The 113,615-nt window shown below is 51.3% G+C and overlaps 2 protein-coding genes across 4 annotated transcripts; both read right to left on the minus strand.

Annotated features, from left to right (window-relative positions):
• Positions 1 to 18,547: 18,547 nt before the first annotated feature.
• Positions 18,548 to 42,081, minus strand: LOC144607622 (tensin-4-like). Of its 2 annotated transcripts, none has more exons than XM_078424565.1 (15): positions 41,963 to 42,081; positions 35,164 to 35,848; positions 33,710 to 33,837; positions 33,413 to 33,530; positions 30,299 to 30,650; positions 28,332 to 28,789; positions 27,063 to 27,149; positions 25,652 to 25,777; positions 25,471 to 25,563; positions 23,178 to 23,255; positions 22,572 to 22,652; positions 21,576 to 21,744; positions 20,378 to 20,446; positions 20,080 to 20,106; positions 18,548 to 19,461 (listed from the first exon to the last, which is right to left on the minus strand). In XM_078424565.1, exons 3-15 carry the CDS (start codon positions 33,734 to 33,736, stop codon positions 19,317 to 19,319), a joined length of 1,830 nt encoding a protein of 609 aa, XP_078280691.1. In that variant the 5' UTR covers positions 33,737 to 33,837; positions 35,164 to 35,848; positions 41,963 to 42,081; the 3' UTR covers positions 18,548 to 19,316. The 2 variants fall into 2 exon arrangements, with proteins under 2 accessions (XP_078280691.1, XP_078280692.1); XM_078424566.1 differs by lacking the exon at positions 41,963 to 42,081 and adding an exon at positions 37,999 to 38,221.
• A 28,042-nt stretch (positions 42,082 to 70,123) lies between these two features.
• Positions 70,124 to 83,467, minus strand: ccr7 (chemokine (C-C motif) receptor 7). 2 transcript variants are annotated; one of them, XM_078424365.1, is made up of 3 exons: positions 83,322 to 83,467; positions 72,966 to 73,009; positions 70,124 to 71,356 (listed from the first exon to the last, which is right to left on the minus strand). In XM_078424365.1, the coding sequence occupies exons 1-3, from the start codon at positions 83,335 to 83,337 to the stop codon at positions 70,259 to 70,261; spliced, it is 1,158 nt and encodes a 385-aa protein (XP_078280491.1). In that variant the 5' UTR covers positions 83,338 to 83,467; the 3' UTR covers positions 70,124 to 70,258. The 2 variants fall into 2 exon arrangements, with proteins under 2 accessions (XP_078280491.1, XP_078280492.1); XM_078424366.1 differs by lacking the exon at positions 83,322 to 83,467 and having other exon boundaries at positions 70,124 to 71,352; positions 72,966 to 72,995.
• Between the last annotated feature and the right edge of the window lie 30,148 nt (positions 83,468 to 113,615).

Here is a 113,615-nt window from a genome sequence, read left to right on the forward strand (position 1 = left end):
TGTAGTGTGTGTGTGTGTGGTGTGAGTGTGTGTGTGTGTGTGTGTGTGTGTGTGTGGGTGTGTGTGGTGTGGGTGTGTGAGTGAGTGTGTGTGTGTGGAGTGTGTGTGTGTGTGTGAGTGTGTGTGAGTGTGTGTGTGTATGTGGGTGTGTGTGTGTATGTGGGTGTGTGTGAGTGTGTGTGTGAGTGTGTGTGTGTGTGAGTGTGTGTGGATGTGTGTGAGTGTGAGTGTGTAAGGACGGTACTCACCGCCTGTCTCTGCCTCTCTCTCTGTCCTGCAGTGCCACCCATCGTTGGACGGGCAGCGCGGGAAGTGCTGGTGCGTGGACACCAAGACCGGGGTGAAGCTGCTCGGGTCCCCCGAGGTGAAGGGCGACGTGGACTGTCACCAGTTCCTCAAGGAGCAGTCGCAGGAGTGAGGGTCGTGAGCGGGACTCCCGCCGCCCCGGCCAGCGCCAGTCCCGCGGCCACACGCGGTGCAGTCCCCGGTGCTGTGTCCGCGGAGAAAGGGGAGATAGTCACTCGGTGCCAGAGACCCCCGTGCGGGGGGGGGGGGGGGGGGGTGGGGGTGACAGCATAACCCCACCCCGCCTCCCCCCACCCCCGGGACTCGCTTGTCGCCCGGCCTTCGAGCTTCCTCCCCTCCAGCTGTTTATATCCGCCTCCCTCATTCCCAACCGTGCCCCGATTAAAGCAACCCTCACTCCCCACCCATCAATCCCCACCCCGTCACTCCCCCACATCCTCACTCCCCTTCCCCTCTCACCCCCCCACCCCCTCAGTCCCCTCCCCCACTCACTCCCCCCACCCACTCACTCCCCCCACCCCCTCACTCCCCCACCCCCTCAGTCGCCTCCCCACACCCTCACTCCCCCACCTCCTCACTCCCTTCCCCCTCTCACTCCCCCCCTCCCTCTCAGTCCCCTCCCCCACACTCCCCTCCCCCACTCACTCCCCCACCCACTCACTCCCCCCCACCCCCTCAGTCCCCTCCCCCACCCCCTCAGTCGCCTCCCCACACCCTCACTCCCCCACCTCCTCACTCCCTTCCCCCTCTCACTCCCCCCTCCCTCTCAGTCCCCTCCCCCCACACTCCCCTCCCCCACTCACTCCCCCACCCACTCACTCCCCCCACCCCCTCAGTCGCCTCCCCACACCCTCACTCCCCCACCTCCTCACTCCCTTCCCCCTCTCACTCCCCCCCACCCTCTCAGTCCCCTCCCCCACACTCCCCTCCCCCACTCACTGCCCCCACCCACTCACTCCCCCCCACCCCCTCAGTCCCCTCCCCCACCCCCTCACTCCCCCCACCCCCTCAGTCGCCTCCCCACCCCCTCACCTCCCCCACCTCTCACTCCCCCCACCCCCTCAGTCCCCTCCCCCACACCATCACTCCCCCACCTCCTCACCCCCCACCACACTACCCTCCCCCCACCTCTCACTCCCCTCCCCCACTCACTCCCCCACCCCTCACTCCCCTCCCCCCACCCCTTCACTCCCCTCCCCACACCCTCACTCCCCTCCCCCACACTACCCTCCCCCACACCCCTCGCCCCCCACCTCTCACTCCAGTCCCCCACTCACTCCCCCCACCCCCTCACTACCCTCCCCCACCCCCCCTTCACTCCCCTCCTCCCGCTCCCCCTCCCCCCACTCCCGCTCCCCCTCCCCCCACTCCCGCTCCCCCTCCCCCCCTCCACCACTGCCCCACCCCCCCGCGGACAGTCAGAGCCACAAGGACGGGCCGGGACACCCGACACTATAGAGCGACACTATAGAGCGATAGGGCTTTACTTGACGCCAACAGGCCCTTCGGCCCACCTAGTCTATGCCGACCGAATAGCGTAGTGGGCTAGCCCCATTTGCCCACATTTGTGTAGTTTCCCTCTCAACCCTTCATGTCCAACTCGTTAGTGAATGGGGTAATCACAGCTCCCTCTGCCAGCTCCTTCCAGATATGGACGACCTTCTGAGTGAAAACATTGCCTCTGAGATTCCTCTTAAACCTCTCGCCTCTCACCTTGGCGTTGACGGATCCTCGACCCTGGGTAAAAAGACCAAGCCCACGTGTCCGAGAGCGGACAGACGCTGGCCACGGGGGGGGGGGGGGGGAGGGGGTGGTTAGTGCAGCGTTTCGTTCGTGCACCGACCACGATTCACGGTGAAGGGGGGTATCTGGAGCCCCGCCCTCTCTCTCCCACCCCCTCCCCTCCCCCTCCCCCGGCAGCTTAGCGCTGGCCACAGCCTCCGACTCTCCATGACCCCGGTCAAACCGGGTTTGCAGGACCGTACCGGGAGGCATCAATCTCCCGGCCGCACCACCGGCCCGCGGCTAAAGTTCCTCACGACACCAGATCCGCGTTAAACTGTTATCGCAGTGTCGGCATTTTAACAGCGAGGCGTACGACCGACCGGGGTTTTCACGGCGACAGGACGGGCGCTGGGATAGCGAAGGTTTAGAGGGACATGGGCCTGGCGCGGGCAAATGGGACCAGCTTAGCTGGACATCTCGGTCGGCATGGACGTGTTGGGCCGAAGGGCCTGTTTCCGTGCTGAATGACTCCATTGATGCACGAGGAAGCAGTGACGGGTATTCAGGCAGCGGGACCACGGACAAACCTACCCCATCCGGGCCGAATGGCCTACCTGTTCCGGCAGTTTCATGGACTCGTCACCGCTCATTGGAGTTGCCCCGGCCCGGCCCCCAGAACCCGGACTCGGGAAACATCACCTCCCGGGCCCCGGGTAACTGTTACCCCAGACTGCACCGCGGGCCCGCCGGGTATCCCAGGGCCTGGGGTCGAATGCCCCGCGCCGCCTCGGGCAGAAAGTGACCCAGCTCTGTCCTACCCCACCCCCCCCCCCCTCACACTCTACCCCGCCCCCCCTCACACTCTACCCCGCCCCCCTCACACTCTACTCCGCCCCCCTCACACTCTACCCCGCCCCCCCCTCACACTCTACCCCGCCCCCCTCACACTCTACTCCGCCCCCCTCGCACTCTACCCCGCCCCCCCACACACACTCTACCCCGCCCCCCACACACTCTACCCCGCCCCCCACACACTCTACCCCGCCCCCCCACACACACTCTACCCCGCCCCCCCACACACTCTACCCCGCCCCCCCCCACACACTCTACCCCGCCCCCCACACACTCTACCCCGCCCCCCCTCACACTCTACCCCCCACACACTATACCCGCCCCCCCACACACACTCTACCCCGCCCCCCCACACACTCTACCCCGCCCCCCTCACACACTCTACCCCGCCCCCCCACACACTCTACCCCGCCCCCAAACACACTTTACCCCGCCCCCCCACACACACTCTACCCCGCCCCCCCTCACACTCTACCCCGCCCCCTCACACTCTACCCCGCCCCCCCACACACTACCCAGCCCCCCTCACACTCTACCCCGCCCCCCCACAAACTCTACCCCGCCCCCTCACACTCTACCCCGCCCCCACACACTCTACCCCGCCCCCCTCACACTCTACCCCGCCCCCACATGCTCTACCCCGCCCCCCCCCACACACACACACACACAATCTACCCCGCCCCCTCCACACACACTCTACCCCCCTCACACTCTACCCCCTCACACTCTACCCCGCCCCCCACACACACACACAATCTACCCCGCCCCCCACACACACACACACACACACTCTACCCCCCTCACACTCTACCACGCCCCCCTCACACACTCTACCCCGCCCCCACACACACTCTACCCCCCTCACACTCTACCCCGCCCCCTCACACACTCTACCCCCTCACACAATCTACCCCGCCCCCCCACACACTCTACCCCGCCCCCCCACACACTCTACCCCGCCCCTTCACACACTCTACCCCGCCCCCCCCACACACTACCCCGCCCCCCCCACACACTCTACCCCGCCCCCTCACACACTCTACCCCGCCCCCCTCACACACTCTACCCCGCCCCCCTCACACACTCTAACCCGCCCCCTCACACAATCTACCCCGCCCCCTCACACACTCTACCACGCCCCCCCCCACACACTCTACGCCCACCCCCTTCCCCAGCTCACTCTGCACCTTCCCGAAGTGCAGAGTCCTTGTATTGTCCACCTGTTGCTACCTCCACCCCGGGAGCTGGCACTCGACGTGTCCCCCCTCCCTCCCTTTCCCCCTCGCTCTCTTGCCCCATCTCTGCCTCCCATCCCACCCCCACCGGCGCTACACCGGGGCACCATCTGTACTCGGGTCGTTGGCCGGGACTCGGTGGCTGCACCCGGTGACGGTGCGGGGGCCGCCGCCGGTGTCAGGCGCGGGGCACAGTGGGGGCACAGTGGGGGAAGGTGGGGGCACAGTGGGGTGTGGGGGCACAGTGGGGGTACAGTGGGAGCACAGTGGGAGCGCGGGGGCACAGTGGGGGCACAGTGGGAGCGCGGGGGCACAGTGGGGGCACAGTGGGGGTGTGGGGGCACAGTGGGGGCAAAGAGAGGAAGGAACTGACGGAGACGTGGCCTTGAGTCGCCGCGATACTGGGGCCAAGTGACGCTCCTCGGTATTTTTTCACTCTGTGCCAATCTTCAATACCTGTGATATTCTCAGACCTTTTCCAAATATAGTGCTAGAGTGCATTTTTGTAAAGTATTGGAATGGCAATAAAAGCTGGATTCTGTGTGTGGCTCCCTGCACATTGGCCCAGTTACTGATGCTTCCCGTCCTCATTGTCGCGGCGACCTTTGTGGGATCGTGCTGTGCACATTTGCTGCGTCCCCATCTTGGCGCATCTGACACATCACAGGTGCCAATGAATAGAGACACGGAGTGGAATGAAGAAGGGTCTCGACCCGAAACGTCACCTATCCATGTTCTCCACAGATGCTGCCTGACCCGCTGAGTTACTCCATCTTTGTGTGTCTACAGTTTAACCCAGCATCTACAAGTCCCAACAATTTTCCCTCTCCCACCCCTTCCCCTCTTCTCTATGTCCAGTCAGAGTCGCACACCTTTCTCTCCTCCCCCCTTCCACCTCCACTGTCTTTACCTCTCGCTTCACAATGTTTGCAAACCCAGCATCTGCAGTTACTTGCACTCGCATGTCTTCTAGCCTTATCTCACACCTTTAGCCTTTGTTCAAACACCTGCCGGTCAACTTTGCGGCCCAGTGGTGCAATAAAGTTGTTGCCTCTCAGCGCCAGGGACCCAGGTTCGATCCTGACCTCAGGTGCCGACTGTGTGGAGTTTGTACGTTCTCCCTGAGGTCGCGAAGGTTTCCTCCGGGTGTTCTGGTTTCCTCCCACATTCAAAGACGTGTAGGTTAATTGGCCCTCTGTAAATTGCCCCTAGTGTGTAGGTGAAAGTGGGATAACATAGAACTAGTGTGAACGGGTGATCGATGGTCGGCGTGGTCTCGGTGGGCCGAATGTCCTGTTTGCAGGCTGTGTCTCTAAACTAAATTAAAAATCCCCTCACCTGTATCCACCTATCACTCGCCAGGCTTTGTCCTGCCCATTCAATCCTCCTGCGTTCTCCACCCCTCTCTCCTCAATCAGACTGAAGAAAGGCTCTGATTGGAAACGTCACCTATCCATGTTCTCCACAGATGCTGCCTGACCCGCTGAGTTACTCCAGCACTCTGTGAAACGTCACCTATCCATGTTCTCCACAGACGCTGCTTGAACCGTTGAGTTACTCCAGCACTCTGTGTGATTTTATCACAAGTACTGTTCTCATTTGGCTGTGAAACGCGGCATTCTCTCGGTGTGGATGTGGCAGCAACAACACAACACCTTCCTCCCTGGTCATTGGCAGTTCGGCTCAGGTTTCACACCCGCTTCCTATCCCCGGCGGGAATGATCAGCTGTGAAAGCACAGACGGTTCATGTCAGGACAAGGGCACTTCCAGCGGGCGCTCTGTCTGTCCGATTGCTGGCTGGTCTGAAGAAGGGTCCCGACTCGAAGCATCGGTCATCCATGTTCTCCGGAGATGCTGCCGCTGAGTTACTCGGGCACATGGTGTCACTTTTCTGCTCGATATTAGTTCAGGCACAAGGAAACATAGAAAAAATAGGTGCAGGAGGAGGCCATTCGGCCCTTCGAGCCAGCACCGCCATTCAATATGATCATCTAAAGCCAGTACCCCGTTCCTGCTTTTTCCCCAAACCCCTTGATTCCATTAGCCCTAAGAGCTAAATCTAACTAGATCTTGAAATCATCCAGTGAATTGGCCTCCACTGCCTTCTGTGGCAGAGAATTCCACAGATTCGCAACTATCTGGGTGAAGAATTCTTTCCTCATTTCCTCCTTAAATGACCTACCCCTTATTCTTAAACTGTGACCCCTGGTTCTGGATTCCCCAACAACGGGAACAATTTTCCTGCATCTAGCTTGCCCAATCCTTTAAGAAATGTTATATGTTTCTATGAGCAACTGCAGATGCTGGAATCTTGAGTAAAAAACAACGGAGCACTTGGCTAGCCTTTCTTCAGACTGACCCACTGAGTTCCTCCAGTACTTTTATGTTTTGCTCAAAATTCCAGCATCTGCAGTTCCTTGTGTTAACCTTTCAGGCCGATTTGTGTTCCTCCTTCGAGCTACTCAGTGAAATGTAGCAGATTCTGAACAGGGTGCGGCGTGTTGGTGCACGAGAATTACTGGGTCTGACGCGGGAGGGACTTTGGAGTTTGAAGAGGCGCTGCCTTCTTGAGTGCACGCCTCCGTGGATTGTCACCGTGTCGTGGTGGGGAAGCTTGTATGGTCGTGAGATCCTGAGAGCGATGCCGTCTGGAGCTACGCTCCTGGTAGGGTCATCCATGGTGGTAAGGTCGAGAGGGGGAGGTCCTGACAAAGAGCAATCCAACCAAGACCTCAACGGTGGAACAGGCGGAGGGAGGATGACGGCTGACTTTAGTGGAGCGTCACAACGGCTGGGGAGGCGGCTGGATGAAGGCTGCAGCAGAAAAGGGTCCCCGGACGTCTTGGACTCCACGCCACTGGATCCTGACCCAGATCTTTCGAGGACCGTGTGGTGGCTGTCTGTGCACCAGTCTCCCCACGTTAAACAAAGTCACGCACAGGTGTCCTCTAGGGAGAGGACAGTCACAGTCGCTTCCAGTGACCGCTGATGATCCACTCACGGAGTTTAACATGAACATTCACAGGTTCACATTTCACCTGCAGTCGTGTCTCGGGTCTATATTTTCCATGTTCGATATTCTATATTATAATTCGTGATATTATTATCATCGAACGAGGGAATACTTGTCTATTCCATGCAAATAAACTGTTCCTTTAGAGGATACATTGAGAAAAGTTCGATTATTTCAGTGTAGTTTACTGTCCCGTGTACCGAGCGATAGTGAAAAGTTTCGTTCTGCAAGCTATCCCGCCAGATTGGATATACAATACATAGACACAGTTAAGTTAACGTAAGTGAAATATAGCAAAGAGGAAGATGTAGAGCTCTCAGCAGAATATAGCTCTCAGCATTGCAGCACATTATTCTCCACGTGGTTTTATACACCTCCTTAAGATCATCCCTCATCCTCCGGCGCTCCAAGGAATAAAGTCCTCGCCTGCTAAACGTCTTCCTGTAGATCAGGCCGAAAAATCCTCGCAACGATCACATTAACCTTCCATGTACACTTTCCAGCTTAATAACATCTTTCTTAAAACAAGGTGACCAAAACTGAACACAACACGACTCTAGCCTTGGGGTTTATGGTTATTATGGTCACGTGTACCGAGGTACAGTGAAAGGCTTTGCTATCCAAACAGATTAGACATACCAAACATAAATACAATCAGTTCAAACTCAAGTACAATAGGTAGAGCAAAGGGGAAGCTACATAGTGCAGAATATAGTTCTCAGCATTGTAGCGCATCAGTTCCATGGACAAAGTCCAATGTCCGCAATGGTGTCGAGGTGAATCGGGCAGTACCCCAGCTTATGGAAAGACCGTTCAGAATCGGTTCCTAGGCAGAGTTGTTCCGAAAGCAAGCGGTGAAGCAAACCGGCAATATTGAGGAAACACTTATTCTTGCGTTAAAAATGGGTTGGGTAAAGATTCAAGATTCAAGATAGCTTTATTTGTCATCCAAATTGGACGAAATTCAGTCACCCACAGTCCAACAACAAAAGCACTAAATAGGCATTAAAATTACACAACCCCAAAAACACACAAAAAAAGAAACATCCATCAAAGAAACATCCATCACAGTGAGTCTCCTCCAGTCCTCTCCTCACTGTGATGGAAGGCCACAATGTCTTTCCCTTCTCCTGCCGTCTTCTCCCGCAGTCAGGCTGTTGTGGTTGCAGGCCGCGCCGGACGGTCCGCAGCGGCCCGAGCCTAAGGCGAGTCGCAGCCGCTCCCGCAGCCTCCGAAACGGCCGGCTCCGCCGATGATAAGTCCGATCCAGGGCGGGCGAACACGCTGCTGCTGTTGCTGCACGTCGGGGCGGTCGTGGCTCCCGACATTGAAGCCCCCGCCCAGCAGAGAAAAATCCCGCGGCATATTTTAGGCCGCGCCGGACGGTGAAATGTCCGCGACCCAAGCCCCGCGATCCGGGGCGGGCGAATACGCTGCCGCTGCCGGAGCACCCGATGTCGGCATCCACGCGGCCCGAGCCTATGGCGAGTCGCAGCCGCTCCCGCAGCCTCCGAGGACGGCCGGCTCCGCTGATGGTTAGTCCGGTCTGCGGACTCTGCGAACCGGAGCCCTGGAGGCCGCCAGCTCCAGGAGTTGGGCCGATGGTAGGCCGCAGCGGGAACGGAGACCCGACCCAGAAAACAAAGGTCGGGTCTCCGTTCGGAAGGGACACATATTTACAATTTTACAGTTCCCCCCCTCCCCCCCACATACACACATAGTACACAAACACAAAAACACGACATCACAACTACAATTAAGACAAAAAAAACAACAAAAACACAAAGACAAATGGACCGCAGGTAAGCCGCAGCTGCTATGGCAACGCCACCATTTTGGTAGATGGTAAAATGGAATACTTTGTAACTTGGTCGCTGCCCTTTATGTGGCGACTCTTTGCACACCTCGGGTATGCAAACTAAAGAATATTATTGTGACTTGTCATGTGACAATAAAGTATCATTCATTTATTCGTTCATTCAGAATGCGGCGGGAACCAGGTGACCCCCCCCCCCCACACACCCCCCACACACCGCCCCACACACCCCCACACCCCCCACACACACACACCCCTCCCACACACCCCCAACCCCCCCACCCCACACCCCCCACACCCCCCCCCACACACACACCCACACACACACCCCTCCCACCCCCCCACACCCCCCCACATACACCCCCCCCACACACCCCCCACACACACCCCCCACACACACCCCCCACAACCCCCCCACACACCCCCCCCCACACACCCCCCACACACACAGCACACACCCCACACACACACCCCACACCCCCCACACACACCCCCCACACACATACCCCACACATACACCCCACACACACCCCCCACACACACCCCCCACACACACCCCCCACACACACACCCCCACACAACCCCCCCTCCCCACATACACACCCCCGAGCAAAGGCCAGTGAGACTGGGAGTCTGTCGGAAACTTCCAGAAAATAGACACAAAAAGCTGGAGTAACTCAGCGGGACAGGCAGCATCTCTGGAAAAAAGAGGAATGAGTGACGTTTCGGGTCGAGACCCTTCTTCTGAGCTGAAACTTCCAGCTCAGCCTGACAGAGTTTTATTGCCTTTGGAAGTTGCGGAGCCAGGCAGTGTGTGTCGTTTAAAGGGAAATCAGCCGGGCGTGTTCAAGTGTGGATGGCCTCTCGCCGTCGGTCAACGATTCCCACAGCTATGCTACCCGTCAGCGACGGGAGGGCGACGAGTACGGTTGCCAACTGTCCCGTATTAGCCGGGACATCCCGTGTTTTGAACGAAACTATTTTGTCCCGTACGGGACCGCCCTTGTCCCGTATTAGTAGGGTTGCCAACTTTCTCACTCCTAAATACGGGACAAAGGGCGACGTCACCGCCCGGCGCCCCACGTGACCTCACCCAGCCAGCGGCCACGTGTTCCCGCTCCACCGGGCCGCGATTGCCGATCCCTTTTCTGTATCGTTGCTGCCTGTATCGCTGAGCGACTCCAGCTTTCTGTGTCTACCTTCAGGTTTGTAGGTTAGTCGGCTTCGGGAAAAAGAATTGTAAGTTGTCCCTCGTGTGTAGGATAGCTCTGGTGGCCGGGATGACCGCTGGTCGGCGCGGCCTCGGTGGGCCGAAGGGCATATTTCTGCGCTGTATCTCGAAACTAAAGAAAAACTAAACTAAAGACGCACAGGTTTGCAGGTTAATTGGCAATTGTTAAATGTCCCCAGTGTGTAGGATAGCGCGAGTGTCGGCGCGGGCTCGGTGGGACAAGGAGCCTGTATCTCCAAAGCGTAAAGTTTAAACTCAGCAGGTCCGGCAGCATCTCTGGAGATCATCGACACGTGCCGTTTCGGGACGAGACCCTTCTTCGATACACGTCGGTTGGAAAGGCGAGCGCGGTGTCTTTTTCCCAGATACAGGCCGAGCCATGACCATCTCCAGCGCCTCGAGCCTTCCGCGGCATTGGAGGTGGAGGGAGAGGAGAGGAGATGCGGGGCGCGTCCCGGGTGGTCATAAGATCAAACGTGATAGGAGCAGAATTAGGCCATTCGGCCAATCGTCTACTCCACCATTCAATCATGCCTGGTCTATCTCTCCTAACCCCATTCCCATGCCTTCTCCCTATAACCTCTGACACCCTTACTAATCAAGAATATATCTATCTCTGCCTTAAATATATATACAATGACTTTGCCTCCACAGCCTTCTGTGGCAAAGAATTCCACAGATTCACCACCCTCTGACTAAAGAAAGTCCTCCTCATCTCCTCTGGGCCTAGACTCTCCCGCTAGTGAAAGCACCCTCTGCACATCCACTGTCCAAGCCGTGGTGGAGGCACGGCTGCCCCGGAGGAGTGAGTGTGAGGTGCTTGGTGGAGTGCATCTCTCTCGGGAGGGGAAGAGGTTCAGAGGAGGGCGCCGCGATGGGGAGAGGCGAGAGTCGGGAATGGCTTGAAATCAGCGAGAGTTTAACAATCCAGCCTCACTCAGCAGATGGGAGATTTCAGGGTCTGTGGCAATGAACATCTTTCAGTTAAACGTTTCCACATGATTCAACAGTCACCCCACTCTTGCCAATTGGAACCGGTCAACCGCACAGTACCCAGCGCTGCGATTAATTAATGACTGAGTTAGGAATATTCCTTGATTCCCCAAACTGGAATATGTTGGAGGACAAAGGCCGGTTGTGCTGGTGTCTGTTCCGATCCCAACTCGGGGAGTCCTGCTCTGTGGCAGGTCAACAGCGGGTCAACAAAGTATTCAGCGCATCCCCAGCGTTTGGCGCGGAGACTTGGCAGCGCGAACGGCGATCGGAACAAGAACCGCAACTTCATGGAAAATCGCTGCCGCGTGGAAGGGCTGCTTTTGCGGACAATTACCAGCACCGTGCCCAGAGGCAAGGAGGAATTACAGGGGCCGCGCAGCTCTTCAACGTTCAGGCAGGGATAGGTTGGGGGGGGGGGGGGGGGGGGGGGGGGAGATAGACACAAAATGCTGGAGTAACTCAGCGGCACAGGCGGCATCTCTGGAGGAAAGGAATAGATGACGTTTTGGGTCGAGACTCTTCTTCGGATTGCGAGTCAAGGGAAAGAGAAACAAGAGATATGGACGATGTAGTGAGATATAGAACAAGCTACACCAAGTGAACCCGTTGGGCCCAAACCTCTCCTGCATTGGTGCAGCACACTCTCCTCCCCCTCCCCTCCCCCCTCCCCCCTCCCCCTCCCCCCTCCCCCTCCCCCCTCCCCCTCCCCTCCCCCGCCCCTCCCCCACACTACATCCCCTTTATCCTCCCCCTCCCTCCCTCCCCCTCTCCCCTCCCCCTCCCCTCTCCCCGCTCCCCCTCGCCTCCCCCTCCCCCCTCTCCTCGCCCCCCTCCCCCCTCGCCTCCCTCCCCCCTCCCCCCTCCCTCCCCCTCCCCCTCCCCTCCCCAAACTACATCCCCTTCATCCTCCCTCCTCCCCCTCCCTCCCTCCCCCTCTCTCCACCCCTCCCCCTCCTCTGGGTAAAGGACTCCATCTATATATCTCAATCTATTTATCCCACCCACATGACCTTATATACCTCCATAAGATCACCCCCTTCCTCCTGTGCTCCAAGGAATGAGGCCAGACGCTGCCCAACCTCTCCCTATGGCTCAGGCCTTCAAAGTCTGGCAAAATCCTCGTAAACTTTGCTGTACTCTATCCAGCTTAACAGCATCTTTCCTATTGCAGGGTGACCAGAACTAAACACATACTGCTCTAGCCGTTGGGGTTAGGTTCGTTATGATCACGTGGACCGAGGTACAGTGGAAAGCTTTGTTTTGTAAGCTGTCCCATCAGATCGGATAACACTGTATATAAATACAATCACATCAAATTCAAGTAGAATGGAGGGGCTGAAAGGGAAGGTGCAGAGTGTAGAATATAGTTTTCAGCATTGTCCCGCATCAGTTCCAGAGACAAAGTCCAATGTCCGCAATGGGGTAGAGGTGAATCGGACAGTACCCTAAGTTATGGAAGGACCGATCAGAAACCTGATAACAGAGGGGGAGACGCTGTTCCTGAGCCTGGTGTTGCGCGCTTTCAAGCTTCTGTATCTTCTGCATGAAGCAGGAAGAAGAAGGAATGACCGGGGTGGAACAAGTCTTTTTTTTTGGGGAGTAGGGGGGTGGATGGGGAGCCAATGAATCTTTGGTAGATGTTGAGGTTCGTGAGGGTGGGTGGGTGGAGCTGCGCTCGGCTGGCGGTGGGAATGTCCCACCACACCCCTGATCTTTAGGCTGCTGGTGTTGGAAAGAATCTGCGATGTCAGCAGATATATCACCACAACATTTCATGGTCGCCCTGCTGAGGTCTGATCAGTATTGACCCCAGAGTGTTCGTGGTGATGAACTAAGCATTGGGAGTGGCCTTGAATGTGAAATATAGACAGATATTATGGCTCATTGACTACAAGACATTGCTGAGGCTAAACACTGAGCATTAGGTTCAGTTTTGTTACCTACTGTAGGAAAACTACCATTAAACTGGAAAGCGCACAGAGAATATTTTTTTGAGGATGTTGCCAGGACTTGAGCGTCTGAGCTCTAGGAAGAGGTTGGGCAGGCTAGGACTTTATGCCTTGGATGATAGGATGCAGAGGGGTGATCTTATAAAGGTGTATAAGATCATGAGCAGTATTCATAGGGTAAATTCATAGTGTTTGTCCCAGGTAGACACTTCCCAGGAAGCAAGAACGAAGGGACATAAGGTGGGAGAGGAAAGATTTAATAAGAACCGGAGGAGCAACTATAGCACTCAGATGGTGGTGGGTATATTGAACGAGCTGCCAGGAGAGGTAGTTGAGGCAACATGTACACGGCACTTTGACATGCACATGGATAGAAAAGGTTTAAAGGTACACGTGGCATAAACGGGCAAATAGAGTTCGTTTAGAAGGGGCAACATGGTTGGTATGGACGAGTTGGACCGAAGGGCCTGTTTTGTTCTGGATGACTCCATGACTCTCTGCTGCTTCTCACAAAGGCTGGCTCGAACGCAACAAAAGCCTTTCAGTGTACCTGGGTACACGTGACAATAAACCAAGCTAAACTAAACCAATCTAAACTAAACTGAACTGAAAGTGCCTGAATGTTGTCCGGGTCGTGGTTCAAGCCTGAATGGGCCGCATCGTTTGCCGAAGAGTCGTGAATGGAACTGCACACTGTGCAACATTAGCAAACACCCCCACCGTGACCTTCTGAAGGAAGGAAGGTCATTGATGAAGCGGCTGGAGACGGCTGGGCCGAGGCGTGGCCCTGGGGAACTCCTGGGGATGGGATGGTTGAGCTGCAGAAACAAAGGAGCGTTTGGATCAGGAGCAGTAACAGTGCACTGGGCCCGCCGATCTGGTCCACCAGCTAACTGTACCATTGATGTAGCGGCCAACACAATTATGACCTGACTCAGCCTCCTGGGGTACCAACTTACGCAGACAGGGCCGCCCGGACACTCCAGCGCTGGGATAACCATCGGGCTTTGGACTTCAGTTCCTATTTTCGCAAACATCCTGCATTCTGTTCATCTCCTGGGGATTGACTGAATCAATCATCCTAACTAGATTGTGGCAATCTTCCCAAATGTAGGACCGTTCCTTTGTCAGGGCCGCTCGTTGTTGCCAAGCTACTGGGTTAACCCCTTCAACCCCATCTCCTCATTCCCAACAATCCTGGTAACATCTCACCCCCTTACGAATCCACAACCCATTGCTGCCCTCGCGCTCAGAGGAGAGTTGCAAACACATGCGATCCTTAGAGAAAATGCTTTGCCTTTGTCTTCTTTAAGGATGTTGATTTGTTGGAAACGGTTTATAAACATAGTTTTAGATTGTGAGGCCGGAGGAAACATCCTCTCAACACCCACCCCATTGTGACCGCGTAGCATCCTACGTGTTTGATTCAAGTCTGCTAAACTCAAGCCGATGCCAGCTCCCCAACGTTATCTCTGTTCAAAGGGCAAACTGTCCCTTCCTGTTAACTCCATCGAAGGATTTTCATCCTTAAACCGGAGATGAATAATATGCCAAGTATTGAATATTCTTTGATCTCACCAATGCCCTGTATAACTGATATGCAGCCTCCCAGTTGTATACCCCCCCCCCCCCCTTCTCTCACCAGCAATGAATAATAACATTGTGTTAATGCCTTGTTATTTGTCATGGCTGCATGTTAGCCTGGTATAATCCATGACCTAATCACATCTCAGAGATCTACAACCTCTCACTATTTAGATCGTGTATTGAATTTACCTACCAGCATGCATCATTTCTTATTTTCCCATGTTATATTCAATTGGCCAGATCTATAGGTATGTATCTCCCTATGTATCTCCCTATGTATCTCCCTATGTATCTCCCTATGTATCTCCCTATGTATCTCCCTATGTATCTCCCTATGTATCTCCCTATGTATCTCCCTATGTATCTCCCGTTGCAACCTATTTACAGCGTGTCATCTTCACAACTTACTTCCTCACCTACCTTCGTGTCTTCAGATCATTTAACTACAGTACCTTCTATGTCCTGGAACAAGTCATCTGTACAAATGATCACGAGTTGAAGATCCAGCGCCGATCCCTGTGCTATACGAGGTTACATCTTACAAACGGAAAAGACCCGTTTATACTCCCTGTTTCCTATTAACTGCCAATCTTTCACTCGCAGCGAAAGTCATCTGTTACCCCGCAAGTGTCCTCTTTCCACAACACTTCTCTGAGTCATCTCCTGTAGACTGAGTGTGCTCGAGGAACGCAGTCATCCCATTCCTAGCTCTGTCATGAGAAGTGGCTGCCGAGGCAAAGAATGAAGAGTGCGCTCAAGACATTCTTAAAGAAATGCGATTCCCACTGACTGGTGGGAAGCCCTGTCCCACGACCATTCAAAGATGTACCATAGAACAGCACACCACAGGAACAGGCCCTTCGGCCCGCTACATCCTTGCCAATCATGGTGCCACGTTCAACTCTTCCCCTTTGTCTGCACGTGATGCATATCCCTCAATTCCCTGCATATCCATGTGCCAATCTAAAAGCCTCTTAAATGCCCCTTCCATATTTGCCTCCACCACCGCCCCTGACCTTTATGTTTTTAAAAAAGCTTGCTCCATGCATCCCCTTTAAATTTCCCCCCTCTTACCTTAAATCTCTGCCCTCTAGTCTTTGACACTTCCACTTTGGGGAGTAGGTTCCTCATGCTTGCGTCGAGACTCAGGGTGACTTACTTGTGGTCTGGTTCTGTGGATTATGTGCTGGCTGATGTGGGACCCACAGACACTTGGATAGATGGAACTGGGGATAGCTGATGGCACGGAGTGGGATGGTGTTTTGTGCTGATCTTTTGCATGTTCCTAACGCAAGGTTCTCGGTATCATCCCAAATGTCTGGGATGGACCTAGTGAACTATTTCATTGTGCGGTGATCTTTTTAAGTGGGACTTGATCAAATTCCTTCTGGAAATCTAGATACACTACATCCTGTGGTTCCCATTTATCCCCCTTTGTGTGACATCCTCAAGGAAATTCTGTCATAAATGCATATCGACCTTGGATTCTAAAATAAATGCACCAAGACTATTTTAATAGTCTATTCAAAGCTATTTTTAGCCAGAATTTGGGGCGAGTCTCTTGTTTTCTCTCTCACTCCTTTCTTTGATACAAGTGCTGCATTGTAATTTTTCAGTAGATAGAAACATAGAAACGTAGAAAAATAGGCGCAGCAGTAGGCCATTCGGCCCTTCGAGCCAGTACCGATATGATCACGGCTGATCAATATGATCATGGCTGATCATGTAAAATCAGTACCCCGTTTCTGCTTCTTCTCCATGTCCCTTGATTCCTTTAGCCCTCAGAGCTAAATCTAACTGGGACAAATCCAGAATCCGGGAATGTTGGTAGATTATAACGATTGCAGCCATTGGCTCTGGCCCAAGAATGGCATTCAACGTCCAGGGAATTCAGCTTTCAGACCCATGAGTTTGCCCAGTAATATTTCTTCAGAGATAGATTGTTACTTTGTTCCTTCTATAACCCTTTGATGATCTATTACTTTTGGGAGATTTGAATGTCTCCGGAGATACACTAGAAAACATGGACCACTCCCTACATCCCAGGAGCTACTGAGGGATGGACAGTGGATATGGATATTGTGCACAAGCACATCCTTTGTCAATGGAGGAACGTGTTGAGAATATCTTTGAATCGGTTCTTCTGTTCACTCGACAACCTCGTTACATGATGGAGCTCAGAACAGAGTGTCCGAAACTTGTCATAAGCCCATGTCATAAACTTGTGATAAGCCCATGTCATAAACTTGTGATAAGCACAGCAATCACCTGCCCTCGACGATGTTTCTTGGTTATCTACACCAACTCATTGGTGATAAACCACCTGTGTGTCTCCTCAATTCTGCGGAAGCATGTGCACCCATGTCAGTGCTGACCCGGGCTAACATCCACACTGGCCTCCTCGTTACACTCAGCTAGCTCACTTCAGCGAGTCATGTCAAGTAGGCCAGATACCAGGTAGTGAAACAGACTCTCTGTCCTGAGCGCTGTCGTGTGAGGAGGATTTCGTGGGCAGAATAAATGATTCAGTGATGTTCTCAACGCTTTCCTGAAGAAATGCAGCATTGCAGCCAATCACTGGCCCACATGCCGTGGCTGTGCAGAGCAGAGAAGGATCGTGTTCGTGTGATTGGACCAGAATTAGGCCATTTGGCCCATCAAATGTACACCGCCCTTCAATAATGGGTGATCTCTCTTACCCTCTCAATTCATTCTCCTGCCTTCTCCCCAGAACATCTGACACACCGTAATCAAGAATCTATCAATATCCACCTTTAAAATATCAAATTACGGCCTCTCCAGCCGTCTGCGGCAATGAATTCCACAGATTCATCACCCTCTGACTAAAGAAATTCCTTCTCATCTCCTTTCTAAAGGTACGTCCTTTTACTCTGAGGCTGTGGCCTCCGGGTCTGGACTCTCCGATTACTGGAAACATCCTCTCCGCGTCCACTCGATCATCATGACGTGGTTGATAACCTCTGGGCCGTGCATCGGGAGCACTACCTCACAAACTACTCGCCCACCCACCCTCGTCCGCCTGGGGAAGAGCGTGTGGACCCCACATTGGCATCGCCAGTCGCCGCACAGCTACGGACACGGTGTGGAAGGGAACCATTCCCAATCTCTGGTCAGGAGAGGGATTCATTCTGTTTCCTTTATCATTGTTACTTTTTTACATGCCCTTCATTCATTTGTTCCATATCCCTCTACATCATCGTCTATATCTCTCATTTCCCTTTCCCCTGACTTTCAATCTCAAGAAGGATCTCGACCCGAAAGGTCACTTGTTCCTTCTCTCCAGAGTTACTCCAGCATTTCGTGTCTCGCTTCGGTTTAAACCAGCATCTGCAGTTCCTTCCGACAAGAATCATTCTTGAGGTGAGTTCTGGTGTAGTCTGGCTCCGTCTGGTGGCCATTGCGTGCATGACATGGAAGCCGGAATGGATGAAGGGTTCCGCCCTGAAACGTCGCCTGTCCATTCTCTCCACAGATGCTGCCTGACCGGCTAGGTTCCTCCAGCAGTTCTCCTTTCCTCATTACAGATTCCAGTATCTGCTGTCTCTCGTGCCTCTAGGAAGAGGCCATTCGGCCCCTCAGGCCTGGGCGAGTGATGGACAGGGTATGGACAAGCAACGTTTCAGGTCGAGTCCTTTCTTCAGACTGGAGTAAGGGTATTGTAACTCAGGGAGGCAGTTTACTGGAGTGAATTATTGACACGCTACACGCACGCAGTCCTCAGAATGAGGTGGTGAATTAACACAAATCTGTTGTCTGTTTAACCTCAAGCTAAAAAATATTTAATTTTCAAAGTACACAATTTACCAATTTACCATTTACAATTTACCGCCGAACCAATATTAATGCACAGATAAATCTTTTAGACTTTTTGAAACAGAATATCATTATCTTAAGTATACAGAATGAGATTGAAAATGATACAGTTATTATGACAATCAGTGAATAGTTTGTAATGAATTACATTGTGTGAACTATTTATTTGAAGGGACTTTGTATTTGGTAAGCCTGATTTCATTCTGTTAAACAGTAACAGGCGCAGTGAAGCGAATGTGCTTAATGTTCGTAGCCAGTAGATGCAACAGAACAGCGCAGGCCGGGAGACTGACACTGTGAGACTGCAGACGTAGTGGGGGGGGGGGGATAGTGTGAATGGATGATCGATGGTGGGTGTGGACTCGGCGGGCCGAAGGGCCAGTTTCTCTGCTGTATCTTTCAATGGCTGTGGCTCCTGCTGTGAATTGAACCTGTTGTGAAACAGCGCGCACGTTCCACAGCGCTCGGTCCTTAGCAGCCGACCATCAACTTGCTCGCTGACATCTCCGCGCTCATCCTGACTTTGGTTAAACAGATTCGGCTGCTGGGCGTTGGGGCTGGAGATGGGGACCGAGCCCCTGGTCCCGTCCTGCGCCTCCGGCCGGGTGCCCGGGGCAGTGGGTGAGAGATGGGCCGGTGGACAGCACGGGGTGGAAGTGGGGATGGGGGGGGGGAGGGAGGTCAACCACCGTCTGTCCGCCGGCCCCTCGCCTCCAGCAGCGTGCTGGTCAACGACCCGTCACCTCCGCTGCGGTTCCAGCAGCGTGCTGGTCAACGACTCCCCACCGGTTCCAGCAGCGTGCTGGTCACCAACCCAATGATCAGGTGCGCCGAGTTTTCCCGCTCCAGCTCCGCAAACACGTGGCACACGTTCTCCGACGAACTGCCCAGTTTTTTCGCCACGAAGGCAAAGATTCTGCAGAAAGAATGTTACAGTCAACCCCCGCGACACGGTGGGTCCAAGAACAAATGTATCTACGCGACACATGGTGCAGGCGTGGGTGTCAGCTGGGACTTGTTGAGCTACAGGGGGAGGGAGGGGTGGAAAGAGGAGTTGGGCCGGGGAGGAAGGAGGTGGAGGGGGAAGGAGGGAGGAAAGGAGTGGGGGGGGGGGCGTGATAGAGGACATGGGAATGGAGGGGAGAGGAGGCGGAGGCGGTGATGGAGGCTGTGGAGATGGAGTAGGGTTTCAGAAGATGGACGGAAAAAGATGAAGATAGTGAGGAGAGGGGGGAGGAGAGTAGACGGGGAGAGGGGAGGTGGGGAGGGCGGTGCGGTTGGGGAGTGAGGGGTGGTGTTGGGGGAAATGGGGTGGGTGGGGGGGGAGTGTGAACATGTGAACTACCCTCAGCCTCGCAGACTGGTGGGTGGGAGAGTGGGGACGGGGGGTTAGGGGTGGGGTGTGAGAGGTGGAGTGTGGAGGGTTGTGGGGGGGGGGGTGATGAATGGAGGATGAGGGGTGGGGGCAGAGGCGAGAGGGGTGCATTTTCAGACAGTCAGTGGGAGTTGCTCCGAGTGCCGCTGCAGTCCTTACCTCGACGGCTCGTTGTCCTTCCGCCACCTGCAACAACAACAACAACAAACGGGTGAGTGTTCTGCCGTTACCGCCCTTGGCAGCGCCACAGGCCGCGGCCTCGGCAGGTCCCAGTGAATCCCGCGGCCGCCGGGCACAGACACAAACACAGCGAGCCCCATACTGCGTTGGTGCGCGCTGGCCGCGCTGGCTCTGGGGCAGCGCAGATGCAGCGCATGATTGCCCGGCCCCAGATCCCTCTGCTCCCGTTTCCACCACGTACCCTGCACCGCGCCGCCGGCACCGAGCCGCCACTTACCTCCGCTGTAGGGGATCCAGGCCGCAATGGGTGATGGAGCCGGCGTGGTAGTGACGCCGGAAGAACAATCTGGGTAGGAGGAAGGAGAGAGGGTTTAATCTACGCGCACCTCACATCTGGCATCTCACAGCTGCAGACAATACAACCACTCCCCCGGACCCCTGCCCAACGACACCGGGACAGAGCGACCGGGTGAGACACAAGCAGCTGACTTTAGCTTAATTGAGTTCAGTTCCGACACATTAGGGACAATTTATATTTTACCGAAGCCAATTAACCTCCAAACCTGCACGTCTGTGGAGTGTGGGTGGAAACCGGAGCACCCGGAGAAAGCCCACGCAGGTCAGGAGGAGAACGTGCAAACTCCGTACAGACAGCTCCCGTGGTCAGGATCGAGCCCGGGTCTCCGGCGCTGTCAGGCAGCAGCTCTACCCGCTGTCCCGGGAGGGGGGGGGGGGCATTCTGAGCCCTTCATCCAATCCTCAGCGGCATCAACCATCCACCACCCGCTGGCCTGCGTGACCCCAGCCTTCGTCACTGTCCGGGCAGCCAGACCCACACACCCCCCCCCTTTCCAACACCCCATCTCCCCTCCCCCCTCTCCAACCCCATCCCCCACCGCTCGCGTCCGCTGTGGCCGTTCCCGGGAACACCGACTGTCGGGGAGAGACAATGAGCACCAGCGCACTCCCCTGGTCACCCCGCGCAGTGTCAGCGTTCACACGGCTACCGGCGGCCCCTCACCCCCCCTCTCACCCCTCACCCCTCACCCCTCACCTCGCCCCTCCCCATCTCACCCCACCACCTGACACCCCTCCCCCCACCTCACCCCCCACCTCACCCATCACCCCGCCCCCCCCACCTTCCCCCTCACCCCACCACCTCACACCCCTCCCCCCACCCCCCACCTCACCCATCACCCCACCACCTCACCCCCACCCCGCCACCTCACCCCCATCTCACCCACTCACCCCCCATCTCACCCCCTCACCCCCTCACCCCACCACCTCCCCCCCTCCCCCCACCACCTCACACCCCTCCCCCCACCCCCCACCTCACCCATCACCCCACCACCTCACCCCCACCCCGCCACGTCATCTCCATCTCACCCCCTCACCCCCTCACACCCCACCCCCCACCTTACCCCCCCCCCACCTCACCCCCCACCCCGCACCCCCCCCCCCCCCCGCATCCTTACTTCCGCTTGCTGTCCGTCAGGGTGATGCCTTGTTCGGACACCTTGAAGTGCACCCGGGTGGGCTGAGCGAGGGGCTGTTGCTCCAGGGCACACGAGGCCGCTTTGAGCACGGCCTGTGGGCCCGTCAGCGACTCCATGGTCACCGAGTGCAGGTAGAGAACCGAACAGCCTGTGGCAGCAAGACACGCGTGTTACTGACATCCCCTTTACGGCCACTTCACAAAGCATGTTTAGTTGAGTTTAATTTAAAGATACAGCGTGGAAAAAGGCCCTTTCGCCCATCGAGTCCGCGCCGACTAGCAATTTCCGCACATTTAACACTATCCCGCACGTCTTTGGAAAATGAGAGGAATCCCGGTAAAAAAAAAACCCCGCGGTCACGGGGAGAACGACAAACTCTGCACAGACAGCACCGGTGGTCAGGACCGAACCCGGGGCTCTGGCGCTGTGAGGCGGCAACTCTACCCGCCGCGCCACCGTGTCGCCGTGATCTAGGACGTTCTCTGGAACATCGGAGGTGGAGGGGGGACGTGACAGGACTGTATCAAATTATGTGAGGCATCGATAGGGTAGACAGTCACAACCTTTTTCCTAAGGTGCGAATGTCCAACATTAGAGGGCACAGCGACAAGGTGAGAGGGGGAAGTTTAAAGGAGGTGTGTGGGGGGCAAGTTGTTTTTACACAGAGGGTGGTGGGTGCCTGGAACGCGCTGCCGGGGGTGGCCGTGGAGGCAGACACGATAGTGTCGTTTAAGAGGCGTTTGTGTAGGCACCTGGATAAGCTGCGAACCGAGGGGCAGTGTGTGAAAGTGCCAGTGCCCAGTAACTTCTGAAACGCAACCACTCTCTCCCCTCCCCCTCCCTCCTCCCCTCCCCCTCCCTCCTCCTCCTCCCCTCCCCCTCCCCCCCCTCCTCCTCCCCTCCCCCCTCCTCCTCCCCTCCTCCCCTCCTCCCCCCCCCTCCCCCTCAGAACCCTGCCCGCCGCTGCTGACTGACCCGCTCCGGCCTTTCTCTGGGGAGAGGCGTTGTCTCCGGCCGCGTCCGCGCTTCGGCCCTCACTCCGGTCCTTCGGACTCTCTGGAAAATACAGCGGCGCGCAGTGAGCGGGAGAGCTGCCCTCGCTCCGGGAAACGACCAACGGCCTCCCCGGGCTCATCTTTGCGCCCCCCCTCCCTTCCCTATCACACATTCCCCTCCCCAGTCTATCCCCCCGCCCACACTCCCACCCGCCTTCTCCACACCCCTAATCTCACCCTCCCCACCCCGACCTCCTGACAGCCCACTCTCTTCCCCACCCCTGCCCCACCCTTGCCCCACCCCTGCCCCACCCTTGCCCCACTCCTGCCCCACCCCTGCCCCACCCATGCCCCGCCCATGCCCTGCCCCACACCCCGAATCTCACCCTCCCTATACCAGTGCGCACCCACCCCCACCCCCGCTCCCTCGCATCACCCCTCCCCAATCCCACACATCACCCCACGCTGTCTATACCTCTCCCCCCACCCCAGGTAACCCAGTCACAAACCTGACCCTAACCCTTACGCCGACCCCGACCCCGACGCGCCCCTCCCTCCGGTAACCCCGCACGTGCGGGCGCCTCACCTGTCCGGGGCAGCCGCAGTGCGTGGGGAAGGCTGAGCGCGGTGATGCAGTGTTGGTAGACCAGTGCGGACAGGCTGCCTGTTGGCGGAGGGGGGCAGGTTAATGCTGCTTCTGCCGGCGCTCACTGCCCTCGCCTCGCCTTGGGCATGGAGTTACACCCACACAGGCATGGATCCCCGCCAGCCCACCCTCCCGTCCACGCCGCTCCCCGCCCACCGCCCCCCCCAACTGTCCTGTCCCCGCCAGCCCCCCCACCCAACTGTTCAGTCCCCGCCAGCCCCCCTCGCACCGGCACCACTCACCCCCTCCCCCCCCACTGTCCAGACCCCACCCCGCCTCCCCCCCCCCCACTGTCCAGTCCCCCCTGTAGCAGAGAATTCCACAGACTCACCACTCTCTGTGTGAAGAAATGTTTTCTCATCTCGGACCTAAATGACTTCCCCCTTATCCTTAAGCTGTGACCCCTGGTTCTGGAGTTCCCCAACATCGGGAACAATCTTCCCGCATCTAGCCTCTCCAACCCCTTAAGAATTTTATATGTTTCAATAAGATCCCCCCTCAGTCTTCTAAATTTCAGCGAGTATGTAGGTTAATTGGCTGGGTAAATGTAAAAAAAATTGTCCCTAGTGGGTGTAGGATAGTGTTAATGTACGGGGATCACAGGGCGGCACGGACTTGGAGGGCCGAAAAGGCCTGTTTCCGGCTGTATATATATGATATGATATGATATGATAAGCCTAGTCTATCCAGTCTTTCTTCATATGAAAGTCCTGCCATCCCAGGGATCAATCTGGTGAATCTTCTCTGTACTCCCTCCAAGGCTAGAATGTCTTTCCTCAGATTAGGAGACCAAAACTGTACACAATACTCCAGGTGCGGTCTCACCAAGGCCCTGTACAACTGCAGCAGAACCTCCCTGCTCCTATACTCAAATCCTCTTGCTATGAATGCTAACATACCATTCGCTTTCTTCACTGCCTGCTGCACCTGCACGCTTGCTTTCAATGACTGGTGCACCTTGACGCCCAGGTCACGTTGCATCTCCCCTTTTCCTAATTGGCCACCATTCAGGTAATACTCTGCTTTCCTGTTCTTGCCGTCAAAGTGGATAACCTCACATTTATCCACATTATATTGCATCTGCCATGCATTTGCCCACTCTCCTAATCTATCCAAGTCACTCTGCAGCCTCCTAGCATCCTCCTCGCAACTAACACTGCCACCCAGCTTCGTGTCATCCGCAAACTTAGAGATATTGCATTCAACTTAGAGATATTGCATTGATTGGAATGTAATCCAAGTCTGCCCGCACTCTCCCTGGAACCAATATCAGGCGGCATGTTCTGGCTTGGTCCCCAGTCTAAACCTCCGGGTGGGAAGTGTAACTGGGAAACAGCGCAACAAGTCAACACGTTACTTCACGAAATGCAACCACTCGCTCAAACACAGAATCCTCAGCGCAGTTTGATCTTGTGGTCACCATGGAAACGGCACGCCCGAGGCTGTTTTGGTCACAACTGACTCTGTTCAGGCGAGAATATGACGCAAATCATCTCTAATTAAATTTCAGAAAGCAAACAATCAGAAAGTCAGTAGATGGAGGGGAGATATTGTTATCCAGCCCCGGGCCATTGTGTGATCACAGAGTCTCAATCAGCGCGTCCACTCAGACAGAGCCTGTAATAAATCCTCACGGCGGATGCAGCAAGACAGCGCTTACCAGCTTATAGATCTTATAGAAACATAAAATCCTTAAGTGATTGGACAGGTTAGATGCAGGAAAAATGTTCCCCACTTTGGGGGCGCCCAGAACCAGGGGGTCACAGTTTAAGAATAAGGCATAGGCCATTTAGGACTGAGACGAGGAAAAACGTTTTCAGCCGGAGTGTTGTGAATCTGTGGAATTCTCTGCCACAGAGGGCAGTGGAGGCCAATTCACTGGATGTATTCAAGGGAGAGTTAGATAGTTGGGGCTAACGGAATCAAGGGATATGGGGAGAAAGTAGGAACAGGGTTCCTATTCTGGATGATCAGCCATGATCATATTGAATGGCGGTGCTCGCTTGAAGGGCCGAATGGCCTACCCCTGCGCCTATTTTCTATGTTTGTACCCAAGGATAAACATGAAATGCTAGAGTAACTCAGCGGGTCAGGCAGTAGCTCTGGAGGACATGGATAGGTGACTTATTGGGTCAGGATCCTTCTCCAGACTCCTGACCCACTGAGTTACTCCAGCACTTTGCATCTTTTTAACGTAAACCAGCATCTGCAGTTCCTCGTTCCCACCACTTACCGAAGTACGGTTCCTGGGTGCATCCTTTCAAACACACCCCTCTTGGGGAGAACTCGATGAGGAAATGTCGGACTGACTCGCTGGAAGAATCTCCTTAAAGAGGAAGGCACAGAGTTAGGATCCGAGACTTCAAGGGTCGCCAACGCGGTGCCGCTTAAACCTCTCCCCGTGAAGCACTTACCCGTCTTTCTCTCGGGGCTGTCGGGGTTGGATGACACCTTCATGGCGAGTCCGAATGATCCAATGTACGTGGAGCTCTCTCGTATAAGGAACGAACCTGGCTCCTTGTCTTTCAGTATCTCAATGGCTGCAAGAGATGGAATATCCAACCTCAGCATGCGCGAAATCCACTTTCAATCGAGCATTTGATATCCTCAAAATATCCCAAAGTGCTCCGCACAAATGGATCTCCTGGGGCAGCGGTAATGGTCAACTCCATCCCAACGTCATCAGCAACTTTCAGTGTTTGTAACATTTGTTCCCCACTATTTGTTTCTGTCATAGAGTCATAGAGTGATACAGCGTGGAAACAGGCCCTTCAGCCCAACTTGCCCACACCGGCCAACATGTCTCATCTACACTAGTCCCACCTGCCTGCGTTTGGTCCATATCCCTCCAAATCTGTCCTATGCATGTACCTGTCTAACTGTTTCTTAAATGTTGGGATAGTCCCAGCCGCAACTACCTCCTCTGGCAGCTTGTTCCATACACACAAGATTTTGCTCTTAAATCTTTTCCCCCTTCACCTGAAACCTGTGTCCCCTTGTCCTCGATTGACCTACTCTGAGCAAGACTGTGCGTCTACCCGATCTGTTCCTCTCATGATTTTATACATCTTTATAAGATCACCACTCATCCTCCTGCGCTCCAAGGAAAAGAGTCCCAGCCTGCTCAACCTCTCCCTATAGCTCAGATCCTCTCGTCCTGGCAACATCCTCGTAAATCTTCCCCGTACCATTTCTTTCAATTGACCGGGCCAGGAGGCGTGCCATGACAGTGAGAATTGGAGTGCTATTGGACTCTGGGAAGCCTCGCGCCTGAGACTGACCCTGGTTCAATCTGATCCCGGTCCAATCTGATCCTGGTCCAATCCGGAATCACCAGACAGGGGTCAAGAGTGAGATCTGCCAAGGAACCGGTGACGTTTCGGGTCGAGACCTTTCTTCAGACTGAGAGTCAGGGGAGGGGGAGATGCAGAGATATGGAAGTGTAATGTGTGAGAACACATTCCTTCTCTCCAAAGACGCTGTCTGTCCCACTGAGTTACTCCAGCATTTCGTGTCGATCTTTTGTTTATCCTTAGTTTAGTTTCGAGATACAGCGCGGAAACAGGCCTTTCGGCCCAGCGAGTCGGCGCCGACCAGCGATCCCCGCACACCAACACTACCCCACGTAGCACTGGGGACAATTTACAATCTTTACCGAGGCCAATTAACCTACAAACCTGCACGTCTTTGGAGTGTGGTAGGAAACCGGAGCTCCTGGAGAAAACCCACGCGGTCACAGGGCGAGAGTGGATAGTGCAGTTAAATTATTGGAGAATTAAACATAACAGTTGATGGAGATTTGTATTTGGCCGATGAGGGTCTTACCCTGGTCTCTGCTGAGACGTGGTTTGTACCAGTACTTGGTTGTGTCCTGTACAAATTTAACCGTAGGTTCTACATCACGTGGGATATCTACAAGAGTAGAGAGACAAAACAAATATTAGAGTCCAGCTGGGCAATTGAGGCCTGACCCGAAACGTCACCTGTCCGTGTTCTCCACAGATGCTGCTTGACCTGCTGAGTTACTCCAGCGCTCTCTGTCCATCTGGGTAGTTGAACAAGTGGGACCGTCACAACACAGAGATTATACATCTTCAACAACAAATCACAGACGGCTGTGGAGGCCGTCAGTGGATATATAGATGGAGCAGAAATAGACAGATTCTTGATTTGTACGGGTGTCAGAGGTTATGGGGACAAGAAGGAGAATAGGATTAGGAGGGAGAAATAGATCAGCCATGACTGAATGGCGGAGTGGACTTGATGGGTCGAAAGGCCTAACTCTACTATCACTTATGATCTTATGATTGCCATCGTCATCAAAGATGATGGACGCACATCATGCCGTGATTTTTCATTGATTAAATTGATTGAAAGATGCAGCATGGAAACAGGCCCTTCGGCCCATTGAGTCCGCGCTGTCCGTTCACCATTATTTCACACTCGCTCTCTGCTATCCCACTTCCCTGCTCACCGGGCATAATTTACAGAAGGCAGCTAGTCTACAATTGGGATGTGACTGGAGCACCTGGAGGTGACAGGGGAAACGTGCAAACTCCACACAGACAGCACTCCAGGTGTCTGGCGGTGCGTGGCAGCGGCTCCACAAGCTGCGCCACAGGGCAACCATTATCTAAGAAGATCTGTGGAGATTGTATGACATCAAATTCCTAATAGTCCATCGGCAAAAAAAGGAAAAGATGCGAATGGGACGGAGATGAAATAAAGAGGATAGAAGCAGAGTTAGGCCATTCGGCCCATCAAATCTACTCCGCCATTCAATCACGGCTGATTTATCTCTCTCTCCTAACCCCATTCTCCTGCCTTCTCCCCATAACCCCTGACACCCGCACTAATCAAGAATTTATCTATCTCTGCCTTAAAAACATCCACTGACTTGTGGCCTCCACAGCCGTCTGTGGCAAAGAATCCCACAGATTCACCACCCTCTGACTAGAGAAATTCCTCCTCATCTCCTTCCTAAAGGAGCGCCCGTTAATTGTGAGGCTGTGCCCTCTGGTCCTAGACTCTCCCAATGGTGGAATGATCCTCTCCACATCCACTCTCCCCAGGCCTTTCTGTTGAAGGGTTTACCTGCGAGCGAGCTGGTGCTGGCGGAGAATTCTCTGCTGGGGCAGGCAGCGCGGGGAAGGCTGGGGGTACTGGCGGACACGGACGGCAATCTCTGTCTCTGCCTCTGCGGGCCGCGGGAGTCGTGCGCTGGGAACCGGCTGCATCCATTGACTAGGAGCAGCGGGATGTCGGTGCAGGAGCCGGCGGCCGAGGCCGGGCAGCTATTGGCATGTTTCTTCAGCCCGGGAGGCGCGGCTGCCGGGTCACTGCCGGCCGAGCCCTGCGCTACCTGCCGCCGCGGGAGGGGCAGCGTGCGGAAGCTGGCCGCTTTGCCCTGCAGTTGTTGCTCGCTGACCGGGCTGGGTGAGACGATGTAAGGGCTCCGCAGGTTCACAAACGAGCCGGACGATCCGAATGTGGTCCCCGCTGCCCGGTAAAACCTCCCGGCATCTCCCTCGTCGCTCAACAAGGACTGCGAACTAAACACAGGGGAAAACTGCATTGTTATAGTGCCGGTCACATCCTCAGCACACCCGCGGCGTGTTCCAATGAACAGGGCGTAGAAACAATGAACTGAGGGCGCTGGTTAATGCACAAAATGACAGAGTGCTGGAGTAACCGCGTAACCCGAGGACCTGTTGAGTTACACCAGCACTTTGTGCCCTAATGAACACGGTGTTTCGTTTCGTTCGGTTTAGAGATAAAATGGAAACCGGCCCTTCGCCCACAGAGTCCTCGCCGACTGTCGATCACCCCGTTCACACGAGTTCGATGTTACCTCTCCCACTCGGCCACTCGCTTCTCAAGGGGCAGTCACTGTTGTAATGTTGGAAACACCCGACTAATCACCCGACTAATTGAACGTTTTGTGGTGTCAGGCGAAGCGTAATGGTTCGTCAAAGTAGCAGAAGACAAAACATAGCCCACAAACCGCTCCCCTGCGCTCCCTCAGTACTGGCCCGCCCACAAGGACTTCAGAAGGGCTAAACATCCAGGAACGTACACGCCACTGGAGATAGATGGGTCTACTGTGGATAGGGTGAGCAGTTTTAAATACTTGGGAGTCCGCATCACAGAGGATCTGACGTGGGCAACGCACATTGCCGCACTGGTGGGTAAGGCTAAGCAGCGCCTTTACCACCTTAGACAATTGAGGAAATTCAGAGTGCCTCTGAGGATCCTTCATTGCTTCTACTCTGGGGCTGTAGAGAGCATCCTGTCCGGCAACGTTACAGTCTGGTTTGGGAACAGCTCTGCCCAGGACAGGATGGCCCTGCAGGGAGTAGTGCGATCGGCAGAACGCACCATGGGAACTACACTCATCCCCCTGCAGGACCTATACATCAGGAGGTGCAGATCCAGAGCAAGCAAGATCATGAGGGACCCCTGCCACCCCAGTAACAGACTGTTCCAAATGCTACGATCAGGCAAACGCCTCCGCTGTCACGCTGTGAAAACGGAGAGGATGAGACGGAGATCCTTCCCACAGGCCATCAGGACTGTCAACTTTTATAACCCCAGAGACTAAATTTTTGTCGACACTAATAGTAACTTATTAACTTTATTTATATGCTGTAACTGTAATTCTTTTTGTGCACAACCCGCAGGCATTGCCACTTTCATTTCACTGCACATCGTGTATGTGTATGTGACAAATAAATTTGACTTGACTTGACTTGACAATGCGGCGCTCCCTCACCCCCCCCCCACACGCCCACAGTGCGGCGCTCCCTCACCCCCCCCCCCCCACACGCCCACAGTGCGGCGCTCCCTCAACCCCCCCCCCCACACGCCCACAGTGCGGCGCTGCCTCAGTACTGCCCCGCCCACAGTGCGGCGCTCCCTCAGCACTGCCCCTCCCACAGTGCGGCGCTCCCTCAGCACTGCCCCTCCCACAGTGCGGCGCTCCCTTAGTACATCCCCGCCCACAGTGCGGCGCTCCCTCAGTACTACCCCTCCCACAGTGCGGCGCTCCCTCGGTACTGTACCTGCCCAGGATGTCCCAGCCGGGTGAGGTGGAGCAGAGGGAGCTCGCACTGTCGCCGAGCCTGCGCCTCTGTCCGTGGGCGGGGGGGAGCAGGATGTCAGAGTCTGTGGAGGTTGACAGGTAGGACCCAGAGTGTTCTCCCGGGCGGGCCATGTTGACGGGCAGTTGGGAATGCTGGTGAGGCAGGGAGCTGGTGACTGTGCTAGGGCCCCTGCTGGCGGGAGGCACTGCGATAGGCTGGGAACTCTGCTGCGGAGAGCTGGAGTTTGGGTCGAGACACTCCGACCATTGTCGGGAACTCCATTCGGCCGCGCACGGCGAGGAGTTGGCCAAGCTGCCGGCAACCCAAGAGTCTGTGGAGCAAAGCAAAGGTCTAGTTTAGTTTAGTTTATTGTACCGAAGTACAGTGAAAAGGCTTTGTTGCGAGTTAAGCAATACCTAATTACAACCGGGCTATCCACAGTGTACGGATACATGATGAAGGGAATAACGTGACTGACGTTTAGTGCACGTGAAACGGTTCCTTCAGTTCGCTCCGCGATCTGCGAGATCTCTTGGCAGCGTAATTGCCATACACCCACTGCCTGGCTCCTGAAACACTGTCCCCTCTCCCTCCCCTCCCCTCCCCTCCCCGCCAGCACCTCCTACAGTGAAACTCCTGCACGGAGGATATCTACTGGAATTTAGAAGGATGAGAGGGGATCTTATCGAAACATATAAGATTATTAAGGGGTTGGACACGTTAGAGGCAGGAAACATGTTCCCAATGTTGGGGGAGTCCAGAACCAGGGGCCACAGTTTAAGAATAAGGGGTCGGTCATTTAGAACGGAGATGAGGAAAAACTTTTTCAGTCAGAGAGTTGTAAATCTGTGGAATTCTCTGCCTCAGAAGGCAGTGGAGGCCAATTCTCTGAATGCATTCAAGAGAGAGAGCTAGAACTAGATAGAGCTCTGAAGGATAGCGGGGTCAGGTAGTATGGGGAGAAGGCAGGAACGGGGTACTGATTGAGAATGATCAGCCATGATCACATTGAATGGCGGTGCTGGCTCGAAGGGCCGAATGGCCTCCTCCTGCACCTATTGTCTATTGCCTATTGTCTACTCAACATCACTACCGAGGCAGCGTGAAGTGTATAAGATAATAACTGCAGATGCTGGTACAAATCGATTTATTCACAAAATGCTGGAGTAACTCAGCAGGTCAGGCAGTATCTCGGGAGAGAAGGAATGGGTGGCGTTTCGGGTCGAGACCCGGAGTCAGTGGCGGTAAGTCTGATCTGTGTGACGGACTGGGCTACATCTACAACATTCTGCCATTTCTTGCGGTCCTACACAGAGTTGTTCCCAAACCGCGCTGTGATCAACCCGGCTGTGTGCTCTCTCTCTCTCTGGTGTATCTGTGGAGGTTCGGCTGTACACCGCACCTCCTGAGAAGGGCGCGATTACACCCTCAACGTGAACCTGTGTTATTTCCACGCAGCCGATCACACACATCCCCTTTGTTCTACACGTCCCTCCTCCATCTCTCTGCGACTGGACATCTCCCACTTTCTCAGATCTAATGAAGGATCCGAAATGTGAACAGTTTCCCTTTCACAGATGCTGCATGACCTACTGCGTGTTTCCACCAGTCTCGGGTTTTGTTTCGGATTTCCAGCGTCTGCAGGATTTCATTCGTGGACGCATTTGATCCAAGAATGCTCTTGCCCTTTCTCCATGCGCCGTTGGCAGGAATGCCCAAGTCCCCGAGCATCATCAACAGGCAGAGCCGCCCATGTGGGGCAGGAGCAAGAGTGTGCCACTCGGCCCCTCTAGCCTATCCCATCATTTAATGATAGTTAATGACTGTGAGCTCATCCCCTTCACCTTTCACCCCTCTGCCCTAAAAATATCCAAAGATTATTTGAGTTCCACATGCTCGCCACCCTCTGAGGAGAATACCGCCCCGCTTCCGTCTCATGTGGGTACCCCTGCTTTTAAACAGGGACCTGCAGTTCCAGATTCCCCCACAAGGATGCTTCTCTCCATACCCACTCTCGTGAGACTCACCAGAACCCTGTATGTTTGAATTAAACCCCCCCTCACTCTCAGCCCTCCCAACCTTCCCCCAGTATGCACCTCGCTGTTGAAGAGTCAGGTCAAGGGGGTTTAATTGTCATTTGTACAGACTAGGGAACAATTAAATTCTTACTTGCAGCAGCAAAATAGGGCCATAAATGCAATAACACTTAGATAATATCATAATTTTAAAAAATCAATAAACTAATAGTCTTGGTACTAGTGCAGAACAAAACAAAGCCTGGAGTCTGCGAAACTTCCCTTCTCTCACCTGTTTTCCACACACTAACATGCTGCCTTAAATCAGGAGACCAGGACTGTACACAACACTCTCCCTCACCTGTCACAACAGTGAGGGGCTCTGGCAGTTTGTGTTCCTGTGCTCAGAGAGCTCTACATGTGTTATCAACGGATTAACTGGCCTCTGGGCAGTACTCATACAGCTAACATACCCGGACTGTGCCACACCTGGGCTGAGGCGTGTTGAAACCGCGCTGTTTTTCTTGGCCTGGGAGAGGTGATTAAACATACCAAGCCTTCGCCCTGTCATATCCTGTCGGGGCAGGTGGAGGACAGGTACAATGAGGTCAGCTGCTTACAGTCAACAACGGAAGCAAACTCGAGACAAAAGTCGAAGGAGATGAGAAGCTACACGTCCTAAGGCAGCCCAGTCGTCTCGGAACTTGAAGAATGGACTAAAGGAATGGGACGGCACAGAACAAAGCAGAGCCTGTATCGGTGACTCATGAAAGGTGGAGCCCACAATGGTCCATTGTTGGCTGGGGACCAGGTGATAACGAATGGGTACAAGTGGTGAAATTAGCAAGAAGAATAGTGTGGAATAGAAAGTTACAGGATGCTGGGGCGGCGGCACATCATCCCCGGGTCAGGCGGTCAGAGATGATGTGACCATTTACCATGTAGTCACTCTGTAACTCGTTAACCATCAACATTGATAATTCGCACTCGAGTTCCGCGTCGCCTCTGGTTTACGGGTTACATTATGGTGCCCAAGTCGGAATTGCTGTTATCTCTGACCAAGGGTTGCAGGACTTACCAGGAGACAAGGGCGTGAACGGTGGCGCGTCGGAAGCAGTGGGGATGGACGAACTGTGTAGGAAAGAGGGGCAGTTCGTGTTTCCTGCACAGAGCACATGATGTGGTGTAGTCTCGGGCTGCGGAGAGAACACGATCGTTAGTAAATACACGCAGGGGTTGAATGAACGCGCTTGGCTGGGTCACGTTGAGTGAGACACCGAGCAAGACAAGGCACCTGCCGGCGTCCCGCACAGCGCTGTCCCGATTGAACGCCCGAGGCGGGCAGAGGCGAGGCGTACATACAACAAGGACCCACCATCCCGTGGAGCTGCACGGCGCCCATTTGGCGACGCGGCCCAGGCGAGTCCGGCTCACACGTGCGGCTGAGGGAGATGCTGTCACTGTCGGAGCTTCGCGACTCCCATTCATCGTAGATCAGGATCCCTGTGACCAGAGGAATAAAACCAATGTCACTGGTCTACAGAGGACACAGAACAGCACAGCACAGAAACAGGCCCTTCGGCATACAACGTCACGGAAAGTTAATCTCCTCTACCTGTCCGTGATGCATACCCCCTCCACCCGTTGCCCATCCATGTGCCTATCCAGGAGCTTTTAAATGCCACTATCATATTTGCCTCCACCACCCCCCCCCCCTCCCCCCTGGCGTTGCCAGTCACCCCCAGCCTCTGTGTAAGAGACAGAGTAGCTGGGGCATTGGGGGTGTAGGCTGGGCTGGGCTGTGCTAGGCCGGGCCGCGGCAAGGTGGCTGGAGCTGGTAATGGGGTGAGCCGAGTGCTGGGCTGGGCTGGGCTGGGCCGGGCCGGGCCGGGCCGCGGCAAGGTGGCTGGAGCTGGTAATGGGGTGAGCCGAGTGCTGGGCTGGACTGGGCTGGGCAGGGCCGGGCCGGGCCCGCGGCAAGGTGGCTGGAGCTGGTAATGGGGAGTGAGCCGGGCTGGACCGAAGGTGATAATGGGGATGAGCCGAGTGCTGGGCTGGGCTGTGCTGGGCCGGGCTGCGGCAGGGAGGCCGGGGCTGGTAATGGGGGGTGAACCGAGGACACAAGCAGCATTTGGAAGGTTTTGAAATCCCAATAAACTAACAACTAGCAGTCAGTGTTGACCTCAGTGTCCACTTTCTGGCCTTGACTTGGTTTCGGGGGAAGGAAAATATTTTTGGAAACCTGCGCAGGAAGTCCTGACATCCGAAAACAATGACGGAAAACTGGAGTAATGGGGTTCATAAGGTCATAAATGAGATGAGCAGAATTAAGCCATTCGGCCCATCAAGTTTACTCCGCCATTCAACCATGGCTGATCTATCTCTCCCTCATAACCCCATTCTCCTGCCTTCTCCCCATAACCCCTGACACCCGCACTAATCAAGAAGCTATCAATTTCCGCCTTAAAAATATGAATTGACTTGTGGAGCGAGGGAAAGTCAGATCAGCCATGATTGAATGGGGGAGTAGAGTCGAATGGCATCATTCTGCTCCTGTCACTTATCAACATAAACTAAACGAATTCTTTTCTGGCTGAATTTGAATTATTGCTTCAATAACGAACATGAGCGGATTGTATCTGTCCACGTTCCTGTGTTGGGAGTAAACTGGAGACTTGTCCTAACTTTTGTCCGGGTACACTACAACCGTCCTAGCCGGCGCCAAACTGAATTTCGTGAAGCTGAGGAAATCACGGGCCAGCTTGTCTGAGCTGGGACCCTTCCTGACACTGAGATTGGTCAGGTCGGTCAGTGTGGGGTTAGTCGTACCTGGACTTTGTGTGTCGAGCAGCGAGTCCTCGCTGTGTCCGGCAGCTGACCCTTGCAGCCGCTCGTTAAGCGGCCTCTCCTGGGGCAGGTGGTGATGGGCTGGAAGGTCGGGTCCAGCTCCAGAATCAGGTTGTTGAGATTTTCGATGGTTGTGTCCAGAGTCGGCGACAAAGGCTCGCTGTCCGCACAGTTAGTGTTCGAGGGCGGGCTGTTCCTGCCGGAATACTCCGAGGTCTTCGCCCTCTCCTGGTGCGCGGTTACCCGGGTGCTATTCACCCGCCGCACTCCGTCGTGGATAGGGGGCTTCTGACTGCCCACCGACCGCGCCAGGAACGTTTGGGACCTTCCCAGACCGTGACCCGGACCCCTCCTGTGTCAGGCAGCCGGGCACGGGGGACATGCTGATCTCCCGGCACATCCAGCGCACGCTCGACTCAAAGGAGTCTCCCAGCGAGTCCGGTACCCGCCCCGGGCACACGGCCCTCGCTTGACTGTGACTGACCGCCGCGCCGTTCAACACGATGGTCTCCATGCGGGGGACTAGGCAGCCGTCATGGCCCCTGTCCAGGTGCGGGCCGTGGTTCCAGGTGTCCTGCATCAGTAATCTGCCTCTCCCTCTCTCCTCTCTCCCTCCTGGTCGCTGCGAGTTGCAGGCGTTTAGTTTGAGGGCGATATGAAGTCAGACCTGGAAAAAAATGCTACTTATTAGTCATTGAGCTTAAATAAAACCGAACCACACAACGAGCAATCTCAGTGTGCAGAAGGAGTGTCAACTTTTGCCCATAATGTAGCGCCTCTATAGCAGAGGTTCCGGGAGAAGGCAGGAGAATGGGGGCGAGAGGGAACGAGCAGCCATGATTGAATAGCAGAGTACACTTGATGGGCCGAATGGCCTAATTCTACTTCTATCTCATGAACTTATGAACTTATGGTATTGGTTTATGTTTGTCTTGTGTACAGACATACAGAGAAAGGCGTGCTTATTTCTATTATCGGGCACACGTCACAGAGGCAAAATAGAAATAAACAGTGAGGAATATAATGTTAAAGCTATAGAAAGTGCAGATTTAAAAAAAGAACGTGCAAGGGCGAGGTGGATTGGGATAGTTGGAAATACCCTAGCGTACGAGGGGTCCATTCAAGAGTTTAATAAAATCAGGTCCTTAACAATAGTTTTGAAGTGTGCGAGCCCAAACGTCACCTATCCATGTTCTCCACAGATGCTGCCTGACCCTGACCCGCTAAGTTACTCCAGCACTCTGTGAAACATCACCTATCCATGTTCTCCAGAGATGCTGCCTGACCCGCTGAGTTACTCCGGCACTTATGACCTTTTACAAAATAAACCAGCATCTGCAATTCCTTGTGTCTATCAGAGATGTTTCCCATCTAAGTTGTTGAATTCCGTTGGGAGTGACCCTTGAGATTTGTCTGCTTGTTTACATATGTGTTGTAAATGCTGTAAAACATAAACATCACCGCCAAAGATCCGTGGCCCCTTCATAGACCTCCCACACACAGCAACAGGCTCTTCAGCCCACACTCCATGCTAGCCATCATGACGTATTTACAGTGACCACAGTGTCCGGCCTTTGGTCTCACCTACTTGGTAATTCTCGCGCTTGTTCAACGCGTCTTTGCCCCCAACCCCCAGCCAGGCCCTGATCCCCACTCTCTGTATCATGGCCCCGAACCCCCACTCTCTGTATCATGGCCCCGAACCCACTCTCTGTATCATGGCCCGAACCCACTCTCTGTATCATGGCCCCGAACCCCACTCTCTGTATCAGGCCCGAACCCACTCTCTGTATCATGGCCCCGAACCCCACTCTCTGCCCGTCTCTCTCCTCTTTCTCATTCTCCTTCTCCTTCTCCTTCTCCTTCTCCTTCTCTTCTCCTTCTCCTTCTCCTTCTCTTCTCCTTCTCCTTCTCCTTCTCCTTCTCCTTCTCCTTCTCCTTCTCCTTCTCCTTCTCCTTCTCCTTCTCCTTCTCCTTCTCCTTCTCCTTCTCCTTCTCTTCTCCTTCTCCTTCTCCTCTCCCTCTCCCTCTCCCTCTCCCTCTCCCTCTCCCTCTCCCTCTCCCTCTCCTCCCTCCCTCCCCCCTCTCTCTCCTCCCCCCTCTCTCTCTCTCTCTTCTCTCTCTTCTCTCTCTCTCTCTCTCTCTCTCCTCTCTCTCTCTCTCTCCCTCTCTCCTCTCTCCCTCTCTCCTCTCTCCCTCTCTCCCTCTCTCCTCTCTCTCTCTCCTCTCTCTCTCTCTCTCTCTCTCTTCTCTCTCTCTCTCTCTCTCTCTCTCCCTCTCCCTCTCTCCCTCTCTCCTCTCTTCCCTCTCTCCCTCTCTCCCTCTCTCCTCTCTCTCTCTCTCTCTCTCTCTCTCTCTCTCTCTCTCTCATCCTCTCTCTCTCTCTCTCCTCTCTTCTCTCTCTCTCTCTCTCTCTCTCTCTCTCTCTCTCTCTCTCTCTCTCTCTCTCTCTCTCTCTCTCTCTCTCTCTCTCTCTCTCTCTCTCTCTCTCTCTCCTCTCTCCTCTCTCTCTCTTCTCTCTCTCCTCTCTCTCTCTCTCTCTCTCTCTCTCTCTCTCTCTCTCTCTCTCTCTCTCTCTCTCTCTCTCTCTCTCTCTCCCCCCCTCTCTGCTCGTCTCTCTTTCCCCTCACTCTCTCCCTTCCTCCTCCCTCTCCCTCACTTTCAACACACAAAGGCTGTTTTCCTGTTGAAACGTCCTGTTTGTTTCTATGGGAACAATGATTCATAGTTCCCAGTCACGGTGACCGTGGTGTTGCCTAATCCCCAGGCTGGCGCGCCGCGAGCTGACATTGAGCCCAGAGGCTATAAATACCTCACCAGTGCAGCGGCCGCCTCTCCCTGGCATCTGTCATTGTTCAACAATTCAGAATAAACCCCGGTCAGATACTGTAGCAGCGAACGGACATCACCTGCTCGCAATGGATAGAAGTCGCTGTACCCAGCACGCGTCCTGCCAACAGGTCCACACACACCCCGCGCACACGGCCTCGATGACCCTACACACACACAGCCCACACACACTGCCCACAGGCCCAATAACCCCGCACACACACGGCCTCAATGACCCTACACACACACAGCCCATTCCCGAACTAACCTACTCACACACACAATCCCCCACCCCCCCCCCCCCACCAAACACACACAGCCACGTCGCTGACAACCCTACAAAACACACACAGCCTCAATTACCCCCCCCCCCCCCCTTCTCACACACACACACGCACGGCATGTGATCCAGCCTCATAGAATCTAAAACACGCCACCCATTTGCCCCCCCCCCCTCACCCATCACTCCTCTCTGTTGGTCCTGGTGCCAAGTCCCGGGGCTGCACTTAACCCCAACCTCGACCCCATCCTGCGGCACGCCACACCACTACCTCTCCCACACCTGGACCGCCCCACTCCCTATGCTTACAGCCCATCCACAATCATACCACCCACTCCCCTCTCCTCACTCGTGACCCTTCATCTTCTCTGCAACCCTCAATCCTCATCGCCTCTCCTTGAGTAAATCTCTGGCCTCTGCTTCTGTGATGACAACTCCAACTCCTCTCCCAGCCCCCCACCCCGCAGCAGGGAATAATTGTGGCCACATTTGGAGGTGTATGACACACAGATGCATTTCTATACAGATAGCTTTGCAAACAAGTACAGACATATCTAACGATGACTGTGGATAGCAGCACACACTGTCTGTGCCTCGCAACAGATGAACAACCCGCCGCTTAAGCCCAGCTACTTCGTTCGTACAATAAAAAGGAACTACAGATACTGGTTTATACCAAAGATAGACACAAAACACCGGAGTAACACCGGGTCAGGAGGTAACTTTACTTGGCACTGCTTGGGCACATGGATCTCGCAACGCTGCTCCAATCCCCGTAAACACCAATGGTCCCCAACCCACCAGTTCCAGTCCAGCACCTGTCTCACCGCACTCCATCCAACACTACCCAGTCTTGCAATCTGGCCTGACTTCAGAGCACACCATGTCTGCTGTAGACAGCCCAACCCAGCACCGTTCAACACAGACCTAAATCCATCAAATGTAACCGTTCCATGGCCTGCCTCCATGCTGTGAGATATCAGGTCTCTAATATTCCCTTTCTCCTATTCCTTCTCTCCAGAGATGCTGCCTGAACCGTTGAGTTTCTCCAGCACTTTGTGTCCATCGTTGGTGTAAACCAGCATCTGCAGTTCTTTCCTACACATCTAATATTCAACGTTGGCATTTCTGCACCATCCAATGAAATTCTGCTCAGGAACATCTCCTGAGCTGTGACCTGCTGCATGACACACGCACTGTAAAGGATCTTGTAGAGGCCAACCACGTGGCACTAAACTTTGCTCACTATTGGCAAACAGTTGTGTGATGACACGAAATAATAGGGACATTCCTGACTCCCACATGTTCACGAGGAAATACTTCTCTAGACTTCACCTGCAGGAAGTATTTTATGTTACCTGGCGGTGAAATAAAAGAAAAATAGACCTTCCCCTACTGTCTGGAAGTCAACAGATGAAAGATTATAGTGTCAAAACGATAACTGTTTCTAATCTCTCCATAAGTGCTTTAGTAGGAGGGTGGTGAATCTGTGGAATTCATTGCCACAGAAGGGTGTGGAGGCCAAGTCAATTGATATTTTTAAGGCAGATTCTTGATTAGTACGGTTGTCAGAGGTTATGGGGAAAAGGCAGGAGAATGGGGTTGAGAGGGAAAGGTAGATCAGCCATGGTTGAATGGCGGAGTAGACTTGATGGGCCGAATGGCCTAATTCTGCTCCTGGAACTTATGAACGTACGAAATGTCACTGAATATTTCCAGTGATGTTATTTCAGATTTCCAGGAACTGATTCCTACTGGAAGGTGTAACTGGAATCAGACCCCATGCAGGGATATGCAGGCAGGGACCAGACTGGAGAGGATGCAACTCAATAAACCAGTGCAGAACTTCTCAGAAGCTGCACATAATCCAGACGCCTCACACCTCAGCGAAGCTCAGAGGTTGAAGACACCATGAAAACGGATGTCAGCGGTTATGGGGAGAAGGCACGAGAATGGGGTTGGGAGGGAGAGATAGATCGGTCATGATTGAATGGCGGAGTAGAGTTGGTGGGCCGAATGGCCTAATTCTGCTCCTATCACATGATTTTATGACCATACCTAACTCTAGACCAACTGTTACAAAGCCTTCTCCAGCGTTCCCATTCCAGGCAAGGAGTCTGTTCCAATGTACAGCTTTGCTGGAGTTTCACCCCAGTCAGAGATTCACTCAGTGTCTGCCCTGCCCCCCTGGGCCCTTTGCTCTTCACTGGAGAGAGAGGAGTCTGGGCAGAGTGAAGCATCGCACGACTGCATTGAGTTACACTCTCTCCAATCAGATGATTCCCTGCCTGCACCTCACTGCTGGACTCTGAGTTCACTTACTCCGCGCAGTAGGAATCCAAAACGTGAAAAGCCACCGTTGCTAGAAATCCAAAATAAAAACAGAAAATGCTCAGGAAATGCTCAACAGACCAGGCAGTATCTGTGCGGAGAGAGAAATAGGTAATGGCCTTTCATCAGTTGACTTCCTGATAAACGGGGGAGGCATTTAGGCAAGACCATGCCTCTGTTGGCTTTATGCAATTACAGTCCAAAGTCTATCTCTCCACCCTGTCTACACTCCTCATGATTATAAATATCTCCTCTGGATCTTGTCACCGTCTCTGTTCCAAGGAAGAAAGTCCCCGACTGTCCACAGAACTAACGCTCCTCGCCTCTGGAATCACCTGCGGAAATTTCTTCTGCATCTTCGCTGAAACCTTGACGTTGTTCATAAGACCATAAATTCACATGATAGGATCAGAATTAGGCCACTCGGCCCATCAAGTCCACTCCGCCATTCAATCACGGCTGATCTATCTCTCCCTCCTAACCCCATTCTCCTGCCTTTCCCCATAACCTCTGACACCCGCACTAACCAAGAATCTATCTATCTCTGCCTTAAATATATCCACTGACTTGGCCTCCACAGCCTTCTGTGGCAAAGAATCCCACAGATTCACCACCGTCTGACTAAAGAAACCCCTCTTCATATCCTCATAAAAGAACGTCCTTTGATTCTGAGACTATGGCCTCTAGTCCGAGACTCTCCCAAGGTTCGGCACCCAGACTGGGCACGATTCTCCGGGATGTGTCCCAACCAGTATTTGTGGAAGAGTCATTGTAATTCCTTGCTGCCCACTCTGTCCACTCACCGGGCTCCTGATTCCACATCTGGTACCAGGAAGACCCCACACGTCTGGACACCAACGGGTTACACCCACACACATTCAACCCTGCAGACAGACTCTATCAATCACCTTCCTTAGAGTTAAATTAAAGGAGGCACGGATAACCGCATATGCTGATATCTCGAGTAAAATACCCAGCGCTGGAGGAACTTAGTGGGCCAGGCGGCATCTTTGGAGGGAATGGACGGACGATGTTTTAGGTCGGGACCCTTCTTCGGGCTTCATCAGTTAGAAAAAGGGACCTGACCCGAATTGTCATCTGTCCATTTCTCTCGGCGGGACGGGCAGCATCTGTGGAGAATGGGCAGGCGATGTTTTGGGTCGGGACCCTTCTTGAGATTGATAAAGTCTGGAGAAAGGTTCCGACCCGAAATGTTACCTGTCCATTTCTCTCCACGGATGTTGCCTGATCTGCAGGGGTTGTTTTAGTGTTAAATTAAAAAATGCTTTTCTGATCCACTTTCCATTTGTTTGAATAACTAGCGAGCCAGTGGCTACTCACCGCTGAGGTACACTCGCCCAGTGTCCGGATGCCGGCGACGCTCTCAATGTCCGTGCTCCGACCAAGAGTGACTCCGGTGTTGTGCCGCGCTCCGGGGTCGAGTCAGAGATCCTATTAAACCTCTCCCCTCCCACGGTAATAAGCCGGGAGCTGTGCAAGATGGGAGTTTCCAGCGGATCGCTGCAGGGCTGGGATTTAGTGATCAGCCACTCCCTCGGCAACTTACAGTCAGTTGTTGTAACAACGCTGTCTGCCGGGCAAACCCGCAAGGCCACTGCCTCTCCATGGCAACAAGCAGCCCCGACCCACCGGCCCCCGCATTGGCTCAACGTTCACCGTCGCCTTCATGTCGAAAGAGTTCAATGTTTTTTTAAAGCTTCACCAGGAAATGAGTTCACCGTGTCCTAGCCCTGGCTGCAAGGGTTTACCATAAAACTATTAATCACCGGGGCACAATGAGGCCATTCAGTCCATCGAATCTACGACGCCATTCGACCATGGCTGATCCCTCTCAACCCCATTCTCATGCCTTAGAGTCATAGAGTCATAGAGTGATACAGTGTGGAAACAGGCCCTTCGGCCCAACTCGCCCACACCGGCCAACAATGTATCAGCTACACTAGTCACACATGACCTCCCAATTTCTATATACAATACTCTGACTGATGAAGGCCAAGGGGCCAAAAACCTTTTTGACCACCTTATCTACCTGCGACTCGACCTTCAAGGAACCATGCATCTGTACTCCTAAATCCCTCTGTTCTACAACACTACCCAGAGGCCTACCATTTACTGTATAGCTCCTGCCCTTGTTCAAAATGCAACACCTCACACTTCTCTGTATTAAATTCCATCAACCATTCCTCCGCCCACCTGGCCAATCGATCCAGATCCTGCTGCAATTGTTCACAACCATCTTCACTATCTGCAAAACCACTAACGTTTGTATCATCTGCAAACTTGCTAATCATGCCCCGTATCTTGCCCAGTCAGAGAGTTGTAAATCTGTGGAATTCTCTGCCACAGAAGGCAGTGGAGGCCAATTCAAGAGAGAGCTAGATAGAGCTCTTAAGGATAGCGGAGTCAGGGGGTATGGGGAGAAGGCTGGAACGGGTTACTGATTGAAAATGATCAGTCATGATGGTGCTGGCTCGAAGGGCCGAATGGCCTACTCCTGCACCTATGGTCTATTGTCTATTGTCTAAGTTCTCATCCAAATCACTGATGTAGATGACAAACAGTAACGGGCCCAGCACCGAACCCTGAGGCCCACTACTAGTCATAGACCTCCAGTCTGAGAAGCAACCTTCACCATCGCCCTCTGCTTCCTTCCATGGAGCCAATTTGCTATCCATTCAGCTATCTCTCATTGGATCCCATGCAATCTAACCTTCCAGAGCAACCTACCATGCGGAACCTTGTCCAACGCCTTATTGAAGTCCACGTACACAACATCTACAGCTCTGCGCTCATCAACCTTTTTGGTCACGTCTTCAAAAAAATCAATCAGATTTGTGAGACACGACCTCCCACGTATGCCTTCTCCCCATAACCTTTAACCTCTTCCTAACCAAGAACCTATCAAACGGCCTTAAAAACACCAAATGACTCAGCACAGCAATCTGTGGCAAAGAATTCCACAGATTCACCACCCTCTGACTGAATAAAATCGGCCTCATCTCCATCCTAAAGGTACGTCCTTTAATTCTGATGTTGTGCCCTCTGGTCCTAGACTCTCCCATTAGTGGAAACATCCTCTCTACATCCACTCTATCCAGGCTTTTCGTTATGTGGTAGGTTTCAATCTGATGTTTCCTCTTTTTATTTCGTCCATGTTTATTTTATAGAGAGATTGGGCAGAGGACATTTCGGTTTGAAAATGTTTGACGTCACCCTCCACAGATGCTGCCTGACCCGCGGGTTCGTCCAGCACTGCGTGTTTTGCCTCAAGATTATTGGGCGCAATCCAAAGCGGAGTGTGGTTGCCATGGCGATGGCTTGGGATGGAAGGTAAAGTGTTCCTCTGTTATTTCTAAACGAAGACTTCACAGGAGCGCATCCGGCCGCTCTTCACTTCCCCGGACGCCAGCACTTTCCATCGTGAGCCCGGCACCGCTGTCACTGCGCGGGCAATCGGGTGGAGGGGGGGAGGGGGTGAGATTGTGTGTCGAGGCGGGGGTGGAGGGTGTGTGTCGGGGCGGGGGGGGAGGGTGTGTCGGGGCGGGAGGGAGAGTGGGTGTCGGGGCGGGGGGAGAATGGGTGTCGGGGCGGGGGGAGAGTGGATGTCGGGGCGGGGGGAGAGTGGATGTCGGGGCGGGGGGGAGTGGATGTCGGGGCGGGGGGGGGGGAGGAGGTGGGGGGGGGTGTCGGGGCGGGGGGGGGGGGAGGAGAGGGGGAGAGTGGATGTCGGGGCGGGGGGAGAGAGTGGATGTCGGGTCGCCGGCACCTCTCCACATTCCGCGTTGAAGCCCCGTTCCTCACGGCTTTTTGAGCGGATATCTCAGACGTCCTCAATGTAACCACCCGAATAATTGTGGGAAAATACCTCCTTCAAAACTAAAGGGAAAATACGCGCTAAAAAGCACATATGTGTACACATACACACACTAAACTTATTATATTGTTTACAGGGCACCATGTTTACATATTCTGTTGTGCTGCTGCAAGTGAGGATTTCGTTGTTCTATCTGGGACACGTGACAATAAAACATTCTTCACTCTTGTTTAAATCAGTCCTGTTTCCGACTTTCACCTTTCTGTTGAAAGTCTGAAGTGTTCGCTGCCCCCGATGATGGAGTCAGGGCGTGTGTGAGTCACGGCTCAAAGTCTCCGCTCAGACCGCCGTCTCTCTGTCTGCCGGTGATGATCGTTACACTGAAGGGAGGAACAAGGCGCGCCCAGTCCTGAAAGTGTCCGCAGTCTGGAACTCGTGGCAGCGGTGAATCAGCCCGTGTCTCCGCGCTGTCTTCCCGCCTCAGGCGATGGCGAATACTCACCTCGCTGCGAGTCGATGGGAGTCTGACCCGTCATCACGGTGGACATCCCAATGTAGCGCTACATTGCCGTCAGGACAGGACAGGTGACGCTAAATTAACCCAAACCATCCGAACCTTTTAAACATAGAATACACAACATGGACCTGCACAACAGTTCCTGTTCGGTTTAGTTTATTGTCATATAGACCAAGGTACCGTGAAAAAACTATGTTGCATGCTCACCAGTCAGTAGAAAGACTGATTATAATCCAGCCATTCAGTGTACAGGTACATGATACGGGAATAGCGTTTACTGGAAGGTAAGCCCAGTAAAGTCCGTACAAGAATAGTCCGAGGGTCTCCAATGAGGCAGGTAGTAGTTCAGCACTGCTCACTGGTTGTGATAGGATGATTCCGTGGTAGGAAGGAACTGCAGATGCTGGTTTAAACCGACGATAGGCACAAGAGAGAGCTTGATAGAGCTCTTAAGGATAGCGGACTCAGGGGGTATGGGGAGAAGGCAGGAACGGGGTACTGGTTGAGAATGATCAGCCATGATCACACTGAATGGTGGTGCTGGCTCGAAGGGCCGAATGGCCTCCTCCTGCACCTATTGTCTATTGTCTATTGTCTAAACTGCTGGAGCAACTCAGCGGGACGGGCAGCATCTCTGGATAGAAAGAATCTCTGCAGAAGGGTCTCGACCAGAAACGTCACCCATTCCTTCTATCCAGAGATGCTGCCTGACCTGCCCATCTGTCTGCGTGTGATCCATACCCCTCTACCCCCTGCATATCCATGTGCCGCTCTAAAAGCCTCCGAACCTCCATTATCGTGTCTACCTCCACTACCAACCCCGGCAATAAGTTCCCCGTACCCACCACCCTCCATTAGCACAGGTGTCAGTGGTCATGGGGAGAAGGCAGGAGAATGGAGCTGAGAGGGACAGATAGATCAGCCACGATTGGATGGCAGAGAAGACCCGATGGGCCGAATGGCCTAATTCTGTTCCTATCACTTATGACCTTACGTGTAATCTCTGTGCAAAAAAACACGCGCTGCCCATCAAAGCTTTGCCTTAAAGCTACACCCTCCGGTCACTGACATTTGAAGAGTTACGAGAGAATCAAGTGCATTTAATTGTCACAAGTGCTGAAAACGGAGGGGGGGGGGGGGGGAGGGCTTCTGACAGACAAATGTTTGGAGGTGGGGAGGAGATCCGTAGCCGAGGGGAGGGGATTTGTGGAGGGGAGACCTGCAGCCTGTCGCGCCCCCCGGGAGTGGTTGACATCCCTGGAAGCCCCCGCCCCCCCCCCCCCCCATCCAGGGCGAGTTAACCGTGGGCAGGGAACTAAAGTTTGGAGCGGGGTGGGGGGGGGGGGGGTGAGGTTTGGAGGGGGGGAGTGAGGTTTGGAGGGGGGAGGGGAGTGAGGCTTGGAGTGGGAGGAAGGGGAGTGAAGTTTGGAGAGGGAGGGGAGTGAGGCTTGGAGTGGGGGAGGGGAGTGTGGTTTGGAGTGGGGGGAGGGGAGTGAGGTTTGGAGTGGGGGGAAGGGGAGTAAGGTTTGGAGGGGGGAGGGGAATGAGGTTTGGAGGGGGAGGGGAGTGAGGCTTGGAGTGGGGGAGGGGAGTGAGGCTTGGAGTGGGGGAGGGGAGTGAGGCTTGGAGTGGGGGGGAAGCGGAGTGAAGTTTGGAGAGGGAGGGGAGTGAGGCTTGGAGTGGGGAGGGGAGTGAGGCTTGGAGTGGGGGGGAAGGGGAGTGAAGTTTGGAGAGGGAGGGGAGTGAGGCTTGGAGTGGGGGAGGGGAGTGTGGTTTGGAGTGGGGGGGTAGGGGAGTGAGGTTTGGGGGGGGGTAGTGATGTTTGGAGGGGGGAGGAGAGTGAGGTTTGGAGGGGGGAGGGGAGTGAGGTTTGGAGTGGGCGGGGAGGAGAGTGAGGTTTGGAGGGGGAAGGGGAGAGAGATTTGGAGGGTGGTGGGATGGAGCTGGACCTGCTACAGGGCGCACTATCCCACGGCCTCCGCCCACACTCACTGGGACAATGCTTCGCATTCCAGGGCAACTTCCTCACCGCCTCTTATCATAGGAATGTTTGCAGCTGGATGCTTCTGGTCACTCCCTCGCGGGACAGGCGCATTGTTGCGGCAATTCAACTCACCGCCTCTCTGTCAGTGTGGAACCCGGGTCCCGCGGGGCCGGAGCAGTCGGAGCCCCCGCCGTCTCCACCTCGGATCTATCGCTGTTCTTATACCGGGCACCTCAAAGTACTGGGCACTGGGTCAAAGCAAGGTTCAGCTGGGGAATGGGGACAGGGTGTAATAGAAACATAGAAACATAGAAAATAGGTGCTGGAGTAGGCCATTCGGCCCTTCGAACCTGCACCGCCATTCAATATGATCATGGCTGATTATCCAGCTCAGTAACCTGTACCTGCCTTCTCTCCATACCCCCTGATCCCTTTAGCAAAAAGGGCCACATCTGACTCCCTCTTAAATATAGCCAATGAACTGGCCTCAACTACCTTCTGTGGCAGAGAATTCCACAGACTCACCACTCTCTGTGTGAAGAAATGTTTTCTCACCTCGGTCCTAAAAGACTTCCGCCTTATCCTTAAGCTGTGACCCCTGAACAATCTTCCCGCATCTAGCCTCTCCAACCCCTTAAGAATTTTATATGTTTCTATAAGATCCCCCTCAGTCTTCTAAATTCCAGCGAGTATAAGCCTAGTCTATCCAGTCTTTCTTCATATGAAAGTCCTACCAGCCCAGAGATTAATCTGGTGAACCTTCTCTGTACTCCCTCTAAGGCTAGAATGTCTTTCCTCAGATTAGGAGACCAAAACTGTACACAATACTCCAGGTGCGGTCTCACCAAGGCCCTGTCCAACTGCAGCAGAACCTCCCTGCTCCTATACTCAAATCCTCTTGCTATGAATGCCAACATACCATTCGCTTTCTTCACTGCCTGCTGCACCTGCACGCTTGCTTTCAATGACTGGTGCACCATGACACCCAGGTCACGTTGCATCTCCTCTTTTCCTAATTTGACACCATTCAGGTAATACTCTGCTTTCCTGTTCTTGCCGCCAAAGTGGATAACCTCACATTTATCCGCATTACATTGCATCTGCCATGCATTTGCCCACTCGCCTAATCTATCCAAGTCACTCTGCACCCTCCTAGCATCCTCCTCGCAGCTAACACTACCACCCAGCTTCGTGTCATCTGCAAACTTAGAGATGTTGCATTCAATTCCCTCGTCCAAATCATTAATATATATTGTAAATAACTAGGGTTCCAGTGTGATACCCCACTAGTCACTGCCTGCCATTCCGAAAAGGACCCGTTTATTCCTACTCTTTGCTTCCTGTCCGCCAACCAATTCTCTATCCACCTCAACATTGAACCCCCAATACCGTGTGCTTTAAGTTTGTACACCAATCTCCTATGTGGGACCTTGTCGAAGGCCTTCTGAAAGTCCAGATATAACACATCGACTGGTTCTCCCTTATCCACTCTACTAGTTACATCCTCGAAAAATTCTATAAGATTCGTCAGACATGATTTGCCTTTCATAAATCCATGCTGACTGACTCTAGCATTTCCCCCACTACCGATGTTAGGCTAACTGGTCTGTAATTCCCCGTTTTCTCTCTCCCTCCCTTTTTAAAAAATGGGGTTACATTAGCTACCCTCCAATCCTCAGGAACTACTCCAGAATCTAAAGAATTTTGAAAAATTATCACTAATGAATCCACTATTTCTGGGGCTACTTCCTTAAGCACTCTGGGATGCACCCTATCTGGCCCTGGGGATTTATCTGCCTTTAATCCATTTAATTTACCTAACACCACTTCCCGACTAACCTGGATTCCCCTCAGTTCCTCCATCTCATTAGACCCCCGGTCCCCTGCTATTTCCGGCAGATTGTTTATGTCTTCCTTAGTGAAGACAGAACCAAAGTAGTTGTTCAATTGGTCTGCCATCTCCTTGTTCCCTATGATCAATTCACCTGTTTCTGACTGCAAGGGACCTACATTTGTCTTAGAAACATAGAAAATAGGTGCAGGAGTAGGCCATTTGGCTCTTCGAGCCTGCACCGCCATTCAATGTGATCATGGCTGATCATCCAGCTCAGTAACCTGTACCTGCCTTCTCTCCATACCCCCTGATCCCTTTAGCAAAAAGGGCCACATCTAACTCCCTCTTAAATATAGCCAATGAACTGGCCTCAACTACGTTCTGTGGCAGAGAATTCCACAGACTCACCACTCTCTGTGTGAAGAAATGTTTTCTCATCTCGGTCCTAAAAGACTTACCCCTTATCCTTAAGCTGTGACCCCTGGTTCTGGACACCCTGAACATCGGGAACAATCTTCCCGCATCTAGCCTCTCCAACCCCTTAAGAATTTTATATGTTTCTATAAGATCCCCACTCAGTCTTCTAAATTCCAGCGAGTACAAGCCTAGTCTATGCAGTCTTTCTTCATATGAAAGTCCCGCCATCCCAGGGATCAATCTAGTGAACCTTCTCTGTACTCCCTCTAAGGCAAGAACGTCTTTCCTCAGATTAGCAGACCAAAACTGCACACAATACTCCAGGTGCGGTCTCACCAAGGCCCTGTACAACTGCAGTAAAACCTCCCTGCTCCTAAACTCAAATCCTCTTGCTATGAATGCCAACATACCATTTGCTTTCTTCACTGCCTGCTGCACCTGCACACTTGCTTTCAATGACTGGTGCACCATGACACCCAGGTCACGTTGCATCTCCCCTTCTCCTAATCGTTCACCATTCAGGTAATACTCTGCTTTCCTGTTCTTGCCGCCAAAGTGGATAACCTCACATTTATCCACATTATATTGCATCTGCCATGCATTTGCCCACTCACCTAATGTATCCAAGTCACTCTGCAGCCTCGTAGCATCCTCCTCGCAGCTAACACTGCCACCCAGCTTTGTGTCATCCGCAAACTTAGAGATGTTGCATTCAATTCCCTCGTCCAAATCATTAATATACACTGTAAATAACTGGGGTCCCAGCACTGAGCCTTGCGGTACCCCACTAGTCACTGCCTGCCATTCAGTAAAGGACCCGTTTATTCCTACTCTTTGCTTCCTGTCCGCCAACCAATTTTCTATCCACCTCAACACTGAACCCTCAATACCGTGTGCTTTAAGTTTGTACACCAATCTCCTATGTGGGACCTTGTCGAAGGCCTTCTGAAAGTCCAGATATAACACATCGACTGGTTCTCCCTTATCCACTCTACTAGTTACATCCTCGAAAAATTCTATAAGATTCGTCAGACATGATTTGCCTTTTGTAAATCCATGGTGACTTTGTCCGATGATTTCACCACTTTCCAAATGTGATGCTATCACATCTTTAATAACTGACTAGCATTTTCCCCACTACCGATGTTGGGCCAACTGGTCTATAATTCCCCGTTTTCTCTCTCCCTCCCTTTTTAAAAAGTGGGGTTACATTAGCTACCCTCCAATCCTCAGGAACTACTCCAGAATCTACAGAGTTTTGAAAATTTATCACTAATGCATCCACTATTTCTGAGGCTACTTCCTTAAGCACTTTGGGATGCAGCCTATCTGGCCCTGGGGATTTATCTGCCTTTAATCCATTTAATTTACCTAACACCACTTCCTGACTAACCTGGATTTCCCTCAGTTCCTCCATCTCATTAGACCCCCGGTCCCCCGCTATTTCCGTCAGACGGTTTATGTCTTCCTTAGTGAAGACAGAACCAAAGTATTTGTTCAATTGGTCTGCCATCTCCTTGTTCCCTATGATCAATTCACCTGTTTCCGACTGCGAGGGACCTACATTTGTCTTTTTCTCTTCACATATCTATAAAAGCTTTTGCAGTCAGTTTTTATGTTCCTTGCCAGTTTTCCCTCATAATCTATTTTCCCCCCTTTGTCCTCCTCTGCTGGACTCTGAATTTCTCCCAGTCCTCTGGTATGCTACTCTTTCTGGCTAATCTGTATGCTTCATCTTTTGTTTTAATACTATCCTTGATTTCCCTTGTTAGCCACGGATGCACTACCTTTCCTGGTTTGTTCTTTTGCCATAACTGGGATGAACACTTGTTGTAGTTCATCCATGTGACCTTTAAATGCCTTCCATTGCATGTCCACCGTCAACCCTTTCAGCATCAATTGCCAGTCTATCTTGGACAATTCACGCCTCATACCCTCAAAGTTACCTTTCTTTAAGTTCAGAACACTTGTTTCTGTATTGACTTTGTCACTCTCCATCCTAATGAAGAATTCCACCATATTATGATCACTCTTGCCCAAGGGGCCTCGCACAACAAGACTGCTAACTAACCCTTCCTCAATACTCAATATCCAGTCTAGAATGGCCTGCTCTCTCGTTGGTTCCTCGACATGTTGGTTTAGAAAACCATCTCGCAAACATTCCAAGAAATCCTCTTCCTCAGCACCGCTGCCAGTTTGGTTCACCCAATCTATATGTAGATTGAAGTCCCCCATTATAACTGCTGCACCTTTAGTGCACGCATTTCTAATTTCCTGCTTGATGCCATCCCCAACCTCACTACTGCTGTTAGGTGGTCTGTACACAACTCCCACTAGCGTGTTCTGCCCCTTAGTGTTTCGCAGCTCTACCCATATCGATTCCACATCCTCCAAGCTAATGTCCTTCCTTTCCACTGCTTTAATCTCCTCTCTAACCAGTAACGCTACCCCACCTCCTTTTCCTTCCTGTCTATCCCGCCTGAATATAGAATATCCCTGGATGTTGAGCTCCCAGCCTTGGTCACCCTGGAGCCATGTCTCCGTAATCCCAACTACATCATAATCATTAACAACAATCTCCACATTCAATTCATCCACCTTATTCAGAATACTCCTTGCATTGAGACACAAAGCCTTCAGGCTTGTTTTTATAACACTCTTGCCCCTTATATAATTATGTTGCAAAGTGGTCCTTTTTGATTTTTGCCCTGGATTTGTCTGCCTGCCACTTTTACTTTTCACCTTGCTACCTATTGTTTCTACCCTCACTTTATACCCCTCTGTCTCTCTGCTCTTGTTCCCATCCCCCTGCCACATTAGTTTAAATCCTCCCCGACAGCACTAGCAAACACTCCCCCAAGGACATTGGTTCCATTCCAGCCCAGGTGCAGACCGTCCTGTTTGTACTAGTCCCACCTCCCCCAGAACTGGTTCCAATGTCCTAGAAATTTGAATCCCTCCCCCTTGCACCATTTTCAAGCCACGTATTCATCTGTAATATCCTCCTATTTCTACTCTGACTAGCACGTGGCACTGGTAGTAATCCAGAGATTATTACCTTTGAGGTCCTACTTTTAAGTTTATCTCCTAGCTCCCTAAATTCACCTTGTAGGACCTCATCCCGTTTTGAACCTATATCATTGGTGCCAATGTACACCACGACAACTGGCTGTTCACCCTCCCCCTCCAGAATGTTCTGCAGCCGCTCTGAGACATCCCTGACCCTTGCACCAGGAAGGGCAACATACCATCCTGGAATCTCGTTTGCGACCGCAGAAACGCCTATCTATTCCCCTTACAATCGAATCCACTATCACTATAGCCCTTCCACTCTTTTTCCTCCCCTCCTTTGCCGCAGAGCCACCCACGGTGCCATGAACTTGGCTGCTGCTGCCTTCCCCTGATGAGGCATCTCCCCCAACAGTATCTAAAATGGTATATCTGTTTAGGAGGGAGATGACCGCAGGGGACTCCTGCATTACCTTCTTTATGCTACGCTGGCTAGTGGCCACCCGTTCCCTTTTTGTCTGCTTAACCTTTACCTGTGGTGTGACCAACTCACTAAACGTGCTATTCACGACTTTCTCAGCATCGCGGATGCTCCAGAATGAATCCAACCGCAGCTCCAACCGTTCAATGCGGTTTACCATGAGCTGCAGCTGGACACATTTCCTGCACACGTAGTCATCAGGGACACCGTCAGTATCCCTGATTTCCCACATGCTACAGGATGAGCGAACCACGGGGCCGATCTCAGCTGACATGGCTTACCCTTTATATTAACTCAAATCCCTTAAATTAAATCAAATCAAATCAGCACACTCCCTATTTAAAAATCGTGATCCTTTTAAGCGGTACCTTTAACTAAAAAAAAAACCTAGAACCCGTTACTCAAAGTGCTATCAGAAAGCAGAAATACAAACCTGGGGTTACTCACCAATCAGCTGCTCCCTTTTTCAAGTTACTTTTTCAAGTGTGACACGCTAATGGAACGTTGCAGAGAGTGGTCGCTGCCACCTCTCCAACGGCTCCTGTCCCAGTCGCTCCCACCTCTCCAACGGCTCCTGTCCCAGTCGCTGCCACCTCTCCAACGGCTCCTGTCCCAGTCGCTGCCACCTCTCCAACGGCTCCTGTCCCAGTCGCTCCCACCTCACCAACGGCTCCTGTCCCAGTCGCTCCCACCTCTCCAACGGCTCCTGTCCCAGTCGCTCCCACCTCTCCAACGGCTCCTGTCCCAGTCGCTGCCACCTCTCCAACAGCTCCTGTCCCAGTCGCTCCCACCTCTAGTCTTAACTAGTCTTTTTTTCTTCACATATCTATAAAAGCTTTTGCAGTCAGTTTTTATGTTCCCTGCCAGTTTTCTCTCATAATCTATTTTCCCTTTCCTAATTAAGCCCTTTGTCCTCCTCTGCTGGACTCTGAATTTCTCCCAGTCCTCTGGTATGCTACCTTTTCTGGCTAATCTGTATGCTTCATCTTTTGTTTTAATACTATCCTTGATTTCCCTTGTTAGCCACGGATGCACTACCTTTCCTGGTTTGTTCTTTTGCCAAACTGGGATGAACACTTGTTGTAGTTCATCCATGTGACCTTTAAATGCCTTCCATTGCATGTCCACCGTCAACCCTTTCAGCATCAATTGCCAGTCTATCTTGGACAATTCACGCCTCATACCCTCAAAGTTACCTTTCTTTAAGTTCAGAACACTTGTTTCTGTTTGACTTTGTCAATCTCCATCCTAATGAAGAACTCTACCATATTATGATCACTCTTGCCCAAGGGGCCTCGCACAACAAGACTGCTAACTAACCCTTCCTCATTACTCAATACCCAGTCTAGAATGGCCTGCTCTCTCGTTGGTTCCTCGACATGTTGGTTTAGAAAACCATCTCGCAAACATTCCAAGAAATCCTCTTCCTCAGCACCCCTGCCAATTTGGTTCACCCAATCTATATGTAGATTGAAGTCACCCATTATAACTGCTGCACCTTTAGTGCACGCATTTCTAATTTCCTGTTTGATGCCATCCCCAACCTCACTACTGCTGTTGGGTGGCCTGTACACAACTCCCACTAGCGTTTTCTGCCCCTTAGTGTTTCGCAGCTCTACCCATATCGATTCCATATCCTCCGAGCTAATGTCCTTCCTTTCCACTGCGTTAATCTCCTCTCTAACCAGCAACGCTACCCCACCTCCTTTTCCTTTCTGTCTATCCCGCCGGAATATAGAATATCCCTGGATGTTGAGCTCCCAGCCTTGGTCACCCTGGAGCCATGTCTCCGTAATCCCAACTATATCATAATCATTAATAACTATCTCCACATTTAATTCATCCACCTTATTACGAATACTCCTTGCATTGAGACACAAAGCCTTCAGGCTTGTTTTTATAACACTCTTGCCCCTTATATAATTATGTTGCAAAGTGGTCCTTTTTGATTTTTGCCCTGGATTTGTCTGCCTGCCACTTTTACTTTTCACCTGGTTACCTATTGTTTCTACCCTCATTTTGTACCCCTCTGTCTCTCTGCTCTTGATCCCATCCCCCTGCCATATTAGTTTAAATCCTCCCCACAGCACTAGCAAACACTCCCCCTCCACTAATGAGGAGGTGGGAATCCCCATAAACGGTCAGACGAAGGGTCTCCTGTTTATTTTCTCCAGAGATGCTGCCCGATTCGCAGAGTTACTCTGGCGTTTTGTGTCTACCCTTGGTATTAACTAGTATCTGCAGTTCCTTTGTATAATATTCTCTATATACGGTGTTGGCAGACTCTAGTGAAGAGCGGGGGTGGGGTGGGGGGGGGGGTGGTATTCAGGGGTGTCAGGATGGTGTGAAGCTTCTGAGAAGAGATTGCTTAAACTGTAGGGAACATGGTGCAGTGTGATTCGTAGAATCCAACGTCACTGGATTCGTGCCTTTGGTCGGTCGGGGATGTGACAAGGAATGGCTAATTTATGAACAATTGTAGTTTAGTTTAGAGATAGAGCGCAGAAACAGGCCCTTCGGTCCACCGCGCAGATCAACGATCACAGTAACACTATCCAACACGAAGGACAATTTACAATTTTACAGAAGGCAATTGACCTACAAACCTGTATGTCTTTGGAGTGTGGGAGGAAACCGGAGCACCTGGAGAAAGCCCTCTCGGTCACAAGAAGGTACAAACTCCGAAGATAGACACAATAGGCTGGAGTAACTCAGCGGGACAGGCAGCATCTCTGGAGAGAAGGAATGGGTGACATTTCGGGTCGAAAGCCTTCTTCAGACCATTCCTTCTCCAGAGATACTGCCTGTCCCTCTGAGTTATTCCAGCATTTTGTGTCTGTCTTCGGGTTAAACCAGCATCTACAGTTCCTTCCGACACGTACAAACTCCGTGCAATCAGCACCCGGAGTCAAGATCGAACCTGGATCTCTGGCGCTGTGAGGCAGCAACTCTACCGCTACACCACCGTGCCGCCCTTAATGTGTTTCACCACAATATATATCGCTGTGAGGCCCAAACACACTTAAGAGAAGGGAGACACAAAATGCTGGAGTAACTCAGCGGGTCAGGCAGCATCTCGGGAGAGAAGGAATGGGTGACGTTTCGGGTCGAGACCCTTCTTCATACTTGAGAGAAGTTGAAGCGAGCGTTGGATCAAAGGTAAAGGTGTTGCCATAAAACTCAAGCTAAGAGCCCAGCAAAGGGGGTGGTGGTAAGGAAATATAAAATTCAAGAGTCATCCAAGAAACGGTTTTACAAACTTTAACAGACTTGTAAAAGGAAGAGATTATGAAATGTAGAAATAGAGCATGATTTGATGAGACTGGACGATGCTGTTTCCAGCTGTTATCAGGCAACTGAACCATCCTACCGCAACCTGAGAATACTTACCTACTATCTACCTCATTGGAGACCCTCCGACCAAATTTGATCGGACTTTACTGGCTTTACCTTACACTCAATGTTATTCCCTTATCATGTATCTGTACGCTGTAAATGGATCGACTGTAATCATGTATTGTCTTTCCATTGACTGATTAGCACGCAACAAAAAGCTTTTCACTGTACCTCGGTACACGTGACAATGAACTAAACTCAAATGTTTCATCGCCATCATCCGGCATCACGAGAAAAAGCACAAAGGGCTGGAGGAACTCAGCAGGTCAGGCAGCATCTGTGGAGAGTGTAGGCAAATAAAGGTTTCGGGTGGGGACCCTTCGCCAGAATGAGTCAAGTCAAGTCAAGTTTATTTATCAGATACACATACAAGATGTGCAGTGAAATGAAAGTAGCAACGCCTGCGGATTGTGCAAACAATTACAATTACAGCATAAAAATTAAAATTGATACAGAATTGTTTTTAGTTCCTGGAGATATAATAGTTAACAGTCCTGATGGCCTGTGGGAAGAAACTCCATCTCATCCTCTCTGTTTTCTGTCCATTACTGGGGTGGCAGGGGTCCCCCATAATGTTGCTGGCTCTGGATCTGCACCTCCTGGTGTATAGGTCCTGCAGGGGGGCGAGTGTAGTTCCCATGGTGCGTTCAGCTGAACGCACTACTCTCTGCCGGGCCTTCCTGTCCTGGGCAGAGCTGTTCCCAAACCAGACTGTGATGTTGCCGGACAAGATGCTTTCTACAGCCCCAGAGTCGAAGCACTAAAGGATCCTCAGAGACACTCTGAATTTCCTCCGCTGTCTGAGGTGGTAAAGGCGATGCCTTGCCTTACTCACCAGTGCGGCAATATGTGTTGTCCATGTCAGAGAGGTGGGGTGGGATGAATCGCGGGAAGTGACAGATTGAACACTGACATTCCACAGATTCTGGAGGATCCCACGCAGTGGCGGTTGGCAGACGGAATGTGATGTGACCCGGGGTGGCGTGACTCACAGGGAACGCAGGTATCTGTTAATCAATCAATTGATAATGAGTTTCAGGAAAATAATAGGAATGGGCAGAGGCATGGATGCATTTACGATGCGAAATTACACTGCACTAATCTGTCAAAGTATGGTAGATTGCGACAACGGTTTGGATAGCAAATGAACATAAAATATAAAACAGTACAGCACAATAATAGGCCCTTTGGCCCAAACTGTCCATGGTGAACATGATGCCAAGTTAAGACCCAAAATGCTGGAGTTGTGGGTCAGGCAGCATCCCTGAAGAACATGGAGAATCTGAAGAAGAGACCCAACCCGAAACGTCACCTATCCATGTTCTCCAGAGATGCTGCCTGACCCGCTGAGTTACTCCAGAACTCTGAGAAACATCACCTGTCCATGTTCTCCACAGATGCTGCCTGACCCGCTGTTACTCCAGTAATGCGTCTTTCCTTAGTAAACCAGCATCTGCAGTTCCTTGTTTCGACATGATGCCAAGTTAAAGTAATCTCCCCTGCCTGCACGTCATCTATACCTCCCCGTTCCTTGCATCTCCACGATCCTATCCGAAAGCTTCTTAAATTCACTGAGGCGGTGGGTGTTCAGAGGAAGGAGCCTCCAAAGGAATTTCTTTAGTCAGAGGGTGGTGAATCTGCGGATTTCATTGCCACAGACCGCTGTGGAGAGCGTCAATTGATATTTTTAAGGCAGCGAACGATAGATTCTTGATTAGCACGGGTGTCAGCGGTTACGGGGAGAAGGCAGGAGAATGGAGTTAGGAGGGAGAGATCGATCAGCCATGATTGAATGGTGGAGTAAACTTGACGGGCCGAATGGCCTCATTCTATTCCCAGAATGTATGAACATGAATCCGGAGAAACTCTGAGGTGAGATGTGAGCGGTGAAACCAGCAGTGGCCAGGAGAGGGTGTTGGAGGTCCACTCTGGGAGGCTGAAGTTTAACTCCTGCACTGCCAGAGCGTTGAAATGACAATTCCGTCTGCAATGTAACCTGCCTGCCTTTCCACGTCCAGTGGCCGGTCGGTTTCTGTACTTAATAACAAAAACAGCATCCATATATTTAAGGATCCACGTGCTAACCATTATCACAAATGGTTTATTAAATTTGATATTTATATTGCATTGGTTTATAACTGTGACATGTACTTAGATGCAGTGAAAGACCTTGCTTTGCATCATACTGCAAATCATGCCCTGCATGAGTACGTCAGGTGGTGCGAAAAAGAAAATAAACAAATGGCAGAATATAGTGTGACAGCTGAAGTGAAACTGCAGATGAAAAAAGTGCAAGGGCTAGCTGCACCAAGGTAGATTGGAAGATCGGGAATACTTCCTTGGAATGTGAGAGTTCATTCACGGTCTGCTAACTGCTCGGAAGAAGCAGATCTTGAGTCTGGTCATACGGCGTGCCAAGCTTTTGTATCTTCTGCCCGATGGGAGAGAGAAAAGGGGTTAGGAGGGAGAGATAGAACAGCCACGATGGAGTCGATGAAATGGGCTGAATGGCCTAATTCTACTCCTATCGCTTATGACCTTATGATTACCTTGGTGGCTTTCCTAAGATAGCTTGAAGTGCAGATGGAGTTGATGGAGTGGGGAGGGTGGGGAGGGAAGGGGAAGGAGATTGTAAAGTTCCATTAAATCAGTACTCAGCGTAGAAAAATGTTAGTGGCAATCCAATGTGCTATTTATTGAGGCTTCAGCTAAGATGCATTTCCTGTAAGTGAGAGTTGTGGTATATACAGAATCGAAACAGATCAGGCAGCTTCTGTGGTGAGAATAACTTAGAAGCAGATGCAGCAGTGGGTCATTCAGCCCCTTGTACCTCCTACACCATTCAATGTCATGGCAGGCCAACTACAACACCACTCCTTGCACTAACTCCACATTCCTCGAGTCTCTGAATGAACAAAGCTCAGGCAATTTCTCTCTTAGTGATATAGAGTGCTAGATGTGTACAGCATGGAAACAGGCCCTTCAACCCAGTGAAGGGCCGAATGGCCTCCTCCTGCACCTATTGTTTATTGTCTATTGTCTATAACGTGTCCACAGTGATCAAATTGGCATTCTGGACCAGTCTCATTTGCCTGGATTTGGCCCCTAGGCCTTCAGTCCATATCTATTATATTACTAAAACTCTCATCTTGTTTGTTTGTTTGTCACTTTGTCAGTTTGATTGTACATACCCAAAATACGGCCAAAACGGTACACGATAGAGCAACAATTTTAGGCCCACCTTACTCACCATTGGCCTGCGGTTCAAATGGTTCTTATACTTTTAAACTTTAATAATCCCTTTTCCATTTGCCGTGTCCAAGATGGCCACCAGAGTGGCGGCCAATGAGGGGAGGGGGGGGGTGAGGAGAGCGGAAGAGGCGGGACCGAAAGGAGGGGGACGGGACGGGATCCGCATTAGTGATGGGATCAGCGGCCAATGACGGGCAGGGGAGGGGAGGGGAAGGGGCGGGACCAGAAGGAGGCGGAATGGCAGTCAGGAGAGGTTTGGACCCATTGGGTCTACTCGGGCTAGTAGATGTCTAAATGTCTTTTAAAAGTCATTATTAAATCCACTTCTATAGGTTTCACCGGCAGCTCTTTACAGATACGGAATTTCCTCTGAGTGAAAAAGTTGTCACCTGTTGCCTCTTAAGCCTCCCCCCCCCCCCCCCCCACCCCCCGACTTTAAACAAGTGCTCTCTAGTTTTGGAATCCCCTACCTGGGGACAGAGACTGTGAACGTTTACTTTATCCATGCCCCATGTCTCGTACACCTCAATGAGGTCACCACTCAGCCTCACACACTCCAAAGAAGAAAGTCCCAGCCTATCCAACCTCTTCCTGTAACTCAAGCCCACAGGCCCAGGCAACATCCCAAATCTCTTCTGCACTGTTTCCAAATTTAGATATAAGTTTTGTAGGAAAATAACTGTAGATGCTGGTACAAATCAAAGGTATCACAAAAAGCTGGAGTAACTCAGCGGGTCAGGCAGCATCTCAGGAGAGAAGTAATGGGTGATGTTTGGGGTTGAGACCCTTCTTCAGACCTCACCCATTCCTTCTCTCCTGAGATGCTGCCTGACCTGCTGAGTTACTCCAGCTTTTTGTGATACCTTAGATTTAAGTATAGTTTATTATTGTCACCCACATATCAAGGTGAAAAGCTTTTGTTTGCGTGAAATCTGGTCATGCAAAAGACTTCATGAGTACAGTCAAGCCGTTCACAGTGTACAGATAAGGGATACATGTGATGCAAGATGCCATCCTTGATGGACTCGGTGAGTGAGGTGGCAGAACCCTGTCAGGTCATGAATTCCAAAGTGAAGACACCTGTCTCACCTGTATCTCGATGGGTCAAATCTCCTTCTGAGACTGAAGCATTACATCAGCATCTGCCCTGTCAAATACCCGAAGAATTTTGCGATTTTCAATTAAAATTACCTCTTATTCTTTGAAACTCAAGAATGTACAGGTCATATCTGCTTAAACTCTCCTGATGTCAGAAGCCACTTCTCCAGGAATCAGTGTGTGAGTAGAAACAAGAAACTGCAGATGCTGGTTCACACAAAACAACATAAGAAGGGTCGTGACCTGAAACGTCACCTATCCATGTTCTCCAGAGATGCTGCCTGACCAGCTGAGTTACTCCAGCACTCTGTGAAACGTCACCTATCCATGTTCTCCAGAGATGCTGCCTGACCATCTGAGTTACTCCAGCACTCTGTGAAACGTCACCTATCCATGTTCTCCACAGATGCTGCCTGACCCGCTGAGTTACTCCAGCACTCTGTGAAACGTCACCTATCCATGTTCTCCACAGATGCTGCCTGACCCACTGAGTTACTCCAGCACTCTGTGAAACGTCACCTATCCATGTTCTCCAGAGATGCTGCCTGACCCACTGAGTTACTCCAGCACTCTGTGAAACGTCACCTATCCATGTTCTCCAGAGATGCTGCCTGACCCGCTGAGTTACTTCAACACTTTGCGTCCATCAGTCTGTGAGCTTTTGCTGTATCTCTCAGTTATAAGTACACCCTTCCTTGGTTGGGTGAGGAGACCAGGCCTGTACACTGTGTTCAAGATGCAGCCTAACTGAAGCAAGCTCTCTCTTAACCTCAACCATCAAAGCTTCCTGGAGTCAAAGCCGTTGAGATTACTTGCTGAACCTGCACATTAGGTTTTAGTCCCTCTGAACAACAATACTTTTCAATCTCTCATCATTATTGTGTTCGGCACAGGCATTTTCAATGTTCTTTACTTGAGTTTAGTTTAGTTTAGTTTATTGTCACGTGTACCGAGGTACAGGAAAAGATTTTGCTGCGTGCTAACCAGTCAGCAGAAAGACATGTTCTATGTTCTATTTTAAAATACCCTGTGTTTTAAAATAGATGTTCACACATTGTTCTACATTATATTCCACCTGCCTTGTCACTCTCCCAACGAAACCTCTCTGCACCCTTCCCATGGCCCACACTGCCACCTAGCTTTGTATCACCAGTACAATTGGATACACCACACGTGGTTCCTTCATCTACACCACTGATACAGATGGGGAACATCTGGACCCAGTAACAACATGTGCAGAACACCTCTGGTCACATCCCCCAAACCAAAGCACTTGTTCATCCCTCTTCTCTTTATTCTGTCCATTAACCAGTTATCAAACCACACCAGTAAACTTCATCCACTTACAAGCAATCTAGAAAAATGTAGAATATATCATTGTTAGCCAGGAGATGACAACAAAGCAGAGATAAAATGTTTCCTTGAGCAACATCTCTTTTGATGTCTCGTTTTCACACATTACCCTTCCTTATCTCTGTGTCTCCCTCTGCCCTGACTCTCAGTCTGAAGAATAGTCGTGACCCGAAATGTCACCTATTCCTTCTCTCCAGAGATACTGCCTGTCCCGCTGAGTTACTCCAACATTTCATGTCTATCTTCAGCGTAAACCAGCATCTGCAGTTCCTTCCTACACAAGCAACCTAGTCTTGTTCACAAGCCTTTCTCTGATAAGGGAGGTGGGGTGCAGGGGCTTTGTAGCCAGTTCTACGGCAAGGCTCCTGAGGGAAGTTGGAGTCAGAGGGCAGGCCCAAAGGAGGGCAATCAAAGAACTTGCAAATGCCGTCGAACAGAGCAGTCACTGGCTGTGGCTGAAAAGAAAAGTTGGTGTCTGGGCTGCCATGTGACCATCTAGAGGCTTACCATAAGGCACACACCCAGGTCTGATCACCCTGCGGTGGGTGGGCCTGCCTCGACTGAGGGGGTCTTGTGATAAAAGGCCGAAACACCCAGTGACATTGAGGTACACAACTGAAGATGTGTCTGAATGGCAGCAACATCACCTAGTGGTCACCCTCAAGAACAACACCAGTCAATTCTAGTGCAAACCTTAGGGATTGTAACATCTAGTCCTACTAATCAATCAATTTGAAGGCCTTCTGGAAGGTCAAATACAACTCATCCACAGACCAGTTCATGTCTATTCTGCCCAGTAACAACCTCATAAAACACTAACCAATCTATCCAACGTGACTTTCCTTTCAGAAAGTCATTGAAATTCACCTGGTCCAAATTTTATTCTTACTGAACCACTTTCTTACCAACAGATTGCAGCTGATTTCCTTCTGCTGATGCACAACCCACTGGTCAGCTCTTTACTTTGACCCCAACCACCCCCCCCCCCCCCCCTGCCACCCCCTGAACTGAACTGTGGGCTTATATCTGCCACCTTACATTTGCTGACTTCTTTGCGACCTGCAGTTAGTGCTCGCCCTCAGCACGTAAACCACAGGTCTCCAGACTCAACAATACACCACACCCATCTCAGACAAAGAACGTTTCAACCCAGTCCCTCCAAACACTCATCACATAGTCATTCAGCATGGACACAGACCTTAGGGTCCCACATCTCTCTCTCTTCTGAGATTATAAGTGGGTGGGCGACCAAGGTAAGGACAGACTGGCACCAGGGTAAAATCTATTTGACTTCATCCCCAGCAATCCAACTGCTGTTTGGCAGTACTGGCAAACAAGTGGCTGGATACATGCGTAGGATGTAGAGTCACAGCATGGACACACGTCCTTCAGCCCGACCTTCAAATGTTCCAGAACCCGCCGAATTTGGGAAACCAACAACCTGACATCTGTTACTTCCTACGAAACCCTGGGATGTGATTGATTTATTGGAGAGAGCAAAGAAACAGGCCCTTCGGCCCACCGAGGCAATGCCGACCATCAATCACTCACTCACACTAGTTCTCTGTTATCCCACTGTCTCATCCACTCTCTACATGCTAGGGGCAATGTACTGAGGGCCAATTAACCCACATACGTCTTTGGGATGTGGGAGTAACAGGGAACAGGCAGTCACAGGGAGAATGTACAAACTCCACACAGACAGTAGCTGAGGCCAGGAGTGAACCAGGGTCGGCGGTGCTGTGAGGCAGCAGCTCTACCCGCTGCACCACTGTATGGTCAATCTTCATCCCCTGTCAGTTTTCCCCTCCCCTCTGAGCGCTGACTTTTATAAATTCCGAGCTTTATCTTTGACTCCTAAGTTGCTGATAAACATGCTTTTTGAAAATAACAAAAATGTAGCTGCTGGAAATCTGAATCGAAAGTGACCAACTGGAACAGAGAGGAGAATAGTTTTCAGAAGGTTCCCAACCCTTTATTCGAGATTCCAGCATCTGCATCTTAGTCCGATAACGTCCGATTAAAGACAGCTCAAAGGTCTCCAAAGAGGTAGATTGGAGGTCAAGACCTCGCTCCAGCTGTTTCTTGGTTCTCTCGAGGGCTAATGTTAGAGGGCTCATGTGGGCAAATAGTTTGAGCCCAGAACGCCAACTTGGTCAGCATGGACAAGATGGGCCGAAGGACCAGTTTCTGTGCTGCTCCTTGACTCAATGACATGGTCTGGGTCTATTGAACAATAGTTCCTGCTGCTTGCACCTCACCACACCCTTTCCCTGCTAAAGGCTGACTTCTTTGCGACCTGCAGTAAGTGCAGGGATTACTCTGGCACGTACACCATTGGCCTCCAGACTCAACAATACACCTCACCCATCTCCGATAAAGAACGTTTCAGCCCAATCCCCCCCTCATCACACAGGCCCTATGGTCCAACTTATCTCTCTCTCTTCTGATCTTAAATGAATCAATACTTTATCGTCACATGTGATGTCTGAGTGAATTTCTTTGCTTGCGTACCCAAGATATGCAATAGTCGTTACATAAAGGGCGCTGACAAAGTTACAAAGTACCCTGGGCCAGATCCACCTTTGTGCTCCCCCCCCCCTCCCTCCCGGCGGTCCGCATGCCGGCTCCTCCTTTGTTCCTCTGTGAATGTATAGTGGTATACTCATGTGTGATGTGGCGTAATAGTATAGTGTCTTACAGTGAATGTACAGTGGTATACACGTGTGATGTGGCATACTGGTACAGTGGTATACTGTATTACAGTGATGTATAGAATGTATAGTACAGTGAATGTATAGAATCTACACAACTTAAATACATTACAAGTGTGTGGGCAACCAGGGCAAGGACTAACACCAGGGGAAATCTATTTGACTTAATCTCCACCCTTTTAGAGTCATGGAGCCACAGATGCATTCGTGGAGTTTAGAGTCACATGGAAACAGGTCCTTCAACCAACTTGCCAATACTGACCATCTAAACTAGTCCCAAATTTGGCCCAAATGTTTTCTATCCATGTAGTTGTCCAAGTGTATTTTTAATGTTGTTATTGTACCTGCCTCAATTACCTCCTCAGGCAGTTCATTCAATGTGCCCTCCCGCCTCTCTGTGTGAACTATCGCCCTCTGTTTCCAACTAAATCTTTCTCTTTTCATAGACATCGACATAGAAGATAGGTGCAGGAGGAGGCCATTCTGCCCTCCGAGCCAGCAACGCCATTCATTGTGATCATGGCAGATCATCCACAATCAGTAACCCGTGCCTGCCTTCTCCCCATATCCCTTGATTCCGCTAGCCCCTAGAGCTCTATCTAACTCTCTCTTAAATTTATCCAGTGTATTGGCCTCTACTGGCTTCTGTGGCAGAGAACTCCACAAATTCACAACTCTCTGGGTGAAAACGTTTTTTCTCACCTCAGTTTGAAATGGCCTCCCCTTTATTCTTAGACTGTGGCCCCTGGTTCTGGACTCGCCCAACATTGGGAACATTTTTCCTGCATCTAGCCTGTCTAGTCCTTTTATAGTTTTATAGGTTTCTATAAGATCCCCTCTCATCTTTCTAAACTCCATCTTAAACCTCTGCCCTCTAGTCCTTGATTCCCCTGCCATGTCGCAAAGCTTCTACGGCCAAGAGTACTCCTGATGACGGCTGTTAAAACATTGAAGTGGTTTTAATGTGGAGAAATCTGCAGTCGTGCGTCAGAATCCAGGGCGAAAAGGTCACAAAAGGTCACAGAGAGAGAAAGGGGAGAATGAGCATCTTGTTGAGAGCTTTGATCTTGGCTTGTTGAGCTTAGAGTACGTGAGGGAGGAGGGGCAAGTTCACAAGTCCACTCCGCCATTCAATCCAGGCTGATCTCTCCCTCCTAATCCCATTTTCCTGCCTTCTCCCCATTACCCTTGACAACCGTTCTAAACAAGATTTGGTCTATCTCTGCCTTACAAATACCCACTGACTTGGCCTCCACAGCCCTCTGTGGCAACGAGTTCCACAGATTAACTACCCTCTGACTGAAGAAGTTTCTCCTCCTTTCTAAAAAAGTGTCCTTTAATTCTAAAGCTATGACCTCTGGTCCTAGACTCTCCCACCAGTGGAAACATCCTCTCCACATCCACTATCCAGGCCTTTCATTATTCTGCAAGTTTCAATCAGGGCTCCCCTCAACATTCTAAACTCCAGCAATGGAGTCGGGATAGGGAGGCTCAGGCAACAATACAGACCATGTTTAGAGTTGAGTTTCGAGACTGTGCTGGAGAATGAAGGTGTTACTCACAGATCTAGGTTTGTTTGAGGACTTCAACAGCTAGAGACATTTAAAGGACAGCTTGTAGCAGCTTCCCCTGGAATTCACAGCAGAAATAGTTCTCTTTATTTCTGCTACAAATCCCAGTAGAAGCTGGGTAGGAAAGAAAACTGCAGATGCTGGTTTAAATCGAAGGTAGACACAAGATGCTGGAGCAACTCAGCGGGTCAGGCAGCATCTCTGAAGAACATGGATAGGTGACATTTCACAGAATGCTGGAGTAACTCAGCGGGTCAGGCAGCATCTCTGGAGAACATGGATAGGTGACGTTTCACAGAGTGCTGGAGTAACTCAGCGGGTCGGGCAGCATCTCTGGAGAACATGGATAGGTGAGATTTCAGGTTGGGACCCTTCCTCAGTCTGATTGTATGAAGGTGGTGCCCGACCACAATACCAGGTGCTGCTTCTCCAATTTGTGTGTGGTCTTACTCTGGCATTGGAGGGGCCCAGAACGGAAAGGTCAGTGTGCGGATGGGAAGAGGAGGTAAAATGGTTAGCAGCCGGGAGATGCAGTGAGCCTTGGCAGACAACTGCCATTTACTCACATCCCACATTACTGCACTGAACTTGAGCCAACCTGCCCCTTGACCTTCTCTGACATTGTTCTGTTAACAAGGCCTTTTCTGAAAATCCAGGTATATTGCGTCTACTACATCACCACCATCCACCCTCTCCGTTACCTCCTCAAAAAATGTAAAGTAACGACCAAGCAGGATTATCGCTTTCTGAAATACATATTCCTTACGTATCCTTAGTTTGATGTACATAGTGCATAGACGGGGAAGATGAAGAGGGATATGGGCCAAACGCGGGGTAATGGGCCTGTACTTGTAGTCGTAGTCAGAGTCACACAGCGTGGCTCGACAAATATACTAGTCCCATCTGTCCGCGTTTGGCCCATATCCCTCTAAACCTGTCCTATCCATGTACCTGTCTAAATGTTTCTTAAACGTTGTGATATGTGTGGCAAGATCCGTGTGCAAGAAAAAGTTCCACTGGTACACGTGGTAGCAAAGGAACGATGGAGCCACTGAGCCGAGATGGGGCATCTTGCTCGACACGGGTGAGTTGGGCCTGTCTCCGTGCTGTGCGACTCCATGACAACAACACCTCTCCTTGCTTTTCCTATCGACCAGCTGAACTGAAGTTCCTCGCATCTCCTCCCCACCTCGCCAACGTCTGAACAAGGTTCTCGGCCCGAAACGTCCCCCGTTCCTTCTCTCCGGATATGCTGCCTGTCCCGCTGAGTTGCTCCAGCATTTTGTGTCGACCTTCGGTTTAAAGCAGCGTCTGCACTTCCTCCCTCCACACTCCCCCCCCTCCCCCACCACACAAGCCTCCACTACTACACGGCGCATCTTCGTGAAGATGCGCCGTGACCTTTAGGGCTCGTGGTTTGATGGCGGCTCCTCACCGCAGCTCAACAATTGAAGCTTTCACTTGCGGTGAGTCAAGTCTACCCGACCCGACCCGACGACGAGGCGGCTTCCAGGAAAATAAGTCGCAACCAGCGGCTGCCGTGGGCGGATCAGCGTGCTCCGAGATGCCTGATGTTATCAGCGGCGTGCTGTCACAACTCGTGGCCTGGGACCCTGCAGTAATTGAAAGTTGTAACAGGAACCAGCTCTGAGGTGTGACTTTTCCCTTATGAGATCCAGCTCACCTCACGGGTTCCGCGCCGCCCCTCCCCGCCCGCCCGCCCGCTCACCCACCCCAGAGGCTCCAGCGCCAAGCACCTCCCGTCCTGCGGGAAACAATGTTCTCACTCACCCCCCCCTCCACACTACCCCACTCTTCCCCCACTCTCACTCACCCCCCTCCCCTCCCCCTCCACACTACCCCACTCTCACTCACCCCCCCTCCACTCTCCCTCACCCCAACCCTTCACTCTCCCCTCCCCGCACTCCCACTCTATCTCCCACTCTCACCCCCCCCCTCTCCACTCTCCCTCACCCCAACCCTTCACTCTCCCCTCCCCCACTCTCACCTACTCTCACTCTCCCCTCCCCGCACTCCCACTCTATCTCCCACTCTCACCCTCCACTCTCCAACTAGGGACTGGAAGGATGTGGATCATATGCCGTTTAACAGCATCATGTTCAACCGGGTCTGTTCCTGTGCTGATGTGATTTAGTTTAGAGGTACAGCGCGGAAACAGGGAGGTTGGTCGTAGCGCGGGGGGTGGGGGGGAGCGGAGCCCCGCTTCCAGCCGTCCTGGCTCTGTGTGTGACTCCATCCCTCTCCCACCAGGGGGGGGGGGGTGAGGGGGAGGGGAGAGTGAGAGTGGGGGGGGTGAGGGTGGGGGGTAGTGAGGGAGGGAGGGAGTGGGGAGTGAGGGCAGGGCCGTCTTAACGCATGGGCCTGATGGGCACTTGCCCGGGGGCCCCACGAGCATAGGGGCCCCATGCTGATCTGTGTATGTTAAGTGACTTGCAATAAATAAACACTACTTTAAAAATGTAGGTTCAGTAAGTGCTTTTTTCGCAACATTTTCGGTCCCTAAGTGCTTCTCACAGCGATCTGTAAGCGCTTTTCGCAACAATGTAGCACCCTAAGCCCATCGCTAAGTTCTTTTCGGTAAGTGCTTTTCGCCGGCACGACGACGGGGGGGGGGGGGGGGGGGCTGGTAGGGAAAGGGGGGTGGGGGAGAGTAACGGTAGGGGCCCCAGTACACTGCTTTGCCCGGGGGCCCCATAATGCTGTAAAAACGGCCCTGAGTGAGGGTGGGGGGAGTGAGGGTGTGGGGGGAGTGAGGGTGGGGGGGAGTGAGGGTGTGGGGGGAGTGAGGGTGGGGGAGTGAGGGTGGGGGGAGTGCGACTGGTGGGGGGGGGTGAGACTGGGGGGGAGTGAGGGTGTGGGGGGGAGTGAGACTGGGGGTGTGAGGGTGGGGGGGGGGGAGTGAGACTGGGGGGGGGGAGTGCGGGGGGGGGGGGGGGTAGAGTGAGATTTGGGGTTCCGAAAATGTTTAAAAACGTAACGAAGGAAGGTCACAACTTAAACCAGAAGAAAAAGCACAATCTTTTAATGTGTTAAAAAAGCATTTTATACAGAAAGGTTAAGCGATTCGCATAAAAATATATTCAATTGTCTCTGGACGATGTCCTGACCCGGGACGGCAGTGGAGTTAAAGCCGCCGCGACCATCCCGGACTCGCTGCCCGGCGCCATGGGCCACGGATACAGCGGACACTCCAATACAGTCTCTGGTGAATGGGCCGAATGGCAGCATCTCTGTCCCGAGCAGCGAACATCTGGATTTGTGCGCAACTGTAGCACATCTGTATTTCCACATCCTTGTTGACCGACAGGTGCCTCGAGGGCAGTGCCGGTGTAACACTGACTGGCAGATATTCAGGCGGCTGCGGGAACGCGCGGCTCCGATTCTCATTGACGGAAACATTATTCCCCATTCATTTGCCCTCCCGCTCCTTGTAACACGTCTTCCCCACACACTGGGTGGCCCGGGGAGAGCGGGGGAGGGGATGAGGTGGGAGTGGGTGGGGTGGATGGTGGGGTGGATGATGGTGCGGTGCTGGGAGAGGGCGTGGGGAGGTAGGGGCGAGAAGGTGGGGCGACTGGAAGATTGGGGTGAGAGGAAGGGACGGGGTGGGGAGGAGGTGAAGTGTCTGGTGAAGTAGGGAAGATGGGGGGAAGGTGGGGGTTTAGGGGTGGTGGGATTGAGGGGTGAGGTGACGGGAGGTGGGGGTGAGGTGCGGGCGATATGAGCAGGTGGGAATACGTGGGGAGGTGGGCGAGGTGGGGGAGGAGAGCTGGAAAGGGGTGACGGGGAGGAGGGATTGAAGGGGGTGGGTGTGAGTGAGATGTGGGAGGGGTTGGGGCGAGGGGGGTGGGGGCGAGGGGGGGGTGGGGGCGAGGAGGGGGTGGGGGCGAGGGGGGGTGGGGCGAGGAGGGGGGGTGGGGCGAGGAGGGGGGGTATGTGAAGGTGGGAGTAACGGGCAGGTGGGATTGAGGGGGGGTGAGGAGGAGGTGGGGGTTGAGGGGTGGGAATGAAGGGGTGGGATTGGGGGGGTGGGGGTGGGGGGGAGATGGGGAGGGGGTGACAGCGGACCGGCACGGTGGGGGGGTCCACGTAAACCGTGAGGTCCCGCCGCCGCCACCGCTGCGTCCCGGGGAGAGTGGGTACGGGCTCGGGGCCTCAGGGGGAGAAGGTGGTGGTGCTGTCGTTGTCGGTGACCATTGAGCTGCGGACGCCGTTGACCGCAGACCTTCCTACCGCCAGCTTCAGCAGCGAGCGGCTGCCCACGCAACCCATCTCCTTCAGCAGCCTGAACAGGTCGCGGCGGAACTTGACGCCGATGAAGGCGTAGAGGAAGGGGTTAAGGCAGCAGCGGGTGTAGGCCAGGCTCTTGGTGATGTCCACTGCCAGCACCATGCGCTTACTGAGCCGGCAGTCCGTCACCGTGGCGTTGACGTCCGTGATGGTGTCGAGAAGCAGCACGCTGTTGTAAGGCAGCTGGAAGAGCAGGAAGACCGACACGACGGCGATCACCACCTTGATGGCCTTGTTCTTCTCGAAGTTGCGGGCGAGGAGCAGAGTCCTGATCACCACAGAGTAGCAGAAGCCCATGACGAGCAGCGGCAGCGCGAAGCCGAGCGATAGTTGTAGGCCGGTGGTGTAGATGAAGGTGCTGTTGTCCTGGCGTAGGCGGCAGCGCATGGAGCCGTCGCCGGGCTGCTCCTCGCTGTACACCATGTCGGGGATGGCGAACAAGGCGGACACGACCCAGACTGCCACGGCCACCAGCTTGCTGCAGTACACGGCCCTGGAGCGGTGGCGGTGGGCAGAGGCGGCGCGCACGATGGAGAAGTAGCGGTCCACACTGATGCACATCAGCAACAACATGCCGCTAATGAAGCTGAGGCGGTACAGGCCGTGCACCGCCTTACACAGCGCCGGCCCGAACACCCACCCCATCACCACGCTGACCGCCCAGAATGGCAGAGTGAGCAGGAACAGCAGGTCGGCCAGAGCCAGGTTGAGCAGGTATACGTCGGTCATGGTCCGCAGCCGCTTGTAGTACAAGTACGTGAGGACCACCAGCCCATTGCCCAGCGTGCCGAGTACACACACCAGCGCGTACACGGCCGGCAGGAAGGTCTGGCGGAACGAGCGCACGTCCCCCTTCTCACATTGATCCACGAATTCGCTGTAGTCCACGGGCTCGCTCGGCAAGTCGTAATCCATAGTGCTGCTCGGCCACTCGCTCGCCGGAGACTCCGTGCACCAACCTAACTGCAAGACAAGGGAGAGGCTCAGACAGGGTCCAGCAGCAGAACTATGCCATTCGGCCCATCGTGTCTACTCCGCCATTCAATCATGGCTGTTCTATCTCTCCCTCTCAACCCCATTCTCCTGCCTTCACCCCATAACCCCTGACACCCGCACTAATCACAGGGCGGAGAGTGTGGGTCAGTGTGTGTGTGGGTCTGTGTGTGTGTGTGGCTCTGTGTGTGTGTGGGTCAGTGTGTGTGTGTGTGGGTCAGTGTGTGTGTGGCTCTGTGTGTGTGTGAGTGTGTGTGTGTGGGTCAGTGTGAGAGGGTCAGTGTGTGTGGGTCAGTGTGTGTGTGGGTCAGTGTGTGTGTGGGTCAGTGTGTGTGTGTGTGTGGGTCAGTGTGTGTGTGTGTGTGTGTGTGTGTGTGTGTGGGTCAGTGTGTGTGTGTGTGTGCGTGTGGCTCTGTGTGTGTGAGTGTGTGTGTGTGTGTGTGTGTGTGTGTGGGTCAGTGTGTGTGTGTGTGGGTCAGTATGTGTGTGTGGGTCAGTGTGTGTGTGTAGGTCAGTGTGTGTGTGTGTAGGTCAGTGTGTGTGTGTAGGTCAGTGTGTGTGTGGGTCAGTGTGTGTGGGTGGGTCAGTGTGTGTGGGTCAGTGTGTGTGTGGGGGTCAGTGTGTGTGTGTGTGTGTGTGTGTGTGTGTGTGTGTCTGTGTGTGTGTGTGTGTGTGGGTCAGTGTGTGTAGGTCAGTGTGTGTAGGTCAGTGTGTGTGTGTGTGTGGGCCAGTGTGTGTGTGTGTGGGTCAGTGTGTGTGTGGGTCAGTGTGTGTGTGTGTGGGCCAGTGTGTGTGTGTGGGCCAGTGTGTGTGTGTGTGTGTGTGGCTCTGTGTGTGAACAATTTGCTGAACAATTGCACTGTGTCTGCCAAGGCCTGCTGGATCTGCTGGATCTCCTGGTTGCTATAACCAGTTTAACTCCCATTCCCCTTCCCATTCCCACACTGACCTCTCTGACCCGGGTCTCCGCCATTGATGCACGCAAACTGGAGGAACAGCACCCTTCTATCCTCATCTCACACCTTTTGTCTTTGCATCTCTGGCCTTTGTCTAACCATCTGCCGATCACCTCCCCCTTTTTCACTTGTCAGGCTTGGTCCTGCCCCTCGTCTCTCTTCACCCCCACCCCACCCACCCCCTCCTCCCACCCACCCCCATACACACACACACATCCGAGTATAATATCGGAAGAAGGATCCTGACCAAAAACGTCACCTATCCATGTTCTCCACAGATGCTGCCTGACCCGCTGAGTTACTCCAGCACTCTGTGAAACGTCACCCATCCATGTTCTCCACAGATGCTGCCTGACCCGCTGAGTTACTCCAGCACTCTGTGAAACGTCACCCATCCATGTTCTCCACAGATGCTGCCTGACCCACTGAGTTACTCCAGCACTCTGTGAAACGTCACCTATCCATGTTCTCCACAGATGCTGCCTGACCCACTCTGTGTCTTTTGTGTTTAGGGACAGAGTAAACGCCCTCTGCAGTTCCAGTAAGAACCTGTGCTTTGTGCAATCGTTCACTGCCTCACTGCACAGATACCTGCACTCTGGCGCTGGAGAGTTCTTTCTTACCTGAGCCACCAGGATGAGCATGTAGAGGGTGTGAAGGATAGCCCCTGGTGGGAGAGAAGAGAGAGCGCTGGGTTAGTCATATCATGAAGTGGTGATGAGGCTAGTCACTGCACAACCCTTACTTGCAGCAGCGTAACATATGCAAACACCAAACAGTTCAGTATAAAAATAACAAACAATAACAGTGCAAAGACAACACCAACGCCCCCAAGTCTATGTAGTGTATAAAATTTGGAGATTGTAATGTTCAATAGCCTGATGGTGGCTGGGGGGTGGCTGGGGAAATTGTGGAAGGGTCTCGTCACCAATTCCCTTTCTCCAGAGATGCTGCCTGACCTGCCGAGTCACTCCAGCACGTTGGGGTTTTCTTCAGTTTAAACCAGCATCTGCAGTTCCTTCGTACACAAAAATCAACCCCACCTCCATTGACTCCATCTACACCTCACGCTGCCTCGGCAAGGCCACCAGCATGATTATGGACCATTCTCACCCCGGTCACCCCCTCTTCTCCTCTCTCCCATCAAGCAGGAGGTACAGAAGTGTAAAAACGCACACCTCCAGATTCAGGGACTGTTTCTTTTCAGCTGGTATCAGACAACTGAACTATTATATCAACAACTGGAGAGCGGTCCTGATCTCCCATCTACCTCATTGGAGATCCTTGGGCTATCTTTAATTGGACTTTACTAGATTCTCTCTTGCACTAAACGTACTCCCCTTTACCCTGTTTATGTACACTGTGGACACTGTCTCTGATGATGCCGGCTGCCTTTTTGAGGAAGGCCTACCTTGCAAACTTATCAGCAGGAACCTGGTCCTTCCTCCTTCCCCCACCTCAGCCCCCCACCCCCGTGGGAAGATGCCGAGACTGTGAGTCAGGCAGTCTCGAGATGTGGAGGCGACGCTGGAGAGGAAGTGAGGAGCTGCGTGCTACGGTCACCAGCAGAGGTGTCATTAAAGTGTCATTAAACAGAGTAAACATTTAATCAACACAAAGCCTGCTGAGGCCAAACCACAAGTGAATGACGTTTGAAGTGAAATATGCAGGTGTGTGTAGGGTTGCCAACTGTCCCGTATTAGTGGGGTTACCAACTGTCCCGTATTAGTAGGGATCACCATTTGTCCCGTATTTGGGAGTGAGGAAGTTGGCAACCCTACTAATACGGGACAAGTGCGGTCCCGTACGGGACAAACTGATTTAACCCAAAATACGGAATGTCTCGGCTAATGCAGGACAGTTGGCAACCGTAGGTGTCTGAGAGTGTGGACAGGCACTTCCTCTCTCCACCTGCTCATCTGATCTGCGCTCAATGAAATTCTGTTGAACGCACAGATGCCCAGCAACGAATCAGGCTGGCAGAATGTTGGGGCCATGGCTGGCCAGCAGACATCTAATGGCTTTGACCATGTACTAATTTTGGTTAGTTTAGAGATACAGCGCGGAAACAGGCCCACCGAGTCTACGATCACAGTTAGCCATATGTCGAGACCCTTCTTGAGACCCGAAACGTCATCCATTCCTTCTCTCCTGTCCCGCTGAGTTACTCCAGCTTTTTGTGCCTATCTTTACCAAGTTGTAAATTGGTCAAAGAGCCTGGTGACCGAGCCCTAGTGCAGCCTGGGAGATGCTGACCATTAGTGACATCTAGGTCAGAACCTGAACAATGTCTGGCACAGAGACACTCAAAGCGCTTCGACAGCTGGCTAAGCAACACCCCAGCCTTAACTGTCAAAGATTGAGTAACATTGAAAACCCATTAAAGTTAATCACACAATTAATGTTATTTTTTAAATGTCAAATAATACAACAAATTAAAATTATTTGAAAATATTTAAGTCTTGTGCTTAACATAATCTATGCAACAAATTTGTTCCCTCCATTGCTCTCTGTGGGATACTCGCTGCCCTGTATCAGGTCAGTGGAGGTTACTCAGCGGAATGGCTGGGGAATCCCAGGATCTGGCCCCAGAGAACTTTTAACTATATCGGTCGCTGGTCCACCAAGGGAAGGCGTTGGCGAGAGGCCTTGCAGCATCCTGGGACTTGCCTGGAATGGGCGCCGCTTATAACAACTAGCGCGTCGTCCAGACTTGGAAAATGGAGCCAAACATGGCTCCTCCTGCATGCGGACTCAGTGGGCTATTTCTGTACAACTGCTAATCGGGCGTGGGATGGAGATACTCTACTGGACTGTTTGTACGAAAATCATTTCACTGTGCGTTTGCACGTCGCACATGTGACAATAAAGCATCCTCTGACTCTAGTCTGAAGAAGGGTCTCGACCCGACATTCCTTCTCTCCAGAGAACCTGCAGAAACGGACTCCAGTGGGAGAGTCTTGAACCAGGGGCAGTGGTACCAGACGAGGCGCCATTATTTAAAACAGAGCCTATGGAGAAATTTATTCTCACAGAGAATAGTGAATTTCTAGAATTCTCTAGCCCAGAGCGTCCTAGAAGCCAAATCATGGTAAGTATTTAGAGTGGGTAGATACCTTTTTGAAAGACCGGGGAACTGAGGGATCTGGGGAACTGGCACAGAAGAGGAGATGAGGCCAGGGATGGATGAGGCTTGATTGGGGGTAGGGCAGGGCCGTCTTAACGCATGGGCCTGATGGGCACATGCCCGGGGGCCCACGAGCATAGGGGCCCCATGCTGATCTGTGTATGTTAAGTGACTTGCAATAAATAAATACTACTTTAAAAATGTAGGTTCAATAAGTGCTTTTTTCGCAACATTTTCGGTCCCTACGTGCTTCTCACAGCGATCTGTAAGTGCTTTTCGCAACAATGTAGCACCCTAAGTCCAGTGCTAAGTGCTTTTCGGTAAGTGCTTTTCGCCGGCACGACAGGGGGGGCTGGTAGGGAAAGGGGGGTGGGGGAGAGTAACGGTAGGGGCCCCACTACACTGCTTTGCTCGGGGGCCCATAATGCTGTAAAAACGGCCCTGGGGTAGGGTACTGACATGGATAGAAAATTGGTTGACAGACAGAAAGCAAAGAGTGGGGATAAATGGGTGCCTTTCAGAATGGCAGGCAGTGACTAGTGGGGTACTGCAAGGTTCGGTGCTGGGACCGCAGCTATTTACAATATACATTAATGACTTGGATGAAGGGATTAAAAGTACCATTAGCAAATTTGCAGATGATACAAAGCTGGGTGGTAGTGTGAACTGTGAGGAAGACGCTGAGGTTGCAGGGTGACTTGGACAGGTTGTGTGAGTGGGCGGATGCATGGCAAATGCAGTTTAATGTGGATAAGTGTGAGGTTATCCACTTTGGTGGGAAGAATAGGAAGGCAGAGTATTATCTGAATGTTGTCAAGTTAGGAAAAGGGGACGTACAACGAGATCTGGGTGTCCTAGTGCATCGGTCACTGAAAGGAAGCATGCAGGTACAGCAGGCAGTGAAGAAAGCCAATGGAATGTTGGCATTCATAACAAAAGGAGTTGAGTATAGGAGCAAAGAGGTCCTTCTGCAGTTGTATAGGGCCCTAGTGAGACCACACCTGGAGTACTGTGTGCAGTTTTGGTCTCCAAATTTGAGGAAGGATATTCTTGCTATTGAGGGCGTGCAGCGTAGGTTTACTAGGTAAATTCCCGGAATGACGGGACTGTCATATGTTGAAAGACTGGAGCGGCTAGGCTTGTATACACTGGAATTTAGAAGGATGAGAGGGGATCTTATCGAAACAAATAAGATTATTAAGGGGTTGGACACGTTAGAGGCAGGAAACATGTTCCCAATGTTGGGGGAGTCCAAAATCAGGGGGCCACAGTTTAAGAATAAGGGGTAGGCCATTTAGAACTGAGATGAGGAAAACTTTTTCAGTCAGAGAGTTGTAAATCTGTGGAATTCACTGCCTCAGAAGGCAGTGGAGGCCAATTCTCTGAATGCATTCAAGAGAGAGCTAGATAGAGTTCTTAAGGATAGCGGAGTCAGGGGGTATGGGGAGAAGGCAGGAACGGGGTACTGATTGAGAATGATCAGCCATGATCACATTGAATGGCGGTGCTGGCTCGAAGGGCCGAATGGCCTACTCCTGCACCTATTGTCTATCATTGAGCACATGGAGAGGCCAGTCCTTGTGCACAGTCGGGGAAACTCTGGGAGTGCTCAGTCTCCTAGTGCTGTCATTTACAATGGAGAACACCCTTCAGGAACACTTGATTCCTGCTCTGGGAGATGTGAAAGACAGTCATGGAAAAGTCTTTGTTCATGCAGCAAGGTGTGTGATCTGGGGTGTCAGTGTGAGGGGGTGCTGTCTCATAACAACTCTCAGGTAGAAACTAAACAAATGCATTGATATAAAGCACAAAGTGCTGGAGAAACTCAGCAGGGCAGGCAGCATCAGTGGAAGTAATGGACAGACAATGTTTCAGGTCAGCACCATTCTTCAGTCTGTTCCCTCCACAGATGCTGCCTGACCCGCCGAGCCCCTTCAGCACCAGGAGTACTGCTGAAGTTTCCAGCATCTGCAGTTCCTTGTGCTCTCTACAATGTAAAATTGTTGAGGAGGTGAGAGAGTCGGAGGTTGGGGGGGGGGGGAGCAGGATGGCAAAGAGCTGATTTTGCATTATCATGTATGATTCTGTGTAACAATGTCATAATAATTTATGTTTTTAGCCATTCATACTGAGAATGTCTTAAACGAGTCATGGTCTTGTTATTCAGTTTGTTGGACTTTTACAAGAACTCATCTAGAGTCATGGGCAGAAACCATTCCCCTGGCAGGGGCATTCCCACACAACAGAAAGCAGGGCAGCGAGGTGAGGTGACAGCTCAGATTAATGTTTAATACAAGATGTTAGTATGGTTTAAACGGAACTTTTTGCAGAGTCATATACTGACTCTTGGGCTTGATTATCACAAACTAGATGGTGACCAAGCTGGTCTGAGAGCATAGCACGACACTTCCATCTCTCCAGCTTCCCTCCTCACCCTCATGAATCCACAGCTGAAGAGGAGAATGCATTGAATGTATTCAAGTTGGACATTGATGGACATTTGAACCACAAGCGTATTCATTGGGGAATTGTTTTGATTGAGAGAGAGACTCAAGTTATAGATGGTTGCGCAACCTACGCAGAATACAAAGGCCGGCTCAGGAAGAGTAGCATTGAGCTTGCTTATCCTGAGTGCAACAGCATGCTCTCATTCTCTGTCTCCAACTGTCGCCCTGTTTGTCTGTCCGTCTCTCTCTCTTGCTCCCTCTCTCTCTCTCTCTCTCTCTGCATGTCTCTCTCTCTCTCTATCTGTATACCTGTCTCTTTCTCTGTCTGTCTGTCTCTGTCTGTCTGTCTGTCTCTCTCTCTATGCCTGTCTCTCTGTCCCTCTCTCTGTCTCTGCCTCCCTCTCTGTCCCTCTCTCTGCCCCTCTCTCTGTCCCTCTCTGCCTCTGTCTGTCTCTCTCTGCCTCTCTATCTCTCTCTCTCTCTCTCTCTCTCTCTCTCTCTCTCTCTCTCTCTCTCTCTCCCTCTGTCTCTCTCTCTCTCTGTCCCTCTTTTGCTTCTATTCTCATTTTCTCTCACCTTCTAGCTCTCTGTCCTCTCTACCTTAATCACATTTTCAGTTTCATTCTCACATTTTGTAGAACATTTCCAGTCGCTCATTTCTCAGGCCCTCTCTCGCTCCCTTTCTTTGGCCGATCTTCATCATCTGATGCTCCGTCCATTCTCTGGCCATCGCTCAGAAACCCTGTTTGTTATCTCCTTCCTTATGTTCGAATCTCTCTCATTCTCTCATTTTTTCTTACCTTGTTTATTGTCTCAGCCTTTATCCTTTGTCCTCCCCCTTCCTCTCATTTCCAAACCCTGCCATTTCTTTTCACGTTCTGTTGGTTTCCACAGGTTCATGTTACACTCGTGTGTTGCGTTCTCGATGCCGCCCGCCACAGCCAGTGTTCACCACTTGCTCAGGTTGGGGAACCATCGATAACTTGGGAATCTCTCCGAATTTATACCAATCCCAAATATAGATACAAGGCCTTTGGTGGTTAGAAGTGAAGAGATTCCAGAGGAACAAACTATTGAAAGCTAGTGAACTATCTGGCAATCTGTTTTGACAAACTAGGTTTTAGTTGTCATTGTAATTTGGAGTTAAATTTGTGGTTAGAGTTGGGACCAGAAGAATTAGTTTTAAATTAGGATTGGATTCAAACACTGGTTCGGAATAGATTTTAGTTCCGTTTAGTTTATTGTTACATATACCGAGGTTCAGTGAAAAGCATTTTGTTGTGTGTTGACCTGTCTGGATTTGGAGAGTGTTTTGGAATTTGATTCTGTGAATGGGTTAGAAGTGGGTCTGGAGATTGGGTTGGGAGTGGATCTGGAGATTGGGTTGGGAGTAGATCTGGAGATTGGGTTGGGACTTTAACACAAACTAACATTGCTTTGGTAGGGGAGAGCTCGTGTTAGGAAGGGATTTGATTTAAAGGCTGAGATAGGTTTAGGGGTTGTGGCCGAGGTTAGGTTTAGGGCTGAGGCCGGGAAAGGGTTTGGGGTTTGAGATCGAGGTTCAGTTGGAGTTGAGTTGGGTTTGGTTTTGTGAGCCCAGGCTGGGAGTGGGTCTGGAGGAAGGAGAGCAGTTGCTTCTGTCTATCTGGGACTCTCCCACTTGAAGATTTATGAGACTGTCTCAGGATAAGCAGGATGAAGTACAAATGTGCATTCAGCTGGTGTCACTTTTCACCAGCCACATGGCACAAGTCTGTGAGCAACAGGTAACATTCTGTATAACCACAGGACCTAGTGAGACATTGTACTCATTTCCTCCAGCACAAACTGTTCAACCACAACCTGAATCTACTGGAGCCATCTGTACTGGGCGATGTGCTTCAAGTAAGAGCCCATACAATGAGAGCTAACAGCATCTTCAGATTCAGTGCCATTAGGGCATTGTGTTCATTCACACTCAAACCCAGAGCACAATCTGTGCTGGGCTGGGAGAAGCAGAGCCTCAGGGAAACTCTCTGGTTTAGTTTAGTTTAGTTTAGAGAAACAGCGCGGAAACAGGCCCTTCGGCACACCGAAGGTAGACACACAATGCTGGGAGTAACTCAGCGGGACAGGTAGCACCCAAGGAATGGGTGACATTTCAGGTCAAGACCCTTCATGAGACTGCTCTGGGGAAAGGGAAACAAGAGATATAGACAGTGATGTAGAGATATATAGAAGAAATGAATGAAAGATATGAATAAAAATAATGATAAAGGAAACAGGCCATTGCTGGGTGGGAACTGGAACCTGGTGCGACTTGGGTGGGGAGCAGGAAGGGTGGCTTGTTGGGTGGGGAGCAGGAAGGGTTCCTGTTCTCACCCAGTAAACAGCTATCAATGGCCTGTTTTATTTATCATTGGTACTTTTTTGCATATCTTTCATTCATTTGTTCTATATTGCCCTACATCACTGTCTATATCCCTCATTTCTCTTTCCCTGATTACTCTGAAGAAGGGTCTCGACCAGAAACATCACCCATTCCTTCTCTCCAGAGATGCTGCCTGTCCCACTGAGTTACTCCAGCACTTTGTGTATATCTTCGGTTTAAACCAGCATCTGCAGTTCCTTCCTACACCTTTGGCTCACCGAGTCCGCGCTGACCAGCGATCCCCGCACACTAACACTATCCTACACACAATAGGAACAATTTACAATTTTTACTGAACCAATTAACCTACAAACTTGTACGTCTTTGGAGTGTAGGAGGAAATAGAGCACCCGGAGAAAACCCACGTGGACACGGGGAGAATGTACAAACTATGTACAAACAGCACCCACAGTCAGGATCAAACCCGGGTCTCTGGTGCTGTAATGCAGCAACTCTACCGCTGCACCACCTTACACCCGAAGCTCTCTGGTAGTTAAGAAAGAATCTATGGTGGACAAGCTTAGCCATAGAAACCCCATAAACTCATCAGTGGCATAAATAACAAGTCAGAGTTCCAAGTAGAGAGAATCCCCTCCTGTTGGAATCCCCCTCTTCGATTGAAACCAGGCTCTGCAATCCCTTGTCCCACACATTCCCTCTGTACATCAACCTTCTATGCTTCCTGCTATTTACACTGTATGTCCTCTCACACCACCTCTTACATCTGAACTAAATTCCATCTGCCACTGCTCCACCCAACCTATCAGCTCATCCATGTCCCCCTTCCCTATCTACCTCAATATCAATGGTAGATGCACCAAAATCTCCAACTACACTCCAACTGTGTGCAAAACCAGGATGCATCTCTTCACTCCAAGGGTGATGACTCTCTTGATCCCAAGGGGTTGTGCATCTGAGAATCACAAATGTTTGAGATTCATAAGTTAATTCGTTATACGAGCAGAATTAGGTCATTCAGCCCATCGAACCTATTCAGTCTATCTGCCATTCAATCATGGCTGATCTATCTTTCCCTCAGCCCCATTCTCCTGCCTTCTCCCTAAAACTGCAAACACCCTTCGTAATTAAGAACCTGTGAATTTCCACTTTAAAAATACCCAATGACTTGGCCTCCACAGCCGTCTGTGGGAATGAATTCCACAGATTCACTGCCATCTGACTGAAGAAGTTCCTCCTCATCTTCCTTCTAAAGGTACATCCTTATATTCTGAGGCAGTGCCCTCTGGTCCAAGACTCTCCCACAAGTGGAACCATCTTCTCCACAGCCACTCTATCCAGGCCTTTCAGTATTCGGGATGCAGAAAATGAAGGTGTATGGGGCAGAGAGATGGAGTGGAGGCAAATGGTCAGTCCTGCACTGACTGGCACCACATCCCCCGGGGCTCGGACAGCACAACCCTGCCTCCAGCGACTTTACCCACTTAACATGCGCATGGTATCCTTCCATGTCAGGCTTTGGAGAAAGAGACGTGTAAAGAAAGCACTCATTGCGATTAAAAATGAATGAAACCAGAATCTGAATGGTCTCTTAATTAACACCTGCATGAACTCACACACTTATCTGTAAATCAAGTCTGATGCCGCAGAAGCTGCTCGACACGCGCTCTGCCTTACCCTGGAAGTCAACGCTTCCTCTACCCACTAACTCTGTCAAGGTCTATCGCTTACCTTCATCATAAACATTGATTGTTGATATCTTGCAGAGCTAAATCAGTGTACAAGGGGCACAGCGGGTAGTGCTGCTGCCTCACCGTGCCAAAGCCCCAGAGACCAGGGTTCGATCCTGATCTCAGGTGCTGTCCGTGTTGAGTTTGCACGTTCTCCCTGTGTCCACTTGGGCTTCCTCCGGGTGCTCCGGTTCCCTCCCACACCTCAAAGACGTGCGGGTTTGTACAGGTTAATTGGCCTCTGTATGTTGCCCCTGGTGTGCAGGGAGTGGGTGAGAAAGTGGGATAACATAGAACCGGTGTGAGCGGGAGATTGATGGTCAGCATTGGCTGGAGCGCCTGTTTCCATGATGTATCTTCCAATCAATACAAATCAATCAAATACTACAACTTCCTAAAATATAAATGTACGGCATATAATTTATACAATGTGGTTGGTGTGGGCACTGTGCCGCGTTGTAGTTATGAAGTCAATTTGCAAACCTTCACTTGTAACTCTGCATGCCCGTTTGCAGTCTGATACCACAGTGCCGAGTGCAGTATATTTACACACGCGGCCAATGTAGTTTAGTTTAGAGATAGAGCGCGGAAACAGAGGCCCTTCAGCCCACCGAACCCGTGCAGCCCAACAGTCCCTGCACAATAATCCTATCCTACACACCGGAGACAATTTACAGGGGCCTATTAACCTACAATCCCCGCAAGTCTTTGGAGTATGGGTGGAAACCGGAGCACCCGGAGGAACGCCACGTGGTCACAGGGAGAACGTGCAAACTCCACACAGACAGCACCCATGGTCAGGATCAATCCTGCGTCTCTGGCGCTGTGAGGCAGCAACTCTGCTGCTGTGCCTCCCTTAACTGTTGTTATAATCCACATTCCATTAAAATCATGCCCCTGCAATAAAAGGGTGTCAGTGTTGCCTTAGTTTTGATCGCCGTCTGGTGTTCGCCATGGTGAAAATATTCTGTGCAATCACGGCATTATTAATTGTGCTGTTACACGACTGTTAACAGTCTGTTACACGACTACTAATTGTACTGTCACCAACTAATTATACCGTTACACGACTATAAACAGTACAGTTACATGACAATGAATTGTGCTGTTACACTGCTATTTATTGCACGGTTACACGACTATTAACTGTACTGCCACAAGGCTATTAACAGGACTACTACACAACTATTAATTGCACTGATACACGGCCGGTGGGAAGTGAAGTTGGGTAAATTGAACACTAATCACCCGCACTCGTGCGCGGATCCCAAAGCGCACCGGCGCGGAAACACAATGTGCGCTCTCACCTGTGGAGTCGGTCATTGTCGCCTCTCCCGGGGATGCGGGACCTCTCCGGGCAAAGCTCCCCTCGGCGGGACCTGTCGCTCCCCTCGGCGGGAACTGAGTCGTGAAATCCTGTGATCTTCAGGAACGTGCGCTCTGTGTGTGTGCGCCTCTCTACAGTGTGGGTCTCCAGTCTACAGTGTGGGTCTCCAGTCTACAGTGTGCGTCTCTAGTCTACAGTGCGCTGTGTGCGTCTCTAGTCTACAGTGCGCTGTGTGCGTCTCTCGTTCCTGTGATCACCCTGGAGATATGTAAACTCTGCTTCACCACGTGACTGACACACTCTAGTCCAGATCTCTCTCTCTCTCTCTCCCCCTCCCTCTCCCCCTCCTTCACACAGGGACTTCCCTGTCAGCTGAGTGAAGACTCCGTGTGATTCTGATGCCTGGGTGAGTGATGTTATTGGAAGGACGAGACGTCGCTGCTGGACTCCAGGGGACTATCCTGGGCAGCGGGTGTATGTGTGTCAGGGAAGTACCGCAGCGCTGGGACTTTACTGATATCCAGCAGAGAAAAGGTTTTTTCCAGATTGAACATTGCCTTTCATCAGAAGAGCAGGGCTGGAGTCTGCCACAGCGAGGTTGGAGAGTTTTGGCAAACAATGATTAATATCAGGATATTTGACTGTGTGTGTAGAGAGGAACTGCAGATGCTGGTTTAAACCGAAGATAGACACAAAAAGGTGGAGTAACAGCATCTCTGGGGAGAAGGAATGGGTGACATTTCGGATCAAGACTCTTCTTCAGACTGGACATATCGGGGTATATGACTGTCTAGCGAGGAACTGTAGATGCTGGTTTAAAAAGTACAGAAGTGTGAAAACGCACACCTCCAGATTCAGGGACAGTTTCTTCCCAGCTGTTATCAGGCAACTGAACCATCCTCTCACCAACTAGAGAGCGGTCTTGAACTACTATCTACCTCATTGGTGATCCTCAGACTTTGCTGGCTTTACCTTGCACTCAATGTTATTCCTTTGTCATGTATCTATACACTGTAAATGGCTCGATTGAAATCATGTATTGTCATTATGCTGAATGGTTCGCACACAACAAAACCTATTCACTGTACCTCGGTACACGTGACAATAAACAAAACTAATAAACATGAAGAAAGACACAAAATGCTGGAGTAACTCAGTGGGTCAGGCAGCATCTCTGGAGAGAAGGAATGAGTGACCCTTCTTAGGGTCTTGACCTGAAACGTCACCCATTCCTTCTCTCCAGAGATGCTGCCTGACTCACTGAGTTAATCCAGCATTTTGTGTCTACCTTCAATATTCATACCGCTGGGGTGTAAGCTGCCCAGGCGACATATAAGGTGCTGTTCCTCCAATTTATGTTGGCCCTCACTTTGACAGTGGAGGAAGCCCAGGACTGCAAGGTCAGTGGAGTGGGGAGTTGAAGTGTTGGACAACCTGGAGATCACCTTGCCTCAGGTGGACTGAGCGAAGGTGTTCAGCGAAATGATCACCGAGTCCGCGCTTGGTCTCACCAAAATGTAGGATATACTGTATATATGACTGACTGTTTGATCAGGTACAACTTACACATGTGTAAGTGTGTAAGCAAACCTCCCTTTCATTGACTCCATTGATACCTCACGCTGCCTCGGCAAGGCCAGAAGCATAATCAAGGACAAGTCACACCCTGGCCACCCAATCTTCTCCCCTCTCCCATCAGGCAAATGCTATAGAAGTGTGTAAATGCACACCTCCAGATTCAGGGACAGTTTCTTCCCGGCTGTTATCAGGCAACTGAACCGTCCTACAACAACTAGAGAGCATCTTGATCTAAAATGTTAACTTTGTTCTGAAGAAGGTTTCTGACCCAAAATGTTGCCTAGCAATGTCCTCCACAGATGCTGCCTGACTTGTTTAGTTACTCCAGCACTTTGTGTTTTGTCCAAGATTCGAGCACCTGCAGATCTTTTTACCTCCATGCAAGCTCTGTTCCTCTCTCCACAGATGCTGCCTGACCTGTTGAATATATCCACCACGTTACGCTTTCTTTCGCTGATTTCCTGACTTATTTCCATGCGAGGTCAGTTTTAAACTTCAATGCTAGTTTCTATTCTGGTGGGCCATGAGTTGGAGAAGTGATCTCTGGGACTTCCCTGTGTTTGAGATGAGGTCCCAACTGAAGGGGGGGGGGGGGTTCCTGTGACCATGACAACAGAGAGATGATCAGTCACCATCAGAAAAAGCCATGAGCTCATTCCAACCTGCACACACCCACCCACACAGCAACTCCACAAACTCACTCCAACCTGCACACACCCACCCACACAGCAACTCCACAAACTCACTCCAACCTGCACACACCCACCCACACAGCAACTCCACAAACTCACTCCAACCTGCACACACCCACCCACACAGCAACTCCACAAACTCACTCCAACCTGCACACACCCACCCACACAGCAACTCCACAAACTCACTCCAACCTGCACACACCCACCCACACAGCAACTCCACAAACTCACTCCAACCTGCACACACCCACCCACACAGCAACTCCACAAACTCACTCCAACCTGCACACACCCACCCACACAGCAACTCCACAAACTCACTCCAACCTGCACACACCCACCCACACAGCAACTCCACAAACTCACTCCAACCTGCACACACCCACCCACACAGCAACTCCACAAACTCACTCCAACCTGCACACACCCACCCACACAGCAACTCCACAAACTCACTCCAACCTGCACACACCCACCCACACAGCAACTCCACAAACTCACTCCAACCTGCACACACCCACCCACACAGCAACTCCACAAACTCACTCCAACCTGCACACACCCACCCACACAGCAACTCCACAAACTCACTCCAACCTGCACACACCCACCCACACAGCAACTCCACAAACTCACTCCAACCTGCACACACCCACCCACACAGCAACTCCACAAACTCACTCCAACCTGCACACACCCACCCACACAGCAGCTCCACAAACTCACTCCAACCTGCACACACCCACCCACACAGCAACTCCACAAACTCACTCCAACCTGCACACACCCACCCACACAGCAACTCCACAAACTCACTCCAACCTGCACACACCCACCCACACAGCAACTCCACAAACTCACTCCAACCTGCACACACCCACCCACACAGCAACTCCACAAACTCACTCCAACCTGCACACACCCACCCACACAACAACTCCACAAACTCATTCCAACCTGCACCCACCCACCCACACAGCAACTCCACAAACTCACTCCAACCTGCACACACCCACCCACACAGCAACTCCACAAACTCACTCCAACCTGCACACACCCACCCACACAGCAACTCCACAAACTCACTCCAACCTGCACACACCCACCCACACAGCAACTCCACAAACTCACTCCAACCTGCACACACCCACCCACACAGCAACTCCACAAACTCACTCCAACCTGCACACACCCACCCACACAGCAACTCCACAAACTCACTCCAACCTGCACACACCCACCCACACAGCAACTCCACAAACTCACTCCAACCTGCACACACCCACCCACACAGCAACTCCACAAACTCACTCCAACCTGCACACACCCACCCATACAGCAACTCCACAAACTCACTCCAACCTGCACACACCCACCCACACAGCAACTCCACAAACTCACTCCAACCTGCACACACCCACCCACACAGCAACTCCACAAACTCACTCCAACCTGCACACACCCACCCACACAGCAACTCCACAAACTCACTCCAACCTGCACACACCCACCCATACAGCAGCTCCACAAACTCACTCCAACCTGCACACACCCACCCACACAGCAACTCCACAAACTCACTCCAACCTGCACACACCCACCCACACAGCAACTCCACAAACTCACTCCAACCTGCACACACCCACCCACACAGCAACTCCACAAACTCACTCCAACCTGCACACACCCACCCACACAGCAACTCCACAAACTCACTCCAACCTGCACACACCCACCCACACAGCAACTCCACAAACTCACTCCAACCTGCACACACCCACCCACACAGCAACTCCACAAACTCACTCCAACCTGCACACACCCACCCACACAGCAACTCCACAAACTCACTCCAACCTGCACACACCCACCCACACAGCAACTCCACAAACTCACTCCAACCTGCACACACCCACCCACACAGCAACTCCACAAACTCACTCCAACCTGCACACACCCACCCACACAGCAACTCCACAAACTCACTCCAACCTGCACACACCCACCCACACAGCAACTCCACAAACTCACTCCAACCTGCACACACCCACCCACACAGCAACTCCACAAACTCACTCCAACCTGCACACACCCACCCACACAGCAACTCCACAAACTCACTCCAACCTGCACACACCCACCCACACAGCAACTCCACAAACTCACTCCAACCTGCACACACCCACCCACACAGCAACTCCACAAACTCACTCCAACCTGCACACACCCACCCACACAGCAACTCCACAAACTCACTCCAACCTGCACACACCCACCCACACAGCAACTCCACAAACTCACTCCAACCTGCACACACCCACCCACACAGCAACTCCACAAACTCACTCCAACCTGCACACACCCACCCACACAGCAACTCCACAAACTCACTCCAACCTGCACACACCCACCCACACAGCAACTCCACAAACTCACTCCAACCTGCACACACCCACCCACACAGCAACTCCACAAACTCACTCCAACCTGCACACACCCACCCACACAGCAACTCCACAAACTCACTCCAACCTGCACACACCCACCCACACAGCAACTCCACAAACTCACTCCAACCTGCACACACCCACCCATACAGCAACTCCACAAACTCACTCCAACCTGCACACACCCACCCACACAGCAACTCCACAAACTCACTCCAACCTGCACACACCCACCCATACAGCAGCTCCACAAACTCACTCCAACCTGCACACACCCACCCACACAGCAACTCCACAAACTCACTCCAACCTGCACACACCCACCCACACAGCAACTCCACAAACTCACTCCAACCTGCACACACCCACCCACACAGCAACTCCACAAACTCACTCCAACCTGCACACACCCACCCACACAGCAACTCCACAAACTCACTCCAACCTGCACACACCCACCCACACAGCAACTCCACAAACTCACTCCAACCTGCACACACCCACCCACACAGCAACTCCACAAACTCACTCCAACCTGCACACACCCACCCACACAGCAACTCCACAAACTCACTCCAACCTGCACACACCCACCCACACAGCAACTCCACAAACTCACTCCAACCTGCACACACCCACCCACACAGCAACTCCACAAACTCACTCCAACCTGCACACACCCACCCACACAGCAACTCCACAAACTCACTCCAACCTGCACACACCCACCCACACAGCAACTCCACAAACTCACTCCAACCTGCACACACCCACCCACACAGCAACTCCACAAACTCACTCCAACCTGCACACACCCACCCATACAGCAACTCCACAAACTCACTCCAACCTGCACACACCCACCCACACAGCAACTCCACAAACTCACTCCAACCTGCACACACCCACCCATACAGCAACTCCACAAACTCACTCCAACCTGCACACACCCACCCACACAGCAACTCCACAAACTCACTCCAACCTGCACACACCCACCCATACAGCAGCTCCACAAACTCACTCCAACCTGCACACACCCACCCATACAGCAGGTCCACAAACTCACTCCAACCTGCACACACCCAGCAGCTCCATGAGATTTCCATGACTTTCAGTCTGAAGAAGGGTCTCGACCTGAAACGTCACCCATCCCTTCTCTCCAGAGGTGCTGCCTGACCCGCTGCATTACTCCAGCATTTTGTGTCTGTCCATGAGCTGAGACAAGAGATGAAATAGATTGAAGCTAATGCCAGGAAAGTGGAGATAAAGGTGAAGCAGATGGCTGTGGGGTACAGAGGCCAGACGGCTGTGGGGTACAGAGGCCAGACGGCTGTGGGGTACAGAGGCCAGACGGCTGTGGGGTACAGAGGCCAGACGGCTGTGGGGTACAGAGGCCAGACGGCTGTGGGGTACAGAGGCCAGACGGCTGTGGGGTTCAGAGGCCAGACGGCTGTGGGGTACAGAGGCCAGACGGCTGTGGGGTACAGAGGCCAGACGGCTGTGGGGTACAGAGGCCAGACGGCTGTGGGGTACAGAGGCGAAACAGAGAATCTAGGTTGAGTTTTTCCACACGGATGGGTATCAAAAACACGAGGGCACAGGATTAACGAAGGAGTTTTAAAGGGGTTTTGAAGGGAAGGTTTTTTTACACAGAAAAATGTTGAGATTGAGTCAAGAAACATTCATATGCACCAGAAACAAAACAATGAGTTTCTTACAGCAGCACGACACATTACTCAAGAGAACATTTATAAGCAAATGGGAACTGACACCCACCATTGAAGGGATCTTTTGGAGGTGCTGCCAATCATTGATTGATTGAGATCATTGAAAAAGGCAGCCAGCATCATCAGTGAGCCACTCCACCATCGAACTGAGCAGCAATTGAAAAGAAAAAGAACCACTTTTAAACATCCCAGCCAGAGGAACAATTCTCCTGCCTCGAACCTGTTAAAAACAATCGGATCTTGGAATGTTTCAATGGGATCACATCTCAGTTTTCTGCACTTAAACACGTGAAGGCCCAGGCTGTTCCATCTACCCTCACATAGCAAACCTGTTAGCCCTGCAGTCTGCCTAACCTCCTCTACTGCGGTAGGGAGACCAGGTGGCACGGTGGTGCAGCGGCAGAGTTGCTGCCTTACAGCGAATGCAGCGCCGGAGACCCGGTTTCAATCCCAACTGCGGGTGCTGTCTATACAGAGGTTGTACGTTCTCCCCGTGACCTGCACGGGTTTTCTCTGAGATCTTCAGTTTCCAATGACGTACAGGTATGTAGGTTAATTGGTTTGGTAAATGTAAAAGAATTGGCCCGAGTGTGTTAATGTGTGAGGATCGCTGGTCAGTGCGGACCTGGTGGGCCGAAAAGGCTTGTTTCCACGCTGTATCTCTAAACTTAATCAGGTCACTCAAGTGTGATCTTATCGGGGACCTGCCTATTTGTTTCCTACTTACTTACTGAACTACAAAGACAGCAGGTCCCTCTGACCACCAACACCTTTCCATCTCTCACCTTTAACAAGATTCTGCACTCTGTATCTTCAGTTCAGTTTCACTTTGGTTCATTGTCACGTGTTGTCACCGAGGTACAGAGAAAAGCTTCTTGTTGCGCGCTAACCAGTCAGCAGAAAGACAATACATGATTACAATCGAGCCATTCACAGTGTAGATACATGATAAGGGAATAACATTTAGTGCAAGGTAAAGCCAGCAAATTCTGATCAAAGATAGTCCGAGGGTCATCAAAGAGGTAGATAGTAAGTAGTTCAGCACAGCTCTCCATTTGTGGTAAGATGATTCAGTTGCCTGATAACGGCTGGGAAGAACTGTCCTTGAATCTAAAGGTGTGCGTTTTCACCATTCTGTACCTCTTGCCCGATGGGAGAGGGGAGAAGAGGGAGTGACCGGCTGAGACTGGTCCTTGATTATGCTGCTGTCCTTGCTGAGGTAGCGTGAGATATAAATGGAGTCAATGGAAGGGAGGTTGGTTTGTGTGATGGTCTAGGCTGAGTCCACAATTCGTTGTAATTTCTTGCGGTCTTGGATGGAGCTGTTCCCAAACCAAGCTGTGATGCATCCTGATAAAATGCTTTCTATGGTGCATCTGTAGAAGTTGGTGAGAGTTATAGGGGACATGCCAAACTTCCTAAGCCTTCTAAGGAAGTAGAGGAGTTGGTGAGCTTTCATGGTCATTGCTTCAATATGGATGGTTCTGGAGAAGTTGTTGGTGATATTGACTCCGAGGCTCCCACTTGCTTCACCTTTTTACTTGAGTTTGATGTGATTTTTTTGTTGACGTAGAGCATTATCTGATCTAATTGAATAGCGTGTAGTAGTCCCGTGCTGTGCGGCGTGGCAGCAGATTGCTCGTGGGACGTGTCACTGAGCCGGGTGAAGGAAGACTCGGTTGGCCGCTGCCGCCAGGGGGAAGCTGCCGAGCTCAGCCCTGACGACCAGGGAGTGGAGGAGGAGGGGGGGGGGGGGCACTGCCAATGGTGGATGCAAGGAGCGGGCTGGTAGGAGAGAGAGTGGGGTATTGACCCCTGCAAGGTCAGCTGCGGGAGGTGCCCACTCCCACTGGACACAGAGGCAGGGGGCGGGCGGGCGAGGGGAGGGCTGTGGGTTGGTGGGCCGAGCGGTCGAGGGTGACGGAGGAGGCCCTGCAGCAGCCTGGGGCTCGCCTGGATCGGGAGCCGCTCCAGGGCATCGAGCTCACAGATCGGACTTTGGACATTTTGTAAATGGAGCCAAAATATGGGGCTTGTGCGTGTGTGAGCTTTGCAAAAATAATTTCATTGTGTAGTGCACACGTGACAATAATGCGCCATTGAACCACTGAACAAAGGTTTTCACTGTACATCAGTACATGTGTCAATAACAAAGCTAAATCTAAAATAGACAGCAAAGCTTGATCAGGATCGAGCGGGCAGGCTAGGACTGTGATCCATGGAGCAGAGGTGACTATGTGATGGCTTTTCACAGGTGTGTACGATCACCAGGGGCATGGACAGGGCATCGGGAAATCAAGAACCAAAGGTCATAAGTTGAAGGTGAGTGGGGAAAGAGTTGATTGGAACCCGAGGGGCAAGATTTCACACCAGGGTGGTGGGTTTATGGAACAAGCAGATGGAGGAAGTGGTTGAGGCAGGTACAATAACACCATTTAAAAGACATTAGGGCAGGTACATGGATGGGAAAGGTTTAGAGGGATACGGGGCAAACACAGGCAAATGGGACTAGTGTAGATGGCATGTTGGATGCCATGGCTGACTTGGTATGACCTGACACTGTTCCCAGGACTAGACAGAAGAGGTTTGATGCATCCACTCAAACACCCACATATTTTCTCTGTAGCTTTCTTTGTCTTTCATTGTAAATGTTTTGCAAGAGACAGATGTCAATGCTGTTTCTGATGATCTTTCTGCAGGTTGTGTTTCTGTTACTCAGTAACCGCAACGGCTCCAGATCAGAACTGGAACAGCGGTGGTTCACTTTCTGCCAGCCTCTGCAGATGCACGTCAGTGAGCTGCCTTGAAGACTTTGTGCTTTGCTTTATTTTCTTCAGTTCAGACAGGACCATGAGGGGTGTTGGCAGGATGGATGCGGAGAGGATGTTTCCTCTTATAACAGACTTTGTTAGAGTCTGAGTGATACCGCACAGAAACAGCCCTTCGGCCCAACCTGTCCGTGCAGATCAAGATGCCAGTCTCTTTTGGCCACATTTGGTCCACACCCTTCTAAACCTGTCCTATCCATGTACCTGTCCAAATGTTATTGTACCTGCTTCAACTACCTCCTCCGGCAGCTCATTCCATATACCCACCATGTGAAAAAGTTGCTCCTCAGGTTCTTAATAAATCTTTCCCCTTTCACCTTAAAGCTGTGCCCTCTGGTTCTTGATTCTCCAACCCTCGGTAAAAGACAGCATTCAGCCTGCCTATTCCCCTCATGATTTTATACACTTCTCTGACCCGAGGGGACTATCACCCTTTAGCTTCCTGCACTTTAACAAATAAAGTCCTTGCCTGCTAATCTCTCCCTGCAGCTCAGGTCCTCAGGTTCCAGCAACAGATTCATACATCTTCTCTGCAGTCTTTCCAACTTAATAACACCTTCCTATAGCAGAGTGATCAAAACAAAACACAATACTCCAAATGCGGCCTCACCAAGGCTTTGTACAACTGTAGCAGAATGCCTCAGTCTGAAGAAGGGTCTTGACCCGAAACGTCACCCATTCCTTCTCTCCTGAGATGCTGCCTGACCTGCTGAGTTACTCCAACATTTTGTGAAATAAGTCCCAACTCTATACTCAATACCCTGAGTAATGAAGGCCAATGTACCAAAAGCCTTCTATATCACCGTATCTACCTGTGATACCACTTTCAGGGAACTGTGCACCTGTATATCTTGATCCTTCTGCAGGTGTGTCTATCCTGCTGTGTCTTTCCAAAATGCAACATGTCACACTTCTCTGCACTGAAATCCACTAACCACACCTCAGCACACTAAAGTCTAAAGGCAAGTGGCATGTTGGGCTTTATTGCAAAGGTGGAAATTAGTAATAGGGAGGTTTTGTTACAATTGCAGTTTTGGTTCTCTGAGATTGGAAGGAATATTGTAGCATTAGAGGCAGTCCCAGGGACATTCACCAGCTGGCTCCTGGGATGCGAGCATTGTCCAAGTTGGGTCTGTATTCTTTAGAGTGTAGAAGAATGAGGAGTGATCTTACTGAACCATATAAGATCCTCAGGGGATTTGACAAGGTAGATAGAATCATAGTCAACAGCATGGAAACAGCCCCTCGACCCAAACTGCCCATGCCAACTAAAATGCCCCATCTATAGACCCACCAAATAGACCTCCCTAGCTGATGACTTGAACTCCTTCTATGCACGATTTGAGAAGGCCCACATCACCCCTAGTTCGCCGTCTAAAAACAACACTGCCAGCATGCTGGCTAGCGAGGCTGGAGGGGGATCCACCGCCGGGGATGTGCACACATTCTCGGTGTCCGAGCATGACGTGAGGTGGGCTCTGACGCGTGTGAACACGAGGAAAGCTGGAGGCCCAGATGGTATAGCTGGGCGAGTACTAAAGTCTTGTGCTACTCAGCTTGCTCCAGTGCTCACCACAATATTTAACCTCTCCTTGGCCAAGTCCGTGGTCCCTGCATGCTTCAAAAGATCCATTATTGTACCGGTGCCAAAGAATGCCTCCCTAGCGTGTTTGAATGACTATCGACTGGTGGCCCTCACCTCGGTTGTCATGAAATGCTTCGAGAGGCTGATCAAGAACCACATCTGTGCCTTCCTCCCTCACAACATGGACCCGCTACAGTTCACATACAGTCCGAACAGGTCCACGGATGATGTGGTCTCCCAGGTTCTACACACCGCTCTCTCTCATCTGGACAGCCAGGGGGGCTATGTGAGGATGCTGTTCATTGACTTTAGTTCAGCTTTCAATACTATAGTCCCCACCAGACTTGCTGAGAAGCTGCTGAAACTGGGGCTTAGCACCCTTCTGTGTGCCTGGGTCCTGGACTTTCTCACCGCCAGGCCCCAAGTGGTCAAGATGGGGTGACATACATCTAACCCCTCACCCTGAACACAGGATCCCCCCAGGGTTGCGTCCTTAGCCCCCTACTGTACTCCCTGTACACACATGACTGTGTGACCAGGTTCAGCTCCAACTCCATCATCACGTTTGCTGATGACATTGTGGTGGTGGGCCGGATCTCCGACAACGATGAGAAGGCCTACCCTACTGGGAGGAGGTGGCTGATCTGGCACTCTGGTGTCAGGACAACAGCCTCCTCTTGAATGTCACTAAAACTAAGGAGCTGATTGTGGACTTTAGAAGGGCTCAACATCCGAGGACGTACACGCCACTGGAGATAAATGGGATTACTGTGGATAGGGTGAGAAGCTTTAAATACCTGGGAGTCCACATCACAGAGGATCTGACATGGACAACACACATTGCCACACTGGTGAGTAAGGCAAAGCAGCGCCTTTACCAACTTAGCCAGCTGAGGAAATTCAGAGTCTCTCTGAGGATCCTTCAGTGCTTCTACTCTGGGGCTGTAGAGAGCATCTTGTCCGGAAACATCACAATCTGGTTTGGGAACAGCTCTGCCCAGGACAGGAAGGCTCTGCGGAGAGTAGTGCATTCAGCAGAACGCACCATGGGAACTACACTCGCCCCCCTGCAGGACCTATACATCAGGAGGTGCAGATCCAGAGCCAGCAACATTATGGGGGACCCCTACCACCCCAGCAACGGACTGTTCCAGCTGCTACGGTCAGGCAAACGCCTCCGCTGTCACGCTGTGAAAACGGAGAGGATGAGACGGAGTTTCTTCCCACAGACCATCAGGACTGTTAACTCCCATATCACCAGGGACTAATTTACTGTATTAATTTATTTTTTGTGTTGTCTTTTAAAATGTTTTTAATTTCTATTCTGTTTGTAGTTTAGCACAATCCGCAGGCATTGTCACTTTCATTTCACTGCACATCTTGTATGTGTATGTGACAAATGAAGTAGACTTGACTTGTCTTGAAATACAATGGCTTTACTCTGCACCTAATCTGTGCTTTGGGAATGTTGGACAGTGTAGATGGAGCTTCACTTCATATTGAACCTGTTGGAAGCTGTTCTGCAGCTTACATTGGGAGAGTGTGGAGAGCGATTTACTCCACATTCAATACAGGAATGTGCGATGGACTGGTGTTGCAGGGGCAGGTTGTGACGTGTCCCAGCAGAGTGGAGACTCATTGTGTGAGTTCAGATACTTCACAACAACAATTCTTTGACAAAAAAAGCGACTGATGATACTGGGTAACATGACGCACTTCTATTGAAACAGGGTTCTGAACAGTTCCCTTTCTTGCAGAGCTTTATTGACGAGTTAGGGCAAAGTGCATGACTTCCTCTTTTGGTCTGGATCTGCACTGATTATAAATATTCCCCAGTGTACATGGCCCTGAGCTCACAAAGCCCTGCACCCATGCTAGAGACTGGCCTGTGATGTACACAAATACTCTGTAGGGAAGTGCCAGGATGGGTTCCCCATCACAGGCCGTGGGCTGAGTGTGGCCCATCTGCAGAAGTGGTGGTTTCTGTGGATGAGATTTGGCCGAGGACTCGGGGAAATCTGCCTTACCTCATCGTGCATCATGGCACCGTCAGCACCCACCTGACTGGTCGTGGAACAAAGATGGCCATGACTAGGCAACTTGGTGTTACGCCAGCCCAATGTCATTCACCCACTATTCTTGGAAGGTGCCACCATCAGAACATCACCAGCCACCCCTGAGAGCACCCCCAGCTCTGCCATTCCACAATGTAACCCAGATACCCGGGTTCGATCCTGACCTCGGATGCTGTCTGTGTGGAGTTTGCACGCTCTCCCTTCGATCATGTGGGTTTCATCCAGGTGCTCTAGTTTCCTCCCACATAACAAATACTACACAGTGAAATACTTTTTGCATGCGGTGCTGTCATTTTTGCAGCATTATTTAGTCCAAGGTCCGGTCGGCCTGCACGCTCGATGCACTGGAGCAGTTCCTGCCAACCGATGTCCCTCTCCTCTCCCCGCCCGGCCATCTTTGAGTTCTGGGGGTGCCTCCTGCACTGACCTTGAAGGTGCTGGGGGCATTACCCCAGTTCACCCTCCTATCAGCCCTTGCTCCTTGCCCCTGATATCTCCAGCTCCCGGTTATGCCGACTAGTGAGAGTTCGGGCGGGTTCCCAGTCCCACCTTAGACCGCGGCGGGGGCGTGAGGACCGCTTGCCAGAGCTCCCATTACTCACATCGCTGGTCACACTCCTCTCCTGCACGCACATCACCATTTGTCTGGGCTTGTGTTCACTGGAATTTAGAAGGATGAGAGGGGATCTTAGAAACATACAAAAGTCTTGAGGGATTGGACAGGCGAGATGCAGGAAAATGGTTGGGAGACCCGGGTTCTTTGTTTAACTTTCTCTGCGATTTCCTCTACACAAGAAACATGCGGAGAGAAGTTTGGACATAGGTTGAAGGTGAGAGGGGCAAGGTGAGAGGGGCAAGATTTAATAGGAACCCGAGGGGCATCTTTTTCAGGGCAGATGGAGCAGAGGGTGTTCTTGTTCTTGTTCTTGGTTCTTGATCCTCCAAAATATTCCAAATGGAATTTAAACTGGAGGTGCCGTCGACTGCCACCGACATGCCTCCGCCAGCACTCCAGTGAAAGGGTTAACCAGACTGAAGTGGCTCAGACCCTGCATTCGATGACTTCCACCGAGAGTTGTTCTGTGTAACAGTAACATGACCTTTCTCCTGACCAACAGGGTGTTTCCACCTTGGTTAAGTCTTTCGATTTGTCTGCACTCTTGGGATTTTCCAAAAGCCACAGAGGGAACTAGTTTTAAAAAACTGAATGGGAATGACCGTTGTTGGAGTGTATTCCCCTATGGTCCCCGCCCGGCCTGAGGAGTGATGACGCTGGTGAGGATGGAGGCAGGGACGGAGCAAGGCTTGAGGGGACCCCAGCCCTGGGTCTCTGCCACCCAGTGACGGGGGATCCTGACTGCAGACATAGAAGCGTAGACACTAGGTGCAGGAGTAGGCCATTCGGCCCTTTGAGCCAGCACCGCCATTCAATATGATCATGGCTGATCATCCAAAATCAGTACCCCGTTCCAGTCTTCTCCCCATATCCCTTGATTCCATTAGCCCTAAGAGCTAAATCAACTCTCTCTTGAAAACATCCAGTGAATTGGCCTCCACTGCCTTCTGTGGCAGAGAATTCCACAGATTCACAACTCTCTGGGTGAAAAGCTTTTCCTGATCTCAGTTCTAAATGGCCGACCCCTTATTCTTAAACTGTGACCCCTGGTTCTGGACTCCCCCAACATTGGGAACATTTTTCCTGCATCTGGCCTGTCCAATCCCTTAAGAATTTTATGTGTTTCTATCAGATCCCCTTCATCCTTCTAAATTCCAGTGAATACAAGCCCAGTCGACCCATTCTTTCATCAGATGTCTGTCCTGCCATCTCGGGAATTAACCTGGTGAACCTATGCTGCACTCCCTCAATAGCAAGAATTTAGGGAGAGGTTGGGCCAGCTTGGAGTTTAGGAGGATGAAGAGTGATCTAATAGAAGTGTACAAAATCATTAGATCGGGTAGACATACAGAGTCTCTCGCCAGAGTTGGGGAATTGAGAACCAGAGGGCATAGGTTTAAGGTGAGGGGGGAAAGATTTAATAAGAATCTGAGGGGCAACTTTTCCACACAGAGGATAGTGGGTGTATGGAACGAACTGCCAGAGGAGGTAGTTGAGGCAGGGACTATTGCAACATTTAATAAATCTTTAGACAGGTACATGGTTTAGAGGGATATGGGCCAAACGCAGGCAGGTGGGCCTAGTGTAGCTGGGACATGTTGGTTGGTGTGGGCAAGGTGGGCTGAAGGGCCTGTTTCCACGCTATGACTCTAACACAAGGAGACGCAGTGGTAGAGTTGTTGCCTTATAGCACCAGAGACCCAGGTTCGATCCTGACTACAGCTGCTGTCTATACGTTCTCCCCGTAACTTGCATGTGTTTTCTCTAAGATTTTTGGTTTCCTCCCACACTTCAATGATGTACAGGTTTGTAGGTTAATTAGGTTGGTGTAAATGTGTAAGTGTGTTGGACTGTGTTATTGTGTGGGGATCGCTGGTCAGTGCGGTCTCGGTGGGCCGAAGGGCCTGTTTCTGCGCTGTATCTCTAAACTAAACTAAACAAGAGCTCCAAAGGTTAAAATCGTTGCTGCAATAGTCAGACAAATGTCATAAGTTTTCCACAAGGTAAGCACATCTTGTTTTTGTGGGGGGCAGTGATGAAACATCAGGAACTTATCTAATCCCCGTTTGCTTGGTTCGTTTTTCTGTTTCGAGAGCTCGGTGGAGAGCTGTAACCACACACGCACTTGCCAGCTGCTGGAGACCAGGCAAGGCCCAGTGTGTGAAGCTGTGCAGTGTCTGCCTTCGATCAGAGGGGAGGCTGTGGGCAGGAGCCGGGGATCGGTGCTGAGTGCAGCAACGTAAACCTACTGCACCTCCGGGAAATTATGTATAGTATCATGAGAGGAATAGATCGGGTAGACGCACAGAGTCTCTTGCCCAGAGTAGGGGAATCGAGGACCAGAGGACAGAGGTTTAAGGTGAAGAGGAAAAGATTTAATAGGAATCTGAGGGGTAACTTTTTCACACAAAGGGTGGTGGGTGTATGGAACAAGCTGCCAGAGGAGGTAGTCGAGGCTGGGACTATCCCAACGTTTAAGAAACAGTTAGACAGATACATGGATAGGACAGGTTTGGAGGGATATGTACCAAACGCAGGCAGGTAGGACTAGTGTAGCTGGGGCATGTTGGGTAGTGTATCTGGGACTAGTGTGACTGGGGAATGTTGGGTAGTGTACCTGGGACTCGTGTGACTGGGGCATGTTGGGTAGTGTACCTGGAACTAGTGTGGCTGGCGCATGTTGGGTAGTGTATCTGGGACGAGTGTAGCTGGGGCATGTTAGGTAGTGTACCTGGAACTAGTGTAGCTGGGGCATGTTGGGTAGTGTACCTGGAACTAGTGTAGCTGGGGCATGTTGGGTAGTGTATCTGGGACGAGTGTAGCTGGGGCATGTTAGGTAGTGTACCTGGAACTAGTGTAGCTGGGGCATGTTGGGTAGTGTACCTGGAACTAGTGTAGCTGGGGCATGTTAGGTAGTGTACCTGGGACATGCTAGGTAGTGTACCTGGAACTAGTGTAGCTGGGGCATGTTGGGTAGTGTACCTGGGACATGCTAGGTAGTGTACCTGGAACTAGTGTACCTGGGACATGCTGAGCTTGCCTGCTCAGTTGACCGGTTGCTATCCATTTTACCTCCCCTTCCCATTCCTATGGTGACCTTTTTGCCAGAGTGAGACCACACACAAACTGGAGGAACAGCACCTCATATTCCGCTTGGGTAGCTCACCCCCCAATGTTATGAACATTGAATTCTCCAATTTTAGGTAGCCACCAACCTGTCCCATTTCCTCCTCCCCACCCTGTGCTCCCACCCGTATGTTATGTGCACCCCTTTCCCCCATCTTCCCCACGACTATCCCCTTCCCTACACCCCTTCCTGTGGCTCCACAGTTTACCCTCTTCACTCCTTATCTTGTAGCCTTTTGTCTTCTTCTCAACTCCAGTCTTTGTCTACCCATCTGCCAATAAAATACCTCCCTCGCCCACATTCAGTATCACTGGCCAGGCTTTGTCCCGACCTTGTGTCTCTCCCCATCATGCCCCTCCCTACAGCAGTGTCTGCACAAAGGGCCCAACCCGAAACGTCACCTATCCATGTTCTCCAGAGATGCTGCCTGACCCGCTGAGTTACTCCAGCACTCTGTGAAACGTCACCTATCCATGTTCTCCACAGATGCTGCCTGACCCGCTGAGTTAGTCCACGACTTTGCATCTTTTCCTTGTAAACCAGCATCTGCAGTTCCTTGTTGTTTCTGGTGAACCCCAAATCTCTGAGCCATTGCATCAGTGCCGGGTAGTCAGACAGCTTCGATCAGAAGATTTACACCTGCACCAAAGACCCACCTTTGATAAAAATCACAGCCTTTTACTGATTGAATCGACTCTGAGCTGCCACCTGGATAGTGTGGTTCACTGCTCCAGACAGGTGAGTCACGTTAGCCCTTCATTCTCAGCTCTGAGCTGGCATCAAAGGCACTTGGGGCACCTGGACAATCTTGGTCTCTCCCTCCACTGCTCCCCACCACCCCTCCTCCTCACTGCCGCCTGCTCTCTCCACCCCTCCTCCTCCCTGCCTCACTGCCACCCTGCTCTCTCCACCCCTCCTCCTCCCTACCACCCTGCTCTCTCCACCCCTCCTCCTCCCTGCCACCCTGCTCTCTCCACCCCTCCTCCTCCCTGCCTCACTGCCACCCTGCTCTCTCCACCCCTCCTCCTCACTGCCACCCTGCTCTCTCCACCCCTCCTCCTCCCTGCCACCCTGCTCTCTCCACCCCTCCTCCTCCCTGCCTCACTGCCACCCTGCTCTCTCCACCCCTCCTCCTCACTGCCACCCTGCTCTCTCCACCCCTCCTCCTCCCTACCACCCTGCTCTCTCCACCCCTCCTCCTCCCTGCCACCCTGCTCTATCCACCCCTCCTCCTCCCTGCCACCCTGCTCTATCCACCCCTCCTCCTCCCTGCCACCCTGCTCTATCCACCCCTCCTCCTCCCTGCCACCCTGCTCTCTCCACCCCTCCTCCTCCCTGCCTCACTGCCACCCTGCTCTCTCCACCCCTCCTCCTCCCTACCACCCTGCTCTCTCCACCCCTCCTCCTCCCTGCCACCCTGCTCTATCCACCCCTCCTCCTCCCTGCCACCCTGCTCTATCCACCCCTCCTCCTCCCTGCCGCCTGCTCTCCACCCCACGTCCTCCTCCCTGCCGCCCTGCTCTCTCCACCCCTCCTCTCTCCCACCCTGCTCTCTCCACTCCTCCTCACTGCCGCCCTGCTCTCTCCACCCCTCCTCCTCACTGCCACCCTGCTCTCTCCACCCCACGTCCTCCCTGCCACTCTGCTCCCTCCATCCCTCCTCCTCCCTGTCACCCTGCTCTCTCCACCCCTCCTCCTCTCTGCCACCCTGCTCTCTCCACCCCTCCTCCTCCCTTCAACTTGCAACCTGCTCACTTTCTGTGTGCTTTAGTTCTGGCAAGGTGCCGATAATCTGAAACATTAACGCTGTTTCTCCCTCCACAGATGCTGCTCGACTTGCAGTTTATGTTTTGATTGGAATGAGGATGTGCTTTTGAGTACCTTTGGCTCCTCCTGGTTCAATTACAAAGGGAAACTATACCCTGCATGCCGTGAGTAGAAGCCTTCAGAGCCTCAATAACTAGCCTTCTAGTTTAGTTTATTATTGCCACATGTATCAAGGTACAGTAACGAGCTTTTCTGTTGCTTACTAACCAGGCAGCAGAAACATCTGAAGATGTTTCCCACCCCAAACATCACCCATTCTTTTTCTCCAGAGATGCTGCCTGACCCGCTGAGTTGCTCCAGCACTCTGTGTCTATCTTCAGTGGAAAGACTACACACGATTACAATCAGCCACCCACAGTGTACAGTTACAGGATAAGGTTTAGTACAAGATAACGTCCAGTCAAGCCCAATTAAAGATAGTGCGAGGGTCTCCAATGGGGTCAATGGGAGGTCAGGGTCCCTCTTCCCCCAATGTCCATGGACAGCCCATTGGGGAATGTAACAGCCAATGGCTCGCTGAATCCATAAAGGTTACTGGTCATACCAGAGGAGGCAATAGACAATAGGTGCAGGAGTAGGCCATTCGGCCCTTCGAGCCAGCACCGCCATTCAATGTGATCATGGCTGATCATTCTCAATCAGTACCCTGTTCCCGCTTTCTCCCCATACCTCCTGACTCCACTATCCTTAAGAGCTCTGTCTAGCTCTCTCTTGAATGTATTCAGAGAATTGGCCTCCACTGCCTTCTGAGGCAGAGAATTCCACAGATTCACAACTCTCTGACTGAAAAAGTTTTTCCTCATCTCTGTTCTAAATGGCGTATCCCTTATTCTCAAACTGTGGCCCCTGGTTCTGGAGGCCAATCTGTCCATCACACCTATGCTAGCACTTTGACACACTCGCCCGTTCTTCCCAAACCATCACTCCTCCCAAAAGCCTCTCCCTTTCTGTCCTAAAACTTGTTACTGCCTGAAGATGAACAGCAGGTCAGAATATTGAACAGGATGAGAAAACGTACAAATAAATGACTAACAGATCAATTAGGAAGGATGCATTGAGGTAAAGCTAACTGGAAATGTAACAACAGACAATAAAAGAGTTCCCGAAGATGGACACAAAAAGCTGTAACTCAGTAGGTCAGGCAGCATCTGTGGAGAGAAGGAATAGGTGACGTTTCAGATTGAGACCCTTCTTCAGACCCGAACCATCACATATTCCTTTTCTCCAAAGATGCTGCCTGACCCGCTGATTCACTCCAGCGTTTTGTGTCTATCCGGTTTCGACCAGCATCTGCAGTTCCTTCCTGTGTCTATCCGACTGTGTCTTCCTGTGTTTATCCGACTGTGTCTTCCTGCGTCTATCCGACTGTGTCTTCCTGTGTCTATCCGACTGTGTCTTCCTGTGTCTATCCGACTGTGTCTTCCTGTGTCTATCCGACTGTGTCTTCCTGTGTCTATCCGACTGTGTCTTCCTGTGTCTATCCGACTGTGTCTTCCTGTGTCTATCCGACTGTGTCTTCCTGTGTCTATCCGACTGTGTCTTCCTGCGTCTATCCGACTGTGTCTTCCTGTGTCTATCCGACTGTGTCTTCCTGTGTCTATCCGACTGTGTCTTCCTGTGTCTATCCGGTTTCGACCAGCATCTGCAGTTCCTTCCTACACAATAAAAGTGTTTCCATTGATATTGAAAAGATGAAATGTTGACTTGCTGTAAGTGGTCTGGGGAGGAAATGAGGGCAAACAGAGAGGCGAATTTCACATCAGTCTGAGGAGTCGAGTAACATCCTAGAGGTAGTTGTATATCAGGAACTGGAGGGAAGGCAGGAACTCGGGAATATTACCGTCATTGTGCAAGGGGAATAGTTGATGCATTAGCTGTAATTTCCCAAAATGACCTCTATTTGGGAAAGGTTCCGTTAGATTGGAAAATAGACAACAAAGAACAGAGGCAGAAAGTGATAGGTCAGTTCATCCCACATCTGTGAGCTGGGACCCGATCCCGACTACAGGTGCTGTCTGTATGGAGTTTGTACGTTCTCTTCATGACCCATGTGGATTTTCTCCGAGGTCTTTGGCTTCCTCCATCACTCTAAAGATGTACAGGTTTGTAGGTTAATCGGCTTGGTATTAATGTTAAATTAGTAGCCTCGACATAGGGTGCAAGTTGAATGAGGAGCTAAAATTGGCATGTCGCAAATGTAATGCTACGGTGGTTATGGGAGATTTCAACATGCAGGTAGACTGGGAAAATCAGGTTGGTAATGGACCCCAGGAAAGAGAGTTTGTGGAGTGTCTCCGAGATGGATTCTTAGAACAGCTTGTGCTGGAGCCTACTAGGGAGAAGACAATTCTGGATTTAGTGTTGTGTAATGAACCTGATCTGATAAGGGGACTTGAGGTAAAAGAGCCATTTGGATGCAGTGATCACAATATGATAAGTTTTACTCTACAAATTGAGAGGGAGAAGGGAAAATCAGAGGTGTCAGTATTACAGGATAGCAAAGGGGATTACAGAGGCATGAGACAGGAGCTGGCCAGAATTGACTGGAAGGAGGCCCTAGCAGGGAAGACGGTGGAACAGCAATGGCAGGAGTTCCTGGGAATAATGCAGAAGTTGCAGGATCAATTTATCCCAAAGAGGAGGAAAGATTCCAAGGGCAGTCAAGGACAGCATAAAAATAAAAGAGCAAAAGTACAAGGGAAGTCAAGGACAGCATAAAAATAAAAGAGCAAAAGTACAACGAAGCAAAGAAGAGTGGGAAGCCAGAGGATTGGGACTCTTTTAAAGAGCACCAGAAGATGACTAAGAAGGCAATACGGGGAGAAAAGATGAGGTACGAGGGTAAACTAGCCAATAATATAAAGGAGGATAGTAAAAGTTTTTTTAGGTATGTAAAGAGGAAAAAAATAGTCAACGCAAATGTGGGTCCCTTGAAGACAGAAGCAGGGGAATTTATTATGGGGAACAAGGAAATGGCAGATGAGTTGAACCGGTACATTGGATCTGTCTTCACTAAGGAAGATACAAGCAATCTCCCAGATGTTCTAGTGGACAGAGATCCTAGGGTGACGGAGGAACTGAAGGAAATCCACATTAGGCAGGAAATGGTGTTGGGTAGACTGATGGGACTGAAGGCTGATAAATCCCCAGGGCCTGATGGTCTGCATCCCAGAGTACTTAAGGAGGTGGTGCTAGACATTGTGGACGCATTGGTGATCATTTTCCAATGTTCTATAGATTCAGGATCAGTTCCTGTGGATTGGAGGGTAGCTAATGTTGTCCCACTTTTTAAGAAATGAGGGAGAGAGAAAATGGGAATTTCTAGACCAGTTAGTCTGATATCAGTCAAGTCAAGTCAAGTCAATTTTATTTGTATAGCACATTTAAAAACAACCCACGTTGACCAAAGTGCTGTACATCTGATTAGGTACTAAGGAAAAAATGAAACATACAGTAGCACGCAAACAGTTCACAGCGCCTCCTCAATGAGCCTCAAACGCTAGGGAGTAGAAATAGGTTTTGAACCTGGACTTAAAGGAGTCGATGGAGGGGGCAGTTCTGATGGGGAGAGGGATGCTGTTCCACAGTCTAGGAGCTGCAACCACAAAAGCGCGGTCACCCCTGAGCTTAAGCCTAGACCGCGGGGAAGATGCTGGAGTCGATTATAAAAGACGAAATTGCGGAGCATTTGGATAGTAGTAACAGGATTGTTCCGAGTCAGCATGGATTTACGAAGCGGAAATCATGCTTGACTAATCTTCTGGAATTCTTTGAGGATGTAACTAGGAAAATTGACAGGGGAGAGCCGGTGGATGTGGTGTACCTTGACTTTCAGAAAGCCTTTGACAAGGTTCCAAATAGGAGATTGGTGGGCAAAATTAGAGCATATGGTATTGGAGGTAGGGTACTGACACAGATAGAAAATTGGTTGACAGACAGAAAGCAAAGAGTGGGGATAAATGGGTCCCTTTCAGAATGGCAGGCAGTGACTAGTGGGGTACCGCAAGGCTCAGTGCTGGGACCGCAGCTTTTTACAATATACATTAATGACTTGGATGAAGGGATTAAAAGTACCATTAGCAAATTTGCAGATGATACAAAGCTGGGTGGTAGTGTGAACTGTGAGGAAGATGCTATGAGGTTGCAGAGTGACTTGGACAGGTTGTGTGAGTGGGCGGATGCATGGCAGATGCAGTTTAATGTGGATAAGTGTGAGGTTATCCACTTTGGTGGTAAGAATAGGAAGGCAGAGTATTATCTGAATGGTGTCAAGTTAGGAACAGGGGACGTACAACGAGATCTGGGTGTCCTAGTGCATCAGTCACTGAAAGGAAGCATGCAGATACAGCAGGCAGTGAAGAAAGCCAATGGAATGTTGGCCTTCATAACAAGAGGAGTTGAGTATAGGAGCAAAGAGGTCCTTCTGCAGTTGTACAGGGCCCTAGTGAGACCGCACCTGGAGTACTGTGTGCAGTTTTGGTCTCCAAATTTGAGGAAGGATATTCTTGCTATTGAGGGCGTGCAACGTAGGTTTACTAGGTTAATTCCCCGAATGGCGGGACTATCATATGTTGAAAGACTGGAGCGACTAGGCTTGTATACACTGGAATTTAGAAGGATGAGAGGAGATCTTATCGAAACGTATAAGATTATTAAGGGGTTGGACACGTTAGAGGCAGGAAACATGTTCCCAATGTTGGGGGAGTCCAGAACAAGGGGCCACAGTTTAAGATTAAGGGGTAGGCCATTTAGAACTGAGATGAGGAAGAACTTTTTCAGTCAGAGTTGTGAATCTGTGGAATTCTCTGCCTCAGAAGGCAGTGGAGACAAATTCTCTGAATGCATTCAAGAGAGAGCTAGATAGAGCACTTAAGGATAGCGGAGTCAGGGGGTATGGGGAGAAGGCAGGAATGTGGTACTGACTGAGAATGATCAGCCATGATCACATTGAATGGCGGTGCTGGCTCAAAGGGACGAATGGCCTCCTCCTGCACCTATTTCAGAGCCCACCACAGCACAGAGTCTGCCTTGTTGAAGGTACACAACGACCTGCTTCTCGCCATCGACACCGGCGACTGTGCAATCCTGCTCCTTCTCGACCTCAGCGCAGCGTTCGATACAGTGGACCACACCATCCTTATTGACCGTCTCCGGTACGCGGTTGGCATTGATGGCACTGCCCTGAGCTGGTTCGCTTCGTACCTCAAAGATAGGAGTTTCGCCATCAACATAGGCAGTTATTCCTCTGCTCCAGTTAGCCTCTCCTGTGGAGTTCCACAAGGCTCCATCCTAGGCCCCATTCTCTTCTCTCTATACATGCTCCCCCTTGGCCAAATCATTCAAAGGCACGGCATTTCTTTCCACTGCTATGCCGATGGCTTAGACGAAGGGATTAAAAGTACCATTAGCAAATTTGCAGATGATACTAAGTTGGGGGGTAGTGTGAATTGTGAGGAAGATGCAATAAGGCTGCAGGGTGACCTGGACAGGTTGTGTGAGTGGGCGGATACATGGCAGATGCAGTTTAATGTAGATAAGTGTGAGGTTATTCACTTTGGAAGTAAGAATAGAAAGGCAGATTATTATCTGAATGGTGTCAAGTTAGGAGGAGGGGGAGTTCAACGAGATCTGGGTGTCCTAGTGCATCAGTCAATGAAAGGAAGCATGCAGGTTCAGCAGGCAGTGAAGAAAGCCAATGGAATGTTGGCCTTCGTAACAAGAGGAGTTGAGTATAGGAGCAAAGAGGTCCTTCTACAGTTGTACCGGGCCCTGGTGAGACCGCACCTGGAGTACTGTGTGCAGTTTTGGTCTCCAAATTTGAGGAAGGATATTCTTGCTATGGAGGGCGTGCAGCGTAGGTTCACTAGATTAATTCCCGGAATGGCGGGACTGTCGTATGTTGAAAGGCTGGAGCGATTGGGCTTGTATACACTGGAATTTAGAAGGATGAGGGGGGATCTTATTGAAACATATAAGATAATTAGGGGATTGGACACATTAGAGGCAGATAACATGTTCCCAATGTTGGGGGAGTCCAGAACAAGGGGCCACAGTTTGAGAATAAGGGGTAGGCCATTTAGAACGGAGATGAGGAAGAACTTTTTCAGTCAGAGGGTGGTGAAGGTGTGGAATTCTCTGCCTCAGAAGGCAGTGGAGGCCAGTTCGTTGGATGCTTTCAAGAGAGAGCTGGATAGAGCTCTTAAGGATAGCGGAGTGAGGGGGTATGGGGAGAAGGCAGGAACGGGGTACTGATTGATAGTGATCAGCCATGATCGCATTGAATGGCGGTGCTGGCTCGAAGGGCTGAATGGCCTACTCCTGCACCTATTGTCTATTGTCTATTGTCTATGACACTCAGCTTTACCTCCCCCTCAAACCCAACAACCAGTCAAATTTAAACAGCCTCTTACAGTGCCTTGAGGACATAAAATGTTGGATGGCACAGAACTTCCTCCAATTAAACGAGAGCAAGTCTGAGGTCATCCTATTCGGCCCCCCCGACTCCATCAAATCGATAACAGGCAGTCTTGGAAGCCTATCCTGCCTAGTCAAACCGCATGTCAAAAACCTCGGCATGATATTTGACTCTGCATTAAAATTTGATAAGCAAGTCAACGCTGTGGTAAAAGCCAGCTTCTTCCAACTTCGTACCATAGCTAAAATCAAACCTTTCCTCCAATTCGACGACACAGAAAAAATCATTCACGCTTTCATTTCCTCCCGCCTAGACTACTGCAACTCCCTATACACTGGGATCAGCCAATCTTCCCTGTCCCGCCTGCAACTGGTCCAAAACGCCGCAGCGAGACTCCTGACGGGTACCCGGTAAAGTTACCACATCACCCCGATTCTGGCCTCTCTCCACTGGCTCCCTGTACGGTACAAAATCAACTTCAAGCTCCTCCTATTCACGTATAATGCCCTAAATGGACATTCCCCCCCCCCCTACATCAAAAATCTTCTAACCCACCTCTCTAACTCCAGGTCCCTCAGGTCGGCCGACTTGGGGCTACTCACTATCCTGCGGTCTAGGCTTAAGCTCAGGGGTGACCGCGCTTTTGCGGTTGCAGCTCCTAGACTGTGGAACAGCATCCCTCTCCCCATCAGAACTGCCCCCTCCATCGACTCCTTTAAGTCCAGGCTCAAAACCTATTTCTACTCCCTAGCGTTTGAGGCTCATTGAGGAGGCGCTGTGAACTGTTTGCGTGCTACTGTATGTTTCATTTTTTTCCTTAGTACCTAATCAGATGTACAGCACTTTGGTCAACGTGGGTTGTTTTTAAATGTGCTATACAAATAAAATTGACTTGACTTGACTTGACTATTGTCTATTGTTCCTAGTGTGTGTAGGATAAAGTTAGTGTGCGGGGATCGTTGGTCGGTACGGACTCAGTGGGCCGAAGGGCCTGTTTCCGCGCTGTATCTCTAAACTAAGCTAAAACTAAACTGAACGAAACAGGGATCTCTGCCGAATCCCTGACCCCAGTGTTCATCTCCCACCCTGGCTCCTGCAAGAAACCTGCTGTTTGTGGAACCATGTTGTGTGAAAACCGTTTCTTTCTTATTCTTTCTAAGGGTGTGGGTGTTTCACAATGTGGTTACCATTTTTTTTACATAACAATGTTAATTAATGCAAACGTTGGCTGTGAAGTAGTTTGAGATGTTCTGAGACCACAGGAGGCTCTAGTCTACAGCACCAATATCTGCTTTGGTTGTTTTGTCTCTGGATATTTCTGGACCGTTTTCATCCCACACATCCCTGGATAATGCCGATTGAGTCATTGAATCTTTGACCTCCTGTGAACTGGCATGTCAAACAATAAATCTTTGTCCGCTTGGTATCTCTGCAGGAGGCTGTTTGATATTCATATTAAGAATGAGTGCGGGTGGGGGGGGGGGGGGGGGTGGGTGGGGAGCGTTTGAAGTTCGCAGCACAGGTGGTTTGACAGATTGAGCAACAACAGCCAGTGGAGCTAGTTGCCTTCTCTCTCCCAGTGCAGATAAAATAACAGGAAGGGCTTGACAAATAACAAGTGTCTTCACACAAGCTCCACAGAATGTGCTTTCCACTTCTAAAGAAAGTTAGCTCAAATGCTTTGATCTTCTGCCTGCAGACTGAAGCTGCCACTTCCAATGTTCGTAAGTTCATAAGTTCATAAGTGATAGGAGCAGAATTAGGCCATTCGGCCCATCGTCCACTCCGCCATTCAATCATGGCTGGTGGTTGAATGGCTATCGTGCGCGACTGTGCTGCTGTTACTTGTGTAGGTCTTGATTACAGTCATACATCGTATTGTCTGATTAGACAGCACACATACAAAAGCTTTTCACTGTAACTCAGTACACGTGGCAACAATCAATCAATACTAATACAGGGAAATGTGAAGCGGGGAATTTCTAACAAAAGGTGTGGGAGAAGGGGTGGGGGGGGGGGGGGGGGGGGGTTGGAGTGAGATGTCGGAATGTAAAAGGTGAAAGCCGCAAAAGGCAATGGGAAACAGGACCCGGGACTAAGAGTGTAAGAAGGAACAGCAGATGCTGATTTACAACGAGGATCAATACAAAATGCTGGAGTAACTCAGCGGGACAGGAGCACCAGATGCTGCCTGTCCTGAGACTAAGAGACTGTGACTGACAAGGTGAGAGTGAGCACAGGGTCAGGTTACATGAAACCCCATTACACAACGGTTATTGGAACCACAGCCTCAATGGGCAATCACTGGGGTTACGGCAGTGAAGAAAGATTTTTTTGTAGATCTTGTATTTCTTTTCAGAAACAGAGGTGTTCTGATGAAACCTGTCTGTGAGCTTTTGATGAAAAGTGAAACAACATATTCACGTTTATCAAATCGTCAACAGTGACAGGTAAACACAAGGAATTGCTACTGCTACTGGACCAATGTTTTGTCACTGACGCTGAGAGTGAATAGGCTGGGATTAGTTAACGAGCTTGCATCGTTGTGCAGGGCCGGCTGTGTTGGAGGACAGAGCGGTTGTCTCACAGAACCAGACTCCCAGAGACAATCCTCGCCTCTGGCGCTGTCTGTGTGGAGTTGGCATGCTCTCCCGGAGCCCACGTGCATTGCCCCTGAAACGTATTGCTTGATGTGCCACTGTAAGGTCCTCCTCGTGTCAGTGAGTACTGCAAGCAACAGGGGATGTGGAAGAGGGAGAGGGAATGGGTCTATATCTTGGGGAATTATTCTGATACCTCCAAGAGAGAACATAGAATCAATGTCAATAGACAACAGGTGCAGGAGGAGGCCATTCAGCTCTTTGAGCCAGCACCACCATTCACCCTGATCATGGCTGATCATCCACACCCAGTACCCCATTCTATCTGAGTACCTGCTCCCATGTCACAGTTGTACAAGACTTTGGTGAGGCCGTACTTGAAGTAATGAAGAAGCTGAAGACCCAAAACGTCACCTATCCATTTTCTGCACAGATGCTGCCTGACCCACTGAGTTACTCCGGAATCTTGTGTCTATACTTGAAACATTGTGTTCAGTTTTGGTCGCCCTGCTGTTGGAAAGATGCCATGAAGCTGGAAGGACTTCAGATTTGCAAGGATGTTGTCAGGACTCGAGGGGCTGGACTATAGGGAGAGGTTGACCAGTCTAGGACTTTATTCCTTGAAGTGCAGGAGGGGGGGGGGGGGGTGATTTTATAAAGGTGTATAAAATCCTAACCCTTGCATGCAAAATAAAGCACTTACCGTACCTCAGTACATGTGACAATAATAAACCTAACCCTATTGGAAATTAAACCGTGCTTTTCCTTCCTACACATTCCCTCTGCTCCACTCCAAACTCTCCTTAAGGTCTGTCCACTTTGGACATGTTCTCCTCCTCTCTGACAAGAGTTCTTAACGTCCTCTCCCCTTGCTCCCCCTCTGTGGTTCCTCTTGCTCTCCAGCTCTGTCCCCCTTTGATGTCTCGTTTTCACATCTTACCCTTCCTTATCTCTGTGTCTCCCTCTCCCATGACTCAGTCTGAAGAAGGGTCTCGACCTGAAACATTTCTATGTACTTAGAAATAAGTTTTGGAAATGGAAAAGAAAGATTGATTGGACCATTCATGGTTATTAACCAATTGACCAGAGTGGGGGGGGGTCGCAAAGCAGAGGACATGGGTTTAAAGTGAAGGGGGAAAGATTCTATCGGAATCTGAGGGGCAATTTATTCACACAAAGGGTGGTGGGTGTATAGAACGAGCAGGTGGAGGAGGTCGTTGAGGCTGGGACTATTGCAACGTTTGAGAAACAATTGGACAGGTACATGGATAGGACAGGTTAACAGTTTTAGTTTATTGTCACGTGTACCGAGGCACAGTGAAAAGCTTTTGCGTGAATAACCATTCAGCGGAAAGACAATATATGATTACAATTAAGCCATTCATAGTGTACAGATACATGAGAAGGGAATATCGTTTAGTGCAAGAAAAAGCCAGTAAAGTCCGAACAAACTTTATTCAACAAAAAACTTTATTTAACGATCAAACAAAATTCAGACTGTCAAGTCAAGTCAAGTCAAGTTTATTTGTCACATACACATACACGATGTGCAGTGAAATGAAAGTGGCAATGCCTGCGGATTGTGCAAAAAAAAGTAACAATTACAGCATTTAAATTTAAATTAATACAGAAAATAAAATTTAGTCCCTGGAGTTATAATAGTTAACAGTCCTGATGGCCTGTGGGAAGAAACTTCCGTCTCATCCTCTCCATTTTCACAGCTTGACAGCGGAGGCATTTGCCTGACCATAGCAGCTGGAACAATCCGTTGCTGGGGTGGGAGGGGTCCCTCATAATCTTGCTTGCTCTCGATCTACACCTCCTGATGTATAGGTCCTGCAGGGGGGCAAGTGTAGTTCCCATAGTGCGTTCTGCCGATCGCACTACTCCCTGCAGGGCATTCCAGTCCTGGGCAGAGCTGTCCCAAACCTGACTGTGATGTTGCCGGACAGGATGCTCTCTACGGCCCCAGAGTAGAAGCATTGAAGGATCCTCAGAGACACTCTGAATTTCCTCAGCTGTCTGAGGTGGTAAAGGCGCTGGCTTGCCTTACCCACCAGTGCGGCAATGTGTGTTGTCCATGTCAGATCCTCTTTGATGTGGACTCCCAGGTATTTAAAGCTGCTCACCCTATCCACAATAGACCCATTTATTTCCAGTGGCGTGTACGTCCTTGGATGTTGAGCCCTTCTAAAGTCCACAATCAGTTCCTTAAATTTTTTGACATTCAAGAGGAGGCTATTGTCCCGACACCAGAGTGCCAGATCAGCCACCTCCTCCCGGTAGACTGTTCAGTCTGAAGAAGGGTCTCGACCCGCTATGTCACCCATTTCTACTCTCCAGAGATGCTGCCTGTCCCGTTGAGTTACTCCAGCATTTTGTGTCTAAGTCCGATCAAAGATAGTACAAGGGTGATCAATGAGGTCGATAGTTATTCAGGACTGGACTCCGGTTGTGGTGGGAACAGTTGCCTGATATTAGGCAATTGTATCATCAGAGACCAACTTGGTCTCCATGGACAATCGGTCTCCATGGACAATCGGTCTCCATGGACAATCGGTCTCCATCGACAACCATAGAAACATAGAAAATAGGTGCAGGAGTAGGACATTCGGCCCTTCGAGCCTGCACCGCCATTCCATATGATCATGGCTGATCATCCAGCTCAGTAACCTGTACCTGCCTTCTCTCCATACCCCCTGATCCCTTTAGCCATAAGGGCCAAATCTAACTCCCTCTTAAATATAGCCA

The sequence above is a fragment of the Rhinoraja longicauda genome, chromosome 29 (genome assembly GCF_053455715.1).
Source record: "Rhinoraja longicauda isolate Sanriku21f chromosome 29, sRhiLon1.1, whole genome shotgun sequence".
NCBI lineage: Eukaryota > Metazoa > Chordata > Chondrichthyes > Rajiformes > Arhynchobatidae > Rhinoraja > Rhinoraja longicauda.

What these genes read in the sequence shown, in the direction of transcription:
- LOC144607622 (XM_078424565.1), bottom strand. Translation starts at nt 33,736, where the DNA reads ATGGGCGCCGTGCAGCTCCACGGGATG. An exon ending in CAGCACCAGCTCGCTCGCAG is followed by an intron (nt 27,150 to 28,331) that starts GTAAACCCTTCA and finishes CTACTCTTGTAG; the next exon opens with ATATCCCACGTGATGTAGAA. An exon ending in CTGACGGACAGCAAGCGGAA is followed by an intron (nt 20,447 to 21,575) that starts GTAAGGATGCGG and finishes CCTCCTACCCAG; the next exon opens with ATTGTTCTTCCGGCGTCACT.
- ccr7 (XM_078424365.1), bottom strand. An exon ending in TGCTCATCCTGGTGGCTCAG is followed by an intron (nt 71,357 to 72,965) that starts GTAAGAAAGAAC and finishes CTTGTCTTGCAG; the next exon opens with TTAGGTTGGTGCACGGAGTC.